The sequence below is a fragment of the Nothoprocta perdicaria genome, unplaced genomic scaffold (genome assembly GCF_003342845.1).
Source record: "Nothoprocta perdicaria isolate Ctin4 unplaced genomic scaffold, notPer1 scaffold_150, whole genome shotgun sequence".
Taxonomy (NCBI): Eukaryota; Metazoa; Chordata; class Aves; order Tinamiformes; family Tinamidae; genus Nothoprocta; species Nothoprocta perdicaria.
Window position 1 is genome coordinate 1,084,804 of NW_020454650.1, and position 128,515 is coordinate 1,213,318.

General features: G+C 42.8%; 2 protein-coding genes across 2 annotated transcripts in view; both read left to right on the forward strand.

The window, feature by feature from the left end:
- The first annotated feature begins 46,410 nt into the window (after window positions 1-46,410).
- Window positions 46,411-120,205, forward strand: LARS2 (leucyl-tRNA synthetase 2, mitochondrial). The gene is made up of 21 exons (XM_026034849.1): window positions 46,411-46,463; window positions 47,867-48,122; window positions 49,817-49,945; window positions 57,774-57,865; window positions 59,805-59,865; window positions 67,010-67,099; window positions 70,332-70,475; window positions 81,213-81,320; window positions 81,935-82,094; window positions 85,430-85,534; window positions 88,305-88,420; window positions 89,421-89,704; window positions 91,635-91,733; window positions 94,292-94,429; window positions 101,408-101,511; window positions 102,314-102,496; window positions 103,188-103,357; window positions 104,384-104,461; window positions 106,531-106,642; window positions 113,893-114,020; window positions 119,121-120,205. The coding sequence occupies exons 2-21, from the start codon at window positions 47,889-47,891 to the stop codon at window positions 119,298-119,300; spliced, it is 2,715 nt and encodes a 904-aa protein (XP_025890634.1). The 5' UTR covers window positions 46,411-46,463; window positions 47,867-47,888; the 3' UTR covers window positions 119,301-120,205.
- A 6,973-nt stretch (window positions 120,206-127,178) lies between these two features.
- The window catches only part of LIMD1 (LIM domains containing 1), a 29,870-nt gene continuing 28,533 nt past the window's right edge, over window positions 127,179-128,515 (forward strand). Inside the window, exon 1 of the mRNA XM_026034838.1 lies at window positions 127,179-127,202. Within this exon, the coding sequence (XP_025890623.1) occupies window positions 127,179-127,202 (24 nt within the window). The remainder of the gene's footprint in view (window positions 127,203-128,515) is intronic.

A 128,515-nucleotide genomic window follows, 5' to 3' on the forward strand; every position in this document is an offset into this window, starting at 1 on the left:
AAAATGAGCCGTGTCAGAGAGCTGGGGTGGATAGCAGTGCTGTTCTAAAGTGTATCTGATACCCACTCTGCTTGTCATGAAAGTGTCATAAACTATTTTAACCCCACTCGGTTCCCTTACTGAGATCACCACGCACCCCTGCGACAAGCTGTGCCTGCATAACTGAAGGAGAGAGGCTACATGGCAGGGAGGGCGAGAAGGTTTGAGCGGTGAGGGTTTGAGCGGTGCTATTTTAGCCAGCACATGTCAAAACATGCTCTGCAGGGCTTTCACTGATGGCAGGCTGCGTGGTACTTGTGGAGCAAGAGAAGACATCGGCCATCAGGAACCCAAAATGAGAGCAGTGAAAAAAGGTCATCAGGGCTGAGTGCCCTTATGGTCTAATTCAGCTGAAAATGTATTTCCTAGGGAACAGGAGAGCATCGTTGGGGACCTCGGGTGGCACCAGGAAAATGGAGACTTGCAGGGTGCAGCCTTTTACAAGCTCTCAGCACTAGGAGCTCCACTCCAGAATCTGTGTTATACTGGCACAAACTAGAAACACTGCTTAAAATCTAAAGGTAAGTGTGGAATACATGCAGAGAGTGCTAGGAGGAGTATATTAATAGTACTAAACTTGCACAATTTTTTTTTTTAAGCATGCTTTATAAGCAAAGACTTTTAGCCTAAGTKAGGTTGAAAAGAAATGAGAAGGGAAGAACAATCGGTGGAAATGGGTATAGGAGAGAAATGGTCCYAAGTGCAGACTTTTCACCTCCACAGCTGAAGGTCACCTCAGGACAAGAACAGACTGACTTGGGGTAATTACAGAATAGAGARAATAGGCTACAGTTTGTTCTGCCCACAAGGAGTGGCAGTGCCATATTTTTTAGGAGGTTTATAGTGATGCAGGTTTTTAAGTTGAATTTTGCCCTGAATTAGCGTTCCACTAGGACTGGACTCATATTATTGCCTGGATTCCCACTTAGAGGCTGAAGGAGACATCCACTTCCTCATGCCTGAACTTCCGAAGCTTAGGCAAGATTTAACCTTAGGCTGCAGTTGTGAGTGTATTTTTGCTTGTAACTGTCAGCTCTTGTTCATTTTTAAATTTCATTGCTGGGAGCCTGCATATACATCTAGCATATTACATCTCTTCCTTATTTCACCAGTAATCTGGTACCTGCTGTTGGAGCTTGGGGTGAAACCAGCAGATTTAGTCTGTGTCTATAAAAATAATGAATCCTAATGAAACAATCTGTGCAGGCCGACCTGAGAGACCCGCAACCTAAAACACCTCACACAGGGTCTCAGGGTATCAATGGCAGCTTTGTTGCCACCAGATGTCCACCTTGCAGGACCTGGGAGGGCATTCCATCTGCTGAAGCCAGTTGGGAGGTGATTTTCACTGGGGGTCGAGTTTTGTATATTCGTGCGGCACRAACCTGCACCTCCCCACTACATCCGAACACCTGAATGACCCCTTCAATTCCGGGCAAGCACTGGCGTGTCATGGTCTTTCCCAAAGAGATGTTAACTAAAGCAGTAGTTGTTCAGTGTTGATGCTGTGAGGGCATTTAGGCATGCGAGAACATTTAGCGTGGTTATACATAAAGTTCTGCAAAATGTTTAGACATAAAACTGCATTTCTTAATGACTTTTTTATGAGTTTGTCTCCAGAAAATCTAAACATCTATTGTAACAATACACTGAAAAATACCTCCCTAGAAAGAATTTAGTTTTGCAAATACATGGAGTGTTTCCCAGCTTTGGCTGAACACGGCCCCAGGGCTTGCCCGTATTGTTATTTATCACCCGACAGGAAAGAGAGGCAGGTGCAGAAATCTGCTATTAGTCTGCACTGAGGAGACGTGAGTTTGGCACTATTAGGAACTTATAAAATGGCCTAAGTCTTTCTGTGGCCTCAATACCCAGCTATAAAATACAACATTCTTTCCCTAAGAAATTGTTTGAACTGTGGTGCACTCCTCCTTTTCCACAGGAGAGGAAGGCTAAGTCACAGGTCAGTAGAGAGCTGTACTGCCCTGGCACAGAAAACACAAATGCAGAACAATGTGGGCAACCATCTGCGTCCCAGGGAACTTTTGCAGGAAACAAGGGGACAGGATGAGAAATGGAGCCCCAAGGAGCACTGTGGTGCTACCTGAGGTGAGGCAGGACTGAACTGCGAAGGGCTTTCAAAGTGAAAACAAGGAACCAGCATTTGGAGCAGCGGAAGAGGAAAAATGACAGAGGGCTGTGTAAAACTCAGGATGATATGGCTGAACAAATGAACTTGAGACACTTCCAAGGTGCTCTGGTCAGAGACTACGGACAGTACAGTAGAGAAGCTGCATAGGCCTCACAGAGAGTTTTGGCAGAGCCATCTGAGAGGAATTGTCATATATTAGAGATGCTGCATGGGGCAAATCAGTGAAATATAAGGCACAGCCGTATCGGTATCACTGCTGAAAATTAGCAATACAAGCTACCCCCCCTACCTTAGACTGATGCTGCATGGGGGTTGTTTCTGCCTGCTGGTGTGTACAAGGAGAGGCCGTTGTGTCCCCTGGAAGTGCTCRGGTAGCCAGCGGATCAGTGTGCATGCTCGCAGTCAGTCATGTCCCTCCTGGGGACCCTTGCCCCTGTCCTCCTCTGAGGCTCTTGCTGCGAATCCCAGAGGGACAGCCCCTGCATGTGCCTCAGGGAGTCACCTCAACTGCGGTAACKCTCTGGTCATGCCAAGGTGACACAAACAGCCTGATGGCTACGCACTCCTTGAACTGGGAGGCAGTCCTAACACACCAAGGAGAAGGTAGTGACGTTTCTCCTTCGTCTGATCAGGCCAGCATCAGAATTTGCGAAACAACAGTTTGAATTCGAACTGGCAGGCCACAGTCAATAGTACCAATAGCCCAATAATGAGGAGCTCTTGTGTGCACCACCAGGGCCAGGTTTTACTCCGTGCTACCCCTTTGCTAACTTGGAGTCAAGTCCTGGAAGCCAAGGGAATCAGGGCTTCAGTTTCCAAGCTGCCATGCACCCTTGTCCTACTCGAGCAAAGTCAGTGTACGAACAAGACCAGTGATTGCTTGCAGCAGGAGCAGCGCACCCATCGCTGCTTTCCTCTGTGACACCAAGGACTGATGTGGGATTACAGAAACATACATGAATGCGGATCTCAGCCCTTAAACTTGATTCGCAGAACAAGCAGCAGAGCACACAGACTCTTCAGCAGCAAAGATCTTCTACTTTCATGCAAATGTCCCCAGTGTTCTAAAGCAGCAGGAGATGCTTGGAAAATACAGGCTGTAGGAACAGCTTGCTCTCAGACAGATTGATTTCCAGTCAGCTTTACCTCCTCGCTCTTTCCATAAGCTAATAACCACAAAGCAAGTAAGAGCGTAACTTCTGATGTTAGGTGCCTTGTTCTTCCCTGGTTTAAAAGGCAAGCTAAGCTTGATTCTGCCGATTAAAGAGGGCTACATATCAGTCCTAAGTATCTTAAATTAGTCTGTGGGATCTCTTGCACAAGCTATTGTGTCAAATGTTACTGCTGCTAATATTACACGTGAAACCATCACCGGTATCATTTGCTCCTGGCCCTTTCTACTTTGGCACCGTGGGGCACGTGGAGCTGCCAACTGCCTTTCCACCTTCTGGGAAAGACGGGTAGGCAGTCGTCTGTCCTCACCGTATTCATACTCACATAATCTCTGGGTCCTAGCTGTGAGTGAAGCTTTTGTTCCTCTTCTTTCCATATGTTATGGTATATCCTGACCAACTTTGCAGCAGTCTGCAAAGTGCACGGGTAGCAGTGCCGTGAGCGCCGGCTTTCCAGACCCTGGCATGCACTTCCCAACCCCCGCAGGGAGACTCAGTTATGAGAAGGTGACAACAGGCATGTCTGTGCTTTTGGTCACATCTGTTGTCACCAGATCATCACAGAGGTAAAAACAGGATTTAAAAATAACCCCCCATATTCTTACTGCAAGTTGGTAAAATTTAATTAGTCTCTGTGGGATTTCCATGGACAATGGCAGTCAGGGATGCTGACACCAGTGGACCACTAGAATAAAGAGGATAATCTGATGGAGAGATTATAGTATTTTAATTAGCTTCATGTCTTACAAGAATATTATTGCTATCGTATTGTCTGCCTGTCTGAATGCTGAATTAGCTTTTAGGCTTGCTATAAAACATTCACTAGCTACATTTTCTTTCTCGTGCCAGATCAATAGTGACTGCAGAAAGGTTAGGTCAGAATCTGTTTTTCCAGCTTTACTGAGCATACTTAAGTGCAACGCCAGAGGAGAGAGGAGCATTGTCCTCTCTCAATACAGGGAAACGACTTGCTCAGAAGTCTGCAGGATTACATGCATCTCCCATTTTAGGTCTTCATTTTCTTTTTCTTCTTTACTTCATGCTTTTGCTGTTTTATTTGGCTTTGTATCTTGTGGCAATGATCTCTAATACACACTTTCCTGCCTACAGTGAATCCAACTGGCTTCTGTGCGTTTCGGAGTGATGCTAATCCGTTGAGCACGGCTTGTTGTGTGGTTTCTTTGAGAGTGGTTGTCAGAGCCTTGTGTTTTATGTACAGCACCATATAATATATAAAATATAATAATATATTAATAATACAGTAATAAAACTTTTCAAATAAATATAACTAAACTGGATTTCCATCTCTGTTTTCTACTTGTATTAGTTATTATCTCAATACACCTTTTGTGTTCCACTACCCTGATGTAAAATCCTTGCTTGGAGGGCAAGACATTGACTCACAGGCTTAGAGGTTACAAAGCTTTCTTTGGGTTGCATGAATTTTCTGCTTGCAGTATCTGACCCAGCATTACCTGTGCTCTTCCTCTCCGGTGTTCACCTGCCTGTTCCAAATAGTGTAACTGGAATTCTAAGTTACATGTCTCTCGGTCCGTAAAATGACCAGTTTAGTTTAATTTCATTTACTGCCAGCAACTCCACTTAGCTAGAAATGCGGGATGGCTGGTCCCAGGAGACAAGCAGGACAGAGTCAGCTTAGGACCATTTTTATCTCSCTTCTATTTTCCCTGCTTCTAGCCCACAGATAGAGGAGAGCTTTTATATGTTGATGTGGGTTAAGAAGGAAGCTTGAGAAATGTTGAGTGAAGGTAGTTGATTKTTATACTGGTAACTGCATTAATGAGAAATACAGCATTTGCTGCCACATGTTAACCAAAGAAATAAAAAAATCAAGATATTTGTATCATACAGGAAACATGTGCCCTGTACCACGTGTTCTAGGTRTCCTTTCTTGAGCAGGGAGATTGGACTAGATGATCTCTAGAGGTCCCTTCCAACCTCAACCCTTTTGTGTTTGTGTGAAAAGTCACACCATTAGGGCACAATTAGGAAGAAGGAAGGGACATGAGTCTAACTCAGCGTGCCAAAATTCAGGGTTTTGCGTGTTAGAGGAGGTGGGCAGCAGACTCCCCAGCTGTTCTCCCTGCTCTCAAGCACCCCAGGAGCTGTTTTTCTCAGGAGATTTTGTAGACGTTAGTGCTATTTTCGTTTCATAATGTTATATCCTTGACCGCATGAAGGAACAAAAATGACTTTAATAAACAGGACTCATTGAAGCTCTGCTGATCAGTGAAGATGCATATGGTTAATTATTTAGCATTATTTTATTATTCAGAGTACTGTCTTTAGCATCAAACATTTACAACATATTTCCCAAAGATTTCTCCAGTGAAAAGAGCTATTGATTCAGCTTAAACAGAATTCCCCATCTAACTCAAATCTGAGGCTTAACTCACACAGAAGACCCTGTGACAGTCCTTTATACTAGAAGGAAACTTGACATGAGAGCTAAACTGGGATTTCTTCTGTCACTACTGACAGCAAAGAGGAGTGTGAGGCACCCTTCAGCAGGCTTGAAAATGGCATCTTCAAAGAGAGTCTCCAAAACTGTGCTCCATGTAGTGGAGCTTCTTTAATGAAAGATCTTATTTACTGCAATCAGAGCTGGCCTGGATCTGGCCTCTTCCACTGGCAATTTTGACATTAAATAAAGGAATATAAAATCACAGGAAGTAGAACTGAAAAGTAAAATTCCTCAGGAAATTAGAATTCTAAAGAAATTTGTTTCCAAGCTATTATTGTTAGAATTCAAAGAGCTGGCTTAATACTATCATGTCCGCAACAAAAGCTGCTTTGTGCCGCTGTATTATTTGATCAATTCGGTTTAGGTTTTTTATCAAATTAGTATCACAAATTTCACATGTCTGCAAAATTGTTTTGTACCTCATCTGATATTATTTTAACATGAAATAATGTATATGAAAGCCAACATCAATCAACAGCATCAAAAGTGGTTGCATTTTATTAAAATACGCATTTCTACAAGATCACAAGAAAACTAAAAGGGTGAGAGGATTATGTCATGGAAAACTGAATTGGAAAGTGACTGTTTCTTACAGAATGGTTTGATCTCAACAAAATGCCACATTTGTGTTGACTTCACAGACTGTTTTTGGCTCATTTACGCGCCTCATGCTGCCCTTATTACTGGCATTGATAGAAAATTGCTTTGTAGAGGTTTTACTCTCAGTCGCTCACAGATGCTCGTATTCTTCCAGCTCTCCTAATACGCTGTTTACAGAATGCCAGGGCTACAAAAGGATAATGGATCTGAAAGCTAAAGAACTGACTCAGAAGGCCAGATTTTGCTCTTAATCCTGGATTTACACCATCATCACCTTGGTGATTTTGACAGCATTGCTTCTGATGTGAGTGGAGAATCTTGAGACCGTAGCTTTGATTGCAGTATGGCCAGGGACCTGCAGAAATAAAGGTGTTCTAGGAATTTACTGGGCCAGATTTTTCAACTACTATAAATTGCTTTTGAAGTCAAATCCATGGAATCACAGGCCATATTCGCTGTCAAATCCCACGGGGCTTGTGAGTGCTGAAGGAACTGCTGCAGGAGCTCAGAGCTGCAGATCACTGCTGGTGCCATTGGGATAGATCTCCAGAGCTGCTGCTTTGGGATCCACACAACTCACTGCCTACGGGATCCAAACACCTTGGATAGATAACTCTGGCTGTGCATTGCTACACGTGCACTGCATATGCTATACATGTCCTGTTAATGGTCAGTACTGGTTAGGGAGCACTGTCAGGCAATTATGCAAGGTGGATCAGTGCATCCACGTATGTTCTTATGTACATGAGGAACCTCCTCTTCTATTTTCCCATGGAGTCCCATGGAGTTTTCTACAAAAATCAGACTCAGACGTGCTCCAAGCTATGATCAAGCCTATCGTGACAATAGAGCTCTGAAGAGCGAGGAGATTGTCTAGTCCAAACCCTGCTCAGAGCCGGGCAACAGAGAAAGGTTGTTCAGGGACTCATCCCACTGGATTTGCAAAAACTCCAAGGATGAAGACTCATAACCTCTTCTGACAACCAGTGTTCGACCACTCTCCCATTAAAACATTTTTCCCCCTATTTTAAATGGAATTTCCTGTATAGCAATTTGTGTCTATTGACTGTAGTCTTTTCACTGGAGACAACTGAGATACAACTCAGCAGATTCCACTACAGAACCTGACACTTTAGGGACTGGTCTTGGTTGTGCCTATAGGTGCCCCTATTGTATAAAATCTGGAGAAGGATAACAGGATTCATGCAGGAACTCTGTCCGAGCATTCCCAGAGGCTTGAGGGCCTCTTTGTTAAATGGAAGAAATGATTCATTTGACTCTGGTCAAAAGGATGCTCAAGGGATTGACGGAGGGGGAATTGGGAATATCCCTGCACAGGAGCAGGCACAGTGGGAGCCCCTTGGTCCCTGCACTCCGCGTGTTCCCCCGGAGCGTGTGAGGCAGGGAGATGGGCGAGCCTGCCTCGGCGCGGGAGCAAGGGCATCCCTATGGGATCGGACACCATTCCCTGGAGCCTGGCAGCCGGGCGTAGGGACCCACAGCCCCACAGCAGTGTGTTGCCGCAGCAGTCCTTGCTCCCTGTCCTTTGCCTCGAGTTTGCCGTATGGGTGGATTCGAGCCTTGTCAGGAATGCACAAAATGATCCCSGGGGTTAGCAAAGTGCTCAGAGGCCCTTTGGGAAGAAAAGTGCTACGTAAATAGAAGCTAATTCCTACAGGTTATTAATAGACATATCTGCAAAAGTAATGTGCAAATTACAAAAGAAAGATTCTGAATTAAATTACCATATTTTTTTTTCCATTGCTGTCTCTTTTCAGGAGACCTGGATTATGCTGCTGACAATGACAGGTTGAATAAGAGACAGGGTTTGTGTGGGACAGAGGTGGGAACACAGAAGGAGACTAATTATATCATTTTTAACCTTTGCATATATCTGGGCAGAATAAAAATGAATTATGCATCTGGCAACTGAGCTGTTATCCCAGTGGAGGAAGCTAAATGGTTCCCAGGTCTTCCAGAAACATCATCTAAGATGTCCCTGGAAGTTTCTGGATCTAAATGCTTTCCAGATCATTACAGAAAATGTGTATTTTCTGCACCCTTCACGTATGGCTCATGTAATTATCCCATGGACAAGCCAAAACAGACTTATGACAGACTTTGGACTAGATGATCTCTAGAGGTCCCTTCCAACCTTGAATATTCTGTGATTATTCTTTCTTACTCTTACCGCAGCAATGTAGAATGTGAAAGGCAAGCACTGACGAGGAACGGCAGAGCTGGAGCAGCAGTTTTCACACACAGAAAACTGTGTTTAATCAGCTAAGGAAGATGGTGTTTTTACAGTCACTCAGATGTGGCATTTGAGCACTTTATCAAGTGGCATTTATTGCACTTCCAGTGTGTGTGGAGACAAAATGCTTTGTTCAAAGGGCCGAGTCTGACAGGAAGGAAGAGAGGGGCCTTTGAGACCCGTATCCCCTAGCGAGGCGGCAGGTATCTGACTGAAAAGCGGAAGAGCCTCTTCGCAGGCAGCAATTAGGAAGGGAAGACTCTGTTCCTATGAAATAAGAACTCTCTTTTCACTGCTCTTTGCCTTTGCTTTCCTAAAATTCCATCCAAACTACAACTCAAGGCATGTGCTCTATTATTTATGCCTTATAGCTCTACCATTTTAAAGGATTTTGACATGCTTGAAGTTGTATCCCAAGAAAAGCTTTTGGACCTTCAGATTTGAGTTTTTTTCCCCCAACACTCTGCAGGGTCATCCATACCCTATGCCAGATTAAAACTGTCAGTAAAATACAAAGTGGTGGCTAGGTATAGAGCTCTTTAATAGAGCCCCTTTCCTGGCTGAGCTTGTCAGAGTGACACCATGGAGGCTCAAAGAGGTGCTTTTGAGACTCAACCCAAACTCTGCTGTGAGCTGTTTATTTATTTCCTATCTCTATTTTTGTCTTGTGCATTACTTACCAGCTAGTGACCCAAGGCACTGAAAGACTTTAAAACTTTTGCAGTCAGAGTCCATTTACCCAATTAAAGGATTATGGTCTCTTCTTATGTTCACTCTTTGTTGTGTCAAGGAAGTAATATGAACTATGTCAGTGTTTAGAAAAGAGGGCAGAGAATATGGAGTATCTGGTTGGTGGACTTTCAGAGAGCTATTGATTTACAGAACCAGGAAGAGCAATATTTTACTGGAATAGCTGTGCCTGGAGTATAAAAGATTCTGTTGGCTCAAATCTCCTCGCGGATAGCCCAGTACCTCAAAGATGAGTAAATGCCATTTCTTTGTCTTAAGCAGTGTAAAAAGCTGAAAAATGAAGTGGAAATACTGTGCTGATTAAGACAAAACTCTGTTCCTGGAAGGTCACATTTTGCTGAACTGAGATCTCTCCTTCTCTGCCCTTTTTAATTTGTGGTGTCTTCTGTTTTAAAAATCCAAACCAGGGGATTTTGTAGTTATTTAAACACTAAAGGCTAGAAAATCAAATGCCTCCTGAGTGACTGAATACATTCTCATTAAGCTGCTAACCCCCTTACATTGCTGTCTGTACCTAAGTGTAAGAAGGCTGGGTCAGTTTTCTGTAAAATATTCCAGTATTGCAGATCTGTTGATAATTTGGATATAATGTGTCAGAAACTTATGAATGCTAATGTTACTATTGCTTCTCCGTAGGTATCTGTCCTCCACTTGCTGGAATGACCTTTCAGAAGGGATTCCTTGTTGGAGCTTCCTCGGTGCTGATGCACAAGCATCTGCGAAGGTGGGGAACGGTCTCCCACACTGGCACCTCCTGCCTTTGACCGTAAGTCACATATTTGTGTTCTCCTGGCATGTTTGGTATCGCAAAATGTGAGTGAAACTGCTGAGCTTTTTGGAGATCCATCAGGTTAAATAGTGTTTAATTATCAGAGCAAGTATTGAATACAGGCAAATGCTGCACTCGATCATGGTACCTCAGGAGATTAGAGGTGAGCTCAGCGTTTGAATTCCTGTTTTTTAAACCTCCACTGCACTGGTCTGACCAAGTTGCCTGAGAAACAATGTTAGTCTTCAATAGCTGTGACTCTCTAGGGTAGCAGTGTTCTGCTGGATGAGCATCCTGACAGCCTCAGGAGATGGGAAGACGTGTGGAAGTGAGGGGCTCCTCTCCAAGTGAGGGGCTTCGCAGGCAGGTGTTGCCTGAGTGACTGAGTACACAGATTCCTGCACAAAAGAAGAACAGATGCAAAAAGCATTCTCATTGCAAACATTGCCACTACTGCCTAGGATGAGCAAACTTTGTCATAGGCAGAGGGAATCAATCTAGGAATAAGTGCCACAACTTCAATATCCTGCAAAGATCCCAGCAATTCCGCCCCACTCAGAAAAGGAGATGTGGCTGTTTGAATTATCTGCAAAGAAACAGATGATGGCAGCAAAGCAGATTTAAAATAAAAATCACTGACAACTGTTTAAGGGCTGAAAAAAAGCTTAAATACATAAATGCACACATCCTTGAAAGAAAAAAAATAGCAGTTGTTGCCTCATATGTTAGTTACTTAATTGGTTCAAGTGTCTTTGGGATGACAACACTGTCGGAGCCTGTGGAATAAGCACTCAAAGTGAGCAGGAATGTGCTCCCCCTTGGTCCCAGCCATCAGGTTACCAGGTTACCATCATTTTCTGCTTATGCAGAAATATCATGTATAAGCAAAGAAAATGATTTCCCCAAATATTAAAAAAAAAAACAAAAAAAAAACTAACAAAATACATACATCTCACAGTGCTTGAATGAGGAGCTGCACTGGAATGAAATCACTAGGTGCTCCGTGGAGCACAGGTACAATCTCCCAAAGTGACTTTTTTATCCCCAAGCCGGGTGGTGCTTTCTCTGCACAAACCAAGCTAACAGGGAGAGGGTCAGGGCTCCTTGCTCCCAGCACCTGGAATGTCCCCTGTTGCTGGTTGACAAACAGCAAACTGAAGCAGCATTTTTTCTGAATGGGAGGCACAATCCTCAATTTCTCCTCAAATGCGTATATATTCTCCTCAAATTCATACATATAAATATATACATAAATAAAAATCCAGTTTACTGTTCCCAGTAAAGACATAGAAAAGAACTGTAGATTAGGAGCACACGGCTCTTCTATGAGGGGAAAGACTTCTTAGTTCTGGGCACCAATTTAGCTACAGCTTTGCACTTCAGCCCTCTTCTCAGGAAGCTTTTTTTAATTAAAGCTGTAATTTATCTCAAGGAAGGGTGCAGAAAATATCTGGTCTCTTCTTTCTTTCGTTATTCCTCTGTCTTAGGTAAGTGGATAATGAACTGGTCGTGTAAAAACAGTGCTTGCTCTGAGCTATTTTATTTGTTTTATCTTGGCGTTAGTTGAGATGGGTGGTGGGATCTCCTTGTCGTGACAGAATAGTTGGAGCTGTCTGGCCTGACAAGCTTGTTTTTCCTTGGCTCCTTAGTTCTTAGGCAGAAGGAAAGACGTTGGGAGCAGTTAGTCACTATAGGTTGAACGTTTCAAGCCGCGGATGGAAGAGGGGAAGGTGGAGCTGTGGCGCGTGTGGTCGGCGTCGTGTCTGCTCCCTCCTCGCTGCAGCGAGGGCTCCTGTCAAAGCAGCAACGCCAGGTGCCATGGGGGTGCTCTGTGTGCTCTGCCCAACAGGTTTCCTTCTCGAGCACCTCCCAGGGGATGCAGGAAGCAGAAGTACCTGTGTCTGTGCTGGACTGTCCCTCCAAGCTCAGCTCCTTCCCTGCTGTTCAGCAGTAATTATCACCTCCATACCCAGCCTGTTACGGCGCAGCTTTAAATCCAATCAAATTGTTCCTCTTGTCAAATTATTCCTCCGTCCTAAACTTCCTAATCAGGTCTCACAAGCTAAATGAGTTCCTGTTGCCTCATTTTCTTTGATTGCTTTGCTGCAGCAGAGGGGTCAGATGGAGAAGGCTGGGGAGAGGGCAGGGAGTTCAAGAGCCTCCTACACCTCTGTCTTGTCAAGAGGGAGCTCTTGGAGGCCCAAGACTCAGGGGCTTTGGGCTGTAGCCGCTTCCCTCTTTGAGGAAGGCGGAAAAGGAGCAGGGAGAGGGAAGGGGTTGAGAGGATGAGCAGCAGCCCCAGTGTGGGGTATCCACAGACAAGAGCTGCGCAGAGCCAACGTGGTTGTGCTGTGGGTTGTGCAGAGCCAACGTGGTTGTGCTGTGGGTTGTGCAGAGGCTGCAGAGCAGCAGCTGAGGCCCCAGCCCTCAGCAGAGAAAGGGGAGAGCGAGGCAGCCTCGCTCAGGGGTCGTGTGGGGCTTGGCAGCTCCACACGGGAAGGGAAGCGGACGGAGTAACTGCCCACAGGGTGGAGGCTGCAACCTCATCCCAGCTCTGCTCTGCTTGGAAGTATCCTCACCGCTGAGCTAGTTTAAAATGTGTTTCCTCCCAAACTTATTTCAAGCTTAGGATGTGTTCACGCTGCAGGCTTCCCGAGAGCAGGGAGCCTTTCTGCTGGTCTGTGTCTCACATCGCGGGGACCGGCTGAATTCACATTCGGGCAGATCTTTTAAGGAAGAACCATACTATGACTGTGTTGTTTATACTGGACAAAAAAATGCTTGGTGCTATCTGAAATCATGTGAAACTGATGGGGTCAGGGCAAACAGCAGGTTTGTGATCAATTTAGATCCACTTTTTAGACATGGGACACTTGTGAAACTGAAACTTCTTGTAAAGCTCATAAAGGGAGGTGATCAAAGACATAAAGATGTTTCTAGGACTGTCATGAACATCTGCCTTTATGAAGTGTCTACTTTTGGTCTTGGAATATGGAAAACCTAAGAAAATGGTCACTTTACTCAATTTAATGTCAAACCTCCCATTCAATTCAGTCTCTTATTSCCATTTGATCATTTTCTTTTTCCCCTAGAACCATTCCTAAACCTTCCTCTACCTGTTCAGCAGAAAAACCATGTGTATATCATGCACAGAGTCTGATGTGCCCTTGTGCACACTGCTTGTATCCCGGCTGAACCAGAAGTGATGAAATAATCTAATTCTGAACATTTTGCCTATATTTGTGTATTTATTTGTGGGCATAACTAGATTTTTCCTACACTGCAGTCTCCCTGTTGTGTACTTACATTGAGCCATGGAGTTCACAGTAACGCTATTAGACAAGTCGCCATAACAAGCATTAGGCCTGGAGCTCTTAGTAACCACACAGGACACAGCAAGGAAATCTCTCTGTTTATAGTGGTAACACATGTCATAATTCAACAGTAGATTGAAAAGAAGAAGAAAAAAAGCAAGCAGAGGAAACAGAGGAATCCAATCCAAAGTTACATTGATTTCGCTTGAAAGGAAAATCTGAAAGAGCAGCAGGTCATTGTGAGAGGCTGTATAGGCCTTGCTTTTGGAAAAAAAATGTCAATAATTATGTAACATCATTTTTTTTGCACCCCACAACAGTACTGGTTTTGCTCAGGGCTTGCTCAGGGCTCTCGACTGACCGGAGGTATCTGTTCATCTGCTCACCGCACTCCCTGACCTGTGCTGCAATGAGTCCCTGGCTCATACTCAGCTTTAAAAGAATGACCAAGTCTTTTATTTAATCTATCTATCTATCTATCTATCTGTCTGTCTGTCTGTCTGTCTGTCTATTTATTTATTATTCCCTGAAGCAGATGAGGGAGCTGGCACAAGGCCCCTTCTGCTGGCAGAGCTGTGGCAGCAGCAACTTCTAGCACAGATGTGCTGATAGCAGCTGGGAATGGCACCATCTCCAGATGACATAGCTGTTTGCCAAGTGAATGCTACTGTACTTATATATATATATATATATTTACAGCCTGCATATTTCTCCTCTAGAATATAAATGACCTGCAGTCCACAGTGAGCAGGTTCACCTCAGTTTCCTAATAAACTGCTGGTTTCTGCCACAGTCAGAGGAAACGATGATCCTTTTTCTAAAGAAGGATGTCCACTATGATTATGTAGAAAAGTTATGGATCCTATTTTTTTTTTTTAACCAAAGACAAAAACCTTCCTCCACAATGTCTTTCTTACRGGATGTGTGAGGAATAAAAGGAGGATTGAGTTATTATTTTTAGACTACCCATTTCCTCTGGCTGGGCTATGAGTTGAAAACCTTCTTTTGTGATTTCAGTGCTGTAGGGTAGCAGATTTCTGTAGTTCTCCAGAATAGAGAGATTTATGGTTATATTACATGTCTATGACTGTACTCAGGAAAATTGCATGATCCAGAATTGTCTGCCAATATATAAAGGGATTTGCTGAACATTAAGCAGATCCTTTTTACAATTCCTTACATATTCATGTATTTCATACAACTCATGATGATTTTCTGCAGTCCAAATCTTGCTTTTCATGAGCATTCCTTTAGTAAGACTTTTCTCTATGTGCATAAACATTTATTTAGTGTACATGCTATTAGTTACTTTGTTTTCACTTAGTCATTAAATAGTTAAGATGGATGGATTGAGTAGGATCTAATTTTACCATGATATTAAGTTTTGCTTTTATTTTAGTTCTCAGTTGCACGAGTACCTGGAATATATATTTTTAGAAGTACATTGGAACAAAAGTCAGTGTTAGCTGATTTAGAACATATCCTTGATATGTTGTGGTCCATAAATAAAGGAATGCCTTTGCATCCTCTTCCGCAGGCAGATTATAGCACTTTCTGATTGTCTATATTTGAGATATGTTCCTTAGCTCCAGCCCACGTAACCCACTCACATAGGATGCTTGGTTCCACTAACCAAACTCCCATGTAGGATTTGAGTAACTATGCTACAACAGTTCATGTGGTGCTTGTTCTTATGGAAAAAGCTTAATTTTAAACCTTAACAAGTGACAAGTACAAATCTTTTCCTGTGCTTACTATGATTATCTGTGGCTTGCAGTAGGAGAAACAACCAAGAAATGCCAAAAGCACGGAAAATTTGTTGGATGCCAAATGTATTACTGCCAAGAACGCATGTACATAGAACACAGACAATTGAATAGTCAAGGACATTAGAACTTCTCATGGCTTATGTAATAGACAAATTATTCCAGGACACATGTTAAGATAAGAAAAGATATTGTAATATCAATATGTAATACCATATCTATATCCTAGACATATATCTTAAAATTCAGACCAGCCCAGCCTCCCTGACATCTTTGTCAGAGGTCCAGTTCTTCAAAAGCATTTGGGCAACTTCGAGATCAATGGGAATTTGGTGCTGAAAATATCACAGAGGAGCTGGGCATAAACTCCTCACAGAACATATGGAATGAGACCATAAGCCGTGCCTGAACTCCACTAAATCTGGTGGAATTCCACCATTTAGAGAGAGTGTAGTTTGGCCTGCCAACTGTTTTTCATGGCTGGCAAAAAAAAAGAAAAGAAAGAAAAAAAGAGGGGAGCAGACTGAGAGAGCAGTCTGGGAATGCAGAGGAGAGAGGAAAAAATCTTAGACAACTGGAGAAAAGTCAAGAACCCAAGGAAAGCAACCCAAGGATGTGGTCTAAGATGAAAACGTCCTGCAAGACCAAAGTTGATATATAACGAAGTGTCAGGTGTTAGCAGGTATTTTCAGGATGCTTTCAGCCATCACTGGTGTCTTGTCATGGGAAGAAAAAGGCGTTAGAGYATCAAAGGAAGCAAGGAACGTAATGGAGAAAGAAATTAGAAGAGTAATTTGCATCTATTTGGTATTATAATCCTTAGAGGCACTTTGTTAATTAGCAGGTTTGGTCTGTATGTACYGGAGTAATGAGACTGGTGGAAGCCTCCAGAGACATTTCTAGGCAGCAATTTGGATGGCCACAGAACATATCTGTATCCTCACAATTTATCAGCAAAACGAATTATTTTTCCTTCATCTCTTGAAATGTGATAGTCAAAAGATAAAAAAGACCAGCATCTTGCTGGAGTCTGTATCTCTAAATCAACACAGCACTCAAAAGCTCCCCTTTTCTTCCAGAACTTTTGATAAGGTGATGGTAACGGCAAACTCCCTCTCTTTGCTGGAGTGAGACTATACTTGAGTGTACCTCGTCTCAGCTGTGGCTATTTGTTCTTTTCTTGTATTGTGTTTTTATTCCTGTTGTTTTTTTATTTCAGGTTGGTGAGTGTTTAGATATCTAGATATCTGTTTTGAAGTAAATAAAAGAAATACATAAAGGGGCAGAAAAAAATCCTGTTCCACTGAAGACAATGGAGACAGAACAGGAGCAAATTTTGCACTTTCTAGTATCATTTATCTATTCAGATGCCATTTGGATGGATTTTTATTTATCATTATAATCTAAAATTTCCCTTGGAAAAGGTTGAGTGCTTGAATCCATCCGTTTCATGAAGCCCCAAAGTCTTTGTTTTTTAGGGTCTTCTGTATGCATATCAGTGCTGAAACAAAACTTTCAGTGAAACTTAATTTGTTTTTCTCTATACTTTCTTTATACCAAAGATAGAGAAATTTCTTATCTTATTCAGGGATTTTTCCAATGAGAACTATTTTTATTTCCTTCTCTTTTGCTATTTTTTTTTTAAATTTTTTTTATTTTCTTCACCTGGGACTTCCCCTTGTCCCTAGTTTCTCCTCTCCGCTGGGTGCTTTTCCTACTTCAGCACAGGCTGTGTCCCAGGCTCTTTCGTTAAATGGATAATTGCCTGGACCCATTTCACCTGAGCATGATACATCTTTTCAGGCCAGTCTCTTATCCCTGCTGGAGTTAAATTGAGTCAATAGAGTCTGAAATTATCCCTGAGGAAAACTCCACAGAGATAAATGGAGTGGATTTAACTCTGCATTTTCCCTGTACTTCAGAAATGGTTTCCTAAAATTTCAGCTTAAAGAAAGTATATGTGTTTTCCAAATATATTCTAATTGAAAATATGACCAGAAGAGCTCGTTCATTCTCCTTGATTAATACCTATTCATTTCACACAGTAGCTGTACTAAAGGCAAAAACATTTTTTAATCAAAACAAGCAGACTTTTTTAACATATAACTCACTCTCCTTCTCATTACCGATCTTTTTCTGTAACCATGGATCTATCTGCTATGCCGAGCGTTGTGCATATTAAGCTTTGTTGATGAAAACTCTCTGAACAAACTTGCCTGCAAGTCTCAGATGAAGATCATTCAAAGGATATCACTGTAACAAAGAGGTACATGCAATTCCATAAATAAGCTCTCCTAAGTGTAAATTGTGGCCGCACCACTCTCCATATGAACACTTGAGGCTTTTCAGAAAGCTGCTTTTATGTAAGATTAGAGAGCTGTCTCCATGACATGACGCGTTGCTTCTCTTCACCATTAGTTGGGCGTTAGTTGTTCTGGCTGTAAATAGACAGGCACAGATGGTAGCACGACTCGCCGAGCCTCCACACATCTTGTGCTGCAGGGATTTTTGTTATTCTTGTTATCGCTCTCGCAGCTCCTACTCTTTTTGAACAGTTTGTTGAGGAGGAAGGGAGGGCTAAAGAACAATCAGTGCTTTCCTGCATGCACCAGGACTGCCAGAGGTTTTGGACGGCTCACCGACATTCATCTCGACTCCGATCTGTGTAGAGGAGTCCACTCATGGACTCCTTGATGAAACTCTGTCTCGGCCAGGTGAAGGCAACGTGAAAGCAGAGCAGAAGCAACTAACCTGTTGGCAYGGAGCTGCAGTGCTCCAATGCACAGACTGCCTCAGCATGTCCTCCTTGGTGCCCGGTASCTTTGATCATCATGCTGAAAAAAAGCTATAGTAAATAAAAGGAAATCTTATGTCTTGATAGATTGGCTGGGTGGACAGGAATGGCACTAGAAGGAAAAAGAAGCTGGAACACTGAGCAAAACTGATTTGAAGAGAGCATGAATAAGAAGGACAGGACAGTTGTCCATTCCTCCCCCCACCATTGCATGACATGGAGAAGACAAATTGAGTAACTGCCTCTAGTCTTTCATATAACACAAGAACAAGTTGTTAAGTGAAAGGCAACAAATTGAAATCGGATAAAAAGGAAATCAATTTTACAAAGAGTACAATTAACCTATTACAATAATTACAGAGACCAAGAACCTAGCAAGATTCTAAAAAAGGATTAGACATTTTTCTAAATGATGAAAGCGTGTGTTTAATATTTTCTTTATGTAAGCTTATAACCTTCTGTGTCTCTAGAGAAAGCAAGCTACTAGCATCTGGGCAAGAAGAATTCTCCCTTCCCTGTTAGCAGGCAATTCTTGTATTTTGTTTACAATTGAGTTTTCCACTACTTTTCTCTACAGTGTTGAGGGATGCAACCAGTCATTGGTAAGGTCGTTGTTCAGATGGCTCATGACAATGTTCCTCCATTCTTATATATGTAGCTAGTAACTCGAAGAAATCAGTAAAGGTTAGTCAATATGTTCAGGAATAGCTCAGTTGTGGCCTCAGATAAACCTGTAACATTTTCTTGAGACCGAACATTCTTTAGATGCACTATTGCCAAAATAGTAGCCAGAGAAATAACCTCTGTAGATGCAGAGCATGTCACCCTTTTTTTTTGAAAAAGACATTGAAATATCAGGGACTAAAACCTAACTAAAACTAACTGCATTCCCAAATTGTGTGCTTTCCTGAACACAAATGAGGAGGATCAATACAGGGTAGCCAAGAGAGATTCAAGGACAGCAACATCCAGTCTAATTTTAAAGCAACCMCTGAAGGTCTGTGAGACTCTTAGGAACTATTTCTGTTGCTCTCCCTTACCTCTTTGCCCAACCAGCTGGCCACAGCTTGTCTTCCAGAACTGATTTTGTGGGCCAAAAACGTCTGTCATTCACCCTGTAGCACCCTCACTGGTACAGTGTGGGCCCCTAAGATGTTGGCTTTGGGGTCTTCAATGGGCATCTGTCATTCTTCTTCCTGCGCTGGACGCCAGCTGCTGCTGGTGAGCAGAGCCGGGCTCCAGCGGCGGGTGCCCGGACTCCACGCGCACCCAGGGCCCGGCCACGCGCCGAGCTGCTCTCGGCAGTTGCTAGGTAACTGCAGGCTGCTCGCCGCGGATGAGGGCCTGCRTGGCGTCAGAGTCACATCTCGTTTCTTTGAACACCTTTTTTTACCTCTCAGTCCCTACAGGAAGAGGGAAGGGGTGCATGGGGGAGCTCTTTAATAAGCCAGGCCTCTGCTGCACCACGTGTATGCAGGCTAATGTCCCTTTTGCAGAACACTGCAATAAAGCAAAATTGACCAGGGCTGCTCAAAACGTGTAATTTTGGAGAAGAATTTCTAGACCTCTTATCTCTTCTAGACGCTGATTCAAGGACTAGCTCCTTGGAAACGGAGACATCTACTTGATCAGCTACTCCACCGCCTGCTCCTGAACAAAATRATGGCTTTCTCAGTAAAGAGATAACAAGAGCTTCTGATCACACTTTCCAAGAACTGAAAAATCCAAATATTATGTACCAGAAATGGACCGCACACCAACCTAGAGGCTGTGATCACTGCTAACTGGGTGCCTAACTTTGATGTGTTGGTTGGTGCAAGTCTAGTGGTGCCGTGTGTGACACCAGGAGCACATGCAGCTGTACCATATTTGCAGGCCTTGCACGGCACATGCCGCGTGGGAGGGAGTCTCCAGCAAGGCGCTGGAGCCGGAATGGTATGGAGGGCAGGAAACTGTGAGCTGTGGCACATAGGGGAGCCCTGTGCTCCACAGACTTCAGCCCTAAACCTATGCCCAAGAAAAGCTGTAAGCTGCGTGTGCCCTGGCTCCTGGGCCTGGAGAGAAGGCACGTGTGGATGGCCACGTGCTGTGTTTGAAGGCTGCCGTGGAGGGTCTCTGCCCACGGGAGAGGCAGAGCATGAAAGCAGGTGACTGGCTGTGGCACTGTGCCCAGGCAAGGCTTCCTCTGGAATTAGTTTTTCCAGATGCTTCTCTCCTTTTTCTCAGCTTCCTCCCCCAGGTCTTTAGGAGGTCTTTTCTTTAGGAGGTCTTCTCCAAGCACAGCCCTCATGGCTGGGTGGTCCCCTTTCAGGTCAAGGGTGGGATGTCATGTCTGAGCACTCTGGCCTTGTCCTCTCCTGGCCTTTTGTCTCAGTGGCCACCGAGCACATTGGCCCAGCTGGAGCAGCAGCCGCAGACGGTGTAAGCAGTGTCCCAGACTGAGAGATCACCCTGTCTGCTCCCACACCTTGCAACGCTCCCACGTCCTCTGGGAGCCACTGCCTTCATCCCTGACGCTCCCAGCTCCATCTGCCTCTTGTGCTCTCCCTGTTTGCCCGACTTGATCTTCATGGTTGCCCTCACCACCTCCTTTGCCCCRCTCCGCCCAGGTGAGAGCATTTCTCATGCGTGCAGAGCGCGGGYCGCAGGCAGGAGCTGTGCCGGCTGCTCGGGCAGGTGGCCAACATTCRCTTGGAGGGTGCTGCACGGCACCCTCCCCTCACTCTCTTCTATGGTATTAAGTCTCGCTCGTATGTGCAGGGCTGCCTGGCAGGAAAGGAGCTGAGGCAGAGATTAGAGCTGACAGTCCCTTGACTCCAAACAAATGCTGCTGTTAAATCTGCTGGTTATGGCAGGGAGATCCAACCTCTCCATATAAAGAGCACCCAGGCGCATGGGCACAGTCCTGCAGGAAAGCTGATGTGCCCTTGCGTTAGCCAGGGCCTYGATACCTTCCCTCATGTCATCTGCCTAGCCCAGAATCCCCCTCCTTCCAAACTGAACCGTAGGAAACCTTCCTGTTCCATGTCACTTCCACCAAAGCCATCAGGGTGATCTGCAAGAATATGCAAGAGGTAGTCACAGAATCACAGCATGGTTGAGGTTGGAAGGGACCTCTAGAGATCATCTAATCCAACTCCCSTGCTCCAGCAGGGACACCTAGAGCATGGGACACARGGTGGYATCCAGGTGGGTTYGGAAGATCTCCAGAGAAGGAGACTCCACAACCTCCCTGGGCAGCCTGTTCCAGGGCTCTGTCTCCCTCACAGTGAAGAAGTTCTTCTTATTGTGGTGGTTTATGATACACACTTTGGTACATGCTGTGCATGCCAAATGACTAGGTTTTCAGTCCACTTAAACTGCACAAGGTCCCTGAATTGAGTAAGGACAGGCAAAATTTGATGCACTGTTTCTTGTTATGATACTTCTACAGGGAGGGGGACAAGTACAGTTACTGTAAGAGAGTTGCAGCAGATGTGTTGCTCTTCCAGTAATGGTCCTGTTCTCTCTGTGATTTTGTGGCTTGTTGAAAGCAATAAGAAAKTAAGGAAGCTCACAATTACTGATCCAGTTATGAGACTTTTCTTTCATCTATATTTTATGTGCACAGACACTTTGGTAAATCTAATTTGCACACAAGAAAGGGCTTGTGATGCATTAAGAATCCTCACTCATTTCATTTTTCTGCTTTGATTCTCTGCTGATTTGATGGGTAGGACCAAAGATTTAACAAACATTTCAATTATTCTACATAAAATACTTGTTTTTTTTGTGTGTGTGCATATCCAACAGTGGCAGAGCAGAGCACTCCTGAGCTTTATACATGGCCATATATGTATAACTTYAGCCATGTCAATTCACGTATCTTCAAAACTGTGAACTCAAGACTGGATGACTTCTTGAGAGAAGTGAAGTCAATGAAGGCCAGCTTAAGAACTGAACCAAAATGAGAATTTAAGTATCATTCTCTTAATTACCTGACATAATCCTGCCATTTTTGTTTTAATAAATTACCTAACTGCCAGCGAAAAGAAAGTCAATTACCTAGAAATCTGGTAATAATTAATTGAGTTCTCTAAAAAAACAGCGCTTACMAGTTATGCAATTAAATATTCATAGCTTATGACTAGCAGTGATACATTTTCAAGGTAGATGATCAAACCGTAGAGAAAACAAATCAGGCACCTGTAGTCCAGGAAGTTTCCATTAAAATCCACAATTTTAACGGACTCATAACTTTCTGATACAATCACTTTTGAGGATGAAATTTTAATTCCTAGTTCTCTTCCTGAAGCCTTTTAGAGCTGCATAACCATTCTAGTTTCACGTCTAAGTTTGTAGAAAGCATTACACTAGCATACTGTTGTAGTGGATTAACAGCGATACCTGCTAATGAAGAAAAGCATGGTAATACATAAAACTTAGAGGGTACATTTAACTCAAAATTTCAAATTTTGAGAGCCAACAATAAATGCTTCACTGTGCAACTTGATTCTGGGCATCTGATATATTCACATTTAGAAAATATTTTTCATTGAAGAGCAATATTTATATAATGTTGGTTTGAATGATCTGATTTCTCTAAGCAGGTGATAAGTTAATTAACGTTCAGTAAATCTTTCAGAAATTATTAGTAGCATTTAAAATATCCTGTTTGGGGCAGAAGATTAAGTTTGCAAAAGACTTTCTCCCAGGCTTCCTAGTCTGTTCTCCTGTCTTCATCTAGGGACAGCTTGTAGATACAGTCACGCTCTACAGAAAGCGGCTTGCCCGGATGAAGACACATTCAGTTACTTTATTATAATAATTTATATTATAAAATATATAGTTATTATATCATTACTAATATAATTATTATAGTTATTATAATAGCCTTGTTGTGTTTCCATTGGGACAGAGGTGGAGAGGGGAAGTCACCACGAGCGCAGAGTGACTCGCCGCCCCTCTGACAGCCTCGATGAGGGGGCTGGGAGCGAGATGGGAGCTGCTTCCCCAGCTTCCCAGCAAGCGCCATGTATTCCAACAGGAAACCAACACTGGGACATGAAGGTGCAACCGAGTGACTTTCATCCCTCTCCAGGCATTGCGGAGCTGTCCSCAAAGAGCGGAGCTGCAGGGGCGGCTGCCCCGTATCCAGCACTGGGAGCCGCAGGTGGCGGCAAGGGGAGTCTCTGCCGTATCCACCGCGATGGTGCCGGCGCCTGGAGGACACGCTCACCAGCTGCCTCCGCAAATGCTGCTCCGGCACATGGGGACGCCCCATCCCGAAGCCGGAGCGGCCACCAAAGTCTGTTAGGGCCTCTGAGGAAAGCGATAATCAGCCACATCTTATTTTTACACTGTGAGCTTCATTTGTATTCATCTTTGTACCGATAAAGGAACAGCTGCTTTTAATCTTGCTTTCAAACCCGAGGCCTGGTATGGCTCCCGCCCTGCACGAGATCCCCCACTGGCCAATGGGACTTAAATGCCAACTATTATCTTTATGGCAACTATGTGTGGCATTAGTCCGGGGTCCTCATGGCTGCCAGTTTCATTTCTGCAGTAGCAGGTGGGGCCTGGGAACGATTCCGCACTCCCTTTCCCTGCCCAGCGTTGGGATTGACGCTGTGCGGGAGTGCAGAGGTTTGCTCGGAGCCCTCTGGCACCAGAGCTTTCCTTCCCAGAGGCTGTCGCATAGCGAGGCCGAGTGCCCGGGGGAATTTCAGCACGGATGATTCATGCACAGTAGGCAGCCCTTGGCCAAGGCACGCTGCTCTCCTCACGGAAAGGGCACCTCATTTCTACAGCAGCAGTGGGACACCCTGGCCTCAAGATTCCCAACATTGGAGTGCTGCATTCTTGTTAAAAAATGTGAAGAGAGGGGACATGAGGCGGCTCAGCAGGGTGGGGAAAGTGGGGACTGTCACCCCCAAGGACAGGGCACACAGGGCACAGGGCGCAGGGGAGGCCACAGAAAAGCACCCAGCTTTCCRGAGTGGACATTTTTCTGAGACAGAATAGAAAATATTCTCCACATACATCTGCTTATTCGCATACACAAGCTCTCTGGAAAGCAAAAAGGGGAGCTTCATTTAAAATAACTGCAAGAACATGAAAACAGGTCTGCCGCGTAGATAGCTGAAGAGCAGACTGCAGGCGCAAAAAATATTTCAGTCCACCCTGAAACTGCTAGATAAGTATGAAGAGTTGTTTTGCCCTTCTTTTTAGCTAACCACTTTCATCAAAGTGAGCAATTCCTTCCTAAAACAGTGCAGGCATCTCTGGAGTTACACCAGCTCCCACCRGAGGACTGAGTGGGAAAGACCAGAGCTAGTGCCAGCCAAAGGACTGTCAAGAGGATATTTGTTCTTTTTGTCACAAATAAAAGTTTTGCAAAGACCTACACAGTTAGCACTTGTATTCGGGCAAGACTTAATATATATTTCTTTCTGATAGTGATGAATTGTGCTGACATTAGTTTTCTGACTTCATATTCTTCCTCCAGGAAAACCAGAGTGCAGAAAAGCAGCATCCTTTCCGCTACCAGTGTGGTGACTTGCTCAACGACAGAAGGGATTATTTTCCTGTTGTCCTCGCCCAGCCTTCGCCCACCTGAGAGGGCACAGGGGTGCAGGGTGTGTGTTCAGCTGTGAGATGTTTTGTGACACAGAACTACCTCCTGAGCCTGGCCTGCACGAAAACAGCCGGAAGATGGATTTGTACTTAGAAATATGAATTCTTCTCCTGACTTACATTTACCAGCTTTCTAGTCTGAGTCCATAGCCGGAATTGTTGAATGTCAGCAATTCACTTTGAGTGGCAGAAGATGGATTCTGTCTATTAAAAACAAATATATATATATGCAAAGATACACGCAGAGAGACATACACATATATTTCCAATCCTCTGTAGTGACAGAGGAAATAACTCAAATCGTGGAAGGGTTGTTGAAATTATTTTTCATATAAAGGTGCAATAACTTCAGCCTTATACAAGTCCTACAAATTCCACAGGGTTTCAGTTGTTGTTTAGTAGTTTCCAATACAAAGAATTTTTTGAAAGTTATAAAAAGCCCTTAAGCTCCTTTATCAAACCAGGTAAGAGAAGCAATTGCAGCTTCTGTGCCCAGTGTAAGTGGGTCTCTGCTGCCTGCACCATGAGCAGGTTTTCGTCATGGCCGTGCCACAGTGATTCATCCTCTCTACTCAGTCCATCCTTCCTCCTTTCTCTACCAGATTCCTTAGTCTTTCTGCTCCATCACAAGCACAGAGGAACCTTCCACCTACCTACGCTCATCTGAAAACAGCTAAAAGTGTCTGAGGCTCTAACACGTGTCTGTGCTGAATATATTAATTTGCATTAATATATTAGTTTTATTTTGGCTGCTGGCAGATCATGCTGCCACATTTTAAGTTTTCAACATGTTCTAATGCACAGATTGCAAGAGGTCCTGCTCATTTAYGGTATCTCAAATACTTCTTGCTTTCCAAGATGAAAAAGGATGAAGAATGGGTGAAGGAGAAATATATTCAATTAATTCCAGGCTGGATAAAAGGGCAGCTTCCCCAAATGCCTCAGATAAAGGTAGGAACAGAATGAAGCTTTCACTCCTTCATCTTGTTTTGAGCTATGCAGTAGAAAGCTCCTTCAACCCTGTTTGGTGGTTGCTGGTGGATCCCACAGAGTTYGGAGGCTTTTGCCATGCCCTGAGTTTTATCTGTGTGCAGATTATTTTTCTTAGACTGAGACAGGGAGAGAAGGTGGGAAGGGCAGAGGAGAGGAAGAAATGAAAGAAGGGAAGGTAAGAAAATTAAACAATTTTTCCTTTTTATTTGCTCATAGCCTTTGACTACATTCCAGAATGGCTTTAGAAATGAGACTCTTTAGAGGTACAAAGAACATATTCTTAATCCATGATTTTCTTCCAGTTCTCCCCTTTTATTGCATGAGTAAACACACACAGCTTCCTGGGGAGAGCAGATCATCTTGAAATGCATCACCTGGGCTATTGCTTGGATTTCAAATGCTTGGTCGTGCTCAGGTACTCCTCATTCCTGCACTTCGTGAGCTCCTGGCCATTAGGCAACATTACAAGATAAACATGAAAGTCATTTAGAGCAGCATTAGGCTTCTAATTTCTCAGGACAGCAAAAGAAAAAAGATCAATTTCGTTTCTTTGCTACTTTTTCTCAACTTGTTTGCACAATATTTTTTACAATATATTAATATAGTGAGGACTAATCTGAAGGAATTTAGTTCAGCAGGCACTGCCTGTCTCCAGTAAGCCTCAGTGTGTCCCATTAGCACAGTAGTGGTTTCCTTGGCTGCCTCATTGCCCACCTCCAAAAGCTCGTAGCCCGTCCTCCAGGCCTGAGCAAGCAGAAGGCCCCTGGGCAGGAGGCCCCTCCGCACCCTGTTCTTCTCCTGGTCTCTGGCCTGCAAGCCAGCTCCAAACTAATGATTCCCAGGAAAAAAGCAGTTCTCATYCTGTCTCATTACTACAGTGGTTTAGGAAGGGAAAAAATCAGAGGGCATCTAGACTTGTCAGTGAAGGAACCTGGCCATGATAAGTAACTTGTTTATTAATTCCAAGTTCAAAACACCTTCTTTTTATTACCCTATTTAGTTTTTGCAGCCACAACCAGCTTGAGAAAAAAATGCGCTGTTTACATGCAACTTAAAATGAATGTCCAAGACACTGCTTTTTAAACAATTGTTTTGTACTGCTGACTGCTTTTCCTCTAAAGAGGCATAGTTACTTAAATGACACTGCGATATTCGCACCTTGTCTTGTGTTCAGTTCCAGGAAATTTGCCTCACAAGGATTAGAAATGCTGCCATCTGCAATACAGACATTTCCTGGATATGACCAGGAAAACCTACTGTTTGTGAGTAACTGCTTCTAAAATAAGCACTGTCTCTTAAAAGCTAAATGGGAGAGCGAGATGTTGCTTTAAAACAATTGCTCTTGTTAGTAGCAGAAAACAACCTGCATCTGTGACTGTTGGGCAAGGCTAATGCCATGGTGCAGGAGCAGGGTGCTAACCCCTCGCAGCCCAGGAGCAGCTTGGGTCATTGGTCCCCCAACAGCACGGGGACCATGGCAGGACCTCGTGGGCATCATCCCCTCCATCCGTGACAGCGAAGGGCAGGGGATGGTGCGGAGACGCAGCCTACGGACACGGTGAGGGAAGGGTGGCCCGGAGCAGCTCAMGGCGAGGGCAGGATCAGAGCCGGGCAGGCGACGAAGCCTCCGGCCTTCCTGCAAAGGATGCAGCGGCCTTGCTTGTGTGAACTCTTAACCAGGGGAGTAAATCAGAGCTCATCATCACTGAAATAGCGTATGACAGCCCTTCTTGTCTCCCTTTTAGCAATAGGCCTTCTGTGCTGCCAAGGGATAATTAAAGTGACATGAACTTGTTAATACGCTTGCTCTGCTAACAGGGCTTTTGTCACTATCGTGCAGACCACTCAAGTCACAAACGCTGCAGGTCACAAATGAGAATTGTCACTTCTGCTTCTGTTCTGCACTCGCTCTGTACATTCATCTAAAGCCACCTCTCCCTGGCTCACAGGGGAGAAAGACTGGGCGTGAAGAAAAGGCTGCTAGAAAAGCTTGACCAGCTGGCACTGATTCAAGGGACGATTTCCAGTGCATTTCATAGCTGCACCTGCCCCCTATTATAGCATGGAGAACAGTGGGGTCTGGGGAGGTTGTTGGTTTAACTTTAAAGAGGTGGTAGCTTTGTATATGCTGCCCATGTACTAATACGTTAGGCAACAAGTGAACGGTAACTATCAGTTATCACTCCTTCCCACAACCTCACCACGAGTGGAATTTTTTTGTCTGCTTAGAAACATAAAAATACAGTTGATTCAATCTTTGGCACCACTTAGGGCAGAGGAGGAAAAGGGCAGAAATGGGGCAGGAAACTCTTAAAAAGCCAGTAAAAAGGGAGATAAATTATAATGTTTGTAACTGATAACCAGTAAAGAATTGACCATCTAACACCCTGTATGTGTTCCACTGTATGTGTACCGCTCACGATGGCCATGGACACGTGTCACTGCTCAGGAAGGCTCAATGCAGCAAACAAACAGGATCTTAAAGTCTGCTCTGCTCAAAAGTTACTTGTTTCTGATTTGTCTGAGGGAAACAACTTGAGATTTCTGTTAATGGTTCCTGTTTGTTTCATAGGCAGGGTCAACCTGTTCTCTACAAATGAATGCTTTTTTAACATGGGCCACAAAAACATCTGGCACCTTGGGCTTCCAGACCAGAGAAACGACCACTAGCCGTGCCGAAAACATAGAAAGACAGTCTGTTTTCCAGCATTTGTCAGAGGGGATCATGTATTTCAACGATCTTCTATCCTGTGCTTCACAAAGACTGTGAAAAAAACTCGTCCCCCTTCAGTCTCAGCTATCTGGCTGTGCTCCCAGAAGAACAAAATGTAAAGCATTTCTCCACTTTCCGAATGCAGGAAACATATTGACCAAATCAATTCCCATTTTCCAAGTTGTTGTTCTTACCCGTCTGCATCTTTCAGTGCCAAGCTAGTAAACAAAAGACGGAAAAGTTTTCTCACGTGGGTTACAAGCAATGCACACGGGAGTCTTCTGAGGGAGGGCRAACTCTGACCCCAGCTGGCTCTTCTAGCACATGATCTGCCCATGTGCAGCCTATCTGACCAGCTTTGGGCGGCATTTTGAGGGGCAGAAGCACCAGATGGCAGAATCCAACGTGTATATGCTTTTAAATCAGCGTAGTCACAGAGAGTTTTGGTTTGCATTGGGTTTTATGGTTTGTACAAGAACAAAAAGGATGAAAGCAAACGAAACGTTGCTGCCTGCACATCTGGAGAACACATGAATGATGCAGAATATTGTGAATCATTTGTGGAAATTTAGCAGAAGAAATGATGGTAGATTGTCAAAAAAAAAAAAAAAAAAAAAAAAAAAAAAAAAAAAAAAAAAAAAAAAAAAAAAAAAGACTGTGCAAAAAAGTCTTTAAAAGAAAGTGGCACCCAACCTCCAGCCACTTGGGCTACCAACAATTACTCCATGCGCAACAGAGGAGCAGTCTGCATTGGCTGGACATATCCTCCATTCCCTCAAACCTGGAACTCTGGCTCTGGGGCAGCTCTTTCAGCAGCATTAACTGCAGTTTGTCCTGCAGTTTGCAGACCTGATACGCTACAGCCATGTAAATAAGTGAGATCTATTCTCGTGGCAAAGCGGGGTCTCAAGCAGGCCCTTGAAACGTAGCTGCCACGTGAGCAGCACTGCTGCCACTGCACAAAGGACAGGAACAATAATCACAGCAGCAAAGACCTCCCACATCCCAAGAGTGCAGCAGGGTTTAGACTCCRCTGTGTAGACAGTTGTTCAGGAGAGTTAAATGTTTTGAAGGAAAGCTCCATCGGGAAGGGAGCTGCTGAAAACTCAGCTGCAGTTGCAGCCCTCTGTGGTGCTGGCTGCCTGGCTAAGGGTGCTGCTACCCACTGTACTGCCTTGCAACACTTTTCTATTTGAACTGCATTTCCAAGCACCCCTTAAGTGCATCTCATAGTCACAACACTGTGTGCTGTGATCTGTTGCAGATATAATAGCCAGCTCCTAAGCAAATTATAAACCGAGTCTCCAGCCACCTTTTCCAGTGGTCACCTCTGCTATTTTTGGCTTSGTGAGTGACTCCTCTTTCTGCTGCAATTAATTCGGCTTTGGAGATGGGTTTTGCCATTGTCCAGCTTCACTTTCACASCTTTTCCCAATAATTTACCAAAACTTCCTTTCCTGCTGGCATGCTCCTGCTGACCATCATTTTTATACCATTCCCGACCAGTTCTTCTTGGTTCCAGTTAAGCTGAGGTGAACAAACTATCAGAGCACAGTGGCTCTTTCATTTCATGCACATCATGCACATTGGCTCCTTCCAGTTTGAACAGACTGTGACGTTCTCAAAATGTATCTGTTCTTCAATGGATTATTTCTGAATTTCTTCAGCAAGTAATTCTTGGTCTGCATCGTGACTCAGACAGCGCTGTGTGTTCCTCTTGAATAAAGCACACTAGTCATCATCTCTTCTGGATTTTATAGCTAGTAGTGGTGATGCTTGAAAGCCCAATATTGCCTATCATACCAAGGCTGAAGCCAGATATTTAAAAAAAAAAAAAAAAAAAAAAGGGTCCAGGATGACTTCTCTTGTTGCCAAAGTTCACATAGTTCCTCATGTAAATTCAAGTACATAAAAAAAAAGAGGAGGATTTGTAATAGATGGATGATTCATGATCTACAGGAGAAAGCTACGCAGAACTGTCTCTTCCCCACACTCCTGGCTGGTGAGTCCAGTTAGGGAGGAACGAAGATCAATTCTAACAAATTAACGTTTTCTCACCTTGCCTCTCAGTGTGTCATGAGATAGCTGTAAAATCTGGTGCTCTTTTGGCACTACACAAATAACATTCTCTGTTGCTTTTCTCCTCCTTCATATACTGTTTTATCTTTCACTGCTCAGCAAATCTTCCCATGATTTTAATGTTTGGTTGCAAAAACACAAGYGTATGGAGGATGTGCATGGACACAAAAAAATAGTGGGACTGTCACTGAATGCCCCTTTTTGGGAGAAATTGRACACATTTCAGTGGCTAGTGAACAGCTGCCTCCCAGCTGAGATTTATCAGTTAAAGCGATACCAAAACTAGCAAAAGGGATGGAGAGTTGTGAAAATTGGAGGGTTTTTTTCTTGCTTATGGTATTCTGGAAGTGCCCACAGTGGAGCATTTTTGGTCAGGGATGCCCATGATGAGCAGCCCTGTCTGGGACTAGAAGCCCTGCAGGAAATACAGGGGCTCCCAGGAGCTCCTGCCAGGGAGGAAACAGCCCCTGCGGCTGCCGAGAGCTACGGAGAGAAAACAAAGCTGAAACCCTGAGAAAAATAAATCTTATGACAACCCAATCTCCTTCTATGACCAGGTGACTCACCTAGTGCGTGAGGGAAAGGCTGGGGATGTGGTCTGCTTAGATTTCAGCAAGGCCTTCAACACAGTCTCCCACTGGCTTTTCCTGGAGAAGCTGGCAGCTCCTGGCTTAGACAGGTGGACTCTTCATTGGGTGAAAAACTGGCTGGATGGCTGGGCCCAGAGAGTGGTGGAGACTGGAGTTAAATCCAGCTGGCGACCAGTCATGAGCCATGTTCCCCAGGGGTCAGTGTTGGGGATGGTCCTCTTTTATATCTTTATCAATGACCTGGATGAGGGGATGAGTTCACCCTCAGTAAGTTTACAGATGACACCAAGCTGGAAGTAGATCTGCTGGAGGGTAGGAAGGCTCTGCAGAGGGATCTGGACAKGCCAGACTGGTGGTCGGAGACCAACCATAGGAAGTTCAACAAGGCCGAGTGCTGGGTCCTGCACTTTGGTCACAACCACCTCATGCAGCACTGCAGGTTGGGGCAGGGTGGCTGCAGAGCTGCACRGCAGGAAAGGACCTGGGGGTGCTGGTTGACAGGCGGCTGCACATGAGCCAGCAGGGCCCAGGTGGCCAAGAAGGCCAAGGGCCTCCTGGCTGGTATCAGGAGCACTGGAACAGCAGGAACAGCAGGACCRGGGAAGTGATAATTCCCATATACTCAGTGCTGATGAGGCTGCACCTCAAAAATGGTGTTCAGTTAGGAGCCCCTCACTAAAAGAAAGACATTGAKATATAAATTGAAACACAGGAAGTTCCATCTTCCGTGTGAGGAGGAACTTCTTTCCTAAGAGGGTGACAGAGCCCTGGAACAGGCTGCCCAGGGAGGTTGTGGAGTCTCCTTCTCTGGAGACCTTCCAAACCCGCCTGSATGCCGCCCTGTGCCCTGTGCTCTGGGTGTCCCTGCTGGAACAGGGGGGTTGGACTAGATGATCTCTAGAGGTCCCTTCCAACCTCAGCCATTCCGTGATTCTGTGAGGTGTTGAAGGGTGTCCAGAGAAGGGCAACGAAGCTGGTGAAGGGGCCGGAGCACAGACCTTACAAGGGGCAGCTGAGGGAGCTGAGGTTGTTTAATCTGGAGGAGGTTCAGGGGAGACCTTGTTGCTCTCTTCAACAAGCTAAAAAGAGGTTGTAGTGAGGTGGGGGTTGATCTCTTCTCCAGAGTTTCCTACCTTCAAGGTCTGTATTATCCATTAAACTGTGAGTTTCCATCTGCCAGAAGCAATGAGGTACTACTAAATGACCAGTATTTTTATTTTTATTTCATTGAATGACCAGTATTTTTTATTTGTATTTCCTTCAGATTTTATATACTGTGAGTTTCACAGCAGGGCCAAGCATGGACCAGTGGGGACTGAGAGGAGCTCAAGCGGAGCCAGTGGCACCACCAGATACCGCCCACAGTGTGAGGGAGCCGCGGTTTCAGCCAGAGCTGTGAAGACCACTTTGAAGTTAAGTTCTGTTTTTGTTCTTCTTTCATGTCTCAGGATGATTGAAGTTCAGAGAGTTTTATGGTTGCTCTGGTAATTTAACAATTCTCTGTGGGAATGAAAATGTTATTTACAAAACTTTCTTGCAAAAAAAAAAAAGGTGTCAATTAACAGCTAGCAATTTTTGTAAGGCRCGCTGCAACCGCAGCTACAGAGTGCTGATTAAAACCAAGGACTGCCCCTGCAGATACCCAGGGAAGAACACTCATGGTGTCTTGCAAATTGTAATTTTGTATGCTGGCAAAATACCGAATGCCCTTGCTCGCAGCCTGCCCTGTGCCAGCGCTGCAGCAGTTCCTCTGTGCTGCTTCCACTCAGGGTTGCTGTTAATGGGACGGGGTGTTCCAGGAGCCTTGTACAAAGTTAGGCTAAGTCAGGTGTTTGAGTGGGTTGGCAAGAGCTGATCTGCATTGGTTCAGGCATCGTCACAGAATCACAGAATATTCAAGGTTGGAAGGGACCTCTAGAGATCATCTAGCCCAACCTTCCCGCTCCAGCAGGCACACCTACAGCATGTGGCACAGGGCGGCATCCAGGCGGGTTTTGAAGACCTCCASACAAGGAGACTCCACAACCTCCCTGGRCAGCCTGTTCCACTGCTCTGTCACCCTCACAGTAAAGAAGTTCCTYCTCACCTGGAGATGGAACCTCCTGTGTCCCACATGTGAGTGACAGGTAAAGGGAGGCATTGTAGAAAGGTGCAGTGTTTAAGGCGTTTTCATGTGATATTTGGTAGAAACAAACAACAACAACAAAAAAAGATGAGCTAACCAGTGGGGAATTCTGCTTGTTGACGAGGGACCCAGGGAGCAATCAGCTACAAGTCCCGGGGCCAGGCCGAAACTGCAGAGCTGTGGTACTATCATCCTGGGAAGAGAGGGATGCATGGGGATGAATAATTCAGCTGCAAATCAGCTCTCCAACCGCAAAGCATTTTTTCTGGGTTGCTATTTTTAATTTAGAGACTCCCACGTGTGTGTTTGGTAGATGAGAGACATATTAGAAATAAGAAATGAAGGCCGATGCAGGCAGGTAACAGAGCCTGAAGGTGACGTGGGTTGCACCAGCRTTTGCCTAGAGCAGGGCTGGCACGAGGACATCTGATGGCCAAGTCCTGCAAGGTGCTGGGTGCTGTCAGCAGGAGCTGAAAGTGCCCAGCACTGCTCACCTGATTTTAGAYCTCTATGTTTGCAAATAATTATAAAGAAATAGGGGGCTGTATGTGTGCTTTTACAGTTATATTATCAGGCCAGACAACAAGGGAACTGGGTTCAGTTCTGAGCTCTGCTAGATATTTCCCCGGAGCAAAATTTGGGCAAGCCTTGTAAATCCTTTCCCTTGCAGTTCCTGGTTTGTTAATGGGAAAATTGTTCCCACTGTTCCCTTTGGTCTGCCTTGTTTAGTTCTGATGCCTGGAGAAGAAACTATCACTGCTTGTTTATGGCTAGAGAGGGTAACTCACAGCAGGCACATTCTGTTGGGAAGTAGCATGTGCCTATTGGGTTGTTTTCATCATGAACATAAGAAAGAAAGAGTTGTGAAAAGGGCTTGACAGGAGAATAGTCTTAGCTGCAGCAGTTCGGGGTTGGACAGTGTAGGGAAGAGCAGGAAGGAAAATCTGCCAGGCTCGGGCAAGAACAAAATTAGGATTTCATGTTCATTTTGGGGAGTACCTAGATTTCTAGAGGAGACTGGCTGGTGTTTTCATTTGTACACTAGTTCCTACAGATTAGAAAACCAAAGACCAAAGCATAAAGAAAATCCAGTCACGTTTAAGAATCTTTCCTTCTTCCCTTGCTGTGTATGCAGTGTTTTCCAGCAAATTACTTCTGGTGAGTCCTAACATTGGTAATAGCTACTTTGGCAAAACCAAGGCCACTCTTGCAAATCCCTTCCTGGAAGAGACACTGGCGCTGCCGTGGACTCAGGGAAAGCTTTGAGGTTTGGAGCGRTCCACTCTCTTCTCCCTGTGAATGTAAATGGGGCCTCAACTCTCAGCTGCAAACCACTAGATATGGGAAACCTCTTGGCAATGAGGTAGGAGGAAAACAAGTATCTGAGGTTCCAAAGTGAGGCCGCTCCCTTGAGATCAGCCAGCCGCGACTGGCAGGGCTGCGGAGAGGCACCCAGGTCTGGTGAGACGCGGTGCACGGTGCTGCTGCTTCGCCTCCTCGGCAAGGGGAGTGCAGGGCTTTACTTAAAAGCTCCTTGTCATCCAGCAAACCTGGATCTGCTGAACTGCTCGATCCCAGGTAGGGCAAATCTGCTGCTTCTCCCATTATCTGTGGGGAAAAGAAAGGATATATGTATATCTATATATATAAAGAAATTTGTAGTGACAAAGAAGACATCATCCTTCWGAACAGAAATTCCATGACTCAGAGCCTGGTGGTCAGTTTTAACTATGCAATATCCAGCAGAGTGGAACAAAAGGGGCTGCTGCTCACAGGTCAGCAAGCAGGTCATTAGCCAACCAGCAGAAGCAGCACATGTATAAACTCCATTTATCCTGTGCCTTTGCTCTCCTTACCTGTCTTGGAAAAACCCAGAWTGCCCCAAAACACTGCCTCTCAATTTTATGCCCCAAACTGCCACTACAATTTTACACCAGAGAACAATATGCCAGACATACAAATATTTCTCTTTCCCTCCAAAATATAAATTTCATCTTCAAAATAACATTTGCCTGCAGCTCACAAATAGCACATCTACAAACTTGTAATGGAATCTTGTTTAAAATAGGGAATCCCTTGAAGACAATGAGGTAGGAATAGATTGTCTTGCATCTTTAGAGAGCCAAGTTTTCCCCTTTCCTAGGGGACAWAAAGCATTCAGCCTGCAAGTGGCACTTCACAAGGTATTGAACTTTAGCACTGCCCCAGAATTAACTTTTGCATTTGTAGCACAGACYGCTTTAAAGTTCCTAAACTTTTATCATAAAAATGAAATTACTTTTCTTCTCCCCAGCAGCAGGTCTAGAGGCATTCTGCAGAAGCCCTGTGCACCTTTCTACCCATTTCTCTACCACTCCCTCGAGATTTATGTGAAGTTGCTGGTGTCTTAAGCTTTTCTCTCCATGTGGAGATGGCCTCTCAGCTTCCAGCCTGTATATAAGCTGCTGTACCAGTCACTTGCTGGACCTTTTTCTGACAGTCATTGCCCTCCAGCAACCTGGTAAGCCATGGACCTGGAGCAGCTGACAGCAGCATTGCCCAAAAGGTCCGTGCCGCCCGTGCCGGGTTGCCCTGAACCTTCCTCCCTGGCACGGGCTCCCTGGGCATGCAGCAATGGCCCACGAAACTCCACCGCCTTCAGAAGACATTTGGGCATCCTGATGGGATGTTTGCTGTGCCTCAGTACACAAATATTGGTGACCATGGGTGAATGGGATCCCAGTGGGGCAGGAAGGGTCTTTTCTGCCCGTGTGCTGCGAGTCCGGGTGCCACAGCGGTGCCCAGGCTGCTCTGGAATGAGTGTCCAGCGCCTGGCGGAACGTGCCCTGTGCTGCATTAACATCCCAGCCACGAGTGGCCCATCAGCAAAAAAGCAATTCGCTTTGTGCTACAAGTTTAGAAACTTCGAAGCTGCAGTGTGGATCGAACAGAAGTGAGAAGTCAATAGAAGCCTGTAAATGAGAGAAAAGTATCACTCAACTTTCCTGTGCTTCCTCATCAAAATGCCATTGCTTTTTCCACTTGCAGCAAAACACTTCCTAAAGAATAGGCACCAAAAATCCTGGACAGAGCTCAAGGCAGAGCGTCACGTCCAGGGGAATGCAGTGCTGATGTGGACTGGGGTTCCTGGGGGTCCAGTCTTCAGTCAATTAGTGGGCTTCAGTACTTTAAAGAGTATAAAACAATATTTAAGTTAGCCTAAGGTCACAAAGTAAGTGTTAGGGTAGACTGGGCTATTAAGTGGCCAGAATGTTTGGCTTTATTGAGTTCACTTACGATAGCAGAATTGTGAATAAGCCTTAGTCTCCAAAGAAGTCTTCTCAACTGCTAAGAAAATTAAGAATGTAAGAAAATATTAGATAAAATATAATGACTTAACATTTAAAGAAAATTTTCTTGATTAGATATATCACAGAAAGCCTGAATATTTTGTATAAAGCCATAATCTATTCTGCTTTCTTATTCACTATTTGTGCCATCTTTTTCTGCATTTCAGGCTACAAAGAGAAGACAGTGGCAGGCTTTATAACATCAAATCCTGAAAAATGAGGTGTTAATTGGAATTTAGGAACTGCAGTCCAGAGCATTTAATCCTCGTTAGTTATCTAATTATTGGGAAGCAAAAGGGTTTCCATTTAGTGCCAATGGATTTGAATAATATCTGCATAATAGCTACCAGCCAAGATCATTCTATACAATAGACTTAATATCTCCATTGTCTATACACTATTAAAATAGGTATGTTTGGTAGTAACATTAGTAAACTAAGAGAATRGCAAAATAAAAAGGGCAAAAGTTAATTCACAGTAGATAATTATTATCAGCAACCGACCTCCAGACTTCAAGCAATATCCACAATTCTTTACCAATATTTTTGTTCCCTTTCCAAAGAAAATTAAATTTAAAAAAAATCTTTCAACAGAATTTGAGCTGCAAATAATGCTAACAAAGAATATAAGGTATCTGCAATGGCACAAGTGGGCAGGAGAGCAGCCTCACATCCCAGCCTTCCCAGCTGCAGTGTGTGCAATGTTCCAGTGCAGTACAACAACATCTGGGCCCATCAGGGAGCAGAGTCCTCCTCGCTCTGCACTATCAGCCCTGACATGAGTTTTTGCGGGGTGCAGCATCTAGCTCCTCCTGGGTTTCCCCTGCTTGGGATTCCTCATTTAGATTCCCCTTGCCCTTCCCAACCCTTGAGGCTTGCAAGCTTCTGAGAGCTGCAGCCCCCACTGTTGCTCCAAATCCCTTCTGGGCCTTGGGACTTCCACATTCATTCCACCTCTCTGCTCTATTATCCAGGCTGAGAGTCTTAGCAGACTCTTAGCAACTTCTTTCCTCCTGGGACTTTCCATTTTTTCATCTCCACATTTGCTATAACATCCTTATCTTGTCAGCAGTGTTTGCAAAGATGTTTGGATAAAACTCCAAGCTCTGGTTTTATTTTTTCATGAAGTATCACAGAATCACAGAATATTYAAGGTTGGAAGGGACCTCTAGAGATCATCTAGTCCAACCTTCCTGCTCAAGCAGGCACACCTACAGCATGTGGCACAGGGCGGCATCCAGGCGGGTTTTGAAGACCTCCAGAGCAGGAGACTCCACAACCTCCCTGGGCAGCCTRTTCCACTGCTCTGTCACCCTAACAGTAAAGAAGTTSCTCCTCACCTGGAGACGGAACTTCTTGTGTTTCAGCTTGTGGCCATTACCCCTCGTCCTATCGCTGGCCACCAGTGAGAACAGCTTGTCCCCTTCCTCCCTGCATTCTCCCTTCCTGAACTTATACATATTAATCATATCCCCTCTGAGCCGTCTCTTCTCCAGAGAAAACAGGCCCAACTCACTCAGCCTCTCTTCRTACGAGAGATGTTCCATTCCCTTAATCATCCTGGTTGCCCTTCTCTGGACCCTCTCGAGAAGCTCCACGTCCCTCTTATACTGGGCTGTATCKGGCTGTTTTTAAGCGCTGTTGACTTTCCTGCAGATTTGTCTTCCCCTCTGGCATCACAAGAAGCAGCAGATCTGTAAAAGAACATAAAACATTAACTTTACAATGCAGAGATGTCCAACAGCTTTCACAGCTTTGTAACAGTCCGTCATGCCCAGAGGGCACAGCTCAGCAAGGTGCTCACAAAAGCTGTCTTCAAGGGGCTGTCGGAGTCCAGGGCTCTCTCACCAGAGTCTTTTGATATTCCACCATAGGGAGAGTGCAAGCTTTAATATACAAGCTTAGTTTGAAGATACTTGATATTACATCATTTAGCAATGATTCAGCACTACACCGAAATCACCATGCAAACATCTATCTGTACACCGTTCAATCACAAACCAGTGACTGCCATTTCCCATCTCTATAGGCTCTCTATATGTCATGATGTTGGGGGTCCTCCATGRCCGGGCAGCAGTGTGTGTGTTGAAGGCAGCTCAAGCCCATTGCTCTCTGCAAAATTCCTTTGTTAGTTGTTCAGGTTTTGCACCCTGTGTTGCGCTGAGACACGTTTACCCTTCCCTCATGCTGGTCTGGCTAATCTTGGGGTGCCATTTACATGTGTTTCGTCAAGGAACTCAGAAAGGAAAATTCATCCATTCAACAGATACATCTGCTTATCTAACATGAAGGCCATCCCCTGGTGCCCTAAGTTAAGAGAAATTCAGTTCTCTGTACAACAGATGTGATTAATGAGTGACATCCTCCATGATCCCCAAGCACCTCATGTTTTGCTTGTCTCCTCCAAGCCTCCATCCATGGTAGGGCTTGTTGGTTGGTCACAGAGGCCCTGGCTGCTCCTTCTGCCGTGAGTGGAGAGGGCACCAGTCTGACCAGRATACCCTGCGTGGTGGCCACTGCATGAATCTTCCTTCTTCTCAGAGTGACCCTCAGCACAACCTGGTCCTGCTGAACACGGCCACCATTCCCTGCCAGGGGAGAGCCCTGTGGGGATGGAGAGGCCATTTCCACTCTGTTGGAAGATGGTCACAGAACCATTTTTGATTGACCCAGTCTTGCTTTCCAGTGTAGCTGTATTATGGCTGCTCAGCTTTTTATTCTTTTCCATAAATAGCTCATCTCCCTTCATGGCATTAACCCACCAATACATTCTTAAAAAGAAATCAGCATCCTAGCACCGCTGTTGTTTTTCAGAGGAAGCATCACTTGCTGCCATCCCTCATGTGAGGCGCTGTGCAGCGCCTCTCCACACCTCCGCAGACGGATTCCTCTCTCCTGCAGCAGGGTGCAGGGGTTATGGGCTGGGTTTCAGGCCTGCATCCATCCATGTCTCCCACAACAAAACTTCTCCCTTCTGCTGGAAAACCTTGTCTCATGTATGCAGTGAGCACCTACACCTTTTTCCTGCCTTCATCCCCTGGTTGATCCATAGTCATCCTGTGAGCAGCTAGGACATGCAGATTTCCCTCTGCTTGGCTCATTTCTTGCTCAGAGAGAATTTTTTTTTTTTTTTTTTTTTTTTGTTAATGCTAAAGTTTAGGAGCTCATATTTGGTTCTACCCAAACGTTTCATCCCATTTCTGTACCTATTAAACAGGTTTTCCTGTATTACAGTCTTCTGCATTAGCAATGTTCCTTCACCCTAAGATTTCAAGAGTAACATCTACATCTTTTGCTTTAATGAAATACTTTAATGAATACTTTAATGAAAGTATTACCAGCATGGGTACTAAAACTGAAGACCTCTTCCAGTAACTTGTCTCTTGACTGTTCTCTTTCCTTCCTTTTCTTCTCTGTCCTCTTCCATTAGCCAGTTCTTCCCCATCTTCCATGTGTTCTGCTAATCTCCATCTTCTTTGCTTCAATAATATTTTCCCATTTAGCACTGTATCAAGTCCAAATGAGATTTACCACATGTTCTATTTTGGAAAATCCATTATCACATTTAAGGAAAGCTTTCAGGTTATTCTGGCACAATGTTCCCTTGATAAACCCCGTCTCCTTTCATCTTGTTTTCTGTTTAACTAGGAAAATAATTTAACCTTTCTTTCTCCCTGAGTATGTTTATAATGTATGTAGGAAAAAAATAAAAACAGAAAAAATAGATCTGTTCCYCCACTTCCATCTGACATATTTATATGTATATACTTAAAATATGCAAATACATGCATGTATGTATATATATATACACGCAACACATACAAATATGTATATACTACAGTTTCCAAGCTGCACACAGCTTTTCACTAAACATTATTACAACTTTTTCCATAACACAGATCATAGGTCGTTGGTTAATTTTAAGACTTGCAGATACTTTTCCTCCTATCCTACTCCAGTTCTTTAAATTCATTGTAGAGGGGTATCCAACTGTCAGCCAGCGAGACAGGCCCAGGGTACAAGAGGGTCGTGCCCAGCACTCAAGCCATTCCCCATGGTCAGATATCGTAAGGAAGGTTTAAGTGCACTCAAGCAGCTGCATAATTGCTGTGATAAAAGTTTGACCTTTGCTGTAAAAAGCTCTTTTAATTGTCACGTTGAATGGAAAAAGTGCACCCACCCACCACCCTGTCAAACAGGATTGCCTGCTCCTTAGTGAGAGACGCGCCAGGAGCTGGCAGTGCTTCAATTAATGAGCGTGCTTCCCATTACTCTTTCCTTGCTGGCACAGTCGCACATGCTGTGGTAATATTTGACTTACCGTGAACGTTCAGCAGGGCCTGGGGCCATCAAACCATCCCCAGTGCCACAAGGGGCAGCCTTCAGCCTTCCCGTGAGCCTGGGCATCTCCCTCCACCTCCTCCCTTGGTGCCAGCGCACGGCCCTGCCCAAGGGACGGACGCTCCTTTCCCTGTGGGTTCCTGCTCTTCCCACGCGGTTCCTGAGCACGGTGAGCGCAGCACAGGTCCAGCGAGCACCAGGGCTGGCGGGGCCAGAGCCCCCATCAGGGGCCGGGCAGGGGGCCTTCCTGCCCCCGTGCACGGGAGGGACATAGGGTGTCAGCACACGGACAGCGACCATGTCCATGTCCATGTCCACCCGCTACTGGCACTTCTGGTGACGGGCTCCACGGGGAGAGCACAACGACAGCCCTGCTTTCCCAAATTAGCCTTCCCATATGTAATACACAGGCATAACATTCCTGGATGCCTTTGAAGTGTGGATAACTGCAGGTCAATGTGATATAAACACAACCAGAGTCCACCCATAGGCCAGCATGGAGCTCTTAGCCCACAATTGTAAAATCATAACTTTAAATGATCCCTAAAACCTTTTTTTTTTTTTTTCCAGATTAACGAAAGCATACAGAGCTTCGAGTGCTACAGTGATTTGGCTTGCCAGTGTCCATAGCTAGCTCTGAACCACAGCAGAACTGTGCTGGTGAGGYAGTAAAAAAAACAGGTGAAAAAGCGCATGTGCTGCTTTGCTTGAGAACTGCACCAGCGGCTTGCAAAGCGGCGCACACGCATGGATCTCGCCACCTTCTCCCCACCCACGGCACCATGCAGATTGTAGCCTGAATCCCTAAGAAACCGTAACCGTCATGGATACTGCTCTGACCCCGTGCCTGGAACAAGGGTGTTCAGTGTGTGGATTCCCCATCAGATGGGACCATTCTGGTCAGCTAACCTGGGCTTACGCCGGGCAGGGTGGTATTTCCTTCTTACTCAGCCGCTCTCTTCTTCCATTTGCTCTTTGTGCAAGTCTTCCTTCATTGTACAAAACACAGGGATGGCAAATCTGTGTTAATTTAAGTGCTTTGGAAACAAGAACCTCCTCGGTCCTCGCAGCTGGTTTTCTGCTGAGGCCAAAGAAGCCTCTTGAGGAGCACACCTAGCTCCCCGCCTAGTCACGTGGTGGCTCTTGCAGAGCTCCCCCTGCTTCTATTCCAAAAATACAACTTTTACTTACATCTGTTTCAAGATTTTGTTCTTACATTACTGTAATATTTCAGTGCTTTGTAGATAAAATCTATTGCAAATATGAAGCTCTTAACTCGTCTTCATAAAGTCAGTCAACATTCCTTCTTTTGAGATCTAGACTTAGCTGGAGAATAGGACTGTGAGAGTTTTGTTTTAATTCTTTTGCTTTTATTTTTTATTTAGCCTATTAATTTCTTGCTCTTTGTTATATTTGCAAATGCTACTCTTTGCATCACTGCAATTCCATCACCTGCATTTTTCTTTGAACTTGTGTTTTGAAGCAAAACCACTAAGCAAGTGTGCATGGTAAAATAAAACTCAGAAGCAAATGCTACTCCGAAAGAGTTTAATGGGGGGAAAAACAAAAAGGCAAACTCTTTAGTTACATTAAAAGGGGCTGGGATTTAAAGTATGCAGGCAGTAAAAAATATTTTGTGTTCCAAATGCTGCTTTTTTATCTCTCATGGTTTTGCTACAGGAGCAAACCCAGGAAACCCAAGCACCATCTCTGGTAACCGTCAGCAGAGGCAGCATCCCCCATCCCGCAATGCTGGAAGCGGCTCTGCCGAAGGGACAGGCAGCTGGGGCGCTTCCRCAGGCTCCTCACAGAGGAACCAGTGACTTCTCTAACTGCGGAATTACTGCCAAGCCGTCCGTTGATTAACAAAATGCGGGAAAAATAACAATTAGTGCAAAGGCTTTGTTACTCCAGAGAAAAAAAGGAAACAGGAGAATATTGGCCTGGTTAGTGTTACGACAAATAGCACAGTCCTTATATCTTTAATTTGTTAACAGCCCATGCTAACAAGAAAAAAAAAAAAAAAAGAAAACAGCAATGTGGGAAAGGGGGGAGTAATGGAAGAGCAAGATGGGCTCCCTATTTGGGAAAACCTGAGACATTTTTGTATTTTTACAATATACTCCACTATGTGAAGAGCTTATAGTTCATTCTGGCTTGAGTCCCTAGGACACCTGGATGTTCTTGAACATAGCAATAAAATTGGTATAAGCTCCACTACTTAATTTATTCAACTAATTTACACAGAAATTAAAGAACAAAGCGGGAGTGTGCGGGCCTCTAAGCAACCAGTGATATCCAAGTTCCCTTTCACTTAAGAAACCGTAATTGCCCTTCATTATGTAACGTGATTTTTATTCTGTTTGCCATATAGCAGATGAACTATGTTCCTTTCATAACTTAGCCAGCCTTCCATCCGTCAGCACACACAGGGCACGGGGCACAGATTTTTGCCCTGCTTTATTTTCCCCTGCTGCTGGGTGGGGAAAATCCAGCACACGAGTTAATAGATTTGGGCAAGACCACAGAAAAAGTTAGGATCAGATCTTGGAGGAGACCTTTTGGCATTTCACTTGGGACCATGTGCTGATATCTGCTGTTATTTCTCAGACACGTTGCTGACAATGCATCTTGGCAGGAAGATTTTAAATGGCAATACCAAGCAATTAAAGTGCTCAACAGATGGGCAACGCACTACTAGTCTTAGCATGAACGTGCTATAGAACAAGCCCCAAGAGCAAAAGGCAGCGTAAACCTGCATRTTATTTTCATCTTCATGCATTATCACAGCACTGAGCAGGGCACTGAAAAATACCATCGCTCTTTCCTTCTTTCTGTGTCTCTTTCTGGTTGGTCTTGGGTTTTCTCACTTACTTTTAATTTCTGTTCACAGGTGACTTTGCATCTTGCTCAGCTTCATCTGTTATTCCACCAGAATCCCAAACCAGCAGAATAAGCTTCAGTCAAATCAATGAGAAAAGTGACCCTAATGAAGAGGCCAATATATTTTCAGAGCAAGTTCACGGGAGTATCTGGCGTTGACAGAAGCCATCTTCTGTCAACATCTTCAAGCACTGCAAACCTGTGATGAATGTGTTTGGCTTCTTTTTATTAACAGCTAATGAGAATCACAGCACCAAACTCTCCTGAAAGAAAGTAAGAAGTAATGAAAAACAAGGGGCCTCATTTTTTTTAATTTTTTATTTTTTTCTCTGGGTTATGTTTTGGAAATAGCTGGCTACCACGTGGCGAATATAGCTGAGATTTGGCTGAACCTTGTGGTTCTTTGGGAACATCTACTCCTCTATAAGCCCCTCTGGCAGCACTCGTTGTAGCCAGAGCTGCTCCAGCAGTTACCAGGGGCTCTCTCTGCATCACACCTGATCCAAGCCCAGCTTGGGTTGTTGCTTAATTCGGTGAACAGAGAAGTCCAGGAGGCTCCACCAAGCTCTGGGTGCTCCCAAGGTTTGGCCTCTCTGTGTCAGTGTATGGCATCCATCTGGCTTCCTTAGGGACATTCAGTGTTGCTGATTAATGTGGTTTTATTCTAAACGGATTGCCCTTGGCTTCAGGCAATTGGAACACCTAAGTAGATTGTCAGGAAGGGAAAGCAATATTTTAGTGAAATGAACAGATTAAAAAGGTAAGACAAAGGTCTCTGCTCAATCAGCTTTAATCTTTCTTTGACAGCAATCCCTGGGAAATAGTGTGTTAGGGTTAAATATTTCAACAGTACAGAGATTGAAAAGATTTTTTAAAAACACCTATATACGTAGCCTAAAATTTGAGGCAGAGATCAGGATTTTCCAAACAATTTTGAAACCAAATAATTCTCTCCTACTTTTCCAGCCTTGCTCACGCTGCCCTATCATGTCATTTCCAGTTATGAAGTGTTACACACATATACTCATAGCCTTGATGAAACTGCAGTTATAGATTATAAGCAGCATTTAGTGTCTGAACCTCCCCTAATTCTTTTTTTTTTTTTTTTTTGCAACCAAAAGGTTTTAAGTTAAGTGTATCTGACAAGTATACACAACCAAGTGGAAAGCTTATATTGCATAAACTATTATTTTTAGTCATATTGTCAGGCCCTGTCTTTGCAGCACAAAAAGGTTCACCCCACCGTAGGCACTGCGTTGCATATGGTCTCCTGGAAACACAATGGTAAAGATTAAAAAAAGAATCAATGGTTGCCAGCAGCAAAAGGGCACAAGCAACAGGAAAAAAGAATCTGTTCCGTGGAGGCTACTACAAACAGCTTGCAGTAATTAAAACCAACTCTGAACTGTTGACAACTGGGTAAGATGCTGTTTTCCAGCCAGAGGTAGAATTAATTATGCTGCTCTAGATTGTCTTTATTGACTTTTTTTTTCTCCTCGTTAGTCAAAAAGGAATTAACAAAACAACTATTGGCTTTATTTCTGAACCTGCCTCTAATTTAAAAATAAATAAATAAATAAAAAGATTTGCAGGAGGGAAGCAATAAAAGTACTTGAGGCAAAATGCTACCAAAATGAAGTCCCTTCATGGCCTATTTGCGCATGCTGTGAAGGTGATCAAAACTAATCAAGCGCTGTGCAACGTACACAGAGATTCAATCCCTCGTCATTTATTCATTCGCTTTGCCGCTCGTTTCCTAGCATTGCATTTTTAACAACTTGAATACAAACACGAAAATGGTCTCGCCCAGCTCAGGGCAGGATCTCCAGGCGTTACACTGGTGACTGACTCGCCTTTGTGCCGCTCATCCCTAGCGAAACGCCTCTGGGATGGGATGGGATGGGATGGGATGGGATGGGATGGGATGGGATGGGATGGGATGGGATGGGATGGGATGAGCGAAACGCCTCTAGGATGGGAGCTAAGGACTTTACCGTGAGCAGGACACTGTGTCCAGGCGCAATACTGCGGTTTTGTAAAGCTCTCCTATCACATAAACGCCATGTACATATTCTGTCAAAGATGTGAACGAGTTGCTCTTAAGTGTACATTGATATTTAAAGCTGATCATTGAAATGGCAGCAGCTGCGCTCTTTTTGTTTTTTGTTTTGGTAGTGGTTTTTGAGCACTCTTTAGAATTTCAAGGTTTGCTCCGTATTTCTGTGAGCATTTTAAATGAAGGTACAAGGGGGATCTTTATTTAAGCACGTGCTTTTTTGCTGTCACCTGGACACCACTTGCAAAACATGTTTCTCAAGACTAGGGCTTTCTCCTGCTCTGCGCACTTCAAGGCCCGGGGTTTAAAAAGGAGAATTCAGCCAGATTGACAACCCCGTGCAGAGATTTCCCTTCCAGCCTGAGCTGAATGCACGAGGAAAGGCTCCGCTTTGGCTCCCTCGTCCCCTATGGCACATAACGCGGGAGAAGCTCTCCCTACGCCTCAGCGGGACGGGGAGCCGCCATTTCCCCCCAACCCCCTCAACGGCCGCCGCGGGGCGCCCTCCCGCCGCGCACCGCCCCCGCCCACTGCGCGTGCGCGGCAGGCGGGGCAGGCGCGGGGAGGAGCCCAACATGGCGGCGCCCAGGGAGTGGCGCGGGAGCTGAGGGCGCGTGCGGCGCGGGAGCGGCTTCCCGCGCGCAGGTAACGGCCTCGGCCCAACGGCTCCAACGGCTCCAACCGCCGCCCGCCCAGCCCCCAGAGCCCGCAGCTGCGGCCCCCTCAGTAGCTCGCTGTTACGTCTCTGCTCGGTGTCCTCTCTCGAGCTCGTCCTGCTCATGATAAACCGGTCATGAGGAGCGGCCTTCTCTTCCTCATGTGTTTTCACTATCTCCTGGCAAAGCAGGGGCTCAGTCGCGGTCGGGGTCTCCCCCGTTTCTCCAGCCCCTTGCTGCCTCTCTCGCGTGCCTGCTTTGCTTTGGCGTTGCTGCTTTGCCCCAAGGGGCCCAGCGTGCAGAAGGAGTGAGCAGTTTCGGCCATAAAACAAATAAGGAATAAGAAAACTAGTAATAAAAAGTAAAACTTTAAAGCACCACTATGTCCTTGGTTATTCTGGGCTGCATTGAATAATCCTCAGATTGTGGAAGAGGAGAAATGAGGTTATTCTGCATAATTCTGTGYACCTACCCTTAGAAGCCTGTGTTTAATTTTGTGCTTATTATGACTGGAACTAAGAGAGGTTTTAGAGACTAGCAACAAAAGATTTGAGGCACTGGCATGGCTTGTGTAAATTTTCTTACCTTGGAGTAGTCTTTTTTTTAGAACACTTAATATCAAACACGTGAAAAGAATGCTTTTGACTGACTTTTTACTTGGCAAAGAGTGGGATCTTTTCTGAATTGATCTTGCTTGGCCTATTAAATGTTACTGAGTGATGTGCTTACCAGTTCTCCTTGTAATTCTTCCAGGTAAATACATTGTCAGGGAAGCCCTAAGCAAAATACCCAGTTTAGAATATCCTCTGATACCATTTGAAACCCAGTAATTATAGTCATTCACCTCCATCTCTTTACAGTCATGACAGATTTGGAAGTTTTACAAGTTAATTTTATTCAACTTCCGCCTCATACTCTTTTCATTCTGAATTGTTAGTAAAACGSTATTTGCCACCTTCTGTTCAGGCAGCCCGATTTCCTGAACTTTCTAATTGACTAAATTGCTTATTCGGGGAGACTGAATGCAAGAATTGCATCTTATCAGAGAAGAAATGCAAGAGAATTTGAACGTAATCTGACAGATGCAAATGTTATTTAACAGACCTGATGGACTTGATGTTGTCCTATGCAAGGACTACAGTTAGTTCTCTCAACTAAAAAATAAATATTCTTTTAAAACACAGAATACAAATAGTAGGGAAAACAGCTACATAATCTAAACCAAAGTAAAATGTACATCATAGCTACCGAGTTGCTATACAGTCATAATAACAACTGAATTCCAATTACATGTTATTATTAACATGTACATGTAATGTGTACATGTTATTAACATTAACAYCATTATTAACATGTTTATTATCAACGTTACATGATTTTTGTCTTTTTCAGAACACACATCATAGCCTTAAGAATGCAGTCCGTTTGTCAGAGAGTTGGCACTTGTTCCTCRTGTTTAAACAGACAACTAAGTGGTTTCCTGGGAGTCATTAAATGGGAGACACGGCTGGTTCCTGCGCCCATCAGAACAATCTACAGTGAGACGGGGAAATGGGAAAAAAAGTACGGGTTGGAGACGCGAAAAAGAGTTGAAAATTGGTGGTACCCAAGAATAAAGGATGAGTTCTGCAAAATTTCCGAAATTGATGTAAGCATCGTGAGAGATTTGGAAACTGCATGCTTGCTATGTTTGTTTTCTCAAGCAGAAATAACACTGGAAAACATTTAATAAAGTTGACTTAAAGTGTCAAACTTTATAATATACTATAGAGAAAAATATTCTTATGTTGTAGATCATTAAAAACAATTGAAATRTGCTTAAAAAGAAAAAAATGCTTAAGGCATGCTTAACAGAAAAGAATCAGCTTGTAAATTTAGAAAGTATTTATTATTATTTATTCCAATATTATACTATACTTGAGAGATTAATTAAAGTAACATAAATTTCTTTTGCATTCAAAAATGTTGTAAATAATTAACTTCTAAACAGCTTGTTTCCAGTGATTATTAATGAATCCATAATGCTTGACTTGGTGTCATTCTCTAAAATCTATGTGAAGGAAAGACAGTATTTCAAGATTTTTTTCCTGTTTTACAGCATCTTAGGCACAGCAAGAAAAAGTCTTTTCCCACACAATAAAGAACTTTGAAGCAATTGCAGTCTCTGTCTCTGACTCTTTTCCCTTCATACTTATGCTCAGTCACATAGGTATAAAATCCTTTTTCCTCCCCTTCTTGTTTGGTTTTCTTCTTTCCTCAAATGTGCCATGTCCGACAGAAAATAAATTCTATCGAATTGTCAAAGAGAGGGGGCTTGCTTTTTCTGAAGGGAAAAAAAGAGAAAATTATGTGTATGCACACACATAGCAGGGAAAGCATTAGTTTAAGCCTGTGGTTTTTTAATGTCTGACAGCAACATGATTTATACATATGTCATGCATGTACCATTTGCTTAATTCCAAAACCTCTTTAATGTTGATGYTTTTTTTATCCTTACAATTGAAATAAATGTAATGATTGAGATGCAAGTAGTACACAGCATCCAATGAAGTATTTCAATTGCTCCAAGACTTGCTGTTGCACAAAATTTTTTTTTTTTATTAATGTGAATACAGAGCAGGATTCATAATAACAAAAACTGCCTTTTTTGCACTGTTAATATAAGTAAAGAACTTAGATATCAAAGATAAACTCATTGATAATTGAAAAGAAGTGAAACATCAGTTTGTTTAAACTGACCTAAAGGAAGAGGTTTGTTTTCCTTTCACTGTGCAAGATACTGTCTTGCAAGATAGTGCAGATACTGTGTGCATATCTAACGTGCCTCGTGGAACTGAACAGTTTCACTTTGGTGGGTGTTAATGGAATTACAAGTGATTAATTTTGTCATTCAGGAAGTTACCAGAGTTCAACTGACAGACGCGACTGGCCATGGGTGAGCTCCTCGTTCACAGTAAATGCAAAGTAAAGCATTTAATTAGTGAAGAGGGTGTTTTAATCTGCCACATTTTTCCTTATTACAGAGAGTGCACAGTCAGTTACTGCTGCTCTGGGAAGGAGTAGTGATTTGTTAGGCCGTTTATGTATCATTAGCTGGATAAATTGATTAAAACCATGTTTAATCAGTATAAATTGAAAAGACAGCAGCAAGGGCTGGTAAAAGATASCTATTTATAGCCCCAAATAATTCAATCCTAGGAACTTTTTCAGTGCTCACTTGGATCACTACTGTCAGAACGTTGTTTCACCTGCTCGTACTGTACAGATTGTAATGTGCATGTGTATATATTCAAATCAAATGCTAACTCATGTGGTTATATCTTTATAAAAATTCCTTTCTAGAAATCAAGACCAAAATTTTACGTGCTTTCTATGTTCCCATATCCTTCTGGAAAGCTTCACATGGGCCACGTTCGTGTYTACACCATCAGTGATGTGGTAGCTCGGTTTCAGAAAATGAGGGGAATGCAGGTAAGAAAAGAACTGCAATAGGATTGTTATCTTAATGTTTTAAGTTTACAGTTGGTGGGGGAATTAGTGTTTTCTAAAATCTGCAGATGGAAACTTAGATTGCAATATGTGCTGCAGATGCCTAGGMCAATGACTTGTGGAGCTGGTGAACTGGAGACTTCTTTTGAAAGACATAATCTTTGTAACTCAAGAGTTGCTAACAGGCCTTTGCAAACTGTGTGAAATGCAGCTGCTGCTGGATCAGCCACCTCAGTATCAAGGAGAGGTACAGATCACACCGTTTCTGTCAGAGGAGCTACCCTAATGCCTCTGGGCAGAAAATTTTTATGTGATAGAAGAAAAATATCATATCCTGGGCTGCGGGCATAGAAGAGAGGTTGCTCTAGACACATTTCACTGCCACTGTTCCCGAGAGCATATTGCTGTCCTTTGGCACAGGTGAAGGGACGCTTTGCCCCTCTGTGAGGGGGTCCCTGTGTCGCTAGGCTGCAGGTTGGATTAATGGGGCACATCACACCGGAATAGCTGTGGAAGTTTCTGTTTTGTAGGGGTTTAAGCCTTTGCCTTGCCTGTGGCAGCCTTGCTTATACACATGATACCCTKTTTCTTTGAGGGCACAGGTCTTTGAGGGTGGCTAGGACTAACTACTTGCTGCCTTCACAAGGAGTCCATGTTCCCTGCTGCACTCCCACTTTTTGTGGCCCAAGCCTCCTCTCATTCCTCCCTCATGCCCTTCTCCCTCCCTCYACTAGGTACAAGGTGTAGTTGAGAGCCTTGTCCTTCAGGAGGGGGAGCCTARCTGGCTTCTTCCCATAAGGGGTGGGTAAAACTTGAAGGATTTAATCAAGGTGTACAAGAATTGTGGTCTGAGTCATTATTATGCTGAGAGGAAGAGTATTTGGTTGGGGGGAAAATGTTAAGAATCTGGAAAGGAGCTGGAAGGATCGTGGAAAGAGGATACCATATTCTGGAGCTGAGGCCATTAAAAAGAAAGAGGTCTAAGCAAGATTCTAGGAGGAGATTAAAAAACAAATTAAGAGGAAAATAGAACAGCTCAATAATACAAAAAACTGAACCTCAAAAAAAAATAGCAAACAAGGATGAAATTGAGCAGTAAGTATTAGTTAGTGGTTCATTAACTCACCCTGCTTGTGCAGACTGGTTGGACTGTTGGCATAGATGATCTGTAAAGGTCCTTTCCAACCTTAATCATGCTGTTATGCTAGGAAGTGCTATTTCTTTGAGACACATGCTGCCTAYCTGAAGATTATAGCCACCCATGAGACTTTTCCGGATATTGTTACTGGATTACTCAGCCTTTCCAGATCTCATTAGATATGTTATGTTCACTGTTGACATAAAATACACAAAAYTTTTGCTGCTATTTTACATATATGCATTTTCATGCTTTTGGAATTACCAGAAAAGGGAGTAACTGATTCTGCTTTTTCTCTTTGAAAGTGTATATATATTATAATAATATATATAGCAATCTATGCTGACCCTTCTGATTAACTAGAATTTAGATGCCATTGAAAATAGGCTGACTTGGTTCTTGGTGACACTTTAGATTGTTGCTTGAAGTTAAGGCTGCTGTAGATGTTATTTTAACATGTAGGTTGGCTCCCATCAGTAGCAGTGGAGATGTCTACTTARTTTCTCAGTAAGTCTTGCTTAATGAGATTGCTTGTTTTTAGGACGGAGGTGTTCTGAAAGACTTTTCTTTATCTAATCAACTCATAATACAAAGTTTTAAATCATGTCTTCTATCTTATTTTTGCATTTCATATAAAAATGCCTTTAAAGAATATTAGAATACCTATAGAATATGTTGAATTGCTATAAATAAGTATATCTCCTTTGTGTTACCTTCCTTGAACATGTATTTGTGAATAAAGGTGGGCAGTCAAAGAATTCAACATTCATGTTCGATTAAGGAGACATAAAAGGTTTCTCATGATTTTCTGAATATGTCAGGCTTGGAGCTATTGTGTCAGTGATGTGCATTTACTTGCTTAAACTTGCATTTACKTAAAAAAACCTTTTCTTTATTAGCCATACTAATGTCTCCATCAGTTAGAATTAATGTCTTCATAATTGATTTTCTCCTTGCAATTAATTTATCAATGTCTTGAATTTTTTCTCTGGAGGCTGTCACAGTTGTCTCATCTGTTAAAGATTTCAGTGTGATTATTGTAGGCTCTGAAATAGTTATGTCCTGTCATGCACAGCATTTGACATCCCTAAGAAAAATTTATTTCTCTGTATTCATGTGAGTGTTACTGGATTCCTTATGTACATAAAAAATACATATTTTCTAAAAACAGTATGCRGCATTTTGAATTTACTGTATTGATTCCCTTCTCCCCTCACCTTGAAATTCAAATATAATTTTGCATATTTAAAAATATACTTTTTTTAAAAAAAAAGTAAGCAGAAATGAATATATTTTGGATATTTAAGGCAAGTTTAGGATTAAAGATCTTTTTTAAGTAATATTTTTTTCAAGTTTAGTTTTCTTCCTTTTGAAAAGAATAAAAAATGAAGATTCTTGAAAGATAATATTATGGACAATGTCTTTACATAGAGAGTAGAAGTGACAGTGGTTGAGAAATCATATTTCTTTGCTACCTGCACCGGAGTATAGGTAGGTTTGAAAATGTTGTTAGATGATGAGGAATTTCAAGAACGTACAGCAAAAATCATGGCAAAAATGTTCCGACTCACAGTTCCCAGGGAGAACCTCAGACTAAAATGTGCATTTGCTATTTAACACAGAATAACGAAAAATATCAGGAAAAGAGGGCCATTTGTACATTATAGTGTCTATATTGAGTATGGGTAAAGGGGATTCTTTTTTTCTTGCTAGAGAATATCCTCACGAGAAAACAGAAAATTAGTTTAATATTAATTTAGTTTGAATAATCTTTCACATATGAATTGACTTCCTTGATCTGATACTTGAATTGGCTTCCTTGGTATGATACTTACGTGAGGATAAGCTTGAATGCCTTTAAGAGGGAACCATGTTTCACTTAAAATATTCGAGAAAACTAATGAGCGTTCAGACCTGCTGACACGCGCAAGAAAGCTGTACTGCAGCAACTTGGAAAAGGAGGATTCCCTGCTCCTTGTGCCCGCTGCCTTCCTTATACTTTTGGAGGAAAGCTTGCCTTTAGCAGGGGGCTGCGGGTGACACGAGTGACAGACGGCCCTGAAATTACAAGCGTGTTTTGAGTTGAAACGCTTGGGTTTGGGAAGAAGACGTTTCCCCTTGGTTATATGAGAGTGGTGCACAAATTATAGAGATATTCATGGTGATTTCCAGTCGTTGCCCGCCATGCTCTGGGAAAAGGGCGTGTGGCTTTGTTAAATTCCGAAGTGGATAATCTGTGCCACTCTGGGGACTAAGAACAGTTCTCACTGCAACCAGCCAGCACGGGGTGAGGCAGTTCAATAGCTTTTCTCAGATCTTTAAAATACAATTATGAGTTGAAATTGATACCACAGCGAGGCTGTTGTATACGAGCTGTATAGGAATTAGAGTCATCAGAGAATTCAGGATGAGATTCCTGCATCTTGTGTTTGGAATTTCTTCCTTTACATTTATCTGTTCCTGATAGATGGGCCTGGAATATATTTAGCGATATTTTCACAATATCCCAAAACAGCTGAAGTGCATCCAGTTAAAACTTTATAATGAATTGATTATTAGAAGATGTTATTTCAATACAATTCAGGTTTCTGATCATCATTAGCTACCTCTACTATTATTTTGTTTTTCTTGTGGGAACATGTTGTCTACTCACCATTTTTTTTTCCTATTTGTCTAACTGGAAAGTTTTATACCTGCCATGTGAACTACATCTTACTTGCATTTAGTTCTTTGGAAGCRAGTACTGAAGGTGTTAACAGTCTCACTTCTTTGATTTAGAATGAAAGAGGGAGCAAATGTGATATTAATTTAAATGCAATTAAGTCAGATAAGAATGTGAGAGATGAGGCAGGTGAGAGGTACGTAGATGAAAGACTTCACTGTTTTCTAAACGTTTGTGGTATTGTGTGGACATAGACAAGTTTTTCATATTTTGTGTCCTCTGAGAACAAGAGCTAAATGAGAACATTATATAAGCAGAGTTGTTATGTTTTGATAGAAATCTGTGTGGGTTGATTATTTTTTAATTTGAAAAGGGCCTTATCAGAATGCTAATAGGCTGCATTCTGTCGCAAAGAGCCACGGAAATGGCTCTGCTCGCTGCATTACACGCGCGCGTCAAAAATTTATACTTTTCATCTGCTTCCAGATGTGCCTTGTCTGCTGGATTTTTAGCTGTTGTGTAACAGTGTTTAGTAAGTGACACACTTGTAGGGCGATCTGGGCCRTGTTTGGGGAGAGGTCTTGGTTTAAAGTGTCCCCATTTGAGCAATCTGTAGGGCTACAAATGGGAATTTCAGCCCCGTTCTCTGGTCGCGCAGCTGAGACGTGGAGGGTGAGGACGGTGCCGTAAGGATGCCCATGGATTGAACCAGGGCTGGATTGCGGCAGCTGGAGCTCCGGAGTGCAGGTCACCCCTTTCATCCACGTTTTGTCTTTGGGACATGTGAGGTGTCGTGGAATTGCAGCCACAGGCAGGATGCAGCTTTGCCGTATCAGTCCAAAGCACTGAGCTCTCAGCCAGCCTCTGCTCTCATTTACGGCTGTCTCTCATTTTCATGCTCCTTTGAAATAAATTTAGTTAGTTACCAACATTTCTTTGACACTCTGTGTATTGTCTTTCATAAAATTTAGAGCTGGATATAAAAAGGATGTGTCAGATCTCTGGTCAAAATTTGAGGCATGCTGAGCACATCAGGAGAGCAAACATGTTGTTTCCTTTCAAACAGAAAACCTCATTGAATCACGTTTTTCCAGTCGTGTTGATGGAGACACAGAATCGAGTGTTGTGAGGTTGTTGTCAGCTCTGTGTTTACAGCACTTGTGGAGCTCACCTAGTCCTGTCAGTGCGAGGGGCKGGTTGTTGGCGCAGTGAACACCCTCTGCACGGGAGATGTCAGCAATGGATCCTGGAAGTGACCGTGTCCTCCTCCACAGTCGGGTCAGGAGCTCCAACCCGCACCAGTGACAGCTCYCTGAACGCGCTGGGAAAGGACTGTTATGCTCCCAGATAACACAGAGCCTCAGTCATTATGGTCTGAGATGTTTCAAGATGCCGTTGCTCTGCATGAGAAGACCAGGTTGGCAGTGTGACAGTTACCAAGGACGTGGTTCCCAACATGCTGTGAATCGCTGCCTAAAACCCCATGTGCTGCGTGATAGAAAATTGCATGGTAGTTATGGCCAATGACCAAGCCATCGAGGAACTACAAGAGGATATCCTTTGGTGTTCAAAATTGCTCTCTCCCTATTTTTTCCTCTGCTTTAAGCAGGATGTTTGAACTTTTCCTGTATTATTTGTGCTCTCTTCTGCTGTTAGCTTTATATTTTCATCTCTTCCACATCTCTCAAGATTTTTGTCATTTTTTTGCAGCTACACTCAGCCTTGTGCTTTATACTGGCTAAGCAGGTTTAAGATGTAAATAATGCCAAGTGCTGCGTGGAGGCCGTGGCATCTTCACTGTGGGCAACGTAACATACAGAGCAGCCCAAAGGAGCTGCCTGCTTGTTTAGACAACTGCATTTCACAGCCCTTTCAAATCCATTTGCAGCAGAGAAGTAAAAGAGAAAATGAACTCGAAATCGTTTTYTCTCATCCGCTGAGCGTGTTGCATTCATCTCTATGGCAACTACACAAATGCATCTATCCTGGAGATTAATTTGAGGATATTTTTAATATGTCTCTTTAAATTCAGGTTTCTTGCTGTAACTTGAAGGAGTGTATTTCTGCAGCCCTTCCGCCTGAGGAATAGCACCAATGGCCAAATTGAACTGCCATTTCAGTGKTGATTAAGTAAATCCCCTGTGTGATATTTGTAAAGTGCACTCCAGAATTGGGAAGATCTGTGTGAGCAGAAAACCCCTGCTAACCCGGGTGCTGAAATGTCCAACGTGAGCTGGCTGGAGCAGCACGCTGCCCATATGGGCATCCGTGGCCAGGACATGAGTTACTCATCCCACCTTTTCCCTSCTCGTGAGCTTAAGGCAGGAACCTGCTTTGCTTCTCTATAGCGTGCAGGTGTTTAAAAGCCAAAATTGACAAACAAAAAAAAATTTGGAGTGGTTTTTTTTTTTAATTCCGCTTAATGTGCATCGGCGTGTAGTCAAAGAAGGTCTTTGTAGGGATGTGTCTGCCTGCCTAAAGAAACTGGAGAAGGGAGAGGATGTATCCCACAAAAAAACATCTGGCTTATTTCATCGTTTCTGTCAGAGCCAGATGGTCTGCRCTAAATAACAGTTGAGAAGAGTTTGGTTGTGTCGTTAACAAATTCTATAGAGAAATTTAGTTCATTTAAAGCTTCCATTTTTTTTTCCTCTCTCTCTCTTTTATACCCATAATTTTGACTGTTTGTGAGGGAAGCGAGAGAAGAAGGGCTGGGGAGGGGCGTGCTGGGATAGGGTGTTGTCAAGTCATTGCAAATGAGATTTCTTTTCCATGAGATGTGTATAAAGTGAGGAAGCGAGGAACTGAAATGTGAGTCTCGTATTTCCTGACACTGCGATGRGGAAAATACTAATCCAGCTGATAATGGGGAAAGCCTGTAGGACGGAAGAGCATTCCTATTTTTGCTAGATTTGCACATCCAAAAGGGTGCTGTGCTTGGGCCCCCACAGTGCTGGCTTCAGTCACGGCTGAGCAGCAACCCGGTTTGATGCCTTTGGTTATGCTCCTGCTCCGGAAGAACCATGAAATACAGCAGTGTTAAACCAACTCGGAGTTAAAGACTAGGGTGTTGAGGAGTCGCATCTGTTAAATCTTGTTGCTTTTGCACTGAATTAATGCCAAAGACAAGTTTATAAATATGTCCTTTTTTTTTTTCTTTTTTTTTTTTTTAAGAAAGAAGCTATTAAAGTCCAAGGATCTGAGAATTGTGGCAAAAATGATTTTAAAAAGTTCAAACAATGACAAAAGTAGCTCACATTTCAGAAATAAACACGTTTCTTTGGATTGAGATGGCTTGTKAGATGAGTATTGCTAGACTTCTGACCTCCAACTAAATATTATGGCCTTCTTTCTCATTGCTGCTTTGTTTACAGACTCAATGTATACATTTTTAAGTTGAAAAAAAATTGATTTCCTTCAACCTTTTAAATTTTGCTCAATCGTGTTTTGCCATTGTTAAACTTCTGTAGCTTTATACATCATCACTGCGTGCATAGCAAATCTGTAGGTTTAAGAAATGGCATTGCTTCTATCAGGCACCCAGTTCATAAGTATATTTACTGACAGCATGTTAAGTGCTGACCATTTGTTTCTTGGTTATTGAATAGTTCTTGTACATAGCCTCTGTGCTGCTGGATACGTGATTTCTTCCCCCCAAAAGTGCATGTTGATAGGAAGGATATGCGTCTATTTCAACAAAGTTTGCCTGCTGTGTTGTCTAGTAAACACTTGTTCTACTGTTGTTTATCTGATGTTTTGATGTGCTGAAATATGCTGTGTTGGTCTTCAGTCCATATTAAATTTTTTTTTTTTTTAAATTTGTCACTCTCTTCCTATTATCTATAGGATTTAGGATTTACAGTGATCAGAAAGGATTTTTAATTTTTTTATTAAACAAAAGGAAAAAGAAATGAGTAGGCTCCACATCAGGTACAATTATACAGACTTGTGTTTGTTCCTGACACCGTGCCAGGTTGCCTAAGCTGATGTTTGGTAATTTTTGCCCGCAGGTGATAAATCCAATGGGATGGGATGCGTTTGGGTTGCCAGCAGAAAACGCTGCGGTTGAGCATGGACTGCACCCTGCAAGCTGGACACAGAGGTAGTCTTTAGTGGAGTCAAGTCATGACACTTTCCTCATTTGTGAATATCTGTGCTCTGGCCCCCATGAAGGGAAATAAGGCAAAACTAGTGGAAGACAGACAGGACAGAAAGAACTAGTGTGGTTTGCTAATGTTTCAGACCGTGCAGTTAGTTCAGTTTCAAAAACTTCATGTGTCAACGTGATTGGCTTTAACTTTTAAGAGAGTAATATATTGTTTTTATTTTTTTATGAGACATTTCCAAACACCGAAGCGGGTAGGAAATAAATCAGATTTTTTTTGCAGGGAGTTACATCTGAGTGTAGCCCCTCTGACAAAGAGCCAGGGCGGGCGGGATGCGGCGGCGCAGGGAGCAGCAGAGGGCAGGTGGGAGCGCGCTCGGCCCCAGCCCTTGGGCTGGCCCTGGCCGCCTGCAGTAACATGCAAATAGACAAGTTGTTTATGTATTGTTTGTATTATGCTTATGAAGATAGATGACTCATCATACAGGCAGATTAAGTTCTGACCATTCAAGTAATTGCTGTCTCTCGTTTTCCCCCTTTCTAACCCTTGAATGTTTGTCCTGCCCGCAGTAGGGATTACTGGATTGTATGTGGAGCTGACATAAATTGTAGCCCCAGAATTTAAAATAAACCTATACCAATATCATGTTTCTGTATTCTGGCCTCGATGCTGTGGKAGTGACATGACGCTGGAGCAGAGCTGGCCACCCCCGTGAACGGGGACACTTGGTAAACTTGTCAGCTAACCCAGTCCAGGGTCACCAGCCAAATTTCAGGTCATCATCRCCTCCTGAAGAGATTACTTGGAAGGAACCTCAGCTAACTGCTACTTTTTACCTTCAGAGAGGTAGGTTAGGGAAAGAGAGAGCGAAAAAAGAAAAGAGAGACATTGAAGCCAGAGTTACCTAAACAAAACACAGACATTTTTGATAGTAAAAAGACAGTTGGCGTTTGGTTTGATACATTTATATCTGTACACACACTCACACACACATACATATATTTGTGTATGTATTTTTATAAGGCTTTTTTATATATATGTAGTGACAGAAGCCTTGTAAAAATAGACTGAAACTTGAAAGGCTTCTGTTGGTGCAGTTTGAGTGCAGGATGAACATAAGTGGCTCTGCGGAACGTGTGCTTGCTCCCAGCGGGAGCTGTGACTCCCTAACAGGATTTCCTGGGCCACCTTTATTGCTGAGACTCTGCTGTTAAACCTTKTGGGTTTAACCACAAGGTAACCAGAGCTCTGCAGTCACAGGGATACTGGAAACGGGGCATATTGTACCCAGGGAATCGTTGGTGCACCTGAAAACTGCCTCCCAAAATGCCCAGACTACGGAACGGCTGCCGTAGTCGATGCCGGGGGCTCTGTAGAAGTCAAGGGTAACTCAGTGCTCCCCGCTGGTTCCAGTTGTCTCATGGAGCACCACGCTGAGAGACCTCTCACATGGCTCCTCTGGGAGATGCTCTTGCTGGGAACAGGGAAGAGACTGGCCCGGGATAGGGTGGCCAGAACAGACTCGTGAGCTGATCCTGTAGGTACATCCCAGAGTGCCGTGAAGTTTCCTTAGCACCCTTTGGCTCCCTTGCTGTAAAAATAGTTTAAAATAATGAAAAGTGATGTTTCAGGGCACRTTCTGCTCAACCAGAATTGCTATATTTCAGTTTTGCTTTTCAGTTATACCTGAAGTAAGAGGGAAAAAATAATCATCATCTTGTATATCCAGTCATTGAGTTAAGCTGGAGTACAAAGGAGTTTTAAAATGGGTCTAAGATAAATAGTGGAACAGTTCTTGGAGTTTAACTGTTAGTGGGATTGTAAGATTTAGAGGTTAACTAGTGCTCTTGATTATTGCGTACAGGCACCTGATTGTAAATATGACCACATGATGATAATCTTTTTAAGTGACTCATTTTTTTTGTTCTCTTACAGTAACATTCAACACATGAGGAAGCAGTTTGATGCACTAGGTCTGTCTTTTACATGGGAAAGGGTAAGATTTTCTCTCTTAAGGAATACTCTCTCCTTTTATTTTTTGATGGAAATCAGGAAATTTTATCTTTTTAGGCGTGACAATATAGAAAGCTTTGGAAGTGGCCAAATTATAATTGTTAATTTACAAAAATACACTTAAAAAATGGGCAGTGTAATTATTCTTCCCTCATTTTTGGCGTACTTACGGGCATCATCTGATAATTTCAGCATTTAGGATCTTTCTTTCTTTAAAATAGTTTTTTTTTTTCACTTGGACTTTTCTGTCTCTTCAACTCTTCCAAAGTAGCATCTTCTTTCTTAAAATTCAAGTGTTCTTATTGGCAGCTGTTAATGAAGCAGRATCCCTTTGTGTTAAAACGTATGTGTTTTTAGGAGTGCTTTTGTCAGGGTGTATATTTTAAAGTGTATGCAAAAGCTTAAAGCCAGCAACTTTAAAGGGTGGTTTGGTTATGTTATTTTAAACCTGATAGGCAAGACTGCATTTTCATAGTTGTTTTTGTCATGAACACTTTGGAAACTAGATATTTTATTTAAAACTCAAGTTCTTGAGAATAGGTTGTTCACCTTGAAAACCTTGCTAATACAATCAGCCATAAAACAATGTGGTTTTGAAGGCAAAAATGAAAGAAATCAATTTTTGAAGCAGTTGTTCAGWAGTGTTATTGCATGGACAGGCGAGTCAAAGTCCTTCCCTAGCTTTGCACTCACAGTGATCATCATTACTTACCATTTTAATATGATTCTGCATAGAGTGATTGGGATCCTTGTCATGGAATTTTACGGCAATATTGTAGGTCTGAAAATAAAACRTGCGTTTTCTGGCAGTATGGGACCTGCCATCTGTTTTCCTTAGTCTGTTGTTTATATGCATGTCTTGCATCTAAAAAGTGTACTTTGTCATGTCATGTACATGACRTGTGTCATGTATATGTCATGTCATGTGTATGACATGTATGTGTCATGTATATGACAAGATTTTCAATGTAAGCCCTTCTAGTTAGGGCTTACTTTTAGGAAACTGAAACTTTCAGTAATCCTACTTTTAGTAAGATTGCAGTTCTCTTCATAACTGAAGAGTTGCTCTGAAATCACAAGGGTGGCAGGGGGAGGTTTGCTCCACGCTTGCGTTGCAGTCGTTTTCTTATATGTGTAAACATTTGCATCCCAGAGAACTGGCCGTGTTGAAAACCACGCAGAGAACTATAAGCTTGTAGGGAAATGTTATCTGTCATCTTTGTGGTTGTTTTGGGGCTTACCTTGGCTTTCCTAGCAAAGMTTGTTTCACTCGGTGAACTTTGGGAAGTCCTCAGGTCCTTGTGGGAAGGCGGTTGATGCTCTGCAGTAAAGTGAATGGTTCTGTAATCCAAAAAAAATGGAAACTTGTAGTGCAAAGTGCCTCAGTTTGTGTTTTTGAAAGGTAAGCTCTAAAACAGCGAGGAAGTGTTGCTTGAAGCTCAATCCATTTTGGCTGAGTGTCACTTCTGGGCTGAGCAGCTTGGTTTTATTTAGCTCATGTCGCTGCTCTGCGAGGTAGTTAACTGAAGTGAGGGTGACCTGAATGGCAACCTTAAGAAACAGAGACATGTTTGCTTGATGCAAAAATTGCATGATGCCTGAAATACATGTTTTATCTGCCCTCTAAACATACAAGTGTTTGAGCAGAGTGGGTTTTCCAGGCCGATAAAGGGAGCTTCTGGGCTGGGCAGAGCTTCTCCCTGGCTCTGCCCTGCTGCTCCTGGGCAGCTCAGCATCTCCGTGCAGTGCTGCACTGTACTGTGCAGGGGTTTTTGTTAAAAAAGGGGAGCTCTTGAGGTGAAGGGGGGTTCTTTTTAGTTATTTTTTATTATTCCGTACTTGTACARCCCTAAATTAGTGGCTTATTGAATGCTGTGATAATGCAAACATTAACTCCAACAGCAAGTGTTAACCCCAGCAGCACTGCAGTGKCTCCTATGAAAAATGATAGAAAAAGGCTTTCTGTTGTGGGTTAGTGTAGATAGTRTAGATAAGAATGTTGTACAAAATAGGAGTTTATTTTTAATTGGATTGCGTTGGTATTGCCTAAGCTGCTGCTTCATTCTTCTCAGGGCACAATACCTTGCAAATACATGCTGGAAGAATCCACGCTTCTGCCTTAGATTTCTATTTCCATGCGAGGTGAAGCACCTTTCAAAAGTGCTAGTGTTTTATGTTAAATCTCAGGGAATCCCACGTGTTCAGCTAAGACTATGTACCTAGGTGATGGGAGGAAAACTGCAGTATCTTTTAGCATTTCACAAACATTAGGCAGAAAAAAAGCCCAGAAGGAGAACAAAGAGAAGGGCACTTGGAATGCCTTGTGTATAGAGCTGTGCTGAGGGAGCTGCCCATTGAGAAGCCTTCTGGTGTTCAAGCAAGTCTTGTTGAGGAATAAGAAGGCTACTCACAGGGGTTCTGCTCGGCATAGTTACCATGAAGAAATTCTGTTGCGTTGGGATACTAGAAGTTTCCTTTTAATGATCAATGTTTTTATCATTCTTCTTCACAATCTCAAAAATATTTTGATTTCTGTGTTTTAGTTGGTGAAATTACTTAACCACTAAAGCAGAAAAAATGAGGCATTATTAAAAGATAATGAGATTATTTCAGAAAACTGGCTTACCAAAATGCTTGAAAATTCTTCCTCTAAACATAAAATGTAAGCAAACTAAAAATGTAATTACATGAATAAACTAGCTCTCTTAAGTTTGCTTTAGAGTAGGTTTGAATACCAATAGGAATCTCCTTTTTTTCCTAGGTATCTAGGAAAAGTTTTCAGTGTCTTGAATAGTGAATATTGAGTTCACTATTTGACTTTGAAAGGGGCATGATATAGGGAAAAAGAAGAGGATTTGAAAAAAAAAAAAAAGAATACTAGGCAAGAGGTAGGATATTTCTGTTCTGTAAATGCAAGCGAACATTTCTGTATCAGATCTAGGGTTAAAAGGCTGCAGCAAGAGGCTGGACAAAAAGTTTCTGATAGACATTAAAATTCCTTGAAAAACAAAAAAAAATATTATTATGTTTTATTTTTAAGGTAATAGGCAGTAGTTTGAGGATTCCTGGTGATGCAATTTCTCCTAAGTACCACCCCAGACAGCAGAGCAAACTGCCTGCCACTTCTTTTAAACATGATTTTCAGGGGACTCGGACAATATAATCCTTTTCATAGGTTCTTATCATCATCACAGAGGCAGAGGCTACCAAAATAGTCGAATATGTTTAATCTTCCCAAATAATTTTGGAAAAAATCCCCTCAGACTATCCTTTCACCTTCTTACCTTTTCAGTTCCAAGTGCAGCGTGACTGTGCTCAGTATAGTACAGGACTGTSCTAGAAATAAAACAAGTACTAATAAACTAAGAAATGCCTTTTCTCTAGTTATGTAGTATTCACAGAACGTAGTGGATCGTGCAGCAGGTAGAAGCCTTTATGCTGGCTGGGAATATTATTTATATTAAAGTGATAACAGTGGAAGTAGCTTGAAGATACAACCCTCAGCTTAAATACTTGGAGATTCACAGTAAGCAGTAGAAGGTTGTAGGTAGTGCATAGACTAGTAGTACRTGTGAATAGAGCACATAATAGTAGTAGAAGATAGTAGATGGAGAGTTTGAATAATTAATTATAAAATAAGATGCTGAAAAWTATCTTTCATTTATGAACAGAGTCTTTCATCTAGAATTTCGTTTGGAGCTCTATGTGCAGGATTTAGGTTGGGCTTCCCCTTCTTTTTTGTATCTGAAACTTGTTTTTTTTTTTTTTCCCACATTTATCATACTAAGATACAGTTTAATCTTACCAGGTGCTTCCCAGGTTACCTCACTCTGAAGTCTAAGTTGTAATACTGCTAATTAATTTGTAACTCAGAGCGTCTCTGCAAAAAAAAAAGCCTATTTAATCAGCCCTGGAGCAATGAATTGCCCTGCAGCACTAACCCCTGCGCCACGCTGAGCAGGAGCAGACGCTGCGCCGAGGCAGAGGGCTCCAGCAAGATCTTTGAGACGAATAAGGGACTTTCTCTTCTATATCTTGGCAATATCTACTGCTTGGAAAAGTAGTCCGCTTTTTGAAAAGTGKTTTGTTTTGATAATGTCATTCGTGTAGGAGTAAGGAAGAACAACAGTAATCAACGATGAAGAGGCATTTTGGTGACAGTAGTAGGTTTTGGGGTTTTTTTTTAATTAGCAAGCTGACAAAAAGAAAAGGGCAAAGTGATGGGAAGGAGGGGGAATTATTTCATTCCTGTCTGTTAGTTCCTCTGCAGCGCTGTGGTGACGGTGTCTTGCAAGGTCTGTCACAGATCACCAAGGAGCACCACAGCGCACAGGTGGGCAGCGTACTTCGCACTTGTGAAAAAGGGTTCCTATCTTAGAAGGAAATAGGCTAAAATCCTGGCTGCGTGTTCCCCGGGCTGCTCTGCCCTGCGGGTGCTCGTGCCCTGAAGGACGCCGGGGGGCTTGGGACGGGACGGCAGGCAGGATTTCTTCAGGCCGTTTAGCAAAACTTCTTCACGTTTCTGAGTCGAGGCGGTTCTGGTAACGTGCTGCAAATCTCTGCAATGCTCACGGAGCGCACGGGCAGTCCAGCATTCACTTAAACGATGGCAACCTAATGGAAATTTGTTACCAAGTATTATTTATCAAATAGTGATCAGAACTAGATTTAAAAAAATAGTAGTTTTTGATTGACAAGAGATCGTTGCTTGTCATCTTCAGAAATCGCCGTATTTCTCGTTACACTTGATGGTGGTGTCATTTCTTTCTCTTTTAACCATTGCACATAACTGGAAGCCTTCGTGGTTATAAAGTTAAATAAACGATGAGCTTGAGTGCTCTTGTCTTGCGGTTCAGCGGCGGATGAGCAGATTTTCTTCAGTGATATCTTCTGCTGCATTTCTTGCTGGGAAGGTTGTCAATCTGCAGCTCGAGCGAGCACATACTTGTGGTCTTGTTCCCAGTTATTAGTTTGCAGCATGCCCTAGACCTACGTGTTTCACACTCTCAAATGCCATCCACAGTGTTTCAGCGAACACACGTTTGCCAATCTAGACCCCATGGACAAATCTCGGTCTGTTTGACTCTTCTTGCCTGACAGCTCCTCTCTGTTGCGTTACCTGTTTGCCTGTTGCTCACCTGGTCCTACATTGTGCCCCAAGAGGCCTCTGCTCTTCTGCACCTCTGACATGAGGGAAGTGATGAAGCCCCGTTGCCGTTAGTGGCATCACGCTGGCAGAGGAACTGATGTCACTGTGTGGAAATGCAGGCAAAACATGGGTTTTTTTAGAGTAAGTGGATAATGTTTCATTGGAGAGATGGAAATCAGACTTTTATGAAGTGTTCTCTTCAGTGCAGAGCACAGGGATTTAATCAAGGAACTGCTTTTCAGGGCTAGATCTTTGCATGCTGTGCTGAAAACTTGCTGTTAAGTGTCTCTGGTCTTGAAAGCCTCTTATAATCACTTCTGAGGCACATCTATTCAAAGGTTGTATTAATTGTTCAAAGCAGCTTTTCAGCGCTAAAATATAAAGTTGTAGAAAAAAACAAGTAAAATTTTTGTGCTAAAGTATTTCAAGAGTCTTTGAGTAGCAGATGATGCTGCGGATGTCAGTGCAGTAGTGGAAAGCTCAGATGATAGGAAAGCCTGGGTGAAAAAGGCATTTCACACTCGGAAGCTATTTCAGGGAGTTGATCAAATTTATTCAGTTTGCAAATAGCTGTCAGTTCCTGACTGTCAACCCTGTAATTCTGAAATCAAGATGTATTCTTGGCGATTTAAGGTCCAGTCATACACTTCAGCCAGCACAAATGTAGTTAAAGAGGAAATATGTAGAAAAGTGTCTTCTTGAAACAAGGGCAAGTTAAATAGGAAAGCTACTGACAAGCGAATGTGATTCATTTGTTGTTACACATAATGCAATCAAAGTTTAAATGCTGAGTTACATGGTTGTTTTCATTTTGCCAGGCTTTAAAATGCATGGCTGGAAGGGTACGTGCATCCACTGCGCCTGGAAAACACCACAGTTGTGCAGAGGAAAACTCAGAGTCTGTAACCATATTTTATATATATTTATATATATAATGTTTATTTAAAATGTAAGCTTTGGAGATCTCTCTTTAAAGAACAAATACTTTAAGATAGGTAACTTTATAACCAATTGACCATATTATTATTTTCACTTTACAGTATCATCCTGCATCAGGAGACTGAATAATAACTCCCATTAGTTTTGTTTATGGGACATAAACTGGGGTCAGGTTTGCCCATTGCACACAATATATTTCCAGAAGGACATTATAGTGTTTCTGCAACTTCTAAAGTGTATTTCTTTGAACATGGACCAATCCTAAATGAGGAAACTTTCAGAGTTCATATTAAGGTGGCTGCTTTTTAATTAGTAGAATTCAGTAAAAATCTCTTTAGTTAGCAGAATTCAGTGAAAATCTGTTCTCACTCCCGTTCCTCTTTTTTATGTTGTCTCTTCATTTTTATTGGTCAACAGTCCTCCACCCTTGCGACTTCTCTGGCGACTCATCAGCGTTTTCTCCTTGTTTTGACCTGGCACCTTCTCCTGCCTTTCCAACAGGCACTTGTGGGACCTCTCCTTGTGAGGTGTCCTTTGCAACTCTTTTATCCTGAAGGTTACACTCTTACCCCATATTCCTCTCTGGCCTTCCCCATACTGCCGGTAAACACCCTTGGTTTTCCAAACTCTTCCCTTGTTTTTCTGTACCCACAGGTTCAGCTGCAGGTTCCTTTAGTCTGCTCCCTCTGCAGCCAGCTCTGAGGAGTTGATGACCTCTGTTTCTGCATTTTTATTCCTGAGCAAGAGCTGTGGTCACTCACATTCTTCTTATACTCTTGTATCTAGCAGCATTGTTACTGCAGGGGGATTTTATTCTGTGTTAAAATGGAAACTTTGCTTGGCATGTCATGCACAAAGCCAGAGTCCTCTGTTTTTGTGTACATGTGAATATCACTCAAAATAACATTACTCAAAGTCACATTTATGTCATGCTGCTGGTTTTGTCTCTAGCATATTCTGTGCACTCCTGGATTGGTTATTTAAGTTGTAAGATAGTAAGAATAGTTTCATGCGTTTTTATTTCATTTCGTTTCTCTAGGAAGTAACCACTTGCTTGCCAGAGTACTATAAATGGACACAATACCTCTTTCTGAAGCTTTTTGAAGCTGGGTTAGCTTACCAAAAGGAGGTAGGTGCAAACTTTGACCTGCAGCACTGTGCGCATACACTGACTTGATCTCAAGTCACTCCTTGTGTGAGTAACATATTTCTGAATCATCTATTCACATTCCTTAGGAGGATAGCTATTTTTGCTGCTATGCTTGGTTTTAAATTACTGCAAAGTATATTGAATTTTTTCTAAAACTAAGTTTTGTATGTAACTGTCTAACATCAATGACATAATATAACAAGTCATATCACAATTATTTGTTGTCTTTTGTTTACACTGATGTGCTGGATAAGAACATAGCTACTATTAGATTATTTCATGGCTTTTGTATCAAAATCTTCTATCTCTTAACTTCCCTCCAGTGAACGCATGAAAGAGTTCTGTTGATTCTAACATGATCATGATAAATCTCTTCAGCAAGGAGATTAGTTTACTATATATCAGTACTATGACTGAGTGAAAACCATTAGGATGAGGAGTGGAGATTATGTCCCTAACCATGGAATTCCTGGAACCCATTTGTGGTCTCTAAAATATTATAGAAATATTGGATGCTGTAAGATTATCACAGTTGTTTCTTTAGCTGTACACTAAGAAACTCTCCAACTTACAGTATTTTTTAGGTAATATATACCATGTTTTCTGAAAAGGTAAGAGTTCAGTTAACTTCTTAAGTGGGAGGAAGAGCAAATGTGTTAACATTCCACAAAACTCTTCGCATAGCAAAGGCAATTCAGTCCCACATACCTGAACAGCTGCATATAAACAAAGCTGCAATTTAATATATGTCCCTAACTTAAAATGGAAACTAAGATTTCTTAAATACGCTTTTCAGTTTCATGCTATCTCACAGGAAAAACAATAGAATTTCATTAGGAATGTAGAATCCAGAGAAAGATGTTGATGCTGAAACATAGCATTTGGAAAGCACAGTGTTACTAAACTGCCTCTACTACTTCCGTATATTAATAGATTCTAAATGACAGCTACCAAAATAACTTGGTATTTGATACACCCTAACACGCTAGGGTTTTGGGTTTTTTTTTTGTAATTGTGTTTTCAAATTACGGTGAAGAATTTAGCCCTTAGTTTTGCCGTAGCAGACTTCTTTTCATGTGTCAATTTGTTTGTTATAAGGTTAATTCCAAGTGAATCTCAAAAGCATGAGGTTTGCTGTTTCAGAGGCACTGATGGTATATATACATATTTTTGCAAGCAGCCACCCAGCCTGAATGTGCCTGGGTGTTAACGATTGGATTTGCTTCCCTCTAAGAGTCAGGGATCAATCTGAGGACTTAAATCAGCATATGCCAACCTGCAGGGGATGTCACGACTGGTGGATATTAACTAGCTGCTCCTTGGCAAGAAACAGATGGCAGAGAGACAGCATGTAAGCCTGGGTCTCTTCAAATTGACACAGCTGCTTAAAACATGTATTTATCCCAAGTCTTCAGCATATCTATCAGCAGTATACATTAAGCAGTCCTGCTGCACAGCCTGAAGTGTCTATATTAGAATTTCCTTCCAGGTACAAGAAGATAATTTATAGCCTTCCTGTGGCAATAAGGATGATGCATGTAGAGCATGAGTGTAATTCATGTCTTGTTCTAAGAATGTGCCTGTCTGGCTAGAAATTACCCTGTTAGGGAGACACAGAATCAGTGTGCCTGGGAGCTGGAGCTAGTCAAGCACAGCTGCTGTAGATAGTGCCTCTCTGCTCGCTGCAGCAAAACCCTCTCTGCTTTGCAGTACAGAACGAGTCCGTACACTGCACAGGTGATGGATCTGGCCACGTGTCACTGGCTCATTTAGGCTGAGATAAGTTGCTGTCTGTAAAGCAAACAAAAAGATAAAAGCATAGTCACCTACCTTGGGGATAGGTACTTAGGCTATAGACGCCTTAAGCTACGTAAGACGAATCCCATTTTATAGCATGAAGCCTTCACTGGCCTGGGGAGCAAATATAAATAACCCGTGTGCTGTAGGCAGTGTTGCACTGTGCTTGCTCTGTGTAGGTGAAAATGGCTTTGGGGGTCACAGGTCTGGAGGTTGTCACTGGCAAGAGGTTGCCCATGAGGTGCAAGGAGGAGCTGAGGTTTGAATTGCACGTCTAGGTTCTGGATATTAGTCAAAATCTGTGGGAGATGGAAGGGACAAAATAGGGCTTTAAAAATCCACTAACATGACCTTTCAGCTATGGATTTCTTACCTGTGTATTTACATTTTGCATCACTTAGATACATTTCCTGATGTAATTTATATGGACATGTAATGCTAAGTAATCATTGTCATATAAAATCATTCACTTTCCAATTTTTTCTTCATAAATTTGTCCCAATACCATGAAAAAAATAAAGTGATTATTTCTTCTCGTTCTTTCTCGTAGCCAATTCATTACAATTCAAGTGATCATTTTTGTTGCTTTGATATTTTTTCTTTCTTTCTTTCTTTTTTTAATTTATGTTGGTTTTTTTTTCAAGTTAACATCTGTCACTGATGAATGGAGTGACTTTTTCACTGTTTTTCTCACTACCTTCTTTCACTACCTTCTTTTGGGGTTTAACACCCTTTATGATAAACAATGAGCTAAATTTTTCAGGATTGGGTGAAGGTGGGTTTGGCTTTCATCTCCACCCAGGATGATATGTCTGTATTTCAGTTCCTCATCAAATATAGCTTGTGAAGTTGAACAACATCATCTATTTGACTACCTTTTTTTAGGTATATTGATAATTGATAGGGAGCATGATTCCAAAAGTAATTTGCAGAATCGTTTGAGCACTATGCAGAAAATGCTAACTTTTTCACTTGGAAGACAGTCAAATATAATTATTTAGTATGTGATTCCGTCTGTCGGAGTTGGAGCTCCTCAGTTATACATTCCATTTAATGACACTAAACACTTTTGCATCAGTGGTGGACAATTGCAAATTACCACACCTTGTAGTTATGCAGTACAATTACTGTGAACAATGTTCAGAGATGTTTTCACTTCTCACTCAATATGAAAGTGTTAGTGTGTCCTGCTAGTGTGATAATCTGGATAAATGCTGTCAGATAAATCAGCATTTTGAGGTGTCTGAGTTGTGAGAAGGACGTTCAAAACATCTGTAACCGACTCCATGTTGCTGATGTAAACAAAACACAGAAAACTTGGGGTGCTCAAGGAATAGTCCTTGTAGTGCTGAAGAGCAAGATTTAGTTTTGAAAGAGCTGTTGAAAATATTTTTTCTCCTTGCAACATTTTTAGGCGCTGGTTAACTGGGACCCGGTGGATCAGACGGTTCTAGCTAACGAGCAGGTGGATGACAAGGGCTGCTCGTGGCGCTCAGGAGCAAAGGTGGAACAGAAGTACCTCAAGCAGTGGTTTATCAAAACCACTGCCTATGCAAAGGTAGGAGAATACAATTTTTGCAAATTGCAGTAATAAAGAGGCAACTTATCTGGATATATTCACCAAACTGTGGTCTTTTTAATATATACATATGCATGCATATACATGTACATTTGTGTGTAGCATAATATGTATATCCTAAATCTACTCCTGTGTGCCTATGTAAACATACAGAAAAAAAAAGTAATTGTCCCTTAGTCTTTCTGTTCATTTCTCTGCAGTATGAATTTGATGTGATCGGTGAGGGGATTAAGTTTTGAAGAAATTTAAAAGTAAAGTGGAGATGAATGAATGAACGACCGACTTTAGCATCCACATATTGTCATGCATGTTTCCCTCCCAGTGCTGGTGTGTATGATACTGCGAGTGTGTAGCTGGGAAGTCTTCTGAGGTGCAGTGGAAGGCAGTCTTCATCTGGAGTTCAACATGTGTGTGAGCCAGCCCTGCTTTAAGATTAACTGGTCTTTGCTCAGGATTCCTCTGGACTTTCTGTTTTTCTTTATATTTTACTTTGATAATCTGTAAGCTTTAAGATAAGTTTTCATTTCATCTAAGTGTTCCATGTATTAGGGCTTAAAATACTAATTGAGAAAATTATTCTCAAGAAAGTGCTAAAAAATCTTCCTCTTTGACCCCTTTCCTGAGCCTCAGATTCAAGAGGCTTCATCCGGGGGAGAAAAAATCCAGGGTTCATTTCTGATCTACTCATAATCAAGAAATAAAAAACTTGCTTATTTTTGGTCTGCTACTTTGATTCCTCATATACAAAGAGGATACAGAGATGTGTGTGCTTTTTCTGGTTGCACTCCCTGTTCTTGTGGCAAGGGAGGAGTTTTTGCTTTAGCTGTTCAGAAATTTAAGTAGGTGCACACAATCACAAAGTGATCACAAAGTCCTGAGCTTTTCCGTGGTGCTTTTATTATTGCGGAATAGTTGGGGTTGGAATAGATGTCTGGAGTTCTTCTGGTCCAAGCCCCCTGCTCAAGCATGGTCAGCTGGAGCATGTTGCACAGGACCATGGCCAGTTGGATTTTGATACCTCCAAGGACTAGAGACTCCACAACTTTTATAGTCAACCTGTTCCATTGTTCAACTATCCTCACAGTGAACAAGTGTTTCCTTGTATTCAGATGGGACTTCCATGTTTCAGTTTGTGGCCCTTCTGTCTCATCCTGTCACGGAGTACTACCGAGATAAGTCTGGCCCTGTCCTTTTTGCATCCTCCCTTTAGAGGTTTATAACCACAGATAAGATACCCCTGAGCCTTTTCTTTTTCCTTCAGCTTAAGCAGCCCCAGCTCTCTTAGCTTCTGCTCATCTGATAAATACTGCAGTGTATTAATCATCTTTCTGGTCCTTTGCTGGACTTATTCCAGTAAATTCACATCTTCCATATACTGGGGAGCCCAGAACTAGTTGCAGTTCTCCAGATGTGGCCCCATCCGGGCTGAGCAGAGAAGAAGGGTGACCTCCCTTGTCCTGCTGGCAACACTCTGCCTAGCGCAGCCGCGATGCCTGTGGCCCCCTTTGCCTCAGGGTGCACTGCTCAACACTGCTCAACAAACCCGTGTTTGACTCGCCCCAGCCTCCCCAGCTGCCTCTCTGCAAAGCTGCTCTCCATGGCTCATCTGTCAGACTGTGCTGCGTCTTGGGGTTATTCCTGCCCAGGTGCAGGACTTTGCGCTTCCCTTGTTGAGCTTCTTGAGCTTCCTCTCTGCCCATTCTTCCAGCCTGTCAAGGTCTCTCCAAGTAGCTGGGACCTCATCGTGTTTCATGATTACCTTGTGATATTCCAGAGCCTGCACCAACCCACTCCTCTGCAGGGGCTGGAGCTTCTCTAGAGTTGATAGCTTAAATTTTACATCTTTTGTCTATTGCTTTTACAGAGGTTGTAGGAAGCAGTTACTCCTGCTGCATTCCACATCTGTATGGGCACCAAACCACTGCATATTTGTCCCTCTCTGATAGGGATGAATTAGCCTTAAATTCCTACTCTTGAAGACCAAAAGTTGAGACACATGGGCTTTTCAGTAGCCTCAAGAACACATTTAGGTTACAGGATTATTGCCCCTTGCTCAATACCCATCCTTCTGCTCTAAGAAGGAGGATTTTTTTTGTCTTTAAATTCTCTGGCCTTAGAAATGTAAGGAATTACTGCAAAGGCACCAGGCCTTGGATGATCAGGTCTTCACAGTGTCATTCCTTAGTAAGTGGGCTTGTTGCTCTGAAGCATCAGATGGTCCTTGTTTTACAGTGGGTTTCCATTCAGAGCCAACGTGTTGCCTGGAAGGTGCTGGTGTCTCTGCCACCCTCCCCGAGGAAGATGTCACGTCAGGAGAATGCCATGTCCCCTGCTTCAGAATTACTGCCGAGGACAATGTCTGCTCTACAGATCTCTATAAAGAACTCTACAAATGTTTATGAAGGTTTCCCAAATGTTTGTTCTGAGCTTAATTAATATTCTGTAGAGCCTACGCTAGCTCATGCAGCCAGGCCACTGAATGATGCCGTACTGATCCCAGCTCAAGTGCTCTGGCAAGCAGTGCCTTCGTGAGCTCCCGTTTCTCAGCGTAATAACAGATGCTACCAAGTACTAGCAGGTGGTTTGGATTTTCCTTTCTGCTCAGCCTCCACTGACTCCCCTTTTTGCTGCTCTGCTTCTGGCACATTTTAAACAGTCTCACTCTGCTTCTTTTTCTTTTTTTTTTTTTTCCCCCTTTGGCAAAGAATTTAAACATTTGGTTGTAGAGAGGAAAAAATGAAAATTTGCTTTTTTTTTTTTTTTTTTTTTGAGGGAGTAGGGTGGTGCAAGCCTTTATATAAGAATAGCATGTTACAAGGTTTTGCCATTCCAAATCTAATATCTGATACTAGATGGATTTCACACTTTGGAAATTATATACAATCTTTTGGGCACTTAAATTTTTCTTTCAAGTTTCAGAAGGATCAGGATTATGATAATGTTGTTGTGTTCATTCCAAAGAAGACCATTTTGACCACATAGCTTGGATTGAAGCTGGCCCTGAAGATATCCTATCACACAGAGTATGAGTCTCTGAGCTAACACTAGAGAAGAACTTCAGTCTTTTAAGGCTCAAGGCCCATGCTGACAGAACCAGGATGCTTCACAGTAATATCTTAAAAGAAGCCAATCAATACTGGTTCCCCCATTTACAACTTTGCTCCATGTCTCTGATTATTTTGAAGCGTTATTCCCCAAAATGCATCTCTGCACGCATTCCTTTATTTGCAGCTCAAAGTTGTCGCTGCCATACATTCAAAGGCATCACAATGCGAGAGAGATGAGTCCTTTCTTCTAAATCTTTCTTTTATTTGCTGTTCTCTGGATTCAGGCTGTTGATGGTTGACTGAACCTTTGCCTTTCTACACAGCATGGTGTTGAACACCGTTCTTATTGCAGCCACTGTGCGTAACCTATTCCTCAACCCTCCCTCAACAAGTCTTTTCAAGAGCCCTTTCCTGATTATTTAGTCTTTCATTTAGCCTTTCATTTTGGTGTATCACTCAAAATCTTTCATCCTGGTTCCAGATTTCACAGGACCAGTCATAATATAGCAGGTGTGGAGGATAGAGACGTCCCCTTGACTCTAGGAAGTTGAACATCGTTATCACTAATATAATATTAGGATGGTAACATTAGCAGTGATAATACCCTCACTTCAACAGGAGGACCAGTTCATGTCTCTTGATCTTCAAGACACTTGCTCACATAGTGAGATCTGAATATCTTGCAGAAAGTACCTGCTCTTCATAAAAGGCCAGAACCACTGCCAAAATGGATTTGTTTTTGTGGAAGTCCATCCTGTTCATAGGTTATGGCTATTTGTGCTTCTGACGATAATGGAGTTGTACAAACAGTATTTTCTGACAGTTGACCAGCAAGCATCACCCTGTAAAATAGTTTCAGGTTCTTAATGGGTAACATCTCCCTTTTTACTTCCTTTCTTTGGGGCTCACAGTGAGTATTTATACACTGCCTTCCCTGCAGTTGTTTTGAAGCACCTGAAGGCTTAGCACACTAGTGGGAAGTATGTCTGTTCAAAACTGGGAGAGATGGTGATGACTGCTTACACACAGGCTCTGGAAATGGGAAATCTGAAGGGGCATAATAAAGATGATCTTCACTAGGACAGGAGATTTCCCATCCATGATCAGCCTTTTTTTTTTTCTGTTAAAAATCAGTTCCGCCTTTCACCGCTTGTCTGGCCTGGAGATCTTTGTTCCTTCCTTCTTTGTCAGCTGCATCTTCTGTCCAGTTGTGGTTGTGCTGATTCTCCGGGTGTCCAGAAAGACACAATGCAGGATGGGGCCTGCCTGCCTGGACAGAGCCACTCTGATCCAAAGACCTCCATATTCTGTTAAATTGCTTACATTGGCACATTAGGAAGTCATGTTGAATAAACCTTTGTTTCTGGAAGGTAGCTCTCCTGTGTTGGTAAGAGGAGTATGAGAGTTTTTCATTTCGTAACCATTTTTCATACTTTCAAGGAAGGGTTTCAACGTTTCAGCCTTTCATAGATAAGGATCCATTTAAAGCACATTTAATGAATCTGCCATCCCTCAGTTCGCTCTCTCTATACACACATATACGCACACACATGTAGGTTGTAAATTGTAGATATACAACCTGTACAATATAAATTGTAGATATACAATTTATTTTCCATTTGGAGAATCCACAAATTGTTGTTGTAACTATACATACACAACATATTGCTTATTGATCATCTTTCTAACTGTGTGTCTTCTTCTCTTATACCATTATCTCTTTCTATTGCCTTCTGTATCTCTCATGACTTTAAAAATAAATACAAGTAAGGGCAGCCTGCACCCGTGTACTGTGTTACCTATCAAACAGCAGCAAGGAGTTTCAGGATCCTTTCACCCATAGGCACAGGGTGTGCTATAGATGTATTCTGTGTCCACAGTCACCTTCTTTTGTGGATTTACTTTGAAATCTTCATTGTTACTGCACCTGGTCATAATCCTTTCTTAAATTAAAATGCAAGAAAACCAAACAGTGCTTGCTCACATGGTTATTTACCAGTGTCACTCTATTTTATTCCCCTGGACAGAAATACTAACCTATTTGAACACTTAGGAGAAATCCGTATTTGCTATTTTGGGTGCATATAAAGTAATCAAAACTCTTAAAAAAATCTGGTAAATACGAAGCAGATGTTAGCAAACTTTTATCAAATTTTTCTCCTTTTTTGCCAAGAACATTTTAATTAACATTTTTCTTCTGACAGGTTTCTGTGATAAAAGTGTAAAGCCTTAACTGATGGCATTATTATTCAAGCTGTTGTCTGTGCATTTAAGACATTTAAGCAAAAACATTTAGTTGCTATGGTTACCCAGCTGCATCTGTAGGCAGATTCATTGCAAAAAGTCTGCCTGTAAGAGTGAGTATTATTTGTGCATAGCTGCTTGTTGCTATTACTGCTTTTTTATGCACAGTCAACCAAGTCTACAAATCAGACCGCATAAGGTTGGACATTACATAGTCCCTGTTCCTCCCAAATTAATTTTATAAAATAGTTTGTTTTCATATTTTAGTTTTCAGAAGTAATCCAAATAATGAGAAAATGACCTTTCATTGAACGTCATAACACATGCTCAACTTTGGAACTTCATTTTTTTTTCATTAAATCATCTCACTTTTCTGTATAGCAGTAAGACAGTACCTCCAAGTTTAACTTAAATACTGGTGGAAAGTGGCAAGGCCTACAAAATTCCGCCTCTCTCATTTACAGCTGCCGTACAAGTAAGTAGTGCTCTTTCTTACTTTGTGTGCTGCCGTTTCAAGAAACATCCTTCAGCCCTTCTGCAGAGCGAGGGAACATAAATGTTCACCTTGTGCTGACTCCGTGACGGGGAAGCACCACTCTCCAGCTTTTCCCTGGGTTTGTGTTGCATCTGACAGCCCCTTTATCTGCTCTGGATATCATTGGAATTGCTTCACCTAATTGCACTTTCTTGAATTTTTGTTGTTTTGTTTCTGAGATACTAAACAGAATGATTGCTTTTTTACCCTGTAATAAAACCAAAGTACTGCATTTCAGTATATTAAGGATCTTGACAGTACTTTGAATTTCATAGCATGAAGTAACGGCTCGTCACTGTGAAGAGAATAGGAATGGCGGCTTTTTAGTTCCCCATGCTTTATGTGTGATTTTTCTCACTTCCTATGCTTGGGGTCTATCTCACAGTTGTCCTGTTGCAACAGAATGGGCCTGATCCGCTTTGAGACCCTTCCTCTTGAGCCGAGCTGAGCGCTCGCTCCGGGGAGGGACCACGAGCTCTACCTTAGTGCATTCAAAAGGGAATATCTTCTCTTTCATTATTGCTACAGTGAGAAGAAGTCGGGAGTAAAAAATGAATTTCCTTTCTGCTTTTGAGAATTCATTTATTTTGCTGATTTTTACCTAGTTCAGCCAAAGACATTAGTCAAACCAGAGACATTTGTGGACTACAAATTATAGGATAGACAAAAACAACTGAAAACTCAGCCATTTGTGAGAATACTTGAAGCATGTACTGTGTCTGTATTACTTCTGCTTTTTAACATGTTCTCAGAATACTTGACAAATGGGAAATAAAAGCCTAAAGTAACCAATGGTGGGATAGACAGAAATTACTGAAGATAAAGAAATAACGAAATAAGATTAAAAACTCTCAGCAGAAGGCACAAGGCATAATCACACTTGGAGCTACTGCAGTAGAATACAAAATAAAGCATTGGGTAGCCTAGTTTTAGATTATTATACTTTAGTTTATATTAAATTGTAGTAAAAGATCTCCTTTAATCTTTAGTTTATATATGCATACTCTTTTGGGAACTTGTTCAAATATTGTGAAGAATTTCATTTTAATCCATACAGTTCTTGAATATTTCCTTGACTCATGACAAAGTTTGTCCTTTAACAGCAGTGTTTTCTATTTTAATTTTATTTTAATTTGGTAGAAGACAATTTTGTTTTGCTAATGATTTGGATGCCTTTGAAATAAAACCATTTGAAGACCTTTTTATTTTAGTGTCATTTTTATGTTACAAACTTGTCAAGATCCATTAAAGTGTCTTCACTGAAAGTAGAATAAACATTTGGCTTTATAGCTCACTCTGAGATTTTTCACTTTATTGCATTTGATCTCATGAAAATGTGGAAACTCTTCTCTTTCCATATACAAGTAGTGTCAGGCATCAATCATATTTAAAATAGTATTTCCCAAAGTCAGTCAGAGAGTGAATTTTTTTACATGCTCATCAGAATCCTCCCTCTTTGCATGCAGATGGGGAGGATCTGTTGGCGTTGAGAACTGAGGAATTTGGAACTGAGTCTTAGGAAAGTCTAAAGCCCTTCTGTTCTGTGGATTTACTTATTTCCTTCTGCCCAGAGACTGCTAAGCTGAAGCTCCTTCTGTAACTCTTCAACAGAATGATAACTGGGTATGAGAGATCTGTTACCACTTTTGTGGTGCTTTATTTCTAGTTTCAGGCCTGGTCATCAGTATTTGTAAAGATCGTTCAGCAAACTTATCTTGATTTTGTGAGTCTCTGATAATCTGAGTTGTTTTTCAACTTCTAGAAATGCCAGAATTTCGATTTTTGAAAAAATGAAGCAGTGAAACATTCCTTTATCCTGAATCTCTAACTTCTTCAGCCCCTAAGTCAAACTTTCATAAAGGTTTTACAGCCTTTAAGTTGTTCTTCGCTCTAAATGTGGCTTTGAGTCTGTCTTCAAATCTAAAAGACAGCCGAAGTGGACTTAGCAGTTACCTTGGCTATTTCTGTCTTTAATTTTCATTCATTACATTTCATGTGTTCACTGTCTTGCACTTAAAATTTTCCTAAAATTTTTACTTTGTCTTTAAAACAATCTCCAAACTACTGTCTCTTTAAAAAAGGGACCATCTCAACATTGTGAGTCTTTGCTTTTATTGTTTTTATTAAACAATTTAAAAATTCTAAAATTCTGATACTAATTTTTATAACTTCATAATTTTTTTTTTCTATTTTATATGGTGCTTTTATTACCTGTTTCCTTTTTTTAGTCATTTCTCTTGTCATTAGATGCATGTGTTTGAAGTTTTCTTCTGTCTTCCTGAACCATGACAAATCTATGTAGTGAACATATTTTATGGCACGGGTGACTAGGAGTTACATTCTTGCCTTTGAGGGTCAGAATTTTTGTTTAAGGACCGTATCCCGCACAACAGTATTTATAAAATAGTAATGTCACTTGGCAGCAGAGTTCATGGAACTAATCTAATGTTTGCAGAAGTTGTTTACCAAAGACAGTGATAAATAGAAAAGAATTTGGAAATAAAAATCGTGAAATTTATATTTTTTTAAAATATCTATATAATACTGAAGAATTTCTGTGCTAACTGCGAGCTTCCATTCATCAAATTTCTTATACCTAAGTAGTTAGGCATACCTTTTAAAAACAAAAATAATAAATGTTTTTAACAGGTATTTATACAGGCTTATTTTTACAGGATGTACTGCAGTTGTTTCTGAGTGTAAAGTGCCTCAATGTGTACATTAATGAGTGTCTCTGCTTTCCTATTAGTCTGTATTGTAGGTTGATTTACCCTCTAGTAACACTTACAAACCTAAGCACTATATATCCTGCTTCCTTTGCCTCTCCCACACCACGTAAAGATTTTGTTTTGCGCGTTGCGGATTTTCTTCTTCATTTGCCAGTTGTAGCCTTGACAAGAAACCAGAGCAGCACTCTGAGGACAAAGAGTCGAGATCCCTAATTCCACGCTGGAAACGTTCAGGGTGTCGGCCTGTTGTTTCACAGCACAGCGTTGGAGGACACAGCAGCGTGTGAGGTGCTGGTGCTGGTGGACGCTGCTGGGCGCCCTTGTCACACAGGATTAGTTCTGCCGTCTTCCCTCAGGTGCAACCAAGCTGGCCCTTGTACAATGTGTTCAGCTGCAGGAAGCAATTGCATTAGCAACAGAAGAGCCGGGCGAAATCGAGCTACAGCCCATGAAAACCCATGAAAACCGTTGGCACGTTGGTGGGAAGGATTTTGTCAGATTAATCCTGCGGTGAAGAATCTCTGGCGAGTTCTGCGAAGACAGTTTTGGCAGAAGGCTGTGGACCTTGTGATGTCAGTAAAGCACAAGCACATTGCGTTGCCTCTGCCAGGAAAATGCAGTGTAGATTGGAATGAACAGCCAAGCAGGGGATTTCATAAAAGTTTGCTGATGTGTTTGGCCAGTCTGTATATATTGACACAATTTCATACTTTTATAATGCATAAAATGCGTTCAATGGATATGCCTAAGTATGGGGCATATATCCAATTTTCTTTATTCTTTGGTAGCTGTTCAGTAGGTGTGTACGTGGATTATTCATGGCAGATAAAGCTCCCTAGTCTCTGGGACACTAAATTTTAATGAGAATAATGGCAGTTTGTCATTCCCTATGGAGCTGCATACTTGCAGTAGTGCATCAAAGCTGCAATATTATTTAAATCCTTACTATTCTTGTATATATATTTTTATATATATATATATACAATGAAATTGCTTCTTAAGGATATAAAAAAGCAATAATAACCCCAAATGGTGGAATGCTGTGCTTTCTGAATGGCATGCATTCTATTATATTTTGAGTGATAGACACTTGATGGAGCCATAACCAGTATTTAATCCTTGTAACATCTTCTATGCAGCTGTTATTGAAAATATTTCATCGTGTGCTTTAAATATAGAAGTTGAAAAAACTGCATGTTCAGTAAGTTTCTAACTTCCCACCAAGTAGTTTAGGAGTGGAGCCTGATAGGTGCCATCCATCCTTGCAGGTTGCTAGAATTTAAGGCAGAATAAACAGTTGCCCGTTCAATGTTGTATTATTGAGTATTATTCAGTATTGAGTTGTACAGGTAAAGGAAAAACAGCTCAACGTGTTGTCTTATTCTTAGATTTTTAACTGTAATTGTTCAGCATATCCACCATCTGTCCGAGTGACTCATACCTCTGCTTGTATTTGTGCCAAAGTAAAGATTTTGGACAGTCTTGGGGTATTCATAACACAAATGTGACGTATTTGAAGTGAAAACTGAGATTAGCTTTGAGTTATTCTTCTCTCTCCTTGTTGTACCTCCTCTCCTTTTCTTTTTATATGTTCTTTCATTAAAATATACTTTCAAATTTTTTAGACAAAGTACCTGGAATAGTTCTTCATTGTGCTGCCAGTGCCATACATCAGCAAACTCATTAATATATAGATATATTTCTTGTTGAGTATAACTATATATATAAGGTACAAGTAGGCTATAGTGGAGAGTAGGACGTAATGGACAATGAGGGAGCCTGCACTTAATTTATTCTCTACTGTCTACTTAAAAGCTCATGTAATAAATTTACATTTTGAATTTAATGGTGCCATAATAATACACCTTTATTGCTCTGATCTTTGTATTATTATTTTACATGGGATAATGTCAGCTAAAGAAGGTCTCTTTTAATAACCGTAGGGTCTCTGTTAGGGACATGCATTCCCGTGGCTTGTGCCATGTACATTTTGTTCCTGGGGGGATGAATTTGAGGCAGCAGCAGTACGAAAATGCCTCTCCCTCTGCTTTTCCTCAGCGCCTCATCGTTTTGATGCTGGTTGTAATCGAAACTCTTCATTTATATGTTTACAAAAGTTAAATTTTATTTTATTTTATTTTATTTCATTTCATTTTCTTAGGCTATGTTTGAGGCTTTGTCCGACCTCCCGGCGTGGTACGGCATCAAGGAGATGCAGGCGAACTGGATCGGCGACTGCTCCGGGAGCTTCCTTGACTTCGCGCTCAAGGTCGGGCAGCCGCTCGCGGTGCCGCTGGCGCAAGGGCGAGGGCTGCGTGGGGCAGGGGGGTGCAAGTGCACACAGCCAGCTCGGGGCCAGCGCTGCCCTAGTGCCAAAGCAGCCGGCAGCTCGTGTGAGAATCCCTGGAAACCGGGGTATTGGGCAGAGCAGTGCTGAGAGGTAACAAGTGGAATGGAGAGGGACTGCTGGGCTCTAGCTGGGCTTTAGCATCTCTCTGCGCAGCAGACTGAGGCCTGAAGAAAAGTAAAATTAGCTAGTAAACAATGGGATGTCCTCTTCTGAGGAGATCCAGAAGTTATCTCAGATGTGAGAGTAGCAAAAGAGATTTGCAGAGATTCTAATAGCAGTTCAGCCCTCGTGCTTCGGAGCTTTATAGTGTCTGTTTGCTCCGGCCAATATCTGAAATTTAGCTTATTATTTTAAACTCGAATTTCTGAGAACCTCAAATTGAGACAGCTTAGATTTTGTTAGGTAAATTGTTTGTATCAGTTGCTTCTGAAAATCTGTATCAAAACTTGCAATGGAAAAATGTTCTAAGAGAAGGGCTGCACTTCTAATGGAGAAAAAATGGATAAACTCATCTGGGATATTTTCTTTATTAGGTTAATGGTAAAATAACAGGAGAGAAGATAGCAGCCTACACCTACACGCCTGAAGCCGTTTATGGAGCTTCCCATTTATACATCTTACCAGCTCACAGACTGCTGCACGGGAATAGCAGCCTGAAGGAAGTCTTCCAGAGGGAGTTCATCCAAGGGAAAGGTGACATTTTTCTTAGATTGCATTTTGTTGTAAGAGTGAAACCACTCGAGAGAATTACCTTCAAAATATGTGCCCAGCTGAGCATGAGCAGCCGCCCTTGAGAGGGAGCAGCTCCTTTGGATTCTTTGCACATGGCAAGCAGTATCACTCCAGCTTCTCGTGCCTTCAGAGTAGGGCAATGGGGCCTATGTTCGACCTCATAGTTTGCAAAGTAATGACCCAGATTATCATTTTGTTTTGCAGTGGAAGTGAATAGTCTGTGGGAACCCCCTGGGAAATTTCTCCACTGTGGGGAGCCTGTCGTCAGGACAGCGCTAGTAGAACCAGCTCTTGCACCAGCAGTGATCTCTTCCCATCACAGGGAATATAGAGAGGGAAAGAGATCATTGATGCATAGCTGAGTAGATCATTGATATATAGCAAATAATTCTCTGCTGTACAGATCCTCGGTTCATATATGGTTCCAGTGGGGTGAATTCAGAGTAGCCCATATGGCCGTTACGGCAGGTACTGTCTTGTACAGAGGTTACAAATAAGGTAGTGGTAATTGGTTTCCTTAGTTGCTGGTAACTGGTAGTGCCTGCCTGCACTGACTGTCCCTGTCCAACTCATTTTTGTCATATGGAAGTCCAGAAAATTACAATAAATACAAAATATATTCTCTGTGTATATCTTTTCCTAAGGCTGCTATTTAATATTTATTAGGTGGGTTCATCATGTGTATAGCATCCCGTGTCAACAGCAAAAAGCAGGAATCTTGAGGAAAAATATTCTGCGTGCACAGACCCTGCTTTATTTTTGAGCAATTCACTTCTATAATCTAGACAAATTATTTTCCTCGTTAGCAGGAAAAAACAGAGCTTGAAAGCTTGAATGTGTGGAGTATGCAGAACCCTTGTCCCAGAGGAAGGGAGAGCAGTACCTTGGAGAATTCTTATTAAGAAACAAAGGAACAAATTACAGCTCCTGCTGTTCTGCCAAATCAACACGTGAGCCCTGAGAAAGGCACATCCGTGGAAGCACCTGCATCTGTGCTGAATCTTGTGCTTTATGCCAAAGTGTCCAAGTGCAAAACGAGAGATTAAAAAAAAAATGTGGAAATAATTGAAAGCTTTTTTGCTTCTGTTAATGATAAACTTTACATTTTGGTTAAGCTAAATAAGAAACTTGCAACCAGAATGATGTCAGCCAGAATACATTGAATAAAAGGCTTCCAAGTGAAAGTACTTCCAGAATCTTAGCTCTCGTATAGCTGTGTACTCCTGCTATGGGTGAATGTATTTATATATTCATATTCTGCAGTTGAAATAGGCTGATAATTTGATTGTGCATTATTCAAAGTTTTGAAAGGACCAGACTAGTACTTTCCAAAGAGGATAACTTATACGAATAGAATTTGCATGTGAATTTCATATAGCCAGTTCAGCCATGGTACATATTAATGCCATGAATAGTGACATTCAAGTGAAAAAATGTTTAGGATTCCCTTGAAAAAAACAGTTTTACTTTTAACCAGATTTTATTTTTTATTTCACAGTAACATGAATATGTTGGTTTATTTTACCTTTTAGTTGTTCTCTTTTCAGCTCAGATAATCTCATAACTCCTTTTCTTTGTTGTCTATTCTCATTTAAAGAGTTAGGAAGTTATGTTTAGAAGTTTTCTAGCAGAGAAAAAGTAGAAGTAGGGCAAAGTAGCTGGTAGTTCTAATACCTGTGCTCTTGGAGTACGGTTCTGCATGATAAGCTATTATCATTTAAATAGAGGTGAGTGATCCGTTTTAAAACACTCAATTTCTAAATTGCCAAAATACAATATATGTATTTACAGTCTGGCAAGTCTGCCAGTTTTGCCTGTGTGGGATGTGTGAGATGAAGGTTTGACCCTTACGTTGTTTGTTAGCTCATTCTAGCGCTGAGCAAACCCTTCTTCTGTGTTTGTAGTTACAATATTCTCTCCCTATAATAATAATGGTATGAGCAAAGGAAGGAGTGTCTCATAAACTGAAGAACTGTTGTTCCAGCTTCAGCATAAAACTGATGTTTTTGCTGAAGGCAGAGCAAAGTTATTTTTAAAAGCAGGCTGTGCTACCTACTCAGTTTCCTGTTCAGGCTTTTTGACTTAGATGCTTTCAAAGAGCCAAATGATTCCTTTTCTGTTCTTTTAAACAGGGAATGAAAGCTACGTGCAGTGGTTTGAACAGAAGGAATTTTCTCCAGATTATTGATAATACAGCATCAAAATGAGTATCTCAAAGAGCGAAATTTTGAAAAAAATAGTTATCAAAAATAAATACAGTATTTGTGTTCATAAGACAGAGGAGATACAGTAATCCTATTCTCTGAAATGTTTTTATTTTAATTCAGGCAGACATTACGTGCATAACAGTACAAGCCTGAGGTAATACCCAGCTTAATTATGAAGACAGGCAGAAGGAAGCTCTTAGTCATCTGTATTTTAATTAATATAATCTAGAGTCAGGTCCCAGAAATGCCATTTTTGTCCCTTATCCTTGCAAAATAAGTGCTGATTTATCTCACTATGTGTGAGCTTCAAAGTGCTAAGAAGTTAGACATGGTTCCCAGCTGAGATAGGGGTTTTCAATCCTCAGAACTTAGGAGGGTTCAGGTTGGGGTTTCTTCTTTTCACTCTCCCAAAGCTACAAAATATAAAAGCTACAAAATATAAATCAGTTTCAGATTATCACAATCCTTACTCTTTTCTCTAGTTTCAAGGATAGCGATGCAAGATGACCTCTAATATGAATATCAGTATTTTCTTTAGAAATCCATAAGTCATGTAGCTTTTTTTTCTTTTTTCTTTTGTTTTTCTACACAAACCAGTACTTCCCATGCTTTGTGTCCTTCTGTAAGAAGCCAAGTCATAAGCATAGTATATAGCTCCTTTTCAGTTCTGTCTGAATCACTTGGGTTTTGTTTTGCTTAGTTCTGTGTTTGTGTTTCTCAGTGTAGAAATGAGGGCTGCTTATTTTCTGGCTTTTAGTACCAGTTCATACCACTTTATGGCAGTACTTCATTTATGTTGAAGACCTGGGGTTTACTTATTACAATGCAAACATCACTGTTTTTATTTAGGTGCTTGTTACTTCTTTTTTTTTTTTTTTTATTACAGTTATTTTTCAGTCAGACTTACTGAAGCTTTCAATAACTCCCAGCTTCTTAAAATATGATTGGCTTTTATTTTTCTTTCTTATTTAAACAAACTGTAGTTTAAACTTCATGAAGTTTAAGATATACTGAGGTTTTCTTTTAATATTAAGCAATATTCTTATTACTGTCATATTTTACCTTTGTTTTCTTCACCTTTATTTCCAGATTGCCTTACTTCAGTGACAGCTGTGAATTTGCTGACCAATCAGGAGATTCCTGTAGTCATCTCAGCAAAACCAGATTTTGAGAATTACATAGATACTAAGATAGGTATGTGGCATTTGGTGGGTAAATGGAATAGTCTGGTTTTCAGTTAACTGTGTTGGATTACCAGAGGCTGTTGTGATAAATCTTTGAATTAAATGACTTTTTTTTCTGGACTTTGGAGCTACATTGCTCTTAATTAAGGAAGAAGGAAGGAGAAGTAGCTATGTAGAATCTGGGAGGACATTTGCAGGATGATAGATTAGATTTTAATAGAAATATTGTAATATTAGTACATTTGAGGAGAAGTTGTCTTAAGAATCTCTATTGTGTGAGGATTGATTCCATACAACACGTCTGCATTTGGAGGTCTTTTACTGTCCTTAATCAAAGCAGAACTCCTCCATTGTTTGACATGAACATTTTCAAAATGTCCCAAACTTGTAGGATGTTTATATGTGAACATAACCCATATGCACACTTAGAGAACAATATTTCAAACAGATTTTCTGTAGTTTAATGCCCTACACTTCCAGATATGATTTTTTCTTGTTTATATCGTGTTGAGATCAGTAAAATAATTCATTGCACATAATTATTCTTGTCAGTTAGGCTTGGCAAATTGTCTTGGAGCTTATCTCTTAAGGAAGTATTCCCGTTTTTATTATTATAATTCATCAATTTGTAGTAGTAGTAGTAATAGTAGTAGCAGTAGTAGTCGCTGTGGTCTCATTTCGGATGGATTAATAGTCCATCTATAGTGGACTATAGTGGATAGCGTTCTGTCTCCATGTTGGTCAGTTCTTTACCTCTTCATAGCCCATTCCACTCTCTTCCTTACTCCTTCAGTCACTTTTTGGTGCCTCTGCCCCTCTTCTTTCCTCCTCTGGGAGCGCTGCAGCCTCCTCTACAGTATTGCCAGTGTTGGCTCTTTGGAGACCCAGCGGAACTGAACAAAACCAGCTGACTCTGCAGAGCCCCTGCAGGGTCTTTGTGCCTTTTCCTTGGTGCTGCTTTTACAGGGTGTTGTGCAAAAATATCCTGGCAGACCCTTGCAGGGCAGACCTTGCCTATAATGTGCCTCCGTCTTAATCTTCTGGACCAAACTGCTTTGAGAACCAGAACTTCTTCTGGAGTACGAGGAGCCAAAGAATTGAGATGCCTAATCTTATTTTTCGTGAGAAACCTCTGTGTTGTTCATTGGCATGTGCCTTGGCCTTATGTCTGCTGGAAACAGCCCAGATCTTCCCAGGAAGTTCGGGCTGCCAGCTGTTGAGTTGTGCAAAAGTGCTCTAATAGGATCCTCTTTGCAAAAGCAAAGGAGGCCAAAACGGGGAGTCTGCTTTTTCCATGTGTAGAGCATATTGTGAAGCCACCTGTTGCCAACTGCAGAGCTCTTTGACAAATTAAGATACGTATATTATGCTGTAATAGGGCCTTCAAATGGCAAGAGAGTACATCTGCTCAAAAGATTAAATGGCGATTCCTTACTTTGCTAGGGAGGGAGTTGTTTGTTGTGGAGGAGCCAGATTTTCATTTGTTATCTGCTTCCAAACTTCCATATATTAACAGAGTTAATATATTTATAGTAGCAGCAGACATTTCATTGCCTGAACAAAGATGCTTATAAACTGGCTTTGAATGTAGTTTGTAGGTTAATAATCCTAACATGCTCAGCACTATTTTTGAGAGTATTTTGTCTATAGCTTTAACCAAACTATTACTTGGGTTATTTTTAATAATTGGGTTATTTTTAAAGATTTCTTTGCCTTTTGAAGGTGATAGTGAAAATGCAAGATTATCCAAATTATTAAATAAATAATCCCTCCAAAAAAAAGTATGCAGAAGGATTCATCTCCCTGTGACCTTATAGATCTGTTAGTGATACTTCAGAGTACAACTGTATAATAAATAAAAGATAAAGTTAGCAGATAACCTTGCCCCCCTTGAAAGGTAGTCCTGCGAAGTGCAGCACAGTAGCTACTAAACTGCCTGCAGCAAAGTCAGGGGGAAGATGTCAGCATCTATCAATATGAATGAGGAATATTTAAAGATAATGTGTCATTTTATGATGCTGGTAAATTGCTGTAATAAAAAGAAGTCTGTGTGGGCTGGAACAGGAACTTGTATTGAAAATGTATGACTGTCCCAAATAATAAGATGCAAAAGGAAAAGACAGCATCAGGAGCCTTAAATATTCTGACTTCTGTGTTACTTATTACAAAGTGTTCTCAGTACTTGTATTCTGAGAAGAAAATTTTTGTTTTTAATGGATTTTTCTTCAAATCGACAACAAATCATGTCCTTCATAAGAAATTAAAGGGATGGCAACATTAGAGACTGTAGTGCTGTGATGCATTTTAATAAGCTATGAATTTAGGAAGTGATTAAATTTACTCTTAAAAAAGGGGAATACTGTTCATGCTGTTTGTTTAGTATTTATGTATCTCATCCTAACAAATTTAAATGTATGTACTTCTCTACATTATGTTTAATGTAATGTTTAATGTTTAAGTAATATATTTAATTTATTACTCTTTATCTAAAATTTACTGTTTTCTTAGACTTTTTCTGAGCCAAGTAATTTTCAGGCTCTCGCGATGGGTCATTGACATTTGGGTTACTGAGATATTGATGAAACATTTATAATTATTGCCTCTTCATTTTCCCTTCTTGAATGATATTTGTATTGATCTTAAATTTTAAAGCTTTTGAGGGCTAATATAAATCATTATATTGTGTGGACTGGAGTGACATAGAAAGAAAATATTGTACCTTTAAATGACCAATAGCCATGTCATTCCATTCCAGAGCTGTTTTTCTTTCTCTTTTCTAGGAATTCCTAGCACTAGCACAGAAGATGCTGCCGTAGCTAAGAATCTGGGTATTTCTTTCACTGAAGTCATTGAGACACTGCCAAATGGCTTGGAGAAGGTCATTAATTCTGGCGAGGTAGGTGCACAAGTACTGAGCTCCTCCCCATCATTAAATAAAAATGTAAGCTAAAATTGCTGTCTGGAAAATGCCAAATACTTTTTTTTTAGGGATTTTTGATCTTTTTTAAAAGGTTTTCTTAAGGCCTAAGCAAGGTCTATGCTATGAAATGTCTAGGAACACCTTAATGATAACCTGTATTAGTTCTTCTATAGCAATAAAATGAGGGTGCTCCCAGTCTTAATCTTTTGTATATAAGAAAGAAATGTGGTATTTGTCCGAGTTTTATAATGGAAAGTAAAATATAATTAATTTCATTTTAGATGTTGATTCTTACTTTCATTATCTGTGTATATTTTTAAGCTAAATGTTAATTCCTTCTTTTTTATATATGCACTGAAATATATTGTAAGCCTTTCTGGTAAAAACATATCTGCTTTAAGTGCCATGGAAATCTTATCCTCAAATCAAATTGTATAGTGAGTTATCGTCCTAGCAAAGATGCTCTTTGACAGAATATGACCTTTATTTCTGATACTACATGACAGGTAGGATCTACGTGGTTAAGAGGTATTTGGAAGCAAGGAACAGCCTAGCCTCAAACACACACAGGGGAGATGGAAAGCTGGTCTGTCATCCATGTTTCCTCAGTCTCTGCCTTGCATTGGTGATATTCTGGAAATTTTGGCATACAGCTGCTTGCTAAAATATCAGCAATAACTGCAGATATTTGCAAATAGTAGCTGAAGGGCTTAGTCCTACTCAGGCCATCAAAGACGTTGTCCTTAGACTAAGAGGGTTTAAATAATTCTGTTGACTGGTATGTGAATAGGCCCTTGGATAGGAGGATGCTAAACAGTGAGAAAGGGGAAAATGATATTAGACTTAAACTTTGTGACTCAGAAATGGCATTCCAGACTTTTATGACTTTTTTTTTTTCATTTTTACCAGTAGCAAGTATGATTTTTTCTTTCTTTGTTTTTCCAATTCTGTCTTTGTGTCTCTCTCTCCCCCTCAGTTCACAGGCATGACTCGACAGGAGGCTTCAAAAGCTCTTACCCAGCAGGCCAAAAGTAAAGGACTAGGAGGAGACCTAACGAGTGACAAATTAAGAGACTGGCTAATATCCCGACAGCGCTACTGGGGAACACCAATTCCTATCATTCACTGCCAGGCATGTGGCACTGTCCCAGTTCCTTATGAGGACTTACCTGTGGTATTACCCAAGGTAACCACCTTTACAGGAAAGGGAGCCTCACCTTTAGAAAATGTTCCAGAGTGGGTGAACTGCTCTTGTCCAAGGTAAGCAAATGCTGCATTTGCTTGCAGGCTTGGGGGGGATCCCTGTGGACATGTTTCCTGGACTCATTCCATAAGTGCTGACAGCTTGTTACCCTAAGACAGGGTACTGTGCTAGAAGGATGTTTGGTCTGACCCAGCATAGTTGCTTTTAAAGCCTAAGATGATTAATGAATTATTTCTTCATGATAAGGAACCTAATATCTTGCTAATTACCTTAACAATAGCCCAACAGAATTGTTTGCTCTGCTATATAATTCTTTATCATGAAGGACCACATGGACTGTAAACTATACATGACAGCATATAATTCACACTAAAGGAGGTAGTAAATATATGCATCTTGGCGACATCATCCAGCTGTTGCAGAAAAGAAGCAGCCTGAATCATATAGTAGGGAAAAACACATTATGGAGATGAGATGTCTGGTTACTTAGATATCCTGTGCACAAGAGCTTGTGTGCAGGTTCTGCTAGGGAGCTAACAGGACACGGGTTATCCCAGGTTATCCCAGGTAAAGTTTTCCTCAACAGTGGAACCAAACGTCGCTTCTAGCAGAGTGACCACGTGGGAGAAACACTGCCGGGCTGCCAGGCAGGAGCTTCAGACCCATGGGAGGCCCTGGGGCTCTCCTGCAGAAGGCAGCACTTTCCTAGCACATCATCATAACTTTCTTCCAGCACTTGCAGGTTAGCGTGGTACTTTCATTTCTAGTGCTTTTCATTTCTAGTGAGGCAGCTTCGCCGCAGGAGTCCTGGGCTTCTCTGGAAATAAGTATGTTTTTACCTTAGTTAATGACATGTATTTTAGTAAAGCATACATTTACTTTCATATTTTGTATAGAAAATTTCTTCTCATACGTCTATTAAAATTATATAGTAGCATATTCTGAAGTGTGACTGATGAAAGGAGGTATTACTAAGCAAAAATGTTAGGTTTAGTGGAAAAAAAAAAAAGCAATGACCTAATTAAATTAAATAGCCAGTGGCCACTCTTTATTACTTGTGCTAGGTGCAAGTGTGTCACAGGTTGCAAAGTCTCATTAATATTAGAGAAATCTCATTGTTTTAACTGTTAGAGTTTTAAAGAAGGACCATTTACAATAAATGAAAATATTGCTAATGGGATTATAGGCTCCATTAAGCAAATAATTTGTATTCAGGAAAATAAGCTTTTCAAACTCATTTTAAAGCTGTGTTCATCAGTGCTGCCAATGTAACTCCTGGCAAAAATTGATTTGCAGTAATCACAAATTAAAAGTGTGCTGCGAGATCTAGAAAAGAGCTGATACATCTCAGTAGAAGGTGAAATTAAGCTAAGTTGATTTTTAGGGGGGTTAGAAGTGAAATCTTCACAGACCTTTCTTGAGTACAGTCAGTGAGAGGCACCCTGCCTGCTGCTCCTGCTTCCCTGGTGGTACATAGGGAGCGTGATGCTTGTTTAGTACCCGCCGACCTTGTGGCAGGGCTTGCTTGCCTGGGCTTTTGGACTGGCTTGCTCTTGGGGTTTTTTTCAAAATAGCAGGCAGAGAGTTGTTTTTTGTAATGGCAGTTCTGTACATTTCCATGAGTGGATGATTGAGAGGGCAGCCCCCTGTCTTGCAGCTTTCCACTGTTGCTTCATCTTAAAGCCACCTAGGCTTTTTTTTTTCATTTTCTTTTTTTCTTCTTTTTTTTTTTTTTTCATTTTCTTTTTTTCTTCTTTTTTTTTTCTTTTTGGTTTGTATTTTGATTAGATTTGTTTGGGAAAGGCAAGGAGAGTTGGCCCTGTTACTTACACTGGACACGTTTCCAACATACTGTTTAACTGCTTTAACTGTTCAGACTTTCAGTTTCCCCTGTAAATTCTCTCATGGCCACTCTACCTGTTAGCTTTCGTGCCGAGCTTGTCACACGTCTAAAAATAACCTTGTCCTTCCTTCTCTCTTGCCCAGGTGCAAGGCAGCCGCCAGGCGGGAAACCGACACCATGGACACGTTTGTTGACTCTGCTTGGTATTACCTGAGATACACTGACCCCCACAGCACTGAACGGTGAGGGACCCGCAGGCAGGGCCTCGCGGTGGCCGGGGCTGCTTTACAGAAGACAAGGGGCAAGGAGGAAGAGAGAGGCTGGCTGCTCTGGTGCTTCCAGCACCTGCCTTTGCGGAAGGGCTGTGTGAGCCTCTGGGCTTCCCTGGTTTGGTACCTGGCGTCTGGCCCAGAGCTCAGCGCAGAGTGGACTAGGAGTTGCTGTAAAATGATGGCATTTGGCTGTGCCCCTCCAGGAGGTCTGTGAGGGCAGAGCCTGTAGGCACAACTGCCTAAGTGTGGGAGCTGCAAGGCAGGGGCAGGAGTTTGCATGAGAGGCCGTTATGAGACAGGGCCTGGAGGAACAGTTCAGCTGAGAAGCTAATGGAACATGTTAGTGGAGGATACCATCAGAAATAAAGATAACTTCCTACTGTAACTCTTCTCTCTGAATTTGGGCTAAGTTGTGTGTTGAGTGTAGCCTCCCCAGTAAGAGACTGAGTATTTCAATGTGTAGAAATACAATGTTTTTGTACTGGTAAGTGATGGATCTGGGTGCAATGTCCAGCTGCCCATAATGGCACTTCCAATTAGCTCTTTCTGCATTCTCATAAATCTTGCTGCTTCCTCCTGCTCAGGCCTAAAGTGCAGTGGCGTCGGGGTAGGTTCCTGCTGTGTTGTTACTTTGGCCACATGCATAATTAATAAAAGGAGATTTTTCTTGTGCTGTGTGTTAGTGGCTGCAGCATGAAGAGCTTGGGAAGACAGATGTAGTTATTCAGCTGTTTACCTGCTCCATAGTCTGCCTGCGTTAGCACTGCTGATTTTGCCTTGAGGTGTTGTGTCCAACACAGCATTAAAGCACAGAGGCTGACTCAGTTGTCCAGAAGCATTTTATATATGCTGACCAGATGAGATCATTGCCTGCAATCACTGGCTGAACTGTCATGACTGTTTCTTGGGCACGTTGAGAGCACACGTGCAGGACAATACGGTAGCAGCAAATCAGATGGGTGTTTCCTCTAGGTTATTCAGCTATAGATAAATAGCACTGATAAAGCACAGATAGATAGAAAATGTCTAGTAAATGGCCTCACTCTTCCCAGAGAATTGTATGTAATGAGCTTTGTGTGGTGAATGAGTCTGGTAGGATCTGTTCTATTTTAATTATCCACATTTCTGTTTTAAGTTTGTGGCCTCCAAGTAGCTTTAATTCATAGACATAGACACTTCACTGAGAAGGCCACACCAGGAAAGTCAATTGTCTGTCTGCTTTGGCCGCCTGCTTTTGTGTGCGGTAAGACAGTTCTTCTGTGGACACATCTCCCATTAACTTTAATATGTTTTTAATAGTCTTACATTATGCAGAATTCTTTCTCCCTGGTGACAGTTTGAAATATATCTTTGTGCATGGATGAGAAGCTGAAGATGACACAGTCAGGTGTAATGTCAAGCTGTCACAGTAACAAGCTCTGTGCAACTAAATCTGTTTTATACTGAAAGAAGAATTTTAGCCTTTTATACTAGATCACTGGGCATTTTCTTTCTTTTTTTTTTTTAAAGCTAAGCTGCATATACCTAAGCCCTTTATTTTTGTAATTCATATTTAAAATACCTAGAATCTGGGAGACATTTTCTACTAGTTTTTGGAATCCTGTGTACGACAGTAGGTTTTAGCTCTTTCCATGCATGACATGAGTTTCAGACCCACTGTTTGCTTCTGAGTTCGTCTGTGAAGAAGCAAAAAGTGTTACCAATGTAAAAACTACAGATGAAATAATCAAACAAGCTAATGAAACAAGTGTATGTGTTGGACTGGGGACATAAAATAAATGTTGAGGAAACAGAGCCTGCATTGAAACGGTATTTTGCAGGTAATGGGCTGCTGCGTGAGACATAGCCACATTTAATGAAGTAGTGAGCAATGCTAAGAAGCTGTGCAGGTCATTTTCTATAACTTCTTAATGCTCTAAAAGGCATCCAGTGTTTATTGTAAATCCACGGAGCATCCTTCAGGTTGAGTACAAAGGCCCGTCCGCCTCTCCTGAAAGACAGGAGTTATGACAAGATCTTCCATTGCCCCCTCATGGCCACCATGCAAAGTTCCAGTTTAAAAAAAAAAGGATATTTTTAAATAGTCATCTTTCATTTTCTTTAATAGTAACATATTTAAATAGTAATGTGCTTCTAGTATTATTTTTATTATATTTGTTCAGTATTTATTTTAATAGTAGGGTATTTTAAGGTAAAATTTGATACCTATCAGTAGTAGGAAATTCAAATGGTAGCTACATGTTTTTTTCTGAAAGAAATCCTTTAAAGAGCAGGCAAATATTTGTGTCACTTTCTTAAATAACCAGGTGAAATTTTAGATGCACATCTAAAATATATGAAAATTTTTGTGGATCTGTTTCTCAGTGTATAATTTGTATATAATTTAGTGAGCATATCAATTAAAAAGATCTGCAAAGTTTCATTAGCTGTGTAGCTTTTTGTCAGTTAGGATGAGCTAACTCATTAGTGCTGATCTTTCTTTTCTACACTATTTTCTCTATCTTTTTTCCTATTAATTTGTTTTTCAGACCCTTTAATAAAGACTTGGCTGATTATTGGATGCCTGTGGATCTGTACATCGGAGGAAAGGAACATGCAGTTATGCACTTATTTTATGCTAGATTTCTCAGTCATTTTTGCCATGATCTAAACATGTCCAAACACAAGTAAGTATTTTATATTTCTTGGAAAAAAAAAAAAAAAAAAAACCTAAGGTGCATTTAGGTAGGAGGAACATTAGGAGAAGTTTTTGTGATGGTTGAATATTCATGGAGTAAACCTGTATTTTCTTGCTTATCTGTCTCAGCTACATAATTGTTTTCTTGCAGCATGTTGCATTTTCTGTATGTATGCTGCATATGTAACATTTGTGTGATATGAGTATTAACTGGTTCAGAGTAAGTGATAAAATACCACTGTGGATTTGCCAGTCAGCAAAAGCTTTCATTAAACTCAAGGCATTTTGAGTAGTGCTATTATTTGAAATTAGGTAACTTCTTGCACAGTTATTAATACCATCAATTTCAGAGTAACTGTGCATATGTAGTAAACTAAGCACTTCTGTAATTCACTGAAGAGTTGGAGCTGAACACTGTAATATATTTTTATTTCTGTTTGATTGCTCTGATTACTCCTGTTGCTGATGATAATACTTTTCCTTTGATTACAGGTAAAGTTTGAGGTGTTCTTTGTTTTCTTAATTAAGTTCTCAATTGGCTGACCCAATTTCCACTGAAATTCTGCCCTCTGTACCCCACAATGTCATCACAGAAATGCCTGAGCTGGGAAGATGTCAGTGTTGGAATAACCCAACCTTGAAATACTGCCCTGTGCTCTGTTCTCACATCAACAGAGAGGTTTGACTCGACAGAGGTGCAAAACAAGTCATTCCAAGAAAAAAAGTTGCTTAACAGTTTCTCAGTTGGCAGCTCCTGTGCATTCATGCTTTACATGTATCTACTCTGAAAGCAGAATGTAAAAGAGGAGCTTACTTGCACATAGCATTGAGCTCTCTTGGGTGAAGCAGTTTTGCTACACAACTCGAATTTAAATAACTGTGCATCAGGAAAAAGATGACATAGTTAATGGGGCTGTTGGAGTATTTTCCCAAGCCACTGTGTAATCATTTGATAATAATGAGTGGTGCTGTTTCCATTGCTCATTCTTGCCTGCAAAATAGTTTGGTTGTGGAGATTTCTGTAGCCTGCACCCCCCAGCAGAGCTCCAGCAGGAAAGCTCTTCTTTTGGTGATGATCTGGGGCTCCAGAACCAGTCCTTTCTACTATAGGCACCATTCCCTTTAAGAGAGAAATTCAGTTTATCCTTGCAAGTAATTACAGGCTTATCAGAACTACTAAAGACTTTATGCTGCTCATCTATGAGCTATAAAGCCCCCTGGGTGGGCTGAAGCGCTTGAAGAAGTGCATGAAGAGCAGAAGGAGGGACGAGCTGCCCTTGGAAGGATGTGGAAGCATTTCCCACCCCGGAAGGGTTGGGATTAGGAAAGGTGAAAGCTCAGCTGGATTTGAAACTGGTGAGGAAGGGGAAGGCAGTAGGAAAGACGTCTGCAGCTTCACTGTCAGGAAGACCAAGGAAAATGTCAGACCAATGTTAGAAGGGACTTATGGCCTAGTAACAAAGGACAATCTTTGCTGTCAATGTCTCTGCCTTAGTAGGGAAGTTTAAGGGAGAGAGGTGCTACCCACTGTATTATAGGATTGAGTTAGGTGCAGCTTAAATGACTGGACATATTCAGATTCAAGGGTGCTGAAGGAGCTGGCCTGAGTCATTGTAGGATTGCTGTTCGTTTTTTTCAAGAGATCCTGGTAATCCAGGGGTGTCCCTGATGACTAGAAAATGTTTTATTTATCTTTAAGAAAAGGCAGGGAGGATGATCCAATGTACTTACAAGCTGGTCAGCCTGACCTCAGACCTCCGGGAAGATTGTTACACAAATCCATCTGGAAGTAATTTTCAGGCACATGAAGGACAAGAAGGTGTCTGGGAATTGTCACCTCGGGTTTGAAAATGGGAGATTGTGCCTGACTTGACCTGACTGTCTTCTATGATGAGATGCCTGGCTGGGTGGATCAGAGGAAAGCAGTGCACGTCATTTTTCTTGATTTTAGCAAGGCTTTTGACAACGTCTCCCGTGGCATCCTCGCAGCTAGACTGGAGACAAACACACTGGATAGGTGAAACACAAAGAGGGTGGAAAAATTGTCTGGGCTGTTGGGCTCAAAAGGTAGTTGGGAATGGTTCCAAGTCTGACTGGCAGCTGGTTGCAGAGGTATTTAGCTTCAGAGACCAGCTGTGGTTTAACACTTGCATCAGCAACCCGGGCAGGGCGACAGAAGGCAGCCCCACGAGCTCAGGGAACGTCGTGTTGCAGGGAGCCCTGAGGCGCTGTGGACAGCGCTGCCATGCCCAGGACATCGGACTGGCTCCCCCTTCTCGTCCAAGGGCTGACAGCCACCTTGTGAAGCCGATCAAAGGCAAATGCAGAGCCCTGCACCTGGAATGCAATAACCCCCTGCAGCAGCAGGGGCTGGGACTGGCTTGTGAGGAGCAGAGAAGGGTTTTGGTAGTCCTGGTGGACAACCAGTTGAGCATCAGCAGTACCCATGACAGTATATTGCACTGCTTAGCAGTGGAGCATGGTTGTGCTCCTCTGCTCATTGCTCGGTCACAAGGGGCAAGGGGCATCAGGCACAGATTGCAGCAAGGTCCGTCTGGATAGAAGGAGAAAAAACATGTTCCAAGGTTGTCAACACTGGAACAGTTTCACCAGAGAAATCATGGAATCTCCCTTGATGGATATTTTCAGCCCCCACCTAAGGGTGGGTCTCAACCTGTTCTGACTTGAACTTTAGTTCTGCACAGTGCTAAGTTTAGACTAAAATGGCCTCCAAAGATCCCTTCCAGCCTGCATTATTTTAGAACTGGATGATATTTACAGCAATGTATAGCAATTTGGAACGTGTGTTGCTCAGTCTGCTGTGATGGAGCTGCACCATGAGAGCTATGTGCCATAGACTGCTGTAAGTAAGGTAAACTGCAGGAAAAAAAAAAAGGTAGATGGGAAATATTGACTGTATCTAGTGACAGCAGCAGAGAATAGCAAAATTGCTTTCTGTAAAAGCAGTTTGCAAGCTCATAGAGCATCCCTGTGAGGTGACACAGGATCTCAGGCACTGCTGCACATCACGGCGTTGCCCTCAGGGTCTGTGGTTTGTGCTACTGGTGCCTGTATTCACAATGCGGGTTATCTCTAACAGATACATCATCACACACAAAATTGCCTGCTGGCTTCAGCTCTGCACAAGTTGAAGCACTAGATGTTTCTATGCAGTGAAATCAAATTAAGGTTTCAGTTTTGTATGGAAATTGCAACATCCCCATATTACCACATGTTAGAAATTTGTTTTAATGGTTATCAGAAGCCACTTTTGCTCAGTTTTCTGTTAGAATGGCTCTAGGACTACTCTGAGGGATCCAGAAAGGGTGACCAGAGGCTTCTTGCTAGAAACCCAAAGGTTTAGTTAGGACCAGACCTGCAAGGGAGAATTATTGAGGTTAAAAAAACCGTCCTCTTGTGATTTTTCAGTCTCGTGCTAGTAGCTCTTTTCTGCCACTGATTAAAGCTGATGAGTGCTGCAGACACCCAAGGTATTAACAAGGGCCATGACAAATTTTGAGATGTACCTCCCAGTCTGTAATATATGACTTTTTGTTTTGATAAGTTCTCTTCATAATAATGTTCATTTTTTGGCTCCTATCCACTGACTTTCAAATCCTTTGCATTTTTCTTTTTTTGTTGTAGTCTTTATTTCTGTACTAATGACTGTTACTATAGTAATGAGACTGAAAAAATGTTCAAAATTTGGAGTTTTGATCTTCAAAGCAACCTACTCTGTCCTCTTAATGTATGATGTGCATTATAATAGAAATATAGCCATTCATTTATAGTCATCACATATACTTTCATAGAAAATGCAGTGTTTGTGGATATCTAAAATGGATATAAAAGGTGTAATTATGTCTTCCATCTCCCCTGAAGAGGGAGCATGGTTTCTCTCTCCTTTTTAATGAGCCAGATTGGAAATGGAGGTGGTAGGAGGACGACTGCTCATTTTCTCTAATACTGCCAAGGTCACATAAATAGCACCCTCTGGGTATCGATACGCGCAGAGCCAGCCCGGGCTGATGTCATTCCATGGTAGTATTCCGGACCATAATCCGTTCTGGAATTCCTTCTCAAGCCATCCGGCCCTCCCGCTTGTCCCACGTGGGGCGAGGGGCCAGGTAGGCCGCGGGCGCCAGCGACCGCCTCGTGCCTTCCAGCTTCACCCTTCATTATTTACAAAAATAGGTAGATTTGTGTTTGTGTGGCAGAAATAGTTTATTCTGCAGAGTGAGGATGTTAGAGCCTCAATAGGTTCTTTGAGGGCTTTACTGCTAGCATTGACTTTTAACTAAAAAGCAGATATTGAAGATATTGACAGCACGACCGTCGGCTGCGGCACTGCCAGGGTGTCGCAGGTGGAGCCGAGTGCAGGATTCCCAAATTTTCCCAACTCAGCGGACAATTCCTGAGCCAGGCCTGTAACTCTGCACATGGCCATGAGATGGAGCCATGAGAGCACCAGCAGCTCCGTGAGCAGTTGGACCCAGTTCTTTGGCTCGCTCTGTTTCTGAGGCCTGTGGGTGTTGAACAAGCTCTGCCTGTCCCATCTGGGCCACTTCTCCATTCTTCTGTGCTCTCCCGCTAGGAACGGGGTTGCTTTGCCCCCATACATGGTAATCTATTCTGTATTGTGCTTTTATAGCCTCTGTCAGCATAAACAAAAATAGGAAATGTTCATTCCCACATTCAGCTTTTAAGATCTTGGCATCTGATCTGAACTAACTCTGTCGTTAAAGCAAAGTGTTCCCTCAAAAATTGCTTCCAGTTGGGAGTGTTGGATGATTTTAATGTTCTGGCTGTTGTTAATTTTACTTTTTTGGGTAGCAGCAGATTTAACTGTCTTAATTACTATTTTAGACATGTTTAGGCTAAAGTGCTGAATGACAAGAGAAAAAATCTTTTTATTATTCCTATATCTATTTGCATTAGTTTGTGGAGTAAAACAGGGCTTGTTGTCTCTTGAGGCATCTTTCCACCCGTTTTGTTGATGATGGAATGACCAGGCTTTTGGGTAGGATTTGTCATCTTACGGATGACTCAGAAGGCAATTTTTTAAGACTGCATTGTGGCCTCCTTTTAAAATGCTGGTTTTTATTTTACTCTTTAAATTTGACTTTGACTCTTGTTTCCTTAAGTTCCTCTATTTCCAAACAACAGAACTTTTCAGGCAACCTGTGAAATACTATTCAGAAAATGTTTATAGAGATGCCTGGATTGTTACTCCTGCCTCATATTGTTGGTCAAACTGTGTGGTACTGTAGAGACCTCTGCTGCCTGGTGACCTGGTGGCTTCACTGTGTGTCATTGCTTGTCTAATATTTAGGAGTATGCAAAATATGCAAGGCAGAGAGCCCTTGTTCAAGCGTGACTGTGTTGAAGATAAAGCATGAAGCCTGTTGCTTTCCCTCTCTCAATTAAAAGCTTTTCTTTCAAATATCTCCTTAGTTCAGAGTCACCAGAAGTGTTTAAAGAAGAGCAATTGGAAGGTATCGCCGTTAATTCATTTAAAAATGCATAAATCAAACAGTTTTCACCTATCATTAAGTTACCGTGTTTTAAATCGTGAGATAAGTTGTCATATATTTTATATTTAATAATAATCACAGAATATGGGAAATGTAAAATTCCAGTAAAAAGATTAGTGCTTTAGATTTTTTTAAAATATAAAGTAAAATAGACGCACTCTTTTTACTAATTCCTCTTTAGATGGATGGATTATTACAGCTTTCTGAAAAAAATACCAATAGAAGCGATGCATCCCTTTGTGTGTAAGTGTGTTTTGGCAGCTATTTGGAGCTTCCATAAGTGGAAAGTCAGGGGATCATTCAGAGTGCTTCATGTTGAGCAGTGTGTGGGAGGTTTACAGGCCAGCAGTAGCCAGCACTGACCAGCAAGTCCTCCAGAATGGGGGTCCCAAAGGTCCTTTGAACACGAGGATCCCTGGAGAGGATCCGCTGGACTCCTCACCTCCTGGGTCTGGCACTTCCCTCTTCCCTGGAGTGGTCACGACAACTGCCCCCCACCCTGACCTACCGAGTGGGCACTCGGTCTCTAGATTAATTCATCTCTCTAGAGATCGGTTGCATTGACCTTTTTCCAGTGAAAATGGGGACAGCCGTGGGAATCAGTGCGTTAGGAATGTAATATGGCTGGAAGGAGGAGGGAGCCGCAGCGCATCTGCCACTAGAGAAGTGTTAACTTAGGATTTATTTCTTGTTGAGTGTACTCTTGCCTTCAGTTTTGGTGCTTTTGAGGCTCTGTTTGTCTCTAGCATACACGTATCTGACGGCTTACTCCTTCTGATGCAGATTTTACTGGAAAACTTAAGTTTAGATATTTTAGATAGGAAGTTGGCGTGCTGATATGTGCACTTTCCAACATTGCAGTTTACTAGGGTTCTTTTTCTATTAACTAGGACTTCATGGCTTAATTCTGCAAAGGACGGGACATACGAATGCCTGGGTGTGTTCGAGAAAACGTATCTTCTCAATTTATAAAAAGAAATGTGCTGTGAAATTTGGACTTTTTTCAAACTCTGCTCTTAGGAGAGGAGTTGAAATCAAACATTTGCAAGGAATTCAGGCCAGTCACTTGAATATTTTTACAAATGGTGATTTAGTTTAATATTAGTGAATGTGCACAGTTTGACAAGAAACCTTAAGGTATTATCCATATTTTTATTTGAAAAGTGATGTTAGAAAAACTCTACTGAATCAAGATACAAGAATACATGCAGGATACAGATAAATATTTGTGCTTGTCAACTAGCCATCATGAATAAGTGCAGAAAGTATTCTGACTTTAACTGGTGACAACCCTTTATATATAGTCAACTTACTTAAAATTCTTCTTTCATTAAATATTTGTGCCTAATTGATTCAACATCTGAGGCTTATCGTAGAAGAAGCTTTTGATAGTTATTTTTGACAGACACGTTTCTTTTCTCTTCCTTCCCTAGGGAACCTTTCCATAAGCTGTTGGTTCAAGGTATTATCAAGAATCAGACATTCAGATTAGCAACAACAGGCCAGTATCTGAAGAGGGAGGAGGTCGATCTCACTGGTAAGAGGCCGTGTGGGCAAAACCCCAGTAAGTCAGAGGCTACTTCACTAAAAAAGAATGTCCAAGTCACAGCACAGGAAATATGCAGCCAAGAAGAATGAATCCTTGTAATATTTTAACTAGAAAGCCACTCCTGTGAGCTTTGGATTCATGTGTCTAGTGCCAAACCCATATACAGGGACACTCCTATAATCCAGTGGCTTTTAACTGCGCCCAAGCGCAGCAGCAGCCCTGTGGTATTAACTGGAACTTCAGTGTGGCCGAGCCCAGGGATCAGAGGGCGATTTGTTAAGCCCCCGTTAAACCCTCCTCTCACTTACCTTGTTACCACTGCTCTTGTCCTGCATACAAATTTGGCATGGAAAAAAGCATACAGGTTTGTCTGTAATAGGTGGCTTTGCTTGGGTGAACATTTGTGCATGTAATATTAAACATATATAATCAATAGTAATAGTAATAGTAATAGTAATAGTAATAGTAATAGTAATAGTAATAGTAATAGTAATAATATAATAAACATACATGTGTATGTACATCTCTCTCCCTACACAAAGCAGTTTCTTATCAGGATAACTTACTGAAACTGAAGCCTGTAAACCTGGAGTGCAATTTGTGATGAAATATGAAAGCAGCAACATTTTGGGAATGCAGAGGAATTTTGCTTGTATAAACTCTTTAAACTGTTTGGACTCCCCCCCAAAATGGATATTCTTGCCTCATACTATGCTTAGAGAGCAAAATCCTTTGCTGTTACTAATGAACAGAATTTACTTTTAATGTTTTTGTGTGTGTTAATATGTAGGGACTGAACCAGTTCACCTAAAAACTGGTGAGAAGATCGAAGTCACTTGGGAAAAAATGAGCAAATCTAAGCACAACGGCATAGACCCAGGGGTGCTGAAGGAGGAGTATGGCATCGACACCATACGTCTTTACATCCTGTTTGCAGCTCCTCCAGAGCAAGATATTTTGTGGGATGTTAAAAGTAAGTCAGCCTGTTTCTGTTGTCTTTTTCTTTTTCTAATGTGTTTTTCTTTAAAACATAAAATAAATGCAAATCTTGTTGCCAGGCTGTGCTGGAAAGATGGCCCCATGGATGGCCTATAATCATTAGTACAGTAGCATGTTTGTAGCAAGAAGTTTTTAAAATCTAAGCTTAGAAAACAAATCTCCATTTGAAAAAAAAAATATGTATGTCTATATGCGTATGTGTGCTTTTTTAGCTATATATATATATACACATATGTATGCATATATTCTTCCATGATTTAAAAAAATGAAAATCTTGTAAAGGATTGCTTTTAAAACACACTAAAACCATTAAAACACAAGATGAACATTATAATGAACATAATGAAGCCATTAAAACACAAGATGAACCTTTTAATATTGATATAACATTGGATTATTTTGTAAATTTAGCAAATATATATATACTCGGAAGTCATTGCAGGAAATACTTTTACTTCATATTATTAGTTCTTTTCCATTAAAACACCATAATATTGTTTTAAAATATATTTTAATTGCATTGACGTCTTTAATGCAGAGCATAGATTTGGGGGGTTTAATGTTTAGCTGCAGGGTGCAGTTTCCATCCTGCTTCTCTTCAAACGTGTGGCTCCATTCCTGCCAGCTGCAATCTGTCTGTTTTTGCAACCCTCCTGGCCACCCAGCGGATGCCATGCCGGGCGTGCAGCGCTGGCAGGCGCGCCTCTGGAGCCTCGTATCCAGGCTTATCGAAGCGAGGGCGTCGGGAACCCTGCCCCATCCTGAGCGTCTCAGTACCAAGCAGAAGGCTGAAGCCAGAAAGATCTGGGAGCAGAAGAATCTGGTGGTTTCTGAGGTGAAGAGAAACACTTACTTTGTAAATAACTAAGTTACTGATTTTGCTAAACTGCTGGTTGATTTAGGGCATTGTTGGAGCAAAACCTTTCACCCAGATGAGTAGCGTATCCTCCAAAATACTTCCTGTATAAGTAATTTTATTTGCCTGTCAATTCCACGGAACACATCTCTTTTAAGAAGTAGTAAGGTTTAGATTGGCAAAGATTCTCTGCTTTGTGCTTCATTTAAATGAGGTGTTTGGGCATTAAAATGCCTGGATTTCAGTCTAAGTTTGGAATAACTGTATTTTTCATCGATAAAGCTGTAGGTCAGTTCTGCAGATCGTCCTTTTGAAATCTGCTCGTTTCACACTTCATTATCAGATGTGCTGTATCCTTCATGTGAAGTGAGAAAAAAAGTTGGGGAAATATATTAGCTCATCCTAACGTTTATTTGTTATTGAATTAATTATCAGCCTGTTCTGTCTAAAGTCTTATGCTGTGATTAGTGTCAATCATATTCAATTATGCATGTCTCAGAAGGAGACACAAATAACTGTAAAATTAACTTTAAATATTTTTCTGCATATAGAATCTAAATTCTGGGGCCAGGCGAGTTCCTTCACAGTGTTTTAGAAGACTTTTGAAATGTGATTTTGCTCTGTATGAAAGTCCTTTCATTGGTGCTACTGGATTTACAAGTATGACATTGTTTATGGTGACAAAGGGAAGATATCTTACTGAAGGACGTAGAGGGTGTTTGCTGATATAGAATTCCAATTGGTATTGATTGAAATTCTGAAAGTTTTGAAACAAAGGTCAGATTAATTTTTATGTGATTCTTACTTTCACTTGTGCATGGGGTCATATATATGATATGAAAGGACAGATGATATGACATTGAAGTGATTTTCATGGGGAAGTTAACATAGGCATATTTCACAATTCAAAATTGGCGTGCAAAGATTAATTTTCATTTAAATCCCAGTATCCCATGTTCAAGAAATGTAAGCAAGTAGTGACAGAACTTTTCTTCAATACAACAGGTCACGGAGTATTTCACAAAGGATCATCTGTTCAATGCAGCTATTTCTCGGCTGATGAGCCTCAGTAATGTACTCCATGTAAGTATGCAGTATGAATTGTGTATGTTTTTATGTGTTTTGCAGCCTCTGTTCATATATGTCTATCTACCAAACAAGAGCTACTTGGACCAAGTCTCCCATACCAGAAGCTAATAACTGTGATTCCTCTGGCTCCTGACCTCAGGGCCGCATGCACTTAGTTTGAATTACTCTTTTCCAAAGAAGTACATTCTGGTATCACCGTAACCCCTGAATGTACCACGTTTTCCAGGAAGAGCTTGGAAGTATGAGAGCCAATATGTTCTGATGTTTACATCTGCATCCTGAAATTTCAAAGGTTTTTTTGCTTTGGAAAAGTTTTGCTTTGTTCTGTTCTTTGTTCACTTTTGTTTTAAACAAAGTTCATAGGGAATAGAATATTAGAATTAGAGAATTATGAAACATATTTATAAAAATGATAACTTACGTGGAAAATCACACATAATCTTACATTCATCAAAGAAAGCTTTCATCACTGAACTTGCAAATAGAACTTGCAAACTCCCTTTTTTAAACAAAGGTAGAGATAGCTTCTGGTTTTAGTATTTTTAATGCAGACTATTATGTTGTTCATCAGCCAGATAGATCAAATATAATAAACTATTACATTTTATTACTGCTTTTACATCTGATTAGGCAGTCCCTCAGATGTGTATTTATATGTGATCAGACCAGAAATCGTATTAAAAATTGGGATTTTCCACCTTTTTTTATTGAAATAACACCTTATACCCTATAGATTCTGGGATTATTAACAAATTCAAGGAACACAGCAAAAGGTAAAGTAGGTCAGGCACAAATGGTTTCATTGAAATAATATAAGCCTGGGAGACTGTCTAGTTTTGGGAAAATGATAATTTTAATTCTTTCTGTGCAGCTCAATGACTCTTGTGCATTTTGGGCTGGTGGATGTTGGTGAGTCAGTATTAAAAGCCCAATGTCATACAGCCAACCACGTTTGAACACTTCTGTGTTCAGTTTCTTTCAAGAATAGATTTCCTTATAACGTGCTGATACTTCTGCTTTCAGTACCATTTGAAAGAAGGAAGTGGGGAGGAGGATGACATTTAAAAATAGAAATGGGTAGTAGTTATTAAAACTCACACCAATCTAGCTTGCACTGACCTCAATAGTATCAACGATAAGTTGCCATCTGATAGCTCTTCTGTAGTCTGCATCAAACAAATCACAGAGTTTGAACAGTTTCTAGTAGAGAGGAACTAATGTCTATCACACCCACCAAATAATTTTCCTTAGCTGACATATATTGATGTTTTTTCTGTATTGTTTCTTTGAAGAAGCAAATGACAAAATAAACACAGAATCTAAACTGTCCTTACCATGGAGTGAGATCTCTCAGAGGCAAACAGAGGCAAAGAAAGAAAAAGCTTATTCAGCTGCTTTTAGTGCTGCAACTTTTCTATTATGATACAATAAATAAATGAATAAAGATTCAGACTTTCTCAGTTGGGCGATCTGAATATGTGACTGTAATAGGTGACTTTGTGCTTTTCTTCTTCCCTGACTCTCACTTATTCTAAAACCTCAGTGGCATTAAATTCAGCTTTACTTAAACCACTCTGGGATTCTATACAACCAGACCTTATCCCTATTAAAAACATAGTGCATTTACCACAGGTTTGCGCTTTTATGCAAGTACTCCACCTTTTCTCAGATAGCTCTAATTTTATCTAAGATTATAATTCTAGACATAGCAATATTCTAAATGTTCCTCAGGGACACAGTCATCCACACAGGTTTATGTGCAGGCCCCCATACCAGAGTAAAACCCCAAGGATCTGTCAACTCTTTCAAGATTAGCTTTCAGGTTTACATCTTTTTTTATGGCAATGTTAGAGGGCATGCCATGATTAAGATTTGAAGTGGCTTCTATTTTAATTCTCCATAAATTTTCATAGATTTCCAATTTATTATGAAATTATACTATTCTGATCATAGGCATTTTTTTTTGTTTTTTGCTGCATTTTGTTTTCAACTAAGCTACTTCTCTTCCCTCTTCAGGAATATATATATTTACTTTGTTTTTTTCTTTCTGCTTTTTTGCTTAGCAAGCTTCTCAGCCTCTTATTCTCCACAGTGCAGAATTTGAAGATGCTTTGGCTACACTCTGCATCATGGTTGCACCTATGGCTCCACACATTGCATCAGAGATGTGGAAAGGTACTTATATTCATAGTTTTTATTGATGTTGCAGGACGGGGAAGGAAAAGAGAACAAGTTTCCAAAGGTATCTTTAAAATAACACATGTCATCCCTCAATTCTGCATTTATCTCGTCATGTTCTGTCAAAGACAGAGGTTTTGTAGTGTTTTAATGCCTGTCGCCTACTCATAATTCCTAAACAAACATGGAAGTTGTGGGCTTACCAGATCTCTCTGCTTTCAATTTCTTTCTCTTTGCATTTGCATCCAAAGATTTTTTCTTTAAGAGAGAGAGAGTAGGCCGAGGAAAGGGGAAGGAAGATGAAGTCAAGAGAGGACCAGCCTGAGGAAGGAGTTTTTATGTAGGTGTCTAACTGTCCTTCCGTTTGGAAGAGAGTTTAAGAGCTGAACAGACCTTTTCGGAAGAACTGTTCTAGAGTCTTTGGACTAGAAGTGCTTTCTTTCAGAACTTGAAGCAAAGAGGATTGTGTCACAGACTGTGTACTATGAAGACTAGAGGAGTGTTAAACACAAATACTATCCTGGTAATATTCCCTAGAGGCTGAGGGACGCTATGTTGTGAATTACCCTCTCAGGGAGAGTGGGGACGACAGCCAGGAGATCTTTTTTTTTTAACTTCTGTCACAGCTACAAACATTGAGGTCTGAATCCCAAGTGGGCTAAGTTGTGTGGTGCTGCTCAGTTACAGCCTCTGAAATAGAGGGGGCACATGCCAAGGGGTCAGCAGTGACTTTGTTCTGTTGGACAAGTCCCAAGACATATGTGGGAAGGAGGACAGAAATATATTCCGTGTTAATACCGGTCGCAGTTGCTTTGTGGTTTTGGACCTACTTTTATATTCTGCATGCTATTCTGAAAGTTTTATTTCTCACGATCATCATCTGAGAACTTTGTGCTTTCAAGTGTAGACAGAGCAGGGCCAGTGAGTGGGTGAGGTTTCAGAGCTGTACGTGACAGTGCAGCACCACCAGCCCCCTAAGCAAGCTTGCTGCTGAGCAGGACAATAACACAGCAGCCCAGAGTCAGGAAACAGCAAGATATTTCTGTACATTTTGAGGAAGCAGTAGAGTGGGTTTTTTTTTTTTTTCCTTAATCATATATTGGAGTTGTCTTAGTGAAGGATTAATTATTTAGAATCAGCATGGCATCAGACAAGAGCCATGTGGAGAATGCTAATTTAAGTCAATATTCTGTTACAAAATGTAGTATCATGTTATTAGAATTATACTTAAATGCAGTAATTGCCAGGATTTGTGTTCCTCCTTGGCTGAAATGGAAGCAGAGGTGGTTAGGGAGACTTAGCTAAGTATACAGTGCCATGTGAGCTGCCATGTGAGCTATGAAATTCCAACACTGGCTAGGAATGCAGAATTATCAGATGTATTTGGTGAAATTACAAACATCACTGGGATGTCTTCACTGACATAACCTGTCAAACATAAAGCTTAGTTCGATACCATTCAGAATATCTTCTCATATTACTGAAGTGATTGGAGAGTAAGAATGCTAAGCACTTTCTGGTTCTCTCTCTGATGTAAGAATGAAAAGGAAACATAATAAAAATTGGGATTGTGCTGTCCGGTTCTCCTCTTCATATTGGAAGATCCAGTTTTGTTAGTGTCATCCAAGGAGTGCACACAGGGACTGCATTCAGGACAGCTAGTGTACAGAAACATTTTGTGGTGGTTATTGACCAAGGATTTTATGACTGAATGTGAAAAACACATACAGAAAATTACATTTCAGCAGCATTGTTAAACAGTTTTGTTGGGAGAACGTATGTACGGTTAGCTACTGCTTGTGATAAGAATAATATTTTATTTAGAAAAAGCCAACATTTAGCATTTCTGTCTTGGGATTAGGACTTGTGGGAAAATTGCCTAACTATACTCAAGAAATAGTTTCCCCAAGTTAATCTTCTTATGATTAAAGGTTTCTGAACTTATATCCCGGTTGCACTAAGTATTTCATCTGATATAGAGAGTGTCTTAAATTTTATTGAGTATGGCTGATTGTCTTTCCTTGTTTTAAATAACTTCAAGCTGTAGCTTTAAAAAGATAAACTTCCGAAGTTCTGCATTTAATCTTAGTGCTTCTGTTCTGCATACATTGTCAGAGTGAGGCTCTGTGTTTGTGCCTTGGCTTTACATCTGAAACGGAGGGATCGTGCTGCTTCCTGTCTTGTAAACTATTCAGGAAGGGGACTCTGTGTATTATTAGCTCTATAAACAGCACTTACAGCTGCAAGCCTCAAGCTTTGATGGAAGTTTTGTCTGCAATTGCAATGCAAGTAAGGAACAACACGTAAGTAATAGTTTTATAATTGAGTTTTGACATTTTGTTCAAAAATATCTTGCATATAGCCAGCCCTAATAGTTACTATTAATTAGATAATTTTGCAGTTGTGTAGGAACACTGATCTGCAAACTCAGAACTTCAATTTGATATCTGAAGGATGCTTCTGATGTAATATTTAGGTTTAAATATAAGATAAGCTGTAACATAAAATCGTTTTGACTCAAGATCCAGCAATTTTTGCTTTTCTGCAGCTAAAAAATTACTCTCCCCTGGGACTCAGTTCCTGTGTGACCGCTTTGTTACCGGCCAGAGATGGAGGGTTCGCTCTGTTTCGGGTTGGAGAGCCCACTTAAGAATTGGCAGGGAGTGATTCCAGCTCGAGTGAGGAGGAAGGCTGCTCCAGTGCCCTGCTGTGAGGCCTCGCCTTGCCGCAGAACGGCAGGAACCCAGGGCTCTGGGGGCTGCTCTTGGCACTGGCCCTTGGTGCTGCTCGCGGGAGGAGCTCTCTGCTCTTTTGGGGGGTCACCCGGGTGGTCTCGGGTGCTGTGCAGCATATTCACCCTTTTCTAGCTTAGTAACGTTAAAAGCTACTGTAGCCCCTCGGTGTGGACGAGTTCAGCGACTGATATCTTGGCAGTTTATGAGCAGTAACAGGATGAGGAAATCTGCTTCCTTCCTGAAGCCTTGTATCTGAGGAATATACAGACACCGTTCGAGACGTTTGTTGGGGTTGGTTGGTTGTAGTAGTGCCATATTTTGCTGTCCAGAGGAGGTTATGAAACTGCTTATTGTGGGATTTTTACTAGAGATGGCACATGGGAGATACCTACTGATGATAAATACACCTGATGATGTGTTGCAATGAAGTGTAAATATTGCTATATGTAATGGTATAGTTGTCTTAACAATTTTTGGACTGTCATCACAGTGGCTCTAATGCAAGAGTGCCTCTCTTTGAATTCAGGCTTTGCTTGAGAAGGATTTTTTGAAGAGAAGAGCTGAATGCAAGCCACTTAACATTACACATCTTCGTGGAAAATGAGAATTCAGAATTGTGCAAATACCAGAAGCCCTATTCAGAATAAGAACTATTTTTTTCCTCCAAGAGAATAATCCAAAATGAAGGATAATAAATTTGTAGGATTGGAGTAAGGCAGATGAATTTTCAAAGGTTAAAAGGGATTCCTGATTACCACGGAGCTTGCTAAACTGGAAACACATTCTGGAGTTGGCTCTCATAAGGCAGGCTTTTCAGAAACCCTTTCTGGTATTTCAGATCTGTCACTAAAGAACATACAAAATGAACCCCCTCCACCGTATTCAGTAAATGCAAATTACACTGTTTGACCCACTTACTTGCTGACAGTAGCAGAATACAGCTTTTCTCCCAGCTGTTAGGATATAGCTATTACTATATTGCTGTAATTTCTTTGATATTGCAGATTGCTGCATATGTGATTGACAGACATGTTTCTCCTCGGCTGAAAAAATGTATTTGTGATACTCTGCTTGCCTATCTGCCCAATAGGAAGATCAATTAAATAAAGTACCATAAAAATATGTATATATCAAGAACAAAGTAATATAATAACATATAATAAAATATGTATATATCAAGAACAAAGTATTCCTGTACTTGGAAGAGGTTGCCAGGCCTATAAGATACTGACTCAAGAGGCACCTCAGCCAGCTACTCTTGAGTTCAAAAACTCTACCTGCTTCTTGGCTCGTGTAAAGGACTTTTACTTAACACCAACTTCTGATTTGATTTTGCTGTATCTAGAGGTAGCCAGCATTTTGATAATGCACCGCATAGTCCTCTCTCTGATCTTCTTGTATCTTATTAGAAAAACCCTAATCTTAAGCTCTTACTTTGGCTCTGTTTCAGATGTCTTCATTAATTTCCTTTTATTTCACCTTAAGACTTCCTTCCTCCTGTCATCGTCTCCTCTGAAGCCTCTCTGTGCTGGCCCTTGTCCCTCTCCTGGACAGCCACTCCTCACTTCATGCTTTAAACATTTCTATTTTTTGCTGTTGTTGCACGGAGAAGCATCAGACTAACCGTACTGTTGCTGGAGTTTCCCAGATACATTTTTCTAATATTTTTGTCCATAAGACCAAAATTACCTGATGGTGTCCATACAGGACTGATTGCCTTCAACTTTTCCTCTTAAATCTCTCTTTAAAAGAACAGTCTGCTTTTCCTCAGTGGTGGCATCTTGGGGAGGTCCTATTTTTAGGAAATACTCATGAGTCAAGTAATGCCACGAGCTTAAATATTTGTCCTATCCCTGCCCCACAACTCTTTCAGAGTAGTACAATATAGCACTGGGTTTTATGTGCGGCTCTGATCCTGTGAGTTACAGGTTGGGGGAATTGTTTGTTCCTGTGTTGGCTACAAGTGGTCAATAGAAGCCCATTCGAGCAGCGCCGGCGGCAGGATCGGGGCTTCAGCCTGAGCACGAAGCTTGTCCTTCATCTGCCTCTCAAGATTGCTCCTCGTGTAAGTGCTCTGGGAAGCCAGCAGAAATGCACTCGGTTGCCTTGCCGTCCCTAAAAACAACACAAGCCCAAAATACAGAGCAAAATACCTCCTAGTGCATCACGTGCCTGCCAGATGCTCGCCGGTGCTGCAGGATGGACAGGGGTTTAAAGGTTTCTCAGGAAAGCTCTGGGAGACGATTCACCCTGAGCTTCTCACGTGGGGCTCTTGGGCACCGTGTCAGAAGCAAGTGAGAAGGCTGGACCCAGGGTCCCTCCACATCCCTTCAAGTGTTCAAACAGTTGCAGCTGATGGCAATGAAGTTTCTGGTCAGGTCTCAAGTTCTGGTTTTGAAAGGTGAAACGAATCATGGGGGTGTTTTCTGCGTTCTGGAGCTCACAAAATGTGAATTAAGACAGGAAGGCAAACAGGAAGCATAGGTAAAATCTTCGTTTTGGTTTCCTGTCAAACCCTATTTTCTGAAACTAGCTCTGTTGACTTTTGCAGCTTCTTTTTTTAACGTGGGTGAGCTCATGGCACATTTTTGTAGCTGAAAAAAAAAAAAAGAAATAGAAACCAGAAAGATTGGCATTGTACTGTAGTCAGACTTCATCTGCTCAGGGGGTATTTGCATTTGTTTTATTAGTAGGATTGTTAGGGTTGACGATATTCATGGGGCTTAAAAGTGATCCTGATTTTACCTTTGTAGGCAGAAACTCTTGACTTGCGTCACAAAGTTTTGTGAATAGTTTGAAGATTCCTCTTGAGCAGGAGGGTGAGGAGTGGCTCATGTGAGTGCCTTTGCCACAAGGCATGTGATCCCCTGGAAAGAAGAGCTCATCGCTGTGTGCAGAAGCAAAAAGGAGAAGAGCTTAGCAGCTGTTCTTTCAAAGGCAACGTGAAAATGAATCACCCGTGTGCAGCTTATTGTCTCCTCAGTTTCCCATTCTTTGCTCTTTAAATGCCTCCGAGCCACTGTTGCAAGAGGAAAAAAAAATGCAGTAGAAATCTGTATGTGTTGAAGTGTTGAATCAATTACTTACCTAATAAGATTGTAACTCAGTTGTTGCTCTTAGGAAACACATGCACATTCTTGCTGGCTGCTAGGAGTAACTGCCCGCAGTGACCCGCCCCGTCTCCGTCTGAATCCTCAGGGAAACAGCAAGACTCCGTGTGTCATCTGTAGGAGGGCTGTGTCTCCAAAGCGCTGGCAGAATTCCCCACGATGTTATTTGGGAGGAAGCTGCATTCTCCTTCGCTCTTTGGTGATGTTATTCAGTGCATCAGCCTAAGCTGATAGCCCAGCCGGATAGAGGCAGGGATGTAGCAGGCACGGCTGGTCTGTGGGATAGGTCTGTCCGTGTGCTGTGTTTCGGGCAGCTTGGGATGCCCCCGTCTCAGCAGTGAATCTCCTGCCAGAGCCTTTTCTTTATGCTCTTGCTTGAGATTTCCTCAATGAGGTGATTTTTCAGATGCTCTTCAGTTGTTGCTTTTTGCATTTCTGGATGAAATGTCTAAAAAGAATTTCAATCTGTGTTGTCAGTCATACACATCTGGTTTTTTAATTTGATAGTTCCCTGACTGTGTGAAAAACAATCACAGTAGCACTTAAATTACTGTTCACATCTGAAACCTTCTTGTTAAGTGAGATCTCTTATCTTGCCCTGCAGTTAGAGTCAATAGACAAGACACACAAGTTCCACCCAGAACATTTTATTCGGCTACCGAATGTGACTTCAGAGGGAATTGAATCCCGTTCTACTGTTACTTGGACAGGCTGGGAATTGATTGTCTCTGAGGAGGGCAAAGTCTGTTTCACACAAGGAGGTCTTTTACAGTCATTTCACCAGTGTGGTTAAATATATCAAAGGATAAAGCCATTCAGAAAGTGTGTGTCCTGTGAGAGAGCAAACTGTGCATGTTGTAGTGCCTTCAACGTGTGGGAAAGTAGATGCTTCTCAAAACAGGAGAAACGCTTGCAAGTAGCTTGACTTGCCAATTTAGAAACTATCCCACAGATGGTAACATAATAAACAGTGATGTTGTGAAAATCAGTGTTCCCATTTTAACTGAATTGTTGGTAACATTTCTATCCAGTCGGCGTTGCCATTCAAGTGAACCTGATATTATGATTAGCCTCTAAAGCCAGAGACCACTTTGTGTAGCCGTGTAACACTTTAAAACAAGGACCAGTGATCTTCTGTGCTTCTGGCAATGTTTTGGAGTGCTAAACCTGATCTAAAGTGTGCCCACAATTTTGGAGTCCGTACGTATAGTTTGAAAGAAGCATTTTCAAAGATGTGTGTCCTTCTGTTTATAACATGCTGTATGTGAATATAAACAGTGTTATTTCCTCCTGAGAGACTGGCTTTTGAAGTAAACCTTATTTTGATCTTATTTGTCAAACCAGTTCTAAAGAGTGTTCTGCTGACAGTGCAGCTGACCAGGTGGTGGGTTTCGTGTTGCAGGTTTGGCACACATGCAGCATAAACTCTGCGCTCATCACAACTGGGAGGCTGACGTGCTGCACCAGTCCTGGCCCCAGGTAGACCCCGAGTACCTCCGGCCGTCGGATGTCGTGGAGATGGCTGTTCTGGTAAGAGAGCCTTGTTGGCGTTCAGCAGCGCGCTCTTGTCTGGATGTCAGGATGACTGAATTTGTGCCCCTGTGCAAATCTCAGCCCTTGCTACGTGGCTCGGCACGAGGTCCAAGGAGATGGAAGCTGTAGTTAAAATTTTGCTGATTTAAAAATGGTGTCCAAACTGAAAAAAAAGTAGTGATTCTGGAAGGAAGATGATCTAAATACAGAACTTTCTGAGTGACTGCAGATGTTGCTGCTTGGAGAGATCTGCCTGATGAGCAACTGAAGGCATGGACTGTATAGCCCTAACTATGATCAAAATACAGGTCCCTCCAGATCTTTTACCTGTCAATCTGTTCTTAATCTTGCCCCTGTATAAGACGTGTAATGAGGTGAAGCTTCTTGTGCTACCAGTAATGCTACAGTTGCCTAATACAACCTGTTACAAGCTGGCTTTAGGTGGTATGATTTTGCAAAACTGTTTCCTGTCTGCCTCAGGCTGAACTTCTGGCCAAGCGTATTTCCAGGAATGGGGTTGAGCAAAGCAGGTGGCTTTGTTAATGTTAGAATTAGGTTCCATTTTCATTTTGAGCTTTAGCACCTTCAGGGTTTGTGGAAAGAGTTGGCAGCTCAGCAGAAGAGTTCAGGTCTAACTACATTTGCCCCAACTGTGAGCTTCCAGAGTGTGTACATGCACAATGCAGTTTGCCATCCTGTTTCCATTCTTTCTGAGTATCTAGCCTAGCATATCCAGCACACGCTGAGGCATCACAGAGCTTAGAAGGAGCACAGTAGCAGCTTGCCGTAAAGGCAATGCAGAAAGACGTGGACAGGCTGAAGAGATGGGCAGAGAGGAACCTCATGAAGTTCAGCAAGGGCGAGTGCAGGGTCCTGCCAGCGAAGGGGAGGAATAACCCCAAGCACCAGGACAGGCTGGGGACCGGCCTGCTGGAGCTCTGCAAAGAAGAATCTCTTGTCCTGGTGGACAAACCAGCAACGTGCCCTTGTGGCCCAAAGGGCCAGTGGTCTCCTGGGCTGCATGAGGAGGATGTTGCCAGCAGGTCAGGGTGGTGATCGTCCCCCTCTACTCGGCCCTGGTGAGGCTGCACCTGGAGCACTGGGTGCAGGTCTGGGCTCCCCAGTACAAGAGGGACGTGGAGCTACTGGGGAGGGCCTAGCACAGGGCTACAAGGATGATCGGGGCCTGGAGCATCTGTCTTATGAGGAAAGGCTGAGAGAGCTGGGCCATTCAGCTTGGAGAAGAGAAGACTGAGCGGAAATCTGATCAATATGTGTGGGTGTCTGAAGGGGACTGTAAAGAGGCTGGGGCCAGACTGTTTTCAGTGGTGCCCGGTAATAGGACAAGAGGCCGTGGGCACAAACTGAGACACAGGAAGGTCCATCTGAACGTAAGGAAAAGCTTCTTTGCTGTGAAGGGGATGGACCTCTGGGCAACCAAACCAGATTGCCCAGAGATGTTATGAAATCTCCGTCCTGGGAACTCTTCCAAAGGTGTCTGGGCATATTCCTGTGCAATGTGCTCTGTGTTTCCCTGCTTGAGCAGGTGAGGCGGACCAGATAAGCACCAGAAGTCCCTTCCAAACTCAACCATTCTGTCATTCTGTGTGACTCTGAGATACGAATGCCTAAAGATTTCACTAATATTTTCCTGCTGATGTTAAAACTTCCTTTTTAAAGCAGAAAATAGAAAACTAAAGAGTCATTTTGAAAAATATTTTTATTTTCGTTCCTGATTCACTTTCTGTCAAAGCTTCTAAGCTAAAGTCTTGTGTATGTATCTTCTGCTAAGAAAGAGCAACCCCTTGTGCTCAAGCAAGCGTCTTCTCATGGAAGAATGTGATGGACATAAATATCTCCTTTAGGCTAAAGGAAGTAAGTGAATGAAGGACCAGAGCCGATTTTTAAACCAAAGAAGCAGAAGAAATTGAGCCACTGCAGCTCTGGCTGATAACACTAATAATTCCTCTTAAGAACTGAAAGGAATTCTTTAAAATAATGCCTGTGGGAGTGCCTGCCTTTCCTCTGTAGGAGTAAGGCAAAAGGAAAATACTGAGAAGCAGTGAAAAATCATTGTCAATGTGAATATTTCAAAGCATTAAGTGGTTGGACAGTGGTTGTAAAAATAAATGGCCCTCATTAAAACAAGAAGCCCTCGAAATGAGGAGGAATTGGTTTGTTGCAAAGAGACAGTGTCTCTTCACACTGCCCAGCGAAACTGAGTCTTTTGGGCCGTCGCTCTGTTCTTCTCAAGACATCAAACTGCCTGAGGCTGCCAGCAAACTGCCTGCTGAGACATTATGGGTTTATTTCTCTTGACATGAGATACTTCATTATTTCCTGTCTATGCCGGAGTTTTGTCTGCCCATTTTTGACCCAAAGCAGCATAAGAAACCAAGTTACTGCATCTTTGGCTGATACAGTATGAAATTTATACAAGAAAAACACTTAAATTCCCTGAGTATGTGTACGTATTTATTATTTTAGATATTATTGCAAGTTGAATGTTTGTAATTTGCCTGCCCTTCTATCACAGCAACCATATATAATGTTATTGCCAAGAAAAGGTGACATAAATGTCATGTGGAGACTGTGGTCTCTCATCCTGCGAGCGCACTTGTGACCAGCATGCAGCAGTTTTTAGGTCACGCTCACAACCCCTGTCTCCTACAACTGAAGTTAAAAAATAAGCTGAGTTGGTGGCATTTTTGCGGCTTCGGAATATGAAGAAGGAGTGAAAATGCACAGATGATGATTTCTTTTTCCTTTTGATTTCTCAAGATTATGATTCATTGAGGCTCCTAAAGAGTGTGTGAGTCGAACTAAAAATTCATCTCTGCAATGTCCGAGGTGCTTGTTTTTCTGTCTTTTGTAGTTTCATGTAATCCTTCACGGTTTCTCTAGCTTCCTGATCCTTGTAGGTTCAAAGTGGTCTAGAAAGTCAAATGTTTAATCAAAAAAAAAGGAAAAAAAATCAGAAAGGAAATGGAGAGCTTCCTTCCCCGGGGAGGGAAGAACCGGAGCCTCGTTTGTGTTTCCTCTTGCTGTTTGGCACGAAGGTTGCTGAGAGAAACAGGACAAATGGCACCAGGTTTCTTGCACTGGCGCTTCTCCCTGCAGCTCGTGAGGGCACCTGCTGTCTGCTGGGGTACAGAGAGAGAGGAAGAGGGCAGAAGACATTTGTCCTGCCACGAATCTCACCTCCCAAAAGCAGATACGAACAGGGTACTTGTCACACACGTGCTGTGCCATCAGATGAGCCAATGCTCCTTTAAGGATGAAGTTTATACACATCAGACATTGGATCAGGATACTCAACTTGAAGGAAAACCCTTCTGCAAATGCTGCTGGTATCATGACTGGTCTGAGGTCGGGTTCAGTTTGCAGACCCTGCTCGCAGCGGGGAGGTGAGGACGGGCAGGAGCCGAGCGCGGCGGCGCCTCCGCTCCGTCCTGGGGTTTCCACAAAGACCCAGCTCCCCAGGGGCCCCTCGGCCTGTGTTGGCCCAGACCCTTGAGCCTGGCACCGAATGTGCAAGTCGTGTCCTGCGCCCTCACCCACAGTGTGTCCACGAGGCCCTAGCAGCCTGTATGGAATGGGGCTCCTCAACTAACCAGGCATGGCCTTGGTCTGGAAGCTGCTTACCCCAGCAGCAAGCTCATAAGCTTGCTTTGCAATTCTACCATTTTCTTTTTTCCTATGGAGTACTTCTTTGAGGTACCCTATTAAAAGAGTATTTTTGTTAATCAGAAATAATTGGTTTTAATAAAGTCTATACTTTTTTTTTTTTTAAGAAAAGGATTTACTTTGCATTAAGATACTACGGGGAAGACCTTTTGTTAAGAATGCATGTAAGAATGCGTGCGTGCAGTATCAGTGCAAATTAGTGTCAAGTCTAGTCAGAAACCACAAGTGACTCATCCTGGCTGCATTTAAGACTTCATCTTGCTCCCCTTCATCCTCCTACCAGAGAATGGCACAGATTATAGAAAATAAGATGTCAACCAGGAAGTGAAATGTATCACTTCTGTGGTGTGTACGTGGTCTGGGTGTATCCTGGAGAAAATTCAGGGGAAAACCAGGCTGTGCTTTTATATTCAAGATGTATGAAGCAGCCTGTTATATTTAGATGATTGAAAAATATGTACAGTGGTGTCTGAAGGTGCAAAGATCTGCAGTACATGCAGCAGCCTTTATGCAAGTAACTGATTTGAACTGGATAAAAAATAACCAACTGTTTAATGTGATAAAATGTAGAGTTGATGTTATTCATTAAATCTGAAAACTTTTATGGTAATTAAGGGATTTTATGTTTATTCCAGAAAGGAAGGTAGGCAGTAGGGCTCTACGCTTTGCACACGTGGTCTGCTTTTACTGCACGATAAAGAAGTGATGCTCTCATAAGGCTATTTTATCAATGGAGATGATTCAAAATCAGTATGGAAGGTGCTCTGACAAGCAGCCAAACCCAGGATCGCAAAACTTATGAGAGAGTGTGTTCTTTGTGCTTAGTGTTAGCTTTCTGAAACAGACTTTTACTAAGAATGTAACTTATTATAAGTTGTCTTTTTTTATAAAAGTGGGTTGTGATGAGCCTCCTTCATATATACCTTTTCAGCCACAAATGGACTTTACTTTGAAAAGATCCTGCGTTTTAAACTCTATAGTAAATCACTTAGCTATTAAAATTTTAAAATGCCATCTAGAAATATGTGTAAATCAATATTTCCACCTGACAAACATTATGTTCCCTGTCTTTATTCAGCCTGTGCAAGCATCCTTTTTCAAACTTAGAAGATCACAGCGCTGCGTAGTCCCGTGATGCTTGCTGTGATCAGAAATAAAACTTCCTTTTGCCACCTCTTAAAGTTTCCGTGAGTATCAGAATAAATCAGAGTTTTATTCTTTTACAATATAGGAGGAGAGCAGGAGGCATGGAGATTTTTATCGTCTGCTTAGAAATTGCTGTGAGAGGAAAGAAAGTTTGAGTCACTTTTTCCCCATGTGTAACAAGATTAATTACATTCAGAAGATTAAATTGTATAAATCAGGGTAGTAACTTCTGTCTCTTCTCATTTTCCTCCCTCTGTTTTTCAGATCAATAACAAAGCCTGTGGCAAAGTCAGTGTGCCTCAGCAAGCAGCCCACAGTTTTGAAGAAGTCCATGAACTAGTTCTTCAAAGTGAACTTGGAATCAGGCACCTCCAGGGACGAACCATTAAAAAGGCTTTTCTGTCTCCAAGAACTGCCCTTATCAACTTCCTAGTGCAAGAATAACAAAGGCACTGCTGGCCTAGGAAAGGGGACTGGACTCCTTCAAGATGTAACTAATTCAAAAATATCAATTATGGTTATTTAAATCTCATATAATGTGAGATTATGTTGATAAATAATTATGCTATTATGTTAATGAATTGGGCTGCTGCTAAATCTTCATTTGAACATGGAGAAAAGCACAGAATTAAAGCTCCTTGAAGGTAAGATGCTGTTGGTCTGCATTGTCATTGAGAAGGAAGAACAGAACTGGATGACTGCAACAGCAGGTAGATTTTGTACATGTTTTTAGTGCTCACCTCTGAACAGGTCCTGCTGGTTGGCAGGGATAGATGCAGAAGCCTAACCCACGTGTCTGCAGGGCTAGACAAGTGTCTTGCTCCACCACACGTTAGGTGAGCTGTCAGCAGTCTCAACCTTTGTTCCCTGTAGCTCATCTCTGGGTACCACAGTACTGATTAACTTTTTCTCCAGTAACTTTTTCTTGCAATTTAGCATTAATTATAAGGCTTTGTTTAATAGTGGTTAATGGTCTCAGGCATGGCAGATAACTAAAGTGGTTTGACATATTTCTTGTACATTTTGGAGGCACACTGAGGAAGCAGTCAAATGATTTATCTGAACCCTGCTTGAGCCAGGGTCCTCTTTACTTGCTGTCATGTTTCTTTTGATTTGTACATGAGCGATTCAAATTCCACAAAGTGCTGACAGTTATTTGTGTACCAAAGGGAGTGAAGTTGCTCTCTATTCATCAGCCGCCTCAGAGAATTTCAGGGGGATTTGGGAATGAGATGAGTTGGCTACTAGTAATGCAGCAACAGCAAAGGCAGACAGCGTATTTTTTGCTTCTGCTCCTAGTTCTTACTGTGTCTAGATCATAAAACTTTAATAAAAATTCTTGTTTTTTTCTGAGGGGTTCATTAAGTAGAAATAGTAGTTTCCAAAAAGCATCCAGATTTTCAATAAAACACATAGTCATTCTCATGCCTCATTGCAACCCTTTTATTGGTACAATACGTTGCAGTTATAGCCACATGGAAATGTTTAGTGTATTTAGCAAGTGCGTGGAAGAGGTTTTCCAAAAAGACAATTACAGAGCTCCTTGTATGAGAATGTCCTTTCCTTCACGCCATTAAACTGAGCAGCCCGGTAAACCAGGCCCTTTCGGGCCGTATTGAGAGGTACGGTGTGCACTGAGACAAGCAGCTAGGTCTGAAGTCTTTGAACCCCACAGTCATCCAGCTCATGGATGACTGTGGGGTTCATGAAAAGCGACCAACAAAAATCTCCCACTTGAGGATTTTAAGGCTCGCTTACTGTTAAGCAATACAACATCTCGTTTTGTTGCTTTTGTGCGTTTTTGGTGTCAGAGATCCTGCTACACAACAGAGATACGAGATGCATTAGGCAGGACTGGTTCTGCACTTTGCAAATGCTGCAACAAAACTGCCTGGTCCCCACTTCCCTCCGGATCAAGCCAGTGCAGCCTGCTCTTCAGCAGCCCCTTGACACACTAAGGAAGAGAATATTTATAATGAAGATACAATCTTTGCAGTTTTAACACTCCACACATCCAGCCACAAAGGAATGCATTCAGACATTTAAACACAGGCCCTTAGTTGGAGTTAAAATAATCTGAATTCCAGTGTCTGCCTGACATGTATGTTGTTATGAATCCATAAAACTCCTGCTCTGAAGCCCCTAAAAGGGCTGTGAAAGAGTTCCTTTAAAAGCTGCAGCACAGCACAGCACAGTCCTGGTTTTCTTCCAAATAAAAGTTTAACATGCACCGTGGAGCCATTTTAGCAGCGTTTTTCTTTGGGGGGAAAGATGCCATATTTGGCGTAAATAAAATCTCTTAGGGTTTACAAGAAGGATGAAGGATGTTGTGAGCCCGTGGGCCCTGAGGTGACTTTCAATGAAAGCTGCAGTCACTGCAGGCCTGCGCTGCAGAGCACAGTGTTTATTGCTGGTAGCACTAGAGTATATTTGCTCTTCCAAGACGAAGCAGCGAATTGTAGATGTCACTTTGATTCAGGCAAAAATAAAAACAAGAGGTGGAAGAAAAAGAGGTGATTAGCAGTTACACAAAACATAGGTAGTCAGGAGTCACACCAGCAGATCTACACCAGATCAAAATGGTTTGTGTGAGTCTGGCTCCTGGCCATTAGGTTTTGACTAAGAGCAGTGCTGCTGGAACTACAGCCACATTATTTTTTACAGGATCCGGGCATATATCCTGAGGAAAAGTGTGGACGCCAATCAGTATGATGAAAGAGCTTGCCTGGCATGAGGGGGAAAGGTGGGATGGGGTTTTCCCTTCCGGAATGAACTGTCTTTCTGGTACCGCAGAACTTTCCACCATTCACTAACCCCCTCTGTCCCAGGAGGCCCCAAGTCTCACTCTGCCTTTGTCCTGTGGCACTTCTCTCCCTTAAGTTAGTGTCAAGCAGGGCAAAATTTATTCTGGGAAAGTCCAGGGTTGTTTTAACGCCAGAGAGTTGCAATCTAGCATCATCTGTGTAAAAATTGATCCTGCTTTTGTGTGTGGTCAGAGAGTTTTGGCAGTCGAAAGCTAACGCCTTCCTGGGCTTGGACGTTTTTGGTGCCTCTGAATTGGAGAACATTTGTCCTTCAACTAGGTATCCAAATGGAGAGCCGAGCTGTGGCTCATGCCTGAAGTGATGATGCGAAGTGCTGCTTTCTTGGAGCGGTGGACTCCTGGGTGCTCTGGAAAGTGGGCCTTAATTAAACAGGACATGTACACGTGCCAAACGGCAGCACAGAAGGGCCCGAGGATGCCCTCGCCGCCCAGGGAAACGCGTAAGTATCGGCAGTAATAGACGCAGGACGAATAACTGGGCCACAAAAGACAGCAATTTATTAAAGAGGTGGGATGGGCAGCCTGCAGTTCTTTCTGATGGAGGTTTAGAGAATGGCCATAACTAAATTTTTGCTGCAGAAGAAAATGAATTGTCTTTAAATACATGGCAGTATAGTTACTGTATCTTCCTAATTGCTGCAAAATAGAGATACACGGGATGACAAAGCCAGAAGGTATTGCAAAAAATTGTAGAAGCTTTTAGAAACAAATGTTTTTCTTAAGTACGTCTACATCCCTGGAGATCCACGTGGCCGGATAAAATCGCAAGGGTGCAATAAAAATATGTACTTGACAACTTTCCCACGTGAAAGAGCATTTTAAAACATCTGTTGGTCAGAGAGATCCTCCTAGGCCATCCATGGACAGACGTGGTAACCGCATGTGGGAAGGCGGCTTGATGTCCACCAGGCCGTGCTCGGTGGGTGACCGGCGAAGGACAGGATGTCGGCTGGCGGGCAGCGCGCTCTGTGCGGCACGGCAGGGGCCATGGTGCCGGTTATTGCGCCATGCGCTGCCCAACGTGTGCTAGCGCGCCGAAAAAGAGGCGGGAAAGGGAGGGTGGCCTGCACGGCGCAGCCCTCGGCTCCCTCCGCGGCCCTCAGCACCCCGTGTGTCACTGCCCTCAGTGCCCTGTGTGTCACTGCCTTCAGCTCCCCTTATGGCGCTGCCCTCAGCACCCCGTGTGTCACTGCCCTCAGTGCCCTGCGTGTCACTGCCCTCGGCTCCCCGTGTGACGCTGCCCTCAGCGGCCTGTGTGGCGCCGCCTTGGCGCCCTCTGCGGCCCTCAGCACCCCATGTGGTCCTCAGTGTCCCGTGTGTCGCTGCCCTCAGCGCCCCGTGTCGCTGCCCTCAGCTCCCTGTGTGTCACTGCCCTCGGCTCCCCGTGTCGCTGCTCTCGACACCCCATGTGTCACTGCCCTCCGTGCCCCATGTGGCGCTGCCCTTGGCGCCCCGTGTGTCACTGCCTTCCATGCCCCGTGTGTCAGTGCTCTCAGCTCCCCATGTCACTGCCCTTGGCACCCCGTGTGTCACTGCCCTCTGCTCCCCCATGTGGCGCTGCCCTCGGCGCCCCATGCAGCCCTCAGCACCCCGTGTGCTGCTCAGGGGTTAATTTGGGAGCGAAGGAGGGAGGCAGCAGTGGGCCCGGTCTCCCAAGGAATGCGGAGGCCCCGGCGGGCAGTGTGGGGAGGAACAGCAGCTCCTACCTCACCTTACATGTTCCCACAGGGCCTTGTGAAGGTGGGGAGCAGCGTGAGGCCTCCCCACCTTGGCCGGGTGCCTTCCAGCCCCCTGTGCACCAGCCCCCTGCCCCTTGACGCATCTGGAGCAAAACGGAGCAGAACAAAACGCCAGGCACGCACAGGGCTTGCCTTACTCCTGCGGGGACCGTGCTCTCCATTACCCCAAAGCCCTAAGGCCCTTTGCGCTCTCCTCCCAGTGGAAAGCACTTGACTGGTGCGGATGAATTATGCATTTCCTTAAGCCCATGTACAAAGCCAGAGGGAGGGCCCGTAATTTCCCGCTGTGGTTTGCAGCCGACGGGCAGGCTTCGCTCTGGCAGCAGCGAGCAGCCCGGCTCCCCCGCGGCAAAGACGCCTGCGTTAGGAACTGCCAGCGTTGTTTACATTTTTGCACCGAGGCTTTTATTGCTTTCCTGCTAAAACCCGGCGCGCGCCTCAGGTATTTCCAAGCGACCTGCACAGCCCAGATTCCCACAGGAAATGAGCTGCCTGCCCTGTTTGTGGCCCTGGGGAGAGGGGCTACGGGGTACCAGCCCTGCGAGTGTCCTTAAGGAAAACTTAAGGGAAAACCAAAGAGACTTTTTAAAGGGGGCTAAGGCCAAACCCCATTTTGCCTTCAAGCCCTCGGCTGGCCCTCAGGGTCGCGCGCGAGGGCACAGGGATGTGCTGCAGGATAGCCGGGAAATGCCTGGGATTCCTGGCGCGGAAAGGGTCGCGTTTGTCCATTCACGGCCGGTTTTTGGTGGCGTTTGTCCATTCAGGGCACTTTCTGCGGGCGCCCGGCCGCTCTCTGTGGAGGAGGAGGAGACTGCGGCCGGCAGTTGCCATGGCAGTGAGGGGAAAACAATTCCTGGCTCTTTTGATGTGCTGAAAGGGAAAAGAAAGAAGAGACCATTATTTTATTATTGTTATTTACAGTGTGAGGCGCAAGGGCCCCTTTTCCAAGGGTGGGGTGCCAAGGTGGGCTTGAGTAGCTCCCTCCCGCCCCAAAATCCCCGTCCGTCCGTCCGTCTCGTTGCCAAAGAGCTGTTCATGGCAGAGGTTTCTGTGCCCTCAGGTGGGACGCCCCGTGCGCAGGGCAGTCGTGGCTCCCTTCAGCCCTTCCTCGGCACGGCCTGGGCAGATCCGAGCCCGCATGTCGCTGCAGCTCCGCAGCGCTGCACGGGTCGCTGCGGCGCAGACTCCCCGCTCCGGCACAAACCTGGGGCTCATCACCCGGCCACCCGCAGCCAAAACTCACAGACCCGCTCATGGCAAACGCAAAGCTTCAGGGGAATCTTGCTGCCCTATATTCCGCAGCAAACTGAAGGCCCAAACACCTTTGAATGGCTTGGCCGTGATTCCCTTGGAAGGCACTTGCGATCCCGGGGTGTGCTCGTGCGTGCAGAGCCTGGAGCGCGGCCAAGGGCAGCTTTGCAGTGAAGTATCCGAAGGTCCACGGCAGCATTTTCCATGTTGTCTGTGCATGTATTGTTCTTCACACAGCTGATTTTATCCTTTGGCATAGGAAGGAAATGTACTTTGCATAGCTGGTGAAGGTCAGCAGTGTCAGAGCATAAACTTAGCGAGGAGGCCGCTTCCCCCCGAGGTGCAGAGCTCCTGCAGGCCCGCCCGTAAATCAGCTTACAGATGTTAGATCACAGATAAAGAGCAATGGCAGAAAATGTATGTATGGCCCTTAAAAAAAGAAAGTCTGAAAAGGCAACCATCTGAACGAAGTTACAGATTCTTCCTTGTTTTGTTTCTGAAAGCTGAAAATAGATACTTCTATTCCAAGATATTTCTGTTCCACCAGAGCATTGGTTTCCTAGAGATCTGAAGAACAACGTTTGCAGGGAAAAGAAACAGACATTAGTCGAGTCTCTGGCACGGTGGATAGGAGCTTGCCTTGGTTAACTTTACATCCTCTGGTGAGGAGAAGGGAAGAAGGGATGAGGAGGAAAAGGGAGCTCCCTTTCTGGCAGCCCTTGTCCTGCTTGCGGTGAGATTCCCCCCATGGGTGAAGCAGTGGGATTTCTGTTTTTACCGTCCTTTACCTGTTCTGGCTCCCTTTTGCATTTCTCGTGGTACACACATATATGGCTTCAATGAATCTGTTGTTCGGTGCCACCTTCGTAAGTCTCAGTTTTAAGATTTGACTCTTGCCATTTGGAACGAGAGCAGCACATCTTCCTCACCATGTAATACCCCAATACCCCTGCGCTTGTTTTCAGCAGTGACCTTTAGGAATACCACTAATCTCATTTCCAAGAGCACTTTGAAGCCAGTGGGGCTTCCCGGGAGCAGAACCCGACGCCTCCCCTGCTTGCTTTGACTCAGCAGCTGCAGAACGTGGAAAGCGGCAGCTCTGCAATTCCAGCTTCCTGGATCTCACCGTGAAGTGTTTTTGACAGTCTCATCCAAGCCTTGTGCCCGCCCTCGCTCCCTGGCTGCAGGTATCACAACTGGAATTGCCTTTGTGAGCCCAATGGCGGAAAGGCAAATTCACCAAGTTCTTCCGGGGGAAGCTGCTTTGAGGATCCTTGACATTATCCTCTCTCACTCCCAGTTATGGGTTATTTAAGCCTCCTTTCCCAGCCCCAGCCTGAGGGCGAGGGGGATTTACCATCCCAGAGCGGCTGGTGTTCGATGGGCTGAGGGTGGGTGCCACGTGCCAGAGGGAGCAAATCCGGGCTCACATTCCCAGTCCCTTCAGGATCCCGCTCCTGAGAGAAACAACCTGCTCCCTGAGAGACGTCTTCCTGCTTGTGCGTGAAAGCGCTCGCTTGCTGCAGCCCAGCAAGGGAAGCAAACCGGGCACAGCTCTTTGCTCACGGTTCCCCTTCCCCGAAGGGCACGAGAGGCGGCGGGTCCCTGCAGCGGGTCCCCACGGTGGGTCCCCACGGTGGGTCCCCACGAGGGCCCCTCACACGAACCGCCGCCTCCGCTGCTCGTGGGAAACCTGTTCCTGGGCGGCTGCGAGGCTCCCCCTGCTCCCGGGGCCCCGCTTTCAACGCGCTGCACTTCAGAAGGAAGCGGCTCAGACCGTGAAACCCAGCCTAGGTTTCAGGCTAAGCTCAGGCTCAGTGCGTGTGCTCAGTGCCTCCCAGGAGCTCCCTGGCGCGGGCTGCAGGATCCGCTGCTCCGTGCGGTGCCCGTGTGCATCGCAGGAGGAGCCTCCGGCTGCAGGAACGCGGCCAGAGCACGCGGCGGCCGCCCGCAGGGACGGTGGGAATGGAGGATCTGGCCCAGCCACACATTCCGGCCTGCTCCGACATACGTGTTAGCCTTCCCGGGAAGGCAGCTTCCCCCTGCTCCTTGTCGGCGATGACAAACCTGCGTCCCATGAAAAACACTGCTCTCAAGAGAGCCAGTTACTGACCCTCAGCACTCAGTGACAGATTTTTATCAGCTCCCATTTTTGGTGCTGCCTTTTCCAGAAGGGAATGTAACACTGAAAGGTACCTTTTGCTTTACCGATTCCAGTCCTTCCTGTACTCTCCTTCAGAAAAAGGAGACCGACTGTTTTCCCCTGTTCAGGCCTGAGGTGCTGTCCCCCTGCACGTGCCCACCGGCCGGGAATGTTTGCACCACAGACACTCACATATGACTGAAACATCCCTGTGGCACCTTGTGCAGGGTGGGATTGGGCCTCGATTCACCCAGGCTCTTGGAAAACCAAACCAGAGCTGTTCAGCTCAGTGCAGGAACCCTCAGCTTCCCGCCCACACGCCCCCAGGGAGAACAAGGTCCAAAAGGTTTGAAGGACAAGTGGGGATGGACGATGCTTCCCGAGAGATGGTAAAATCTCCCGTCTACATCCATCTCATGTGTGAATCAACCCATGCAAGTCCCAAGCCGTATGGGAGCTTGAGCAGAGGGCGGGCACCCTCGGAGATGCCGAAGCTTCCAGTGGAGCCGGCTGCGGAGTGGCTGCGCCGCTCCGGAGCTCGCAGGCGCTCCTGATGCTGTGCCGCTCGGAGCTCACAGGTTCCCGATGCCCCGCTGCTCCGGAGCTCGCAGGTTCTCCCGATGCCACGCTTGCGCTCCGGAGCTCGCAGGCGCTCCCGATGCTGCACTTGCGCTCCGGAGCTCGCACATGTTCCCGATGCTGCGCCGCTCCGGAGCTCGCAGGCGCTCCCGATGCTGCACTTGCGCTCCAGAGCCTGCACGTGTTCCCAATGCCGCGCCGCTCCGGAGCTCGCAGGCGCTCCCGATGCCGCGCGGGGTTTCTGAGAGCGAGCTGCTGAAGCAGGGAGGGGATTTTTTATTTCTGACACTTCCTGGTCACGGCCCAATTCGTGATTACTGAAGGGAACAAATTTGCACATTCCTCAACATCTGGCCCTATCTCCCGAGTCCTGAGGGAGAAGACGAAGAAATAAAACATCTCCTGAAATCACACGTTGGGGCCCGCACGATCGGCTCGCTCGGCCGACTTGGCTAGCAGAGGGCCGCGGGGCTCCGCACCGGCGCTGCCTCCCCCCGGCGCCCCACGGCGACGCCATGGGGCAGGCGTCAGCCACCTTGCGCGCCGGGCGCCCTGCACGGCCTTGCCCAGCTCGGGGGGCTCCACCGGCCTCGGGCGCTCTGTGTTTCAGCACCCTCCATGTGCCGGCATTGGGCCGGCTTAGCTGGGGCTCGCGCCCCTTTGCCGTCTTAGCCAGTCCCGACTTACGACGACCCCAAACCACAACGTCCCCTCGTTTTTCTGGCATTCAGACGTATGGCGTGTCTGCAGCAGCACGCACAGCCGCCGCGAGGCAAAGCCCCATCTGCGGGGTGCCCTGGATCCGTGTGCCAACACGGGCTCGTCCCACAGCACCCGCTCCCGCTCTGCGTGTCCGTGTCCCGCTCCGCGAGTCCGTGTCCCGCTCCGCGCAGCCCGGGCACGCGCGCAGCTCCGCGCTCCCCGGCCCTCTCCTCAGCGCTCTTTAGCCGCCGCCCCCCCCCCCAAAACTAAAAGAGAACAACAACAATTCTTCATTGCCCAGTTTAATTCAAAATAAAGAACAACAATTCCAAATGTAACGGCCGGGCCCCTCGCACGCGGCCGCCCCCGCCGCCGCCTCCACGTCGCATGGCGGCGGGGCCGCCCGGGGCTCCGCCCCCGC